Source organism: Moschus berezovskii, chromosome 19, assembly GCF_049115385.1.
Source record: "Moschus berezovskii isolate FMDL1 chromosome 19, NW_MosBer_1.0, whole genome shotgun sequence".
In the NCBI taxonomy this organism is placed as follows: domain Eukaryota; kingdom Metazoa; phylum Chordata; class Mammalia; order Artiodactyla; family Moschidae; genus Moschus; species Moschus berezovskii.
Genome location: NC_142478.1, coordinates 74,322,595 through 74,460,360, shown reverse-complemented (window position 1 = coordinate 74,460,360; position 137,766 = coordinate 74,322,595). Strand labels below are relative to the sequence as shown.

Below are 137,766 nucleotides of genomic sequence, written 5' to 3'. Positions count from 1 at the left end.
GGTCAGGCTCCAGTGCCCTGTAAGAGCTGAGACCTTGAGAAAAAGCACTGCCACTCACCAGAAAAGCTCTGGGCACGTAGGACACACCTGGAGGAGGCCGTGGCCACCCGCTCCTGTATCCTTGCCTGGAGAACTCCACGGACAGAGGAGCCTGGCGGGCCCCAGCCCCTGGGGTCGCACAGAGTCGGACTGCAGCAGTTAGCATGTAGGACACGGTGCTGACGTTTGATACGTGATTGGTGACTTTCTTTCTGTTACGTTGTTCTCTGTTTTTTCTCTAGTGTATTTTTGTCTTTGTTTCTTATTTTGTATTGGGATATAGCCAGTTGACAATGTTGTGATGGTTTCAGGGGAACATAGAAGGGACTTAGCCACGCATATATGTATATTCAGTCGCTCAGTCGTGTCCGACTCTCCAACCCCATGGACAGCAGCACGCCAGGCCTCCCTGTGCATCACCAACTCCCGGAGTTTGCTCAGACTCATGCCGGTTGGGTCGGTGGCTACATATACGGATACATAGATCCATTCTCCGCCAAACTCCCCTCCCATCCAGCCTGCCTTGCAACATAGTGCCTCGTGGTTCTTTTTAATCAGGATTAAATGAGAAACAGAAGCCACAGGGTCGTGGGGGGAGGTTGTGCAGACCGGGTTCTCAGACCGCCCTGGCTGTTCCCGGCTGCCACTGAGTTGGACCAGGGCCCGCCCCCCGACCTGAGATCACAGGGCCCTGGGAGCAGGCTCTGAGGGCCAGGAGGCTGAGAGGGTCCTGCCCACCCCGCCTCCCCTGCAGATTGAAGTGAAGCTATCAATCAAGTTCACCAGCAGGGAATTCAGCTTGAAGAGGATGCCTTCCCGAAAACAGACGGGCGTCTTCGGAGTCAAGATCGCCGTAGTCACCAAGTGAGTGGCTGGGGCTCCCGTGTCTTTCATCCCCGAGGGCGGAGGGCGCCCCCTCCCCAGGCGTCTCTGCAGGAAGGAGCTGGCGGGGGTCTCCCTCTCTGTGCCCGGTCGCTGCGCAGGGACCCCTCGCAGGCCCGTGGGGTACTCTGTGCGTGGCTGCCTCCCATGCTGACCACGAACAAGTCCCCAGCAGCTCAGGGCTGTCCCGCCCCCTGCCCCTGCCGCCCCTGGAGCCGGGCTGGCCAGGGTTCCCTTCCCTCCCTTGGAATTTGTTAGGATCTGAGCTTCTGTCCTGCCCCCCCCCGCGCGTGTCATGGGTCGGTTGTCAGGAGACGCTTGTGTGCAGGTTCAGGGCGGGCCTTGGGGACACAGCCGCTTCCTCCAGAATCCACTTTCCCTGGTTTGGAGCCTGGCCCGGCCCTGACCTCACTGATGGTCAGGCGGAACACCTGGCTACAGCCTGTCCCCCGGCTACACCCCAGCCGTCCCCCCAGCTCCTCCGGGAGGCTCTGGGTGGGAGCAGGGACCCCTGAACGAGCACCACCCATGGGAGGGGCTGGGGACAGGATTCTGCTGGGTCCTGGATTCAGTCGCTAAACTAGACTGAACCAACCCTCTAGACAGAGTTCTTACTCTGAGGAGTTGAAGAGTTTTTACTCTGGCGTCCTGCCTGCAGGGGCTAGAATTGACCCCTTAGGACACAGAAGAGAGAAGTAGCGTCACAGGATTCCGAGCTGAGCGCAGGGGCGAGGCGGCCCCGTGGCTCCGTCCCCGGGCGCGGGGCTCCCCTCTGCCTACGGCCTGGAGGGGTCCCCACCCCCGCCCGACTCGGAGACCAGACCGCTTCCCAGGACCCTTGAAGTCAGTCGCCCGTTAACCCAGGGCCCCGGGAGCTCCGGACTGACCTCCGGTAGCCCACCTCTCTCAGAAAGGCCCCCCGACCTTGCCCCCAGGGCGGGTGTGCTTGGAGGGTGTCCAGCCCCCCGGGACTGCTGGAAAGACCCTGATGAGATGGGGGCCCACGGTGGGCTCCGGTGCTGGGGCGTGGGGAGGAGCGCTGGGGCGGCCTCTCGGAGGGGCGGGGCCGCCGGACGCTGAGTCGCCGCCCCCCCCGCAGGAGGGAGCGGTCCAAGGTGCCGTACGTCGTGCGCCAGTGCGTGGAGGAGATCGAGCGCCGTGGCATGGAGGAGGTGGGCATCTACCGCGTGTCCGGGGTGGCCACGGACATCCAGGCCCTGAAGGCGGCCTTTGACCTCAGTGAGTGTCTCCGCGGCTGGGCGGGAGGGAGGGTGGGTGTGGCGCGTGTGCCCCTGGGGAGGGTGGTTCTGCAGAAGCCGGTTCCTAACCCGTGCTGACCACGCGGTGGCTCTTGCCAAGTCGGACCAGGGGCTTCCCTGGGGCGGCCCCCTGCTCTATCCCCAGGGGCTCAGCTTGCCTCCCCGCCCCAGGCTGGGTGTGACCAAAGCCCAGGGGTCAGTGAGTCTGGTGCCAAGAAGCTGATGGAACCGCCCCGATTGCCAGATACGGGCGGGAGACCCCAGAGTTGTCCTCGATGGATTTCTCCTCCCGCCGCGGGGGGCCTGCAGCCCTGGATGTTGTGGCGCGGGGTGGGAGTCACCGCCACTGTAGTTACAGCTGCCATCAGGTGACCCGCACAGGCCGGCTGGGGCTCAGAGGGTGGAGCCGACTCGGGGTCTGCGGTGGGCTCGGCTCCACTTCCACACTCTTCCCCAGACAACAAGGACGTGTCGGTGATGATGAGCGAGATGGACGTGAACGCCATCGCCGGGACGCTGAAGCTCTACTTCCGCGAGCTGCCCGAACCCCTCTTCACCGACGAGTTCTACCCCAACTTCGCCGAGGGCATCGGTGAGCGCGGGGCGTCCCCCGTCCCCCCTCCTGTCCGCCTTTGGTTGGGGGGGAACCCAAGTTTCAGCACAAACTCTGCGAGTGGCGGGGGACCGGGAACCCAGCCGCCCTGGGAGGCCTCCACGGGCTGACCTCCGTGCTCGTCCCTCGAGGTCGCTGAGAGGGGGGCTGCCGCTGTGGACATGCCAGTGCGGGGTCCGAAGGCCGCTGTCCTCCTCACAGGCCCCAAACCCTGGCTCATGAGTCAGGGTTTTCGAGTACACCCTGACCCCGGGCCCACCTGGAGGGTGGGGCGCGCTGGCACTCGGGGTGGCTGCAGCCTCTGCACCCACACTCCCCAGGGCTGCTCAGTAGAAGACCTGCCCCCACCCACCGCCACCCAGGTGCAAAGGCTCATGTGATGGGGGGCCTGTGGCCCCCGCTTCCCCTGAGCAGGACGTGGGCAAGGCCGAGGGGCCAGGAAGGCAGCTGTGCCCGGCACCCCCGCCGCTGGCCCCTGTGGTGCCCTCGACCACGCTGAGGTTCAGAAAAGGTGTCCAGGGTGGCCAGGCTCCCACCCAGGGCCCCACCGGGGGCCAGAGTGGCAGGCAGGGCAGTGACCGGCCCGGGGCCTGGGGGCGCCTTCCAGCCCCGGGCCGTGACTGAGAGCCACACCCGCCCCCACAGCGCTCTCAGACCCCGTGGCGAGGGAGAGCTGCATGCTGAACCTGCTGCTGTCGCTCCCCGAGGCCAACCTGCTCACCTTCCTCTTCCTCCTGGACCACCTGAAAAGGTAGTCCCCTCCTCTAGGGTGCTCAGGGCTCCAGTGGGTCCCCTGCGCCCGTCAGACTCCCCGGCACCCGGGGCCTTTCCTCTGTAGTGCTCCCCGCTGTCTGTGGGTGCCCCTCCGGGTACCAGCGCCACTGCCACCCCCTGCCGGGGTGGCCTGGGTCCCCGCCCACCTCCATGCCCCCATCCCCGAGGTGGCGTCACGGCAGTCTCCCCACCTCCCCCACACAGGGTGGCGGAAAAGGAGACGGTCAATAAGATGTCCCTGCACAACCTCGCCACGGTGTTCGGCCCCACGCTGCTCCGGCCCTCGGAGAAGGAGAACAAGCTGCCCACCAACCCCAGCCAGGCCATCTCCATGACTGACAGCTGGTCCCTGGAGGTCATGTCCCAGGTGCAGTGGCCTCGCCAACCTGGCCTGGACCTGTGGCCCCTGCCTGCCCCCCACACCCCTGTGTCCTGCCAGTGGTTCCCACCGAGCCGTGCAGGGGAGGTGGCCGAGGCCTGGGGACAAGGCCGCGAGCAGATGGGTGGGGAGGGCGGGCCACGGCTCTGCTCTCTGCTCTTGGCTGGGGCTCCCAGGACCTGCCCCCCTGGCAGTCCCTCGGGAGGGGCTCCAGGCCTCCTGCTGTGAGGGGCACTTGTCCCCCACAGGGCCCTGGGTCCTGCCGGGTTGGGGAGGGCCCCCGCTCTGAGCTGGGTCCTCTCCCGCTCTGCCCTGCAGGTCCAGGTGCTGCTGTACTTCCTGCAGCTGGAGGCCATCCCCGCCCCGGACAGCAGGAGACAGAGCGTCCTCTTCTCCACCGAAGTCTAGAGGCCCCGGCGTGCCCGGAGAGAGCAGAGGACGGCCCGGGACCCTGCCAGGGACACGGGCCATGCAGCCACAGAGCGGGAGCTGAGCCTCCTGGAGGAGTCACTGGGCCCCCCCACCCCGGTCCCACGTTGCTGCCAAGAGACAGCGACCCCTGGCAGAAGCGGCCAGGGCGGTCCCGCCCCGCTCAGCGGGCCCTGCGCCGGCCTCAGACTGCGCCCGCGCCACCGCCAGAGGGCGCCCCGAGCCCGCGCGCCGCCCGGCCTGGGCGGGACCGGGCGAAGGGAGCGGCTTTTACCGGGAAACTGAGAGTTGGAAGGTTTCCGCTGGGTCACCTGCGCGTCTCGGGGGAGGAGGGAGCAGGCAGGAGTGGGCTCCTGACTCCCCGATCGTCGTCCTGAATAAACACCAAGGCCGCTTCACGCCCGGGGGCGCGGGTGGGAGCGAGTCGGTTTACCAGATCGGAACGCCTGACTTGTTTTGTGACCGGGTTGGAGGAGCCGAGTCTGCGCCGTGTAGCGCCTGGCCCCCTTCACCTCCCGGCTTCTGTTTCTCTGCAGAAGGCTCTGCGGCAGACATGGGTCTCTCTCCTGCTCTGTCCTCCGTTGCTTTGTCTGCGCCCATCGCGTGGGCATTGCATGGGCAGACGCCCACCGACCCGTGTCACGCGCAGGGCCCGGACACCAGAGCAGGGGCCCCTGGGCTGCGCACTTTACCGCTGCCAGTCGGGGGAGGGCGAACCCGCCCACTGTCCAGACCGCCCCGCTGGGCGCATGCTGGCCTCGCCGGCTCACAAGGCTGACCTCCTCCGACCCGTGGCGCGTCTGCCCCCTGCCCTCCCGTCCCCCTGATCATGCCCCGGCCCCCATCAACCCCGGACACCCAGATCGGCTGCATCCCCTCGCCTCACGCGCCCCAAAGACTCTTGTAAAGGTTTTCCTCTGTTGGTGGCAGCGGCAGCTTGCCGACAGCTTGTTTTCGACTTTGATCCAGATAGCCTTTTGATACTTGAATATTTTTAAGTTTTATACAATTTCTAATTTTTTTTTTTCCTAACAAGATTCAGATGCCCACTGAGATGTTAGAATGTACTCTGTGGGCAAGCAGTGTCCACAGTGGCATCTCGTCGTCCTCCACGCGCCAGCCCTCTTTCCATCGGGAGCTGCTCCGGAAGTCTCCTGGGCACCCGAAATTGGGGGTGGGGGGGTTGGGAACAGGCCGAGGGTGGGGGCATCCACTCCAGAGCAGGTAGAGGGAGCGCGCACACACTCCACGCCCCTGTGCTGAAGCCGAGACGTGTCTGGTTACCCTCCTGACCATCTGACTTAGAGGAGACAGAACTGGGGACACCTCGAGGTATTTTGAAGACGCGCATCTGAAGAATTGCATTGCTTCTTTCTAAGAAGGGGCGGGGGCAAGGAGAAAGAAACAGGCAAAGCTTCCAGGCTGGACTTGCGGGAAGAGAGGATGCGCTGAGCCAGAGGAGGGAAGCGGAGGCACGACTCAGGAAAAGGCGTTTGTTCGTCACACGATTAGACCAGTCACACGGGGCACTGCCCGGGCCCCGTCTTGTGTCCCTGGCGGGGTGGGAGGCTCACCCCCGCCGTGTCGATGGGCAGGAGCTCCAGGCACGTGGGTGTCATGTGCCCCTCCGCCTGTCTGCTCGCAGACCTGCTGACACGGGGGATGGAAAAAGAAGCCACTCGAAGGGTCCTCGTACTGTCTTTATTTAGTTCTTTGGTCTCGTGGGGAGAGCCATGGTCCCCCTGGGGGATGAGGGTGTAGCAGACGGTGGCAGGGGGGTGTCCTCTGGCCCGAATGTTCTCTGGACTCCCTGGGTGTCCCCGGCCTCCGGCCCCTGACCTCTTTTAGCCTGGATTCCCATCCCGTCCAGCCCGGCGGGGGGAATGTGCTCTGCCTGGAAAGACCTAGGCTGGTCTCTGTTTCCCTGGAGCTTTCATGATTTGTGTCCACCACGTTGAAACTGGAAAGCCGTCTCTCAGCATCTGTGCCAGTTCCGGTTCCCTGCCATACCTCCTTCCCCTATTCAAGCTTTTTCTCTACTTGGGATGCGCGCCGTCGCATGGCAGGATGACTGATTTTTCTTCCACAGCCGTCGAGGCGCTCCTTCACTGGCCCACCATGGCGGTGGTCACTCTGAGTCACTGGGCATCCCCGTTGCCCGTCTGACGCTCTGGCCCTGACGGTCAGCGAAGCCGGCGAGTGGGTGACCGCCTGGGGGCCAGACATGACCTTCCACACGGCTCAGCGGCTGGACTCCACCTTGCCACCCGGGGCCCTGCATCTGGAGCCCAGCTGCGCGCTGGGGCTGGTGGTGGGTCTCTGGGCGGCCATGTGTCTGAGTTCCAGCTCAGCCGTCTCTCCCGCCGTGGCAGGTGGGGAGGGAAAGACTGCTGACACTTTCATTAAAGTTCCTTGAGACGACTTTTGTCCGTGGTGGTGGCTGCTGTAGAAACGCCAGGACCAGGGGCTCCAGGAGTGCCCCCGACGGGGCCGATGGGTCAGGGCTAGGGGTGGGCGTCGGGGTTGGAAGGGCAGCAGGTGGAGCGGACAGGCAGGCATCCAGGAGGCCTTCCCAAGGAGGTGGGCACCGCTGGGGACGGGCCCGGCCTGGGACATCCACTTGCCCACACGCCACCTCCCCGGCGAGTGCAGGGCCGTTGGGTTTGGGGTGGACAGCTGCAGGGACACGGGCATTGCCTGGTGCCAGGGCGGGGGGTCCGGACACACTCAGCCCAGCCTGAGCCCGGCGGCCTCCGTGGTCTCCACTGATGCTCCCAGGCCCAGCCTTTGGGTTGCCGGCCGTGGGGCGTGGGTCCCCTTAGCCACCGCCAGCCTTGCCTCCAGAAAAAGCCACCCAGTGTCCAGGGAAGCCATTCCCCCGTGGAGATGGGCGTGCCGGGTGGGGACAAACTGGGCCACAGCCATGGGGACCTGCATCACTGTCCTCAGCGTCTGCCAGCATCATCCTGAGGCTCTTCCAGGGCCCCTTCCTTGAGGCGTAAGGGTTGGCATTTGCAGAGCTGCATGGATGCTGTGCTGCTGCCCTCCTGACGCCTGCTGACAAGGAAAGGGCTATTGCAGGCCCCCCACCGCAGATCTGGCCCCCAGAAGGCAGTTCTGTGTGTGCGTGCACGCTCAGCTGTGTCTGACTCTTGGAGACTCACTGGCCCGTAGCCTGCCAGGCCCGGCCCCTCTGTCCGTGAGATTCTCCACGTAAAAATACTGGAGTGGTTTGCCATTCCCTCCTCCAGGGGGATCATCCTGAAAGTCTAGTTACATCTCTCTATCCCTGTCTTCCGGGTCCTATTTGAAAACCTTTAATAAAAAGAAAAGCTCTAATGCGTCTCTCTCCTGAGGAATCGATCTGGGGATAGGCTGACGGTTCCCCACTGCTGCTGAGAGCAGGGGCTTTGTCCAGCCCGGCCCAGGCCAGTGGCGTGGCCGGGGAGCGGGACTGCTTGCTGCTGTGAGGTCTGAGGCCTTAGACTTCAGAGGCCCTCGGGCTCAATCCCTTTGCTTGGTAGGTGGGTAAACGGAGGTTACACGGAGGCTCCCCGCAGTCTTGGCTGTTTGGAGAGCAGAGACGGGCTGGGGACGTGGTGTCTCCACGCTCCCCACAGGCCGGCTCCCCCTCCGCCGGACTGGACGTGGCCAACCGTGCTGGCCTCGAGCCGAGGCCTGGCGTCATGCACGCGCCCCGGGCGGATGGAGACGGGCAGTGTGGAGCCTCAGCGGAGCCCGTGTGCCCCCACCCCCAAAAGAAGAGGGCCCCAGTGGCCGGAAAAGGAAGTATTCCCACGATGGAGCGAGTGATGGGCTGTTCCCAATAGCTCTGAAAAGATAAACAGAAAAAGTGCGGGGGCGACCGACACAGCGGCTCTTGAGGAGGCCCAGACGGCCTCCCGGAGCGGACGCCCTGGGTCAGCGGGCAGGATGGGGGCCGCGACTCAGCCCTGGGCGAGGGAGGGCACTGTCAGACCCGGGGCAGGGAGCCCTGCATCACCCTGCTTTCCTGGGGCGGCGGGGAGACCACAGCAGGCCGAGCGTGACAGGCTGGCGGCCACGGTCGTGGTCCCGTAAGACGGGGCCCTGCTGCATCTGAGATGCCCCCAGGCTGGGAAGGGAGACTGCTTGGAGAGGGGCGGAGTCGGGGGGAGGCTGTTTGTCCATGTGTCCTGTCTCATCACAGGCCACGTGTCCCGGGGGACAGACCTTCCGGGAGCCTCTCTGGCCTGTTCAGCCAGATCACTAAGGGCTCGGTCCGCACACCAGCTCCCTTCCGTTCCCCTCCTGTGGTGGACCTGATGGGGAACTCTCCCTTGGGATTTTCAAGTCCCTTGGTGGAGGGGAGCCGGGCTGCTGGGATAAAAGCTCTGTTCACGTGCTAAGTTCCTTCAGTCGTGTCCAACTCTGTGACCCGGTGGACTTGGAGCCCGGCAGGCTCCTCCGTCCATGGGAATTCTCCAGGCAAGGCTGTTGGAGTGGGTTGCCACGTCCTCCTCCAGGGGATCTTCCCAGCCCAGGGATCGAACTCATATCTCTTGCATCTCCTGCCATGGCAGGCAGATTCTTTTACGAGGAGCGCCAGCTAAGAAGCGCAGCTGCTGGGGAAGGGTAGATTCAAATGGGATTCTGGCTGAGGAAGGGGCCTGAGGGGTGGGGTTTACATGGGAGCATCGCCTCCCCACCCCACCCCCTGGGGCGGTCAGGGGAGGCGCAGCCTGGATGGTGCCTCGAGGGTGTGAGGCTGTGACACCTGACTTTTGTCTGTGTTCCCCCGTTAAAATAATGCACCCCTGAGGGGCACTCCCCACGCAGGGTGCTTTCATATGGTGACGGCCAGGAAGAGACTCCGGGGGCTCATGGGCAGTGGGTGGCGGCCACAGGAGCCTGTCTACCCGGCAGGCTGGCCTCGGGCTCGTTTGAGTCTCAGGCCACCTGGTGTAACCCCGCTTCTGACCCCCCCAACTGTGCACCCCGGGAGTTCCAGACTTCACCACTCCAGGTGGTTATAGATGGAGCTGGGCTCCCAGCGTCAAGTGAAGGCCCAGCAGAGATTAAGGGTGAAGCCCTGATTCCACAGGCCTGATGGCTTCCTAAGAAGAGGACGAGAGAGGGCTGCCTGGCCATCCAGTGGTTGGGACTTTCAGTGCTGAGGGCCCGGGTTCGATCCCTGGTTGGGCAACTAAGACCCCGTAAGCCATGAGGCATGGCTGGGGAAAAAAAAAAGAGAGCGCGAGGCCAGAGCTCTGTCTCCGCGGCTCACAGAGGAGAGGCTGTATGAGGGCAGAGAAGCCGCCAGCCAGGAAGACATGCCGGCGGAGGAGCCGACCCGGATGGCACTCTGACCTTGGGCTCCAGATCTGTGGACACCCGTGCCGGCTGTGCAAGCATCTGGCCCGTGGTTTTCACCGGCACGGCCGCCCGGGCCCACCGGACGGCGGCCTTTGGCTGTTCTGACCCTGGGCTGTGGACCCAAGCCTGGGACCCATGTCCTCCCCGTGCCGCTCCAGGCTCACGGCCCTCTTGCCGGGTCCCAGGGTGGGTGAGTGACCGCACCAAGCACAGGGAGTGCCCACCCCCCGGCCCAGGCCGGGCCAGCGAGCCTCATGGCCAAGCCCTGCCGCTCACCCTGGGCTGGGGCTCTGGCCACCAGCCCCTCCTGCCCACAAAAGGCCCTGGGAACACAGGGGTCCCCTTCCCCTCCTGGGCCCCCAGCTCCCTGGTCTTCTGGGCCTCTGTCCCCCCTCTGCAGAGGTGCCCCCCTCGGCTTGGCACCCCTGCGCCCCTGCCCCGGAAACCCTCCTAGCTCACCCTAGTCCCCGAGAGCAGGGAAAAGGTAGGCTGTCTCCCCCGAGACCTCCCAGCTGTGGCCCAAACACCTCCTTCTCCAGCAGGCCTCCTTCCCTTGCTGCTGCCCTCGCGCCTTGTGGCCACGGCCCACCTCCCTCACCAGGCCCAGGCCAGCCTGCTTCTGGCTGGAACCCCGGGCCCCTCGAGGCCAAGCAAACCCAGTCCCGGCCCCTCTTGCTGCCACGGGCGGGCCTGCTGACCCAGTGTTAAACGAGCCCCCCAGGGCGGCTTGTGTTTTCTCAACAGACTGGCCGTTCCTCCGGGTCTTTTCAGAACTCCTCGGAAGCACCTTGGGGCTTCCTGCGAAGGCGGCGTGTTTTCAGAGCCCTGCTCTGGGCCCCGCAGGGTGAGGGGCGACTCTTAGGTCCACCCTCTTTACTCCTTCACTTAACGTCTCCCCGGAGCGAGAGCCACACTCACGGGGAGAAGTTTTCAGAAAAAGGGTTGCGAGCCCCGGATTGATTCTCAAAGAGGAGACAGGTGTGTTGGGAGCCTTGGGGTGTGTGCAGGCTTGGCGGAGGCTAGTTTGCAAGGGGGGCCATGGCGGCTGAGGGAGGGCCCAGGGCCCACAGGCCAAGACGCGGGCCCCTCACATGGGTCCTTGGGTCTCACTCTCCTCACCGGTAAAGCGGGTTTGTTTGGGGTTTTTTGGCTGCGCGGTGGCTTATGGGATCTTAGTTCCCAACCAGGAGTTAAACCCAGGCCCTCGGCAGTGAACACGCCGAGTCCCAACCACTGGACTGCCAGGGAGTTCCCTCCTCACCTGTAAAATCGGGATTTAGTCAGACACCTTGGCATGGGAGAGGGCCCCAGGCAGGCAGAAGAACATGAGTGGAGGCTCAGGCACGTTTCGACGGAATCCCCTGATCCGGTTCAGTATCCTGCCACCTCTTCCGTGTGGCTGTTTCTTGGGGTCCTCGTGGAGGTGGAACCAGGAGGCTGCACCAGAGCGAGTGCTTTCTGTGGATGGGGACCCAAAGCTCAGAGACAGTCAGTTCAGTTCAGTCGCTCAGTCGTGTCCGACTCTTTGTGACCCCGTGGACCACAGCACGCCAGGCCTCCCTGTCCATCACCAACTCCTGGAGTTCATTCAAACTCATGTCCATCGCATCAGTGATGCCATCCAGCCATCTCTGTCGTCCCCGTCTCCTCCTGCCCTCAATCCTTCCCAACATCAGGGTCTTTTCCAATGAGCCAGTTCTTCACATCAGGGGGCCAAAATATTGGAACTTCAGCTTCAGCATCAGTCCTTCCAATGAACACCCAGGATTGATCTCCTTTAGAATGGACTGGTTGGATCTCCCTGCAGTCCAAGGGACTCTCAAGAGTCTTCTCCAACACCACAGTTCAAAAGCATCAATTTTTCAGTGCTCAGCTTTCTTTACAGTCCAACTCTCACATCCATACATGACCACTAGAAAAACCACAGCCTTGGACTAGACGGACCTTTGTTGGCAAAGTAATGTCTCTGCTTTTTAATATGCTGTCTAGCTTGGTCATGGCTTTTCTCACAAGAAGCAAGCACACGTCTTTTAATTTCATGGCTGCAGTCACCATCTGCAGTGATTTTGGAGCCCAGAAAAATAGTCAGCCACTGTTTCCATTGTTTCCCCATCTATTTGCCATGAAGTGATGGGACCAGATGCCATGATCTTTGTTTTCTGAGTGTTGAGCTTTAAGTCAACTTTTTCACTCTCCTTTTTCACCTTCATCAAGAGGCTCTTTAGTTCTTCTTTGCTTTCTGCCATAAGGGTGGTGTGATCTGCATATCTGAGGTTATTGATATTTCTCCTGGCAATCTTGATTCCAGCTTGTGCTTCATCCAGCCCGGCATTTTGCATGATGTACGCTGCATATAAGTTAAATAAGCAGGGTGACAATATACAGCCTTGACGTACTCCTTTTCCTATTTGGAGCCAGTCTGTTGTTCCATGTCCAGTTCTAACTGTTGCTTCTTGACCTGCATACAGATTTCTCAGGAGGGAGGTCAGGTAGTCTGGTATTCCCATCTCTTTAAGAATTTTCCAGTTTGTTGTGATCCACAGAGTCAAAGGCTTTGGCATAGTCAATAAAGCAGAAATAGATGTTTTTCTGGAACTCTCTTGCTTTTTCAATGATCCAGTGGATGTTGGCAATTTGATCTCTGGTTCCTCTGCCTGTTCTAAAACCAGCTTGAACATCTGGAAGTTCTCGGTTCGTGTACTGTTGAAGCCTGGCTTGGAGAATTTTGAGCATGACTTTACTAGCGTGTGAGATGAGTGCAATTGTGTGGTAGTTTGAGCATTCTTTGGCATTGCCTTTCTCTGAGATTGGAATGAAAACTGACCTTTTCTAGTCCTGTGGCCTCTGCTGAGGTTTCCATATTTGCTGGCATAAAGGAAGCATTTCCAGAGCCCTGGCGTGTGCCAGGCCCTGCCCTTGGGACGCTCACTCTGAGTCTCCAGGGCCGCAGACATTACTGTTTACTAGCCGTGTGACTGTGTGTGCAGAGAAGCATGGTGTGCAGGGGGTGTTTATTGAGGTTGGGACATATTATTTAGTTCTCCAACATCCATGACCGGTGTGGGAATACTGGTATTCTTCAGAAAAGAACTGGAGGCAGAGAGGTTGAGGGCCATGCTCGAGGTCACACAGCTGTCCCAGCCAGAGTTTGGGCTCAAGTCTGGGCGCCAGCAGAGCTGTTACATAGGCCCCCTTCTTGCTGGCATCAATCTCCCTGATTGTGAAGTAAGGGGCCTCTTTCTTTTTCTGGCTGAGCCAGGTCTCAGTGGGAACACATGGGATATCTTCGCAGCCACGTAGAGGACCTTCCATTGCGGCGTGGGGGATCTACTTCCCTGAGCAGGGATCAAACTCAGGCCCCCTGCGCTGGGAGCATGGAGTCTTACCCCCTGGACCACCAGGGAACTCCCTAAGAGGGTTTCATGATCTCCGCTCTTTGTGGGACATGAGGAAGGGTGGCCACCTTGTCCTGAGTCAGTGTCCCTCCTGTGTCTCCTCTGGACTGCCCCCCGCCCCTCCCTGCTAGACTGCAGAGTGGCCGCCGGGTACCCGAGGCCCTTCGAGGGCCAACACTGCAGCTGCGGAGGCCAGGCAGCCCGTCCCGGTCTGCAGACACCTCTTTGCTCCGCTGACAGCTGCACATTTCCTGGGACCGGAGCACCCCTGGCTGCTGGAGAGGCATGTGTGGAATCCCGGGCCTGCTGTCCTGGCGTGCGAGGAGCTGACGATTTGCCAACTGCTGGGGACACCTGTTTTCTGATGAAAACTTGGCCCGTGGGCCCTCCCTGTTTGGCTCCTTCAGCTGTGGAGCAGACAAAGCAGCTGGGCCCTAGTAGGGCGGGCGGGGTTGGAGTTGGTGGGGTTGGGGGTGGGCGTCTGGGGGAGCCGAGTCGGTCAGCGGGAAACTAGAGCACAGGGCTCAAGGGGGTTCCAGGTTGCAGAGCTCCCCCCATCTCAGCAAAAACAGCAGGGCCTGATGGGGGGGCGATGACCGCCTCTGATGCTGGTCATCACAGCGTCCCAGACCCTGCCACCTGGTGGTCTGGGGCAGTGGAGGCTGGGCCCTGGGAGGGGCTCCCATGGTGATCGTGTTATAGCTCTCAGGTCTTGAACGGACCGTGTTATAGCTCTTAGACAAATCGTGTTATAGCTCAGTGTTACAGCTCTATTTTATTCAGAAGATAGCAGGAAAATCCATTTTCGAGGCGTTAGGGCACGTCGATCCAAAGACACGAAGAGAAGAGCACCCCAGCGCGCTGGGGAGGGAGAGCGAGCGAGCTTTCGCTCCTTTTTTTATGTGTTTTTTTTTTTTTTTTTTTTTTTACCCCTGGGCCTGTCCTATGTAAACTGGGCCAGCCAGGAGTGTTGTTTGTTCTACCTGGGGTCTTCACTCCGGTCCTCGGACCTTCTTTGTTCTATTTGCGTGGGCTTTCTCTTCCTTGTCTTTTAGCTACAGCCATCCTGGACTCCTTTTCCCTATTCTACCTACCTAACAGTGACAGACGTTCTGGACAGCCCATGCTTCTGGCCAGCAGCAGCCCAAACTGCCTGCTCTTTCTGTGCCCTCCGCTCCTGATCAGCGAGGAGGAGGAGGGAGCGAGGTGCGGTGAGGCCCAGCTGCAGGCTGGGGTGAACTCTGGCCAGGTCTGTGCGCCCCACCCGCAGGCCTGTGACCTGTCTCCCGGCCCCAGTGCCCCGCCAGGCCTCCCGGCTCTCAGGGCCCGCCTCCCCATCCTGCATGCGCCACGAGGCCAGTCTTCCTGAAGACGACCTCACCACAAGTCACTTCCCAGTCCCAAAGCTGCAGTGACCGGCTTCTGTCCGCAATACAGAAGCCAAGGTCGAGGTCTAGTGGGGAAAGCGCCCTCTGCCGCAGATCCTCCTCAGTTGCCATCTCCTCCTGGAATCCTGCTGATGCCTCCAGGACACCTGAGCCCCATCTCACCTCATTCGGGACCAAGTTACACGGCTGCCTATCCAGACAAGGCTGTTGGAGGCTAGGGGCCTGGTCAAAGCCGTCTCCCTTGCCCACAGGTGTGCAGACCTGGTTGCTACTCAGGAAATGTCAGCAGCCCCTTTTACTTTGGAATTTCAACAGCAGAAAATCTAGCTTCGTTGTTTTGGCTCATGAAAAGCAATTTGCTGTGTATCAGAAGGTTCATGGGAACTTGATTCCTAACGTTAAACGGTAATTTTTTCAAAAGTAAAATCGTGACTCTTATACAAATATAAAATAAACATATATCAAACAGTCTACTGACCTCATTCATTAAGTGAGGCAACCGGCAAGATGTTACCATCAGTTGAAAGGAGAACTCCAAGGTCAGACACATTTACAGAACAGAAATGTTGAAATGAACTTGGAGGCAAAACTGGTTTTTCCACTGTGGGGGAGGGTTGTCCCAGGACAAGAATTATATGCATTGCTATCAACCTTCTACTATATTGCAAAAGAGCTCAAAGATAATATAAGGCCCAGGAAGTAAAAAAGTGAGAAGATGTTAGTGGCTCACTCCTGTCTCTTTGCAACCCCAAGGACCGTAGCCCTCCTGGCTCCTCTGTCCATGGAATTCTCCAGGCAAGAATATTGGATTTGGTAGCCATTCCCTTCTCCAGGGTATCTTCTGGACTCAGGGATCAAACCCAGATCTCCTGCACTGCAGGCAGATTCTTTACCACCTGAGGCACCAGGGAAGCCCATAAGGTCCAGAGCCCCCCAGAATTCAGAATCAGATAACCTAGAAGGGTGTGTACCAAGGATGCATATAGCTTCCCATTGGCGACTCCAGGAATGTTTTTTTTTGCTTTAACCCAGTTTTCATTCCACAAATAGCTCACAACTGGAGACAACCCAAATGTCCATCAACAGAATAGATAAACCACGAATGGTAGATTCATACAGTGCAGTGATATTCATTTTGCATGCCACAGATGCGTGCAACAAGATGGATGCATCTTGCAGACTTAATGTTGAATGAAAGAGGGTGACACAGAAGGATACTTGCCATCGGCTGAATACTGTCCCCTGAAGATATCCAGTGCTTCCCTGGGACCTGTAAATGTTAGCTTATTTGGAAGGATCATGAGATGGGGGGTTTATCCCGGACTATCTGGCTGGGCCCTAAACACCATCATGAGTGTCCTTATGTAAGAATCAAAGGGAGGTTTCACACAAACACGGCAAAGACCATAGACCAAGGCAGAGGTTGGAATGAAGCGGCAAGCGGAGGAGCATCAAGAAATGCAGGCAGCTGGCAGAAGGCAGAAGAGACAACGGCCTTCCGAGGAGACTCAGAGCTGCTGACGCCTAGGGGTTGCACTTGCCGCCTCCAGAACTGTGAGATGATATGTTCCTGTAGTTGGAAGCCACCCAGGTTGTGGAAACTTGTTACTGTGGCCCTTGGAAATCAATATGATAGAACTCCACTTGTTTGAAGTTCAAAATCGGCCCATATTCATCCTGAGTTAGAGGTCGGAATGTGGTGACCCTTGGGGAAGTTGCAGTGTTGGAAGGGAGAGGGAAGACTTGGCAAACAGCTCAAGTTCTTTCTCCTGACCTTCAGGTTTCTGTGTTTCATTGAGTCGTATACTTATTTTGCGAACTTTTATAGCACAGTGTCTAATACATTATATTAGTCTTTTATATTAGAGTGTGTTGTCCTCTGTGCAGTTCTTACAGGGCTGGCGTTAGGTCTAAAATGATGTTGAGACCTGTTTGAACTGTAAAAGCCAAAACGGATGCAACGTGAATGCCCTTCACAGTCACCAGGCATTTGCTGGCTGCTGGGCATCATGCCAAGCTCCCTTCATGCATCATCCCACTTAATCCCCCAAACCCATAACAGCTCCCATTTTGTAGATTAAGAAACTGAAATGCAAAGACAAATGGTTAGAAAGTGAGGAAGCCAGGATTTAAACCCAGGCTGTCTGGTGATGAGGGCCATGTCTCAAGTCCTACACACATGTTGAATTATCTCCAGGCTGTTAAACCACTGTGGCTATTCTGATATTTTTAAAAAAGGTACAGATCATCGTGTATAGTAGGCCATCAGGGAAGCCCATAGTAGACTACCATTTGTGGTATATATAAAAAGAGAATCGGAAGAACCAATCAGGTTATTTTGGATATTTGCTTATATTCATAAACATTTTTTAGGAGCATATCAAGAAACTCAATGGATTTAGTTGCAGCTGGAAAGAGGAAGTACAGCAAGGGAGCTGGGGTGGAAAAGGAGCTTTCTGAACTTTTAAACACGTGAACGTATTAGAAATTTGTTCAGAAGCAAAAAGGAACAAAGATTTACGTGAATACAAAGCACCAGAGAATTACGTGAACAACTTTACGCCAATGGTTTTGAAAACATGAACACTTTCCTGCAAAAATATAATTCTGTAAAAATGATATGGGAAGACAAATTATCTAGACTTAGAACGGTTAATGTTGTGCTTATTTTAAAACCCGCACCCCATCTCTTCCAAGACCTCCGGGGAGTACTGGGAGGGCAGGGCTTCTGTGTTTTTCTCGCCGCTGTCCAGCTCAAGCCCAGCAGTGTCCGTGGCACGCTGCAGATACGTGCCGCATGAAGGCTGGACCTTTGGGCTAAGCCGAGCTTTGGGACGGGATGCGGGGAGCGCTCACTCATCCCTCGGCCACGCTCGGAACAGCAGCCAGGAGGATCCACCACCCGGAGCGCCCGCGGGAAGCCTGGCGCACGCGCAGTGCTGCCCGAGGCCAGTCAGGTGTTACGGCGCCTGCGCGATTCCGGGCCGGGGGGAGGGGGGCGCGAGCCGGGCCGGCCAGCGCCTGCGCAGCGGCGCGTGTGGGCGGGGCCTGCGCTGCGCCTGCGCAGTCCCGGCGGCCGCGGGGGGCGGGCCAGAGGCGGGCCCGGGGGCGGGGGCGCCGCGAGGGAGGCCGGGCCGGGCCGGGCGGACTGCGCCGCGGGGTTGGCTGCCGCGCTGAGGCCGGACTCAACGGATTCGGGCCGCGCCAGCGGGCGAGCTCGCCGCCCGGCCCAGCCCGCGGAGTCAGCCAGCGAGCGAGCGAGCGAGGCGGCGGCGCGCGGTAAGAGCCTGCCCCGGCCCCTCGGCGCCAGCGCCTCTCCTCAGCGCCGCCCGCGCGGCCCGGCCCCGGCGGCCCCGCGGCCCCACGGCGGCCCCCGGCGGCCCGCGCCTGCGCCGGCCCCTCCCGCGCCCCCGGCCCCGCGCGCGCCTGCGCCTGCCGCGCCCCGGCCCCCGGCCCGGCCCACAGACCCCGGGCCGGCCCACGGCCCCCGGCCCCCAGCCCCCGGGCCGCGCCACAGCCCCCGGGCCGCGCCACAGCCTCCGGGCCGCCCGCGCGCCCCGCGACCACAGCCCCCGCCGGGCCCACAGCCCCGGCCGGACCCACAGCCCCCGGCCCACAGCCCCCGGGCCGCCCGCGCGCCCCGCGACCACAGCCCCCGGGCCGCCCCACAGCCCCCGCCGGGCCCCGGCCCCCGGCCCGGCCCACAGACCCCGCCGGGCCCACAGCCCCGGCCGGACCCACAGCCCCCGCCGGACCCACAGCCCCCGGCCCACAGCCCCCGGGCCGCCCGCGCGCCCCGCGACCACAGCCCCCGGGCCGCCCCACAGCCCCCGCCGGGCCCCGGCCCCCGGCCCGGCCCACAGACCCCGCCGGGCCCACAGCCCCCGGGCCGCCCGCGCGCCCCGCGACCACAGCCGCCGCCGCGGCCGGCGCCCCGCTCTCTCCCTGCGGGGCCAGCCCGGGGCGGGCGGGCGGCCCTTAATTCTCCAAACCCGGTTCGTTGCCTCCGGTTGAACCTGAATGCGCTTGTGCTGTTGCCGAGGACATCTTTGCATTTCCCGCAGTCCGGTCATTGTATGGCTTCCGTGGTTAACGCTTAAGACATCAGAGTTGGTCTCTGGGCAGCTCCCCTGGAGATAGATAACTTGGGAAAAAGAAATCAGTGTCCACATAGTTTCGACCTGCTTAACAAAACCGAGGAAGAATCCCTGTGATCAGTCAAACGCAAGAGAATCTGGGTTTGCTGATGGCCTTGGTAATTCGCCGGCAAGCACGCCAGGACCCGAGGAAAATGACCATAAATTCGTCGTCCTGTATCGATTATGGGGGAAATGTCTGTTTTTTTTTTTTTTTTGAGACATCTCCAGACGTTGATAATGTTTCGTAAATTTGCAAGAGATGCAAGAAAGTACAGATAATACTTGCTGTCACCCTGGGAGCTGCATCTTGAGATGAAATGAGAGCCTGGGGGCTCAGTAGATACCAGCAGACATCAGTACCTATGGATAGCTTATCAAATAAAACCATTGATGAAGGGTGTACGCTGTGAGGAGAAGTGGGTAAGAAGTGGGTCCTGGGTAAGATTTTCTTTTTTTTTTTTCTATAAACAGATAGCTGGTCCACTAATTTTTTTTCCTCTGGAAAGATGTCTCCTTTCCGCTTTGATTGCACTCCAAGCAGTGTTTAACAACTCAACTTGAGACAGGTGGAGGACACTCTTTAATTGCCTGTGTGCATTCTTGGCGTGTAGGGATTTTCTTGACATTCATTTTTAGTAAGAAAGTGAACATTGTGCCATGGTCAGGCTCTATCACTGCCCACCTTGGCAACAGTCCAGATACCTGAGTGGCCGATTCTGCGTCATAGTGAGTGGAAAGTGATTACAGCGGTTGTGGTGAAGGTGAGGCCTGTATCAGAATTTCCACTGTAAGCTTAACTTTTGGGAGTGTGTATCTGCCTTGTGTCCTCTTGAGCTGGGACTTCTCTGAGGCAGAGCTTCTCTTTATAGCTTACCCGACCTGGTACAGCCTGTATTTCAGACGCATGTGTGCCTGCTCAGTCGTGTCTGATTCTTCACGACCCCGTGGACTGTACCCGCCAGGCTCCTCTGTCCATGGAATTTTCCGGGCAAGAATACTGCCATGGGTTGCCATTTCCTACTCCAGGGGATCTTCCCGACCCAGGGATAGAACCCCTGTCGCCTACATAGGCAAGAGGATTCTTTACCACTAGCGCCACCTGGGAAGCCCGTGTTTCAGATGACACAGATGATAATACTGCTTTGGTTCAAAATAATTATCAGGGTTGGGTTTCATAATGCATTAAGACTTGATATATAACCATACACATATTTAAATCACGTGGCTCACTTATGCATAGTTATTATGCAGTAGAGGAAAAGTGACTAGGTGTCAGGCGAGATACATTCTCTGTGGCTTTGGGCAAGTCGGTTTTCCTTGCTGGGCTGCATTTCCCCGTGTGTAACGGTGGGGTTTGGACGTGGAGATGGAAAGACTCTACCTGAGGTGTCAGTTTAATGTCCAGTGGCTCCTTGCCTACTTCGTCCTCTTCAGCCAGAGGTAGAACTGGGCCTTGCCACGACATTGTGGTCCTTCCTTAAAGATTGGAGAGGTGGTGTCGTAAAGGTGGTGTGAACAAACCTGAGACTCTTGGTCAGGCCGTGAAACCAAGTGTTGAGTGGGCTTCAGTGTATTAAAAAACGAGAACAATATAGAGAGTTTTTTGTAAAATTAAATTTATTCAACCAAAAGGCTGTTCTTTCTAAAAATGTCATTTTCTTGATGTTAAAGCATCTTTTATGGTATGATGGTGATAGTAAATGGTATATGGGATTGTAAATGGCAACTACAAGGTTCATTTCCTTATCACAATAAGATATTTTTAGAAAAAAAGAGAACCTAGAATCTATTGTTTTGCTATTGCAGTAAGGGAGTTTAGGAAAAAGTTCCTGGGGCTTTTGCTGCTAAGAAGATTAAAAATATAGATTACTTTTTTAAGAGTAAATATGAGCTTACTTTGTGGTATTTCATTTGTCACAATCCACAGGCAATTAAGAAGGCTCTGTTATGTGTTAAAGATACTTCTGTTCTGATCACCCTTTCTCCCAGATATAAACTGTCAGGATGTCTGTGGGTGTGTGTGTGTAAGCCCAGGCAGGGGAATTCCTCCTGGCGGTTGGAATTGTTAGTATTGAATAAACCGGCTGCTGAGCTAAAGAACCCCTGTGGGGATTCGCTGTCAGCCGGGAAATCTTTCAGTATTGTGGCCCCAGTCTTTTGCTGTGAAACACCGTGACCATCAAGAAATTAGGCTATGCTGATGGGAGAAGTGGCTGGCTTCCTCTGTTTTAAAGTGGATGTATAACAGATGACCTTTCTGTCCATGAAATCTTAAAAATTGGTCAAGATTTAAACACTTAACAGATTTAAAGTTATTGTAAATTTTTTAAAGTGTCTCAACATATTATAATCCCTAATTCTTGAAATGCTCAGTTTCGCCCTGGAGGATGGACTGCTCTCTCTCACCTCTGAGTGCTCCAGTTTCGGAGGACAACGCGGTAACTAAAGGACATTTGTCCACAAGAAAAGAGGGCAGATGTGTTTTTCCTGACCTTTCCTCACATCCTCATTGTTGTCCTGTGTTTATTTTTTTGGTTGAATCCTGAGGTTTGCTCCTGCCTGTCTTTCTAAAATGTTAATCTGCTCAGAGTTACTACCCCTCCCCTGGCACAATTTAAAATCCTTCAATGCCCCCCCATCCCCCACCGGTACTCACAATCAGATCTGTCTGTAGCTAGCCACCATCACTGACCACGCTCCCGCCCTGCCCCCGCCTCTCTTTAGTCATCTCGTCCTGAGCCTTGTTGAGCTCTTGGTCCCTGAGGCTCTCGCCATGTCCTGCTGGAATGCTCTTCTTTCACTTCGTCCTTCAAAACTCAGCTCAGAGTCCCCTGCAGGGACCTCCCTTGCCCTGTCTCCAGCAGGCTGGTCCAGCCCCCTTGCCTTAGGGTTTGGCCCCTGGTGTCTGACGCAGAGCAGGGTGCAGAGACCCTCAGGCCAGGCCCCCGAGGTCGGGGCTGACTTAGCCCCTGCCCCTCCAGAGGTCCACTGGCCTTGCCAGCCCTGCGACACCTCCCAGCCACGCACACCAACTTGCAGAATGCATTTAATTGTGTCTTAGTGTTCCGTTAAAATCTTACTTCTTGGTAGAGGAGACTCTGTAACGTCTGTTTTATCAACCAGAAGCGAGGTGGGCATCATCTTTACTTGTTGTGTATTGTCTCCTTTTCCCCTCCTCGTGTCCCTTCTGCCTTGTGATTTTTAAAAATCTGATGTTATTGAATGGTAAAATATTAAGAAATGAAGATATCAAATTCCAATTTGTCTTTTGTGCATATAGCCCAGGGAAAACAGGAATGTTAAAGGGGAAAAAATACTTCGTCTCTTAAAAAAAAAACACAACCAAAACCCATATTGCACTACTTTTCAAAAGAACTGAGTTTATCCAAAAAAAAGAGAGAGAAATCCTGATTAAGTTTAGAAACCAGGCAAAGAAACTGGCAACAGGGTTAAACTCTGTCCGGAAATACTTGTTAAAAGTGGAAGTTGCCCCTTTCTTCCCCTCTCCCTTCTCGTGTTCTTGGAGAATGTCCCAACTCGGCCATTTTCCCTGGACACCGTGTCCCCCAGGAAGTCCTGAGGCAGTTTGTTAAGGCTGCTGTTTTCCATAGCAGTCACAACTGGACTCCTTTCTCCTGTGAGGGACCCTGTCCTCCCACGCAGGCGACGCCAGTGTCCCGAGTCCCATGCCTTTCTTTCCCTGGAAGCGTCTCCCGTCATAGTTTGCTCTGTTCACCGGGCCCAAGAGTTCTTGAGCTGGAGATACTGAGTTTTCTCCTTGCATACTTTCTTTAAAAACAAAAACAAAACCTTGATGGGTTTGTCTGTCTTTCCCTGGCCTCACAGCTTGCCAGATCTTAGTTCCCCAACCACAGATTAAACCAGCAGTAAAAGCACCAAGTCCTCACCACTGGACGCCAGGCAGTCCCATGGTTCAGGTCAGTCTTAAGTCTTCGGCCCCGGCTTCTTATTCTCTCTTTCTGGTGTCGGCATTTTCTGCGGACCCCATCTCGTCATTGCGCTTACTCGGGCATCTCTCGTGTTACACGTTATCTGCTGGATTTTCAACCCTGGTTCCTTCATTTTTATTCTTTTTCTGGCCGCACTGCGAGGTTGGCAGGCTTAGTTCCCCAGCCGAGGGTGGGACCTGCACCCCTGCCTTGGAAGCTCAGAGTCATAACCACTGGACCGCCAGGGCAGTGCCTGGTTTCTTCTGCTTTTGTCAGTTTACGGGTAACGCTGCTGTGAGCCCCCGTGTACAGAGTGTTGTGTGGACAGCTGTGTTCTGCTGTCTGAGATGTGTCCCTAGGAGTGGAATCGCTGGCTCGTACTGAAGCCGTGTGAAGCCTTTAGAGTCATCACCAACTGTTTTCCACAGCCGCTCCATGTTACAGCCCCTCCAGTCCTGTGTCGCGCTCTAAGTTCTCCACTTCCTAATCAGTGCATGGGTGCTCAGGGGGGACTTTTAAAAACATGGGACGATTTTGGTTCTTCTGCTTTTTGTTTTTCTCACTCACTCGATACTTTTGGAAATTCTATTACATTAGCTCGTACCATTCTGACTCAAGATGATGAATGGCTTCATAGTATTGATAATATTCCAAGGTGTAAATATACTGTGTGTTCATCCAGTTCAGCAGATAGTGAGAGGCTGCTGTGTGTCAGGCACCGATTTAGGCTCGGAGGCGATGAAACAAGATGCCCTGTGCTCCTAGAGTTCACTTTCTAGTAGGAGTGGGGGTGGGGCATCGAGAAATAACAGGTAGCATAGCCTAGGGCTTTACCAGGGCAGCTGAGTCTGTGGCAGCTTTCTGAGGAGCGCCTGTGAGCTACCAAGGCTAGACGGCCCTAGATGTTGTTGCAGGTTACTTTAAGGAGAAGGTAGAAGCATTTTCGTGAAATAAAAAATAGAAAATAAATAAAAGACTCAACTGGTTAATGTGGTGAAGAGTCCTGGGAGATCAACTGACAAGTTGGTCAGTGTAGGAGACCTTGGTGGACGGAGTTAGCACATTTGTGAATTGCATCCAAGTCCTCGTATTCCAATACTTTGGCCACCTGATAGGAAGAGCTGACTCACTGGAAAAGACCCTGATGCGCGAAAGATTGAAGGCGGGAGGGGAAGGGGACGACAGAGGATGAGATGGTTGGATGGCATCACTGACTCAATGGACATGAGTGTGAGTGAGCTCTGGGGTTTGGTGATGGACAGGGAGGCCTGGCGTGCTGCAGTCCATGGGGTCGCACAGAGTCGGACACGACTGAGTGACTGGACTGAGCCTCTTACCCTGGTGCTGAGTAACAGACGCCCCTCCGCAGGGGCCAGGTGAAGGGTGTGGGGGCGCTTTCTGATGGGTGCCGCTGAGAGGACTTCTGGGGGACGTGGCAGAACTTCGCACCCCAGTCTTGTTTTCTTCCTGAACTTTCTGTATTTATTATGTGGCCCTTTGAATTGTTGAGGTTGTCCCTCCAGTAAACCCTACTCTATTACTCACGGTGGAGCCTAGGGAAAACTGTTTGGATCATCTGAAATGGTGAGGCCTGGAGGGCATTCCCTCCAGCGAGGGCAGCTTTGTATTGACATGCAGCCTAGCTGGGCCTGCACTGATCCTTCTGTGTTTGCCCTAGGGGTTACGCAGTTAAATGTTTTGGTTCAGATTTTGTTTTTTTATTTGACTTTGAAATGAAGTTAGAAATGCACATTTAGATGCACAGTTACTCACCCTTCATGTTACCCATCCAGGCAACTGGCCAGCTCCATCGCCATGGGATGCTGGTCACCTGTGCATAATCAGAATGTCACTCTAATGAATAAAATATTATCCCGCAGAAGTTTTTGGGGGCAGTTCAGTTTCTAATGTGCTTGTGTTTTGGAAAAGCAATGAAACAAAACGTGGCCTGCAAGTTTGTGCTGAAGTCATATTTCTGAAGGTCCAGTGTAATGTAAGTGCCAGCCCCACTCTGCAGGGGCCTTCCTCTCCTCCTCCCCTGGTTCTGCTTCTGGCCCCCCTTCCTACCCCCACCACACATGTGCTTAGTAGGGTTGGGTTCCAGCACTTTATTTATAAAACTAATTTAACTCATAAGATTTATGAGGTTTAGATTGTTAGTACTGTGGAATCTAGTGAGCCTCCATGGCAGCGTGGTTGGAAAACCATACATTTCACGTGTACCTTTCATTACATAGGGTCCTCTCGCAACACATTTTAAAGTAGTTAGCACGACTGTTATTTTCCTTATTTTATAAATGGGGAAACGAGGTTAAGAATACAGTTAAGCAGGGGCCACGCTTGACTTTGAGCCCAGGTTTCCTGTGTTCTTTTCACTGTAATCTGCGTTTCAGCTGGAATGCTCTGCCCTGCGGTTGAAGGAGTCGCAGTGCCCTCTGGCCTGGAGAGCAGAAGGCGGGGCTGGGCACTGTTCCTCTTGCGGTTGAACTGTTTGAAGAGCCTTCTCGTGGAGAGAGTGCTGGGTTGATTGTGTGCTGCTTTGCCCCTAGTAAGTGGTAGTCCCCGTCACAGTGACGTTCGGCTCCACGTGTGAGAACCTGCCCGAGAGCTGAAGGGGCGCCTGGTGACGAAGGCCGCCGGGTGTGTTGGACGCCGGGCAGGGGCCGACCGCGGAGCCTCCGGCCTGACAGGCCTGCCCGCTTCCTCTCCCGAGCCTCGCGCCTCTTCTCCCAGCCGCCCCTCGGAAGTGAGTTTTAAATCCGGGTGGTTATCTGATAGTAGTTGCTGATGACTTTGGTTCATTTTTCTCACATGTGCAGTCTGTCTTCACTCCTTCCATGTTTTAAATAAAGTTGACAGGTATGAATTTGGAATTTGTCAGTTTTTTCTCCAATGCTGTTTCAATAGGGATTTTTTTTTTTTTAAGGTGGAAATAAAAATTGAAAGCGGGGGGTTTATTGTATGAGGGTCTCTGCTGAACGGCTAACGCAGGGTTTCCTTTCTCACCCAGGGTTTATTATCCTCAGAGCTAACCCCCCAAGGCCCCTGTGCTGCTCCATTCCTCGTCGCACGTGATTGCCGATTCTGTAGGCACTGTGTTTGTCCGGCCAAGGCGCCCTGCAGGTGGGGAGAGGGTGGTCAGCCGCAGCCGCATCTGAATTGAGGCCACAGAGTGACTTCCGAGAAGGGTTCTCCGTCCCTGAACTGCTTTGCAGGTGAAGCTTCAGAGCATAGTGAGGCCAAGGGGAGAAGGCCTGTCGCCTCTCAAACAGCTGATGAATCTCTGCACAGCAGTTACTGTTTAGTCTTTTGTCTGCCTTGTTGTCGGGAGCCTGGAGCTTAGACATGTTCGCCCTGCTGTGTCATCAGAAGTGAACTGGGGACGTTTCAGGTGACTGAGGCTGGAAGGGGTGCACGGGCGACTGCCCTGAAAAGGAGATTCCCTCAGGAAACAGGCCCGTGAGAAAGTGAGCCCAGCGAACTCCCCTGCGAAAAGTTTCCCCTGTGATGCTCGTGAAAACCGGTGATGTTCCCCCACTGTTCCCTGGGTCCCCGGGAGCTGGAGTGTGGTGCCTGTCCGAGGGTCTCACTAACCCAGCTTAGTGCGGGAAGCCCCCGTTCACCTGGTGTCTGCTGGTGACCTCCCGGCCCAGCCCCACACAAGTGGGAGCCTTTGCTGAGCGGAGGGCCTGAGCGTGCAGTTGGCGTAGGGGCCTCGCTGATTATTAGCCGCCTCGGAATCTGTTGCTGGATAACTTTGACTCACTAGCGCTCTTCCTGCCTTCTGGACTTTTTGACATTTGAAAACAGCTGTTTGGAAAGAGGACTAAAGAAGTCGGGATGAGGGAATCGCCTCTGTGGGGCAGGGAGGGGGTCTGCGCAGCTCGCCCTTTGGTGGGGCTCACGGCCTCCACCCAGAGGTGCGAGAGCCACCTCCTGGGCGTGAGTAGCGTGTCCAGAGTCATGTGGCTAGTGTGCGGTGAGGCTGGCACTTGAGCCCCAGGTCCACCTGCGTGACCCGAGTTCTGTCCCCTCGTGTACGCTCTTGCTTGTGTTCTGACGTCCTTAGAAGGATGACTGTTTCTTAAAGCTGAGATAGTTAAATTACTCATTTACAGTAAATGAGGGTAGATAGGATTTGCTCCTTTGGGGGACATGTTTTGACTCAGACGCTCCCATCACCTTGAGTTTGGGCTGAGCCGCCGTGCCCTTCGCAGGGATGTCTCTTGTCCCTGACATCTGTTAGTAGTAACCCGGAGTCTGCTGAACCAGGTGATGTCATTCTCAAGTTTTACTTGTTAAGAGTTAGAATGAAGTGTTAGGAAGAAAGATTCATTTCGCACGTTCTGTTTTCCTGAAACACGATTGGTTGTGTCGTGTTGCATTTCTGATAGGTGGTTGAGTTTGGTGTTTGGGCGGGTAGCCACTACTCAGGCAGCACAGACAAACCGCCTCAGTTGGCAACAGAAGTCGGTGTGATGGAGGTACACGGTGCGTCTCAGCACTTCACAAGGAAGTGTGCACCGTGACATTTGGATCGCAGAAGGAAGTGCTTGCCTCGGCTTTCCTCTCTTTCCCTTTTGCATCCTCATCCTGCCGCTGATAAGCGCCCGAGCAGAGTCCTTCGCGCAGTTGCGCCCTGTGTCACAGGGGTCTGGAGAGCGCTTCCAGGATTTCCCCTCACACGCAGGTCCTTCCAGCGGTGGATCAGGCCCCTCGGGCCCTGGCTTCGATTCCCCTCTCTCTCTGTGGTCCTTACAGGATGCGCGTGGCACTGGCCCTGCGTCGCCTCCTGTGTGCGGGGCCGGGAGGAACCTGCCCACGCCGCCCTTGTGTTGCCGGTGGGGAGGCGCGCCTTCCCGCCACCCGGGCCCTCTGCGCTGCGCCTGTCCTGGGAGATTGCCTCCAAGGCGGGGGCCTCGCACCCGGCGGCCCCCCGCTGGGGGATGACGGCCCGGGGGCGGGGGGCGCTGTGCGAGGCAGGTGCAGCCCCCGGGCCTGCTGTCGGGGCGCGGAGGGCCCGGCGCGTGGCCGCGGACTCTGGGTGCGGAGCTCCATGGAGACCTGGCTGGCCACGCCTGCCTCCCTGCGGGCGAGCCTGTGTGCCCGGCTCCGGGTTGCCAGGTGAGCGCCAGGACGCCGGGGAGCGCGGCCAGGGCAGGTGGCCGCGCGGGCTCTGGCCTGGGGCGTGCCGGGGAGCGAGAGGCGGCTGTGGCACGGGCTGCGGGGCAGAGACGGGGTCTCCAGGCTGTGCCGCTCCGCCGGCGCGGAAGCCGGAGCAGGGCTGGCGGGAGGGCTGGGCACGGGGGTGAGGGCCGTGTTGGCCGCGACCTGTCTTTGGGGGCCGTGCTCGTCTCCGCGGCCGCAGCTGGGACGGAGGAGGGCGGCCGTCGTGGGAGCCTGGTCGGCCGCGCACACCCTGCCCTCGGCTCAGGCCTGCTCGTCTCCGCTGGAGGTGGGGAGGCGACCTCGTGCGTGGAAGCCCCGCACAGCGCCCACAGGCAGTGGGCCCGCAGGGTTTGGTACCTGCCTCCCCTCCCGCCGGTGAGGTGTCGTGGCACTGGACCATAGTGGCTTTTCACCGTCCGTTTGGGGCCGTGGGTCTGCCCGGCAGCGAGCGAGGAGCCCACAGGAGGCACAGGTCAGCGCGAGCCCCTGCGGCTCCTCGCGTCTCATTCTGGGAGATCAGGGAGAGCCGCCTCCGAGCGGCTGTCCTTTCCCAGAAAATGTGGCTGGAAATCAGGGGTGTAACTGGCCTGTGTCATAATTGTTCCCTGTCCTTCCAGCCAGTTCTGTTAGGTTGGCTTTCTCAACAGGATGTCTGTGCAGATGAGACCCTATTTATGGTCTGCTGCACAGAGACGAGCATCTCCCTTCTCTCCTGGGTTTAAACCAATCTTTTTGTGCCAAAGTTTTTCAGCCGTGATGCTGTTGATTTTTTGTGGCGAGGAGTGTCCTTGAATTGTAGGATGTTTAGCAGCATCCTAACTGTGACAACCAACAATGTCTCCTAACAGTGCCGAATGTCCCCTGGAGGGCGGAACTGCCCACGTGGTGACCGCTGCCTTATCCTCCATGGACAGAGAAAATAGTGATCCTTTTGGTTTTTTATGAATTCTCATTTTATCTAATCAGCGTAATACTTACTGAAAAAAGATTTCATTTTTATTAAACTGAACTCAAGTTCTAATCTATTTGAATTTAATTTGGAAAGACTTTCTTTGTGCCTTTGGCAAAACATTTCTCAAATCTAAAATTTTTAGCTTTTTTTAAAAGGGATTTATTATATTGTTACATTTGAATAATTAGTGAATTACAAAAAATGTTTTTCTGTATTTCAGAGTTAAAAATGTTCAAATATATCGAATTGGTATTTTTAATTAAAAGTATGGCTGACAGTTAATTTTATGAATACAGTGTTGTGCAGTTTTGTAACTGCCTGCCAAAAATCTGAGCATAAAGCCATGGTTTGAAAGGATCATGAATAAACATTTTCTTTTTGTAAATATTCAAAAGCCTTGGCTGAGCAGGGAAAGGAGACTCAAAATTTCTTGCATTCTGGGAGTTTGAACTTTGGGAACTGATTTGTTTTGGACTAAATCTGGAGAAATCATTTGTGTAATATAGCCAGAAATTCTTTTAGGCTGTCTTTTTCCAGCCTTGTCACTTATCTGGAATGTTAAGTATTGGCAGTAGTTTAACGGTCTTTTAGCAGCTTGTATTAAAAAAAAGAGGTCTCCAGAAATGGATCTGAAGAGGTCTTAGTATAAGATTAGGGTTTGTTTGTTTTTTGTTTTTGTTATTCTTTGCAAAACAGTAAGAAGGAGAAGACTTATAGTTCTAAATTTGAAAAAATGCAGGGAGCTTCTAGTTGTTTCCAGATATTCCCTTGTGTTAAATCCTGCAGAATAATAGAAATCGTGAATTAGTGTGAGTGACTTTTTCTGTGACCGGAGCAAAGAGGAACAGATTCGCACTTTTGGATTTTTGTTGCTGGTAGTTGGCTCCTTTTTCCTAGTGTCCTGTCTGTCAGTAGTCGGAGTTTAGTGACAAGAGCTCAGACTCTGGGCAGACTGCTTACCTACCACTCTGGCCCCAGTCTCTTCTTTACCAGGCACGTAGGGTGGCTTCTAATCAAATGTGCTGGTCTGGGCAGCACAGCCCTCCCCCGGCAGCCTGCTCTGGGCTTTAAACGGCAACACCAGCAAAGCATCTCACCCACCTCGTTACTGTCTGACTCTCTGCCCTTCACAAAGCTGCATTTTTGAAATGTTCCTCATCCTTGTCTCCTACTCAACCGTTTATCCCATTCCAGTGACATCTGACTTCTCTCCAGCCTTCCCCATGGAGCTGTGTGGGCCTTGCTTCCATCGCCCCATTCTGGCCGACTTCAGCGTCCACTTGGGAACATGGTCCTGTGGATTCGCCCCCCAGACCCCTCCCCGCCAGCGTGGCCGGGCAGAGAGGAGGTGTCTGAGGGGCGGGGGTGGCAATGGGAGAGGGGCTGCTGTTTCCTTTCCCTTCCTCTGTGGCCAGGAGAGCGTTTGGCGGGGAGCACACGCTTGGGCTGGGTGGTGGAGAGGGAGGAGGGGTCCGTCGGAAGGGCCTTTCCTTCGGGCCAGAGTCTGCGTTGCTGGTTTCTGGAGCAGGGAGAGCACCTTGTTAAATGTCCACATCAGTCGATGCTCACACCCTGAGTTCAGGCACGCAGTAAAATCTGTCCTGGAAATACCCTTCCCCTTCCCTCTCCCCACTGCCAGTCATTGGTTGGTTCTCTCTGAGTCTCGTAAATGTTCATTTGTTTTATAGCATGGGGTTGCAAAGAGTCCGACACGACTGAAGCGACTGAGCGGCAGCAACATAACCTTTACAAATTGTGGATCACGATACTGTACACCTGTAGTTTATGTAATGTTCGAGCTAAGTCGCTTCAGCCGTGTCTGACCCTTTGAGACCCCATGGACTGTAGCCTGCCAGGCTCCTCTGTCCATGGGATTCTCCAGGCAAGAATACTGAAGTGGATTGCCATTTCCTTCTCCAGAGGATCTTCCTGACCCAGGGATCCATCGAACCCACATCTCTTATGTCTCCTGCATTGGCAAGCAGGTTCTTTACCACTAGTACCACCTGGGAAGCCAAACTTATATAACAGTAAGTGGCAGCTTTTGCTTGCTTCTATTAAAAATGGACTTGAAGGAGCTTCCCTGGTGGCTCAGTGGGTCACAGTCCAGCCGCCAGTGCGGGGACGCGGGTTTAACCCCTGGTCTGAGGAGATTCCACGTGCTCTGAAGAAGCTCAGCCCATGCGACTTGCCTGCACTTTGGAGTCTGAACTCCAGCACTGCCAAGCCTGTGGCCGCGCCCACTGGACCACCAGGGGAGTCCCTCCAAGTCTGTATTTTTTTTTTTTAATGTACATCTTTAAATGCAGTTTCTGGTTGTGTGTTAAGAATTCACAGAAAGATTTTAAAAATGTATATGTTGAGGAATTCAGAATAGAAGGTCTGTTGCATTATGATTTGTTTAATTAAAACATTTCTAATTGAATTTCTTGTCGTCATTCTGTTTGATTTTGTAGTACTCATGATTTTATCAGTTGGTTATTTGTTTTGATATATTTAGCAACATTTGCTCACAGGCTTCAGTTTAGTTTGCTAAATCTCCATTTTCCCTTGACAGTGATTCCTTCTTAGTGTTTTAAGTCTCTTTTCTTAATTTGAAATTTTAATATTACTACATTTTGAATGTGGAGTTTGTGAAGTAAGAGAGAGAAATGTATTTAGACTGCTTGGATTGAAATCTTTTTTTGAATTTTAGTGGAGTGTTACCAATACATAACATAAAAACACCATAGCTAATACCAAACAGCATAAATTAAACACCAAAGCAGTTTCCTTTTTTTTTTTTTAATGGTTCTGATTCCTGGTTCTGAGGGTGTGAATTAGGAGACAGAATGTTTGGATTCCCAGTGCTCCTAACCCATCCTCCTGTCCTTGCCAGCGCGGCCCCCAGAGTCAGCACGGCTTTCTCAGGGCTGTGCAGGCAGGCCTGAGGCCTCAGTCTGGGTCTCCTGATCACCTTCCAGGGAAACCCCACCATGCACTTTCCGTGGTTCCTGGTATGGAGTTTTCAGTGGGAGAGAACCAGAGCAAGTGTTGTTTGTTGGCATCTGTGTACCACAGTGTGTAATTTAATGAAGTAGTGAGTAAAGATAATCTTTAGTCATTCCTGATGAAGGGTTTCTTTGACAGAGAGTCCTTTGAGTTGCTGCTTTTGTTCTAATAAGGCATTAGTCATACTTGGGCATGCAGTGTGTTGTTATAAATTATGACAGCTCACATTTGTGCCATCCTTGCTGTGGGCCACCCTGCTAAGCACTGGGGGTTCATTATTTCATTTGCTGCTGCTGCTGCTAAGTCGCTTCAGTCGTGTCCGACTCTGTGCGACCCCATAGACGGCAGCCGACCGGGCTCCGCCATCCCTGGGATTCTCCAGGCAAGAACACTGGAGTGGGTTGCCATTTCCTTCTCCAGTGTATCCTCCCCAAATCCTTACCAGGTGGGTAGTATTATTACCATCCCATTTTATGGATGAGGAAACTGAGGTTTCAGAGAGGCTAACTTTCCTGCTTCAGGATACAGATTTGATCAGACACCACAGGTGGGGCAGTCTCCCAATGGTGTTGGTTTGGTCACTAAGACATGTCCGACTCTTGCGAGCCCAATGACTGTAGCCCTCCATGCAGGAATACTGGAGTGGCTTGCTGTTTCCTTCCCAACCCAGGGATCGAACCCACATCTCCTGTGTCCTGTATTGCAGGCAGATTCTTTACCAACTGAACCATCAGGAAAATCTCGCAATACTGTTTTTTAAAATAACACAGTGGATTTAAAAAATGATCTTTTTTAGGGACTCCCTGGTGGTTCAGTGGTCAGAACTCTGTGCTCCTGCTGCTGGGAGCATGGGTTCGATCCCTGGTTGGGGAACTAGGAAGCGGTGAACCTCGAAGTGTGTCCTAAATAAGTAAATCAATAGAAACTAAGTAACAATTCCATTTTTCTTTACTGAGCCATGCAGCATTTGAGATCTTAGTTCCCCCAACCAAGGACCAACTAGGCCCCCTGCAGTGAAAGTGCAGAGTCTTAACCACTGGACCACAGGGAGGGCCCCACAGTTCCATTTAAATAGTTGTAGATACCATGCACTGGGTGTAACAGGGCAGAAGGGCTCTGTTCGGGGGACTAGGAGCTGCACAGAGGCCTTCAAAGGGAGAAGTGGTGAGGGGCCGGGATCCTGGCGTGGCTCCTGTGGGAGGCCGGCCGCCCTGTGGTCACCACGCGGGCTCCTGTCGGGCACCGTGCTGGGGCCTGGCGGTGCTTCTCCCCAGGGGTGGCCTCAGAGCTCCCTCGTGGTTTCCAGCACAGTCCTGGACAGTCCTCTCAGGGAGGAGCCTTCCTGATGCAGTGCAATGACAGTTAAGGTAAATTCTTCTTGTCCTTTTGGCATTATTTCTGAAACTTGGTTAGTGTGTTTTCTCTGGGTGGATGGTTGGGGAGGGTGGAGTTTCTGAATCACTGAGAAAAACTGCCATCCCCAGTCCTGGGTTCTTGCTACACTTTTCTGACCTTTGAGCCCTGGTGAAATAACTTCTAGAACAAGTATGGTGGGATTTTTGTTCTCTTTCTTGATCTGCACATGTTACTTTGTATAGTAACTCTGTAAATTAGGTTTTACCAACTCTTCTTTATAGGAAAGGAAAGGAAACAGCCGGAGCGGGAGCCTGGCTGGAAGTGCAGTGCTGCTTTGAGGCCCGAGGTTGGGGGCGGGGGGCCGTGATTCATCCTGCAGCCTTATCACTGTTTTGTTGTCTACCACTAACACCGTCATCAGTTGCGAGAATTGCATTAAATCAGAAGGATTCTGGAGTCAGGAGGTAACCGTCGCAATTCTGTAAAATTCAGCCTCCTTTTATTTTAGGTGAGGATCCTGCTTGGACAAATTACTTAGATTGAAATCAGTGCTGTTTACAGGGAGAACTAATGGGTTTCAACTCAGAGTCAGAATTTCAAAACATCTCAAAGGCTGGACCTTCAGCTGAATTTGACCAAATGATAGCTTTAACAGACGCAAGTATAAGTCTTTTTCAGAGTAGAAATTACACAGCTATGAAAAGGAGACGGTGGAGTGTTTGCTGTTCAGTGTTTTCATTGTGTCTGTGTGTTTGGAAGTGTTCATACTAAAATGTTATCAGGGAAAAAGGAAAGCAACTTAGCAGGAGTTTGTGTGAAAGGGCCTTGTAGCATTGGGCGACCATGAACTGAGCCTGAGCCTCTGGTAGCTCCTGGCCAAGCAGGGCTTTCTCTTAAGTTAAGCGAGGCTCCACATCTGGAAAGGGGAGGTAGGAGCAGACCGGGCTCTGCTTGCAGACCGTGTCCTCTAGCGTCTGGGAGGTGGGGGTGCGGCCCATGAAGGGAGTGCGTGCCGGCCCTCAGGTCTGGGCAAGCTGTGGACTGAGGGCGCTTCTGAGCGTAGAGCTCGCTCTGGGGCGGCGAGGCCCTTCCAGCCCCAGGCCCCTCCGTGCGCCCTTCGGCATGCTCTGCTTGGCCCCAGGTTTCTCTGTAGGAAGGACCCCAGTCAGGGCAGCGCCGCCTTCAACCCTCAGCCCCCTTCTCTGTTCTGAGCAGACTCAGGTCTGTGGGGGCCTGTGCCGTCGCCATGTCTGCCCTGCACCTCCCTCTCTGCTCCCGCCACAGCCTGCCCATGTACAGACCTCGGGTTTCAGTGGGATTTGTAAAGGATGGGCATCTGTTCACGTAGGCGCCTCACTCGTCCCCTGGACTGTGGGCCCCTGAAAAGTAGGTGCAAGTGAAGTCGTGTCTGCCTCTTTGTGAGCCCATGGGCTGTAGCCCACCAGGCTCCTCCATCCCCAGGCCAGAATACTGCGGTGGGTTGCCGTTTCCTTCTCCAGGGGACCTTCCCGACCCAGGGGTTGAACCCGGGTCTCCCGCACTGCAGGCGGACACTTTCCTGTCCGAGCCACCAGGGAAAAGTAGGTGTTTGAGTCTTCGTCGGCTCAGGGTGTCCGTGTGTTCACTTGTGGCTCCTTTCACTTGCTTCCGGTGGCGACCGAGGAAGAGCAGAGAGCCCAAGGAGGGTCCTGGAACGACCCGAGGAAGAGCAGAGAGCCCAAGGAGGGTCCTGGAACGCAGGGACAGAAAGCCAGACCCTTATCGCCCTCCCCTCCCGAGGAAGAGCAGAGAGCCCAAGGAGGGTCCTGGAACGCAGGGACAGAAAGCCAGACCCTTATCGCCCTCCCCTCCCGAGGAAGAGCAGAGAGCCCAAGGAGGGTCCTGGAACGCAGGGACAGAAAGCCAGACCCGTATCGCCCTCCCCTCCCCCGTGCTGTGACCGTCAACGGACCAGCATCAGGCGCCTCCCCTCCTACCCCCAGGGAGGTGTCCGCCCTGCTGGTCCCCACCCGGCGTACACGCCTCATCTGGTCAGCAAGTGACCCGCAAGACCCCAGTCCCACTCCCTGTACCCTGGGTGTAAAGTGGACTAAGGACCCCTATTCAGCGTCGGTTCTCCCTTGAGCTGGCCCGCTGTTTTAACAGCGTCTCCCCCTCTGATAAACTTTATTTCCCTCTCATTGAGTCTCATATCTGGAGATTCTTTTCCAGCCTGCACCTGGACCATGACACTTTGCAGAGAACCGGTGTTTGGTTCATCTTGGCACAAAACACATGTTCGGTGCCTGTTGAGGAAGCAGTGCCTTGCCTCCTGACTTAGTGGTTAGCACCCTCCGCTTTCTGGTGGGGGCCAGGGGGACACGCTACATGTGCGGTTTCCTATAAGAGGCCTCCAGGATACTTTGCATTTTTAAGAGCCGCAGTTTGACTTGTAAGTAGTGTTTGATCTGCCGCTTGTGGAAGGCGGGGTGGCCCTTTGTTTTCCTTCGGTGATTCCTGGTACCTGTAGAGGACACGCCCACTTCCTGTGTGGCTGGGGATGTGTAATTAGCTTTAGGCCGGGCTCCTGGAGCGGTCAGTCCTGTCCGGGGACATCCTGGTGAGAGGTCTGGCCACCCAGGCTGAGCGCGGGCCCATTTCTATAAATGGGAGCAGTTGTATCTCTGCCCTTGCCTAGCAAAGAATTCTTTTAAATGAAAAAGTCGCAGGTCTCTGCAGATTAATAGGATCATGGCTAAGGTTTTTACATTTACAGTTGTAACATAATACATACTGATTTGGACCTGGTACTAAGTTTTCTAAAATCTCTCCGAAAGGTCACTTTTATGTTAAATAGCATAGTAAGTAATTACACCTTCAAAATGAAACAGATGGGTCAAGAGTACCAGTGCTGACCCCTAGGACGAGTAGATGAGTCCAGAAGGGGCAGACTGAGGGTGTAACTTCAGGCTGTTACGTTTTATTCGTCTCTCGCAAAGTCTTCGTGAAGATAAAAGTTGCCTGTTTCTGAGGAAGCACTGTGTATGGTTGCCTTGGAGGCCGTGTGGATTGGTGGGCAGGGTGAGGGGTTTGGGCGGGGACTGCTGTCACTTAAGAATGGCTGACTCGGGGAGTCACCCCATCCGCCCTGCCTGTGGGCCTCAGGGACTGTGCCGGGTGCGGTGCCTGCCCACGGGGGCTCGGGACGCCAGTGTCTTCCCATTTCGGGGGCAGTGCATATATTCTGATGTTTTTATCTTTAAGAAACGTTTACTATTTTAAGAAACAGTACTTGAGAAATACAAGTGACACACCCGTGGATTGTTGTTATTTGAGCTTGTCCTGAGCGCATGCAGAAACTCAGCATCCATCCTGTTCTGTGAGGAGAGTTGCTTTTTATCCCCCCACACTTGTCTTCGCTGGGCTGGAGCTGGTGATGCCCTGTGGGGGGAGGTGCCTTGTCTGTGCACGGCTCTGGGGCCCTGGGGGGTGCTGTGTGAGTGTGCAGGGTGCTGCGAGTGTGTGCGGGGTGCTGCGTGTGTGTGCGGGGTGCTGTGTGTGCGGGGACCTCACAGCCGCTTCGTTGCTCCCCCAGACCCGGGCTTCCGGCGAGCCATCTCTACTCCTTAGCCTGGTGCAGGCGGCCAGGGTCTCTGGTCAACCTGTTTTGGAGGATCCTTGACCTTAATAGAGGTCATTTTAGAAAATTGTAGATGTTTGTTTTTTTTCCTGACCAGTCTCAGTAATTGGTGGACACTGTTGACATTTTACCGGTGGGGGCCCTGGAATTCTCGCCGCAATGAAGTGACAGTTCTGCGGTATACAAACTCCTCTTGAAGCCTGAGAAACTTGGGAATATCTTGCTAAATTATTTATGTAGATAGAAAAAAACAAACTTACGACTGAGTCTAGAATCTTAATTGCACAAAGAAAGCTTTTTTAAAGTATATTTTTTGGTATATGTGGAAGTTTCCAAGATTGCAATTACTGTAGACACTGAGGGGAAATTGTTCTGTTCTCAGCTTTTTGAAGTATGTTAGGGTTCTCCGGAGAGAGAGATGGAGAAGGAAATGGCAACCCACTCCAACATTCTTGCCTGGAGAATCCCATGGACTGTAGCCTGTCAGGCTCCTCTGTCCACTGGGTCAAAAGAGTTGGACACGACTTAGCCACCGCCACCAGAGAGCAAGCCAGTAGGACAGAAGGAGCCTTGTTAAAACGGGTTGGCTTCCGCAGCGACGGGGGCTCAGGCGTCCCAAGGCTTGCAGTTGGCAGGCTGGGCCCCCCCCAGAGAGTTGGTAGCAGAAAACACCAACTTCCCACCTCAAGCCAGCAAGGAAGAGTTCCATCGGACTCCAGCCTTTTTGTTCTATTCACGTCTTCACTTAGTTGGGTAAGGCCCACCGACATTAAGGAGAACAATAAGCTTCACCCACCCAGTGAATTCAATTATTGATCTCAATCAGAAATGCCCTTACACCCAGAATACTGTTCGACAAAATGTCTGGGTGCCCCGGGGCTTAAGTTGACAGAAGATCAGCCATGTCCCACAAGTGTGGCTTTCCCTTTCAGACAGTGACGTTGTTGAGAGCACGTGTGGGAGACGGCGTGTTGCAGGACCTCGTGCCCAAGTCACGGCTGTTTTTGCCTGTCACAGTGATTCAGCGTAGAGCTGTGGATGTCCGACTGTTTAATTCCTAGTACACTCTTGCTTGAACAGTTATATGTAGAAATTTATGTGTGTTTTACTGTAAATCATTTTCACATTGTTGGCACATTGTGTAGACATTTTTAGAAAGAATGCATGTAATAAATATGTTGTCTTTGGATTTCATTTCAGCAGTGAAGGTGTGCTTACATATTTGTCAGAGAGAGGGGACCGGTGGTGAGAACCGCTGGTCCGAGAGGGTGCCCCGGACTCCACGTTGCCAGTCCGCCGGGCTGGTCTGTCTGCGTCTCGGCGCCCTGAGAGCTGCCACTGCGCTTCTGTCCCCTTTCAGACACCTGCATGACCGCAGCCCTCCTCTTTATCTGGTCAGGTACTTTACAGCACTGGGGTCTGCTTTCTAGAAGTTCTGGTTTGATGTCATCGGTTTCCCTAAAGAATAGCACTATTCAGAAGTAATTCACGTGCCGCGCAGCTCACCCACTAAAATGTAAAATTTGGGAGTTATCGGACGATTCAGCGTTTAGAACTGCATGCTTTCACTGCCGAGGGCCCGAGGTCAAACCCTAAGCTGGGGAACTGAGATCCCGGAAGTCTCACAGTACAGCCAAAAAAAAGATGTACATTCAGTGGTTTTTAGTATATTGACAGGGTTACCACCGACCCAAAGCGAGTTTAGATGTTTCATCCCGTTAGCAGTTAGGACTCCGTCTCCTGCCCCTCGCAGCCTGCGTTCCGCTCTCTGCCCCTGGGTGGGCTTCCCTGGGAAGTTTGTGTGAGTGGGTGCCGCAGAGCGCATGCTCCTGTGCATCTGCTTCTGTGACCTGATGGTGTTGTCAAGGCTCGTTCATGTCGTGCCACTTACACCCCAGCAGTAAATAGTCCACTGGACGCATAGACCGCGTCTGTGTGAGTGTGTGTGTGCGCTCGGTCGCGCGTGACTCTGCGGCCCCGTGGGCCGGAGCCCATAGGATTCCCCAGGCAAGAGTGCTGGAGTGGGTTGCTGTTTCCTCCTCCAGGGGGTCCTCCCGGCCCAGGGATCTAACCCGCCTCTCCTGCATTGGCAGGCAGATTCTTCACCGCTGAGCCTCCGGGGAGGCCCTTACGTCCTGTTTGTCAATTAAAGGACATTTAAAATGGAAACGAAAGTTATTTTGTATGCAGAAAGCGTGTAAACAGAGAACTATATGATAATGTATATCCAATAAGTAACAAATCCATGCTAATAAGCAAAACGTTATTTAAATGCTAGCAAAGAATTCTGCCCTGGTTTAATTGGTCATTTTTCAGGTTGTTTGGGTCTTTTCCCTTTTTTTGACCATCATGCATAATATTCCGTGGACATTTGTACCTGAGTTTTTGTGTGGACAAATGTTTTCATTTCTCTTGGGTATATATCCAGTAGTGGAATTGCTGGGCCTGTGTTTACCACTTGAGGAACTGCGAGACGGTGTTCCAAGGTGGCGACTCCGGTTTGCGTTTCCGCCAGCAGCCTGTGAGGGCCAGTCATGCCACATCCTTGCCAGTGTTTGTCAGGGGCGGTCTCCCCGCTCGTTAGCCACCCTCGTGAGTGGGGAGCGGCTGCTCACTGGCTGTAGCTCTGGGCAGAGACGGTGACAGTCTCCCCGCTCATAGCCACCCTCGTGAGTGGGGAGCGGCTGCTCACTTGGCTGTACCTCTGGGCAGAGATGGTGACAGTCTCCCCACTCATAGCTACCCTCGTGAGTGGGGAGCGGCTGTTCACTTGGCTGTACCTCTGGGCAGAGACGGTGACAGTCGCACTAGGCGGATGTCAGGTGCCCAGGAGCCGCCTGTGGGCAGCACAGGTGGGCACAGGACAGCTTCATTGTTGCAGTAAGTTTCCTTGGGTTGTGCAGACCAAGGAAAAGTTTAGAGAATGGGAACAGGGCTGAGTGGTGTGGGAAGGAGGGCTGCCCTGGAATTTGGAGCAGAGAAACTTCGGGGAACCATTGACAAGACAAGAGACTTAGAAAAGAGAAGCTGATACAAGAGGAAAGTGAGAGGCTGAAGGAAAGGTTCTTAGGGTCTTGATTTTTCTACAGAATCAACTTAGTGCTAGGCCCAACCCGATTCTTTGCTCGCACAGGGAGAAGAGCAGAGTTGCTGGTTGGCAGGGGGCAGCATAGCCGTGTTGCATTGTTTCAGGAGGCATCTGTCTGGGTCATTTTCAGTGTCCTCTGGGAGCCTGGAGCGAGCAGCTGGTGGATCTGAACTCGAGGGAGCGCCGGCCCTGGGCCGAGCGCTCATGGGGTGCGGAAGAAGAAGGCTGCAAGCTTGAGAGTGAGCAGACGGTGATCTGATCACCAAGTGCGGCATTTTCTGGAAGGAATCACCAAGAAGTTGGGGGAAGGCTGGAGAGGAGCCAGAGGTCTCGCTGTGCTTTGCTTGTGGTGTGCGGTGTTAATCACAGCGCTCTTTCTGCTCTGAGGCCTTACCAAGGAGCGGCGGAGCGGAGCCCCTTCCTTCTGCCTCATTGTTCTGCCACCAGACCAGTTGGTGCAGTTTGTGTCAGGTCGGGCAAGATGAATCTGGAGCGTTTGAGCACAGTCTGGGTGAAGGGGTCGTTGAGGCTGTTGGAAGGAACCTTTTCTCTTCCAAAAGGTTGTTCTGTAAGTTTCCCTTTATTTTTCATAGTGTGTGGAAACCTTCCTAAAGCAGACCAGCCTCTCTTTTGTGCTCAGCGTCACGGTCTGTAAAGGCCCTTACATTCTCAGCAGACTTTCATTTCTGTTAGCTGTGTTACTTGCTTTTCCTGGGCCCTGCCACTGTGTCTTTGCAGACATGATCTTACTGTAGAGACCGTTTTCCAGCTCTGCTGATCGAGGTGTGTTGAGCGGTTGTTCTGGCCACAGTTCTGTGTGCTCTGTGTTACCCCAGGTCCTCTAAGCTGTGAAATCCGGTCTGTTCCACTTAGGTGGAAGGTTTCCTGTCACGGTTCTTACAGGTGTATAGAACGCCCTTCCTTTCTGAATGAAACGTTGAGTCTTATGTTCTGATAAGGCATTTTGGAGCTTCCTCTTGATAAAAGAGATATGCTGGGAAATATATTTAGATCCTGATGTTGGAGTTTCTGGGCTGTTTTGCTGGTTTATGTGCAACGTCACGACAAATATTTGAACCTAGGACTGTGCTGGATAATTTGGAAAGTGTGATCACCGTGGAGACCTGTAAAGTGGCTCATCCTCACTGCCAGGACAGTTATTGCGTCTCTGCACATGCGTTGTGTTGGCTCCTTCCGTTAGAGATCTGGGGTCTTCTTTGTACTGAGAGAACTGAAATGCACAGAGTAACTTCCGATCAGTAGTGTTCAAGAAGGAAGTGCATTCTGATTAACAAGTCTAAGAGTTTTTCCTCCTTATTTTCTGTAACGACACCTAGCTTTTAGACATTTTTATTTCATGGTAGGATCCTTCGAAAACAAATTTCTAAAGTGCTTTCTTGCAGTTTTGTTCTCGGTATAACGCCATTTCTCTCCACAGATTTGCCTGTAAATGCATGACGAAGAGGCAACCCAGAATGAAGAAAGCAAGCAGGAGTGCTGGCTCAGCGCCTAAGGTGTCGGGGATAAGCAGAGCGCAGGCGGCAGACAGAGCCAGGCCCGAGAACAGCTCCTCAGCCTCTGCGGGCAGCAGGCCTGCGAAGCCCGGGGCCGCAGCAGCATTGTCAAAGGTATTCATGTGGCGTGTTGACACGCACGGCGGGTGTAGGAGGAGCGTGTTTCCCTACGAGGTCTGACCTTCTCCACAAACGCCGTGTCAGTTCAGCCTCTGCTGTGAACTGTTTGTGAAGGGGCTCACGGTGTGGTGGACTTAACTGGTGTTGGGTCTGTCTTTACCAGTGACACTGGGTGGCAGCTCGCTTGTGAGCAGAGCGCTGTGCCTGTGGGGCAGAGGCCCCTTCCGGGAGCCCGTGGAGCACGGCGTGGAGGCGAGTCATTGGCAGGAACAGCTCAAGTACCGGGAAATGGTTGGCTGTCTGGGAGAGCAGGAGAGCGGTGTGCGCCCTTTCCAGCAGAGCAGCGCTGTTTCTGCCTGAGGAGGCTTGATGGGGTGCGCATGTGTGCAGGATCTGACCAGACGGCCAGTGCGACGTTCCCGATCTTCCACACGGGTTCTCCCCGCCCCACCCTTTATTACGCTGCCCCGAAGACTGTGCTGATCAGTGTTAATCCCACGGAGAACCGGGTGCTGTTAGTGTAGTTAGAGCATGACTGGCGTTCTCATCACACCCCTTCCTGTGGAAGCTGGTTTGCTCCCTGTTGGTCACAGGGAGTGAGGTGTTGGAGCCCCAGCTTCGGGGGCAGGCCGGCCAGGCTGGCCGTGTGCGCCCTCAGGCTGCGGTCAGAAGGCAGTGGCGCGCGGGGCCTAGCTCAGGGCCAGGCCTGCATGAGTGAGGGCAACAGGGCTTCTGCGATCCAGCCCGGGAAGCGTCCTCGGCCCGGTTTGTCCCTGGCAGCGGCAGCCTCCCCGCGGTGCTCAGTGTCTGTGGGGGGCCGGCTCTGGGCCTTTCCTGCTGGTCTGGTGTTTGGTTCGGTGGGCAGAGAGCCCCGTGGTCTCCCTGCAGTCTCTCTCAGGCCAGAATTCGTTGTGCTTGTTCTTTGCTTGCTCGTTTTGGGGTGGAGACTTTGCCTCTGCAGAAAACCTGGAGCGCATTGCTGCTTGTCTGATGGGCAGAAACCAAGCGGTGCCTGAAACACAGTCTTTCCAGAAGCCTCTGTCCATGCAGGGCTTCATGGACTGTGACTTAACTATTTTAAGAAGCGCCTCACAGGGCGCCTTGCAGGAACAGCTGATGAGGGACTTCCTCGTATGTGTGGAAAGGTCTAGCAGAATGTGCTAGTTTTCCTATGCCAAGGTTGTTGAACCTGAAGACAGACTCGTTCCAGGGTCTGGACGATGCCCCCAGGTTTCTCCTTGCGGCGGCCCTGCGGAGTGGCTGGTGTCACCCTGTGACCCTGGGGCTGTACCCGGAGTCGACCTTTGCCCTGCTTCTTCAGTCCGAGTCAGCGTGCTGAGCCGTTTCCTCTAGGACAGAGCTGCCTCTCCTATAGGAGAGCCGGGATTTTCTGCCTGCCACTCAGCTGCTGGGCTGTCTTTGTAGCGGAGCGCGTGTGTAGCTGGGTGACCTGTGACTTACGGGGCTGGAGGAGCAGGTTGAAGCGTTGGCACGGGACATGCACACGGCCAGCCGGGTTGCCGCCTCCTCTCTGGCAGGCAGTGTCTCTGCGGTTCACTCTGGAGTGCGCCCTGAGCGTGTCCGGGCTCGAGGGGCGTGGACCCCGTTGGTGGCACCTGGTCTTGAGCAGTGAGTACTTGTGCATGGCCAGGCGGAGAGAGCCGTGTTCTCGCTGTGTGGCTGTGTGCCGGCGTCCGTGGCCTGGGCTCCTCTCAGCTGGCTGCTGTTTTGTGGTGTCGTGTGTGTGCGCACGCTGGGGAGGGGCATGCAAGGGGCGACGCTGTCCCGTCCCCGCGGCAAGCGCGGTCACTGAAGGAGATACAGGTCGTTGAGTAGAAGGTGGGCTGAGAAGGCCGGAAGGAGAGAAGGAGGCAGTGAAAGTGGGAAACTGGAAACAGCAAACGGGCTTGGAGAGCCCACAGACCTAAGTGTTATTTTATCTAACCCCATGTTTGACCGTGCTTCTCCAGTATATGGCCACTTCCCACAACCCAGATTCATTCCTGGAACTGATTAGCCTTGATGATTAACCCTGAGAGTGAAGTGTTCGACTTGTAATCACTTAGGTGCCGTGCGCACACACCGGCTTCCGCAGCACCCACACGAGATCTGTCAGTGCCCAGCACTCACGGAACATGTGGCACTGTTCGTGCCGTTGTGGGGTGCGGCGACGGGCCTTTCTTCCTGTTTTAAAGAATAACGTATTACTCTTGTGCTGCCCTGGGTCTTCATTGCTGGGCGCACGCTTGCTTTGGCTGCAGCGAGTGAGGGCCCCTCTCGAGCTGCGGTGCACAGGCTTCTCTCGAAGTGCGGGCTCTAGGCCGCCAGGCTCCAACAGCTGCAGCGCAGTTTCCTCAGGTGCGGGCTGCGGGGTCCAGAGGTCACGGCCTGCAGGCTCCAGAGGTCACGGCCTGCAGGAGTTGGGACACAAGGGCTTCAGTTCCTTTGTGGCCTGGGATCTTCCGAGACCAGAGATTGAGCCCATGCTCCACGCACTGGCAGGCGGACCCTTGTCCACTGTACTACCAGGGAAGTCCCGTTTCTTTTGTTTTTTGGCTGCAAACAAGGATCGAACCCAGCCTAGCATGGAAAGTGTCAGTTCCTAACCACCGGACTGACAGGAAGTCTCCAAGTTTATGCATTTCTTTGCTTCTAATTTCAAATGTTGTTTGTGGCTAGATCTAGTGAGATGCAGAAAAGGACGACTTCACCTTAGTGGGCAAAACTTTTGGATCTTTATTTACCTAAAAAATGGTTTTATTTATTTTTGGCTGTGGTGGGTCTTGGATACGGTTTGGGCTCTCTCGTTGCGGTGCGTGAGCTTCCTGCTGTGGTGGCTCCTCTTGTTGTGGAGCGCAGGCTCTAGGCATTGGGCCTCAGTGGCTGCGGCTCGTGGGCCCAGCAGTGTGGCTCCCGGGCTGCAGAGCGCAGGCTGGGTTTTGGTGGCACGCGGCCTTAGTTGCTCCGAGGCATATGAGATTTCCCCGGGTCAGGGGTCAAAGCCCATCTCCTACTTTGGCAGGTGGATTCTTTACCTGCCAAAGAACCGGGGAAGCCCTGGTTCTTTGATTTAAAAGTACGTTTTTGTTTTTTCTCCCATAGATCTTTAGCTCCTCTGTGTTCTCTCTCGTTTCTAGGAGAAGTAAAATCAGATTTCTTCACTTTTTTTTCTTAAGTAATAATTTTATGCCCAACCCAGTTATCTAGAGTACTTGTTTCCTTTTTAAAAAGCTCATGTTTTTCAGTCACCTTCATAAAACATAAATCAAATGGTCTTTCTCAAGTAGAACGATCATTGAATCTTCACTGTAACCATGAAGTCTCTAGTTTTTTGTTTGTATGTTATGTGGGCTTTTTAAAAAATCCCCTTCTTTCAATTTTAGCTTAGGCTACCAAAAAAAAAAATAGATAAAGGTTAAAAAAATAACCCTCAGAGTAACGTCTGTTAGATGCCGGCCTCCTTTCTCACTGGATCGCTTCAGAGCAGTGGAGGCTCTTCCTCACTCTGAGTGCTGCTTCTCTCGAAACTGACTGGTGGCGTGCGGTGCGACTCCGCTGGTTGCTGAGTCACAGCCTAGACGAGGGGTAGCAAGTAGGGTGTCCTCACTTCTCACCCTCACTGAATCTGGCACGTGGGGGCATACAGGGGGCTCCCATGACATCTTTTGAGTCCATTGTGATTTTCATAGTTTTAAAAAGATGTTGAGGCTGTTTATGAGCCAGCGAGAAGGTTCCGTTGCTGCAGCACCAAGCCATGTGCTGCTTGGTAGCTGCCAGGAGGTCTTTGCAGAGGCCTTGGACTCAGCCTGAAAGTCACGGGCTCTGGTTAAGGTCAGAATGTTATTTAATCTCGCTTTATCTAACCAGCTTGTTTTTAATCTTCCATTGCTTCTAGACCAAGAGCAGTGATGACCTTTTAGCTGGGATGGCTGGAGGGGTGACCGTGACCAATGGTGTCAAAGGGAAGAAGAACGCCTGCTCTTCCACCGCGCCATCCGCGCCCGCCCCTGCCATGAGCGCTGCGGAGAACAGGTCCAGGACCGGCACAGGTGCGCGCTCGGCGGGGTCACGCTGCTCTGTGTCGTGCAGGCGGGGCGGTGGTGTTCAGGGACTGCCGTTTTGTCCTCGGGAACATCTAACCTGTGCACAGCTGTCTGGTATTTCGTCTCCACATGCTCGTCTCCCTGTCACTTGAGGGCCATCTTCAGCTCTGTGATGCCTGCCTTCAGTTCCAGGTGTCATCCACACATATCTGATTATCTCTGAAAGATAAGGGCGCTTTTAAAAATACATTCACAATGCCATTATCAGGCCTTAAAATAATCATGTTTCAAATCGTTAGTTATTCAGTAAATATTTAAATTTCCAACTGTCTTATAAATATTACATACATACACTTACTTATTTGTTTGGATTAGGATTTACCAGGATTCACTTAAGGTCCACATATAGTAACTGCAGGTGTCTCTTAAGTCTTCATTTTTAAATCTGTGAGTTCACCCCGCCCCTTTTTTTCCTCGCAATTTACTTTTTGTAGAAACTGGTTGTTTGACCTGCAGAGTTTCTGGATTTTATTTCCTCCTCTTTGGCCATGTCATGTGGCTTGCAGGATCTTCGTTTCCTCACCAGGGATCGAACCCAGGCCCCAGGAGTGAAAGCACGAAGTCCTAACCACTGGCCCTCCAGGGAATGCCCTCTGGTGATCTGGATTCTGGTGTCACACTCCTGTGACGCCCGAGACCGTGCTCCTGAGTTCTCTGTTCACTGTCAGTGTCCCTGGATTTAGAGCCTTGATGGGACAGACTTAGGCTCCTCCCCTACTCCCGCCCACTCCTGCACCCAGGACCGTTGTCTGTCCATCTGCCTGTGGTGTCTGGCTGACTCCCGCTCCCTGGCGTTAGCAGCCTCTGATACTCGGTGCCTGGATCCATTCATTCCAGTCCTGCTGTCTTTCTTCCTTCATTAGCAGCAGTGTTTTTTACGATCTTCTTCTGTAGAGTCCAGAGAGTAACGCTTTCATATGCTGCTTCTCACACTGAAAGAAGAAAACTTGGAAACTTCCAGCAGTCTCAAGATTCTGCGTTGGCAGTAAGCATGTGAAAGCAGATTGGCAGAAACTAGAGCAGGCCCTCCTGCTCTCGTTGAGTTCAGGTTCTTGCCCCCTCTGTGTGTACGGGACGCCTCCTCAGCTGGCCGTCCCGCCTTGATGCTCTGTGGGTCTTCCTCCCACCCAGACCCGGGCCCACGCTGATTGCAGTGGTGCGGTCACCAGGAGGGGACGTGGACAGCCGCACTCGGCTCTACAGGTGTCACCCCGTCTTCTCTTCACCGCAGCCCTGGAGGTCGAGGCCATCCTCAGAGGTGGCTCTCAGCTCAGCATCGTGAGAGCCCTGCACAGGAAGCTGCAGTGTCCCGCCCAGGCCATGCACCCATTCGCTCGGCAAATGCTTCCTGGGCGCCCATTCTGTGCCAGGCCTCAGAGCTGGTGATGGAGCACCCTGGACCGTAGGTCTCCACCCTGGAGCCTGGGTCGTCACCACGTTAAACACTCTGGCTTGTGTGCGGAAAAGTAGATCCAGTACTCTGATCCCTCTCATCCCTTCCCTCCCCAGCCTTCACAGTTTCCCTGTGTGCAGACACGGGCTTCCCTGCTGGCCTGCCTCCCGCCCTCACGAGCTGCCTTCAGCGGTCACCTCCCCAGGCCCTCTACCCCGTCTTTCCCCTCCCCAGCCTCCCTCTGCAACCACTCCTCTGCCTGTGAAACCTAGTGCAGATTCCTTACCCATCCCTGTTCCCGCGAGGAGCGGGCTCTTCTCCATGAGCGTGGCCTCCCTCTGCTCCATTGCCCTGACCCCACGCCCCTCCTGCTGCCCCTCCCCCGCTGCCCTGACCCCACGCCCCTCCTGCTGCTCTGCCTCCTGCTCCTGCCTCACGAGGCGTCCTCTGGCTCACTGTCCAGCACAGTGCTCCTCTGGGTTTCTTTCCTGCTCAAGAAAATTCACTGAACATTGTTGCTGTGACTCCCTGAATCCTTGCTGGTGTTCGAGGCCTGTGGAAGCCTTCCTCTCCTGCTCCATCTGCCACGTGACCTCACTTTTCCTTCCTGTGTTTGATGCCGCTTCCACCACCTCGTCCTCGACTGCCGAGGCCACCAGCACCCCCGCCTGTGCTCCCCCGGAGCTGCGGCAGAATCAGGGGCTCTTCCCACATCGTCCCCCATCAGGCAGAGCTTCCACTCTCTGCCCCCTGGTTAGCCTGGTGCTGACATGTGAGGAACCAGTTGGCTCGTTAAGAGTAGTTATTGGTCAGGTCTAGGGTTTATTTTTCAAAGTAAAAAAGAGTCTAATGATTGAAGTATTCGTGGATAAACACGTTCTTTTTACATTAAATACACGGTCATGTCAATCGTTTGCACAAGTTTAAAACTTTAGTAGTTGGTCACACGGTGACTTGTTTGATGACTGTGTTACTAGGCCTTAACATTGATGCTGCATCATTTTCTAACACCGATAAAGGCTGAGTGGGTCCTGGTAAGTTGGAGGTTCTGCCGCACGGCCTGCCTGCATTTGAATCTTGGCTCGCATGTAATGGCAGATTATTTATCATCTCTTTTTGGGTTTCTTCATCTGTAAAACAGGATGATGGTAATGAAGCCTGTGTAAATGACTGTGTATGAGCTGTTAATACATGTGTGTGGTGAGAATAAGTGCACGCTGCCTGTTTTAGTAATTCTTATTATTGGTGCTGTTTGTGTGACACTTCCCAAGTGGCGCAGTGGTAGAAATCTGTCTGCCAGTGCCAGAAACGCAGCTTCCATCCCTGGGTCGGGAAGACCCCCTTGAAGAAGGGGAAGTGGCAGCCCCCTGCAGTGTTCTTGCCTGGGAAGTTCCACGAACAGAGGAGCCGGGTGGTCTACCGTCCGTAGGGTTGCAAAGGCTAGGCCATGACCGAGCGACGGCACACACACACGTGGCATTTCGCGATGTGAAAGTTGTTTTGCGTTTTCTTTGAGCGTGGTTTCTGTGTGCGTTGGGGCAGCTCAGGGGCTTTGTTTGTCCAGAGGCAGCCTCTCCCTTCTGGTCACCCGGGTCTTCCTCCACCTTCCGCTTCTGCAGGTGGTTTGCTGTGTGACTGGCTGTCCCTCGAGGCTCCTCCCTATAGCCTCCCCTGGACACTGGGCTCCAGCCAGCTGTTGAAATCCGTGGTTTAGGATTCAGGTCCATGTGTACTGAGATACAGTTCACATTCCATAGAACTTGCCCCTTTACAGCATGCAGCTCAGTGTGTAACGTCTTTTTTCACTGATAAATAAAGGGTGATTGATCTTCCTGTTTGGAGGGAGCAGAACTTGACAGTCACCGGACTCAGGCAGGGCTGGTGTGGCAGTCCCTGTGCAGCCCTTAGACCGCTCCTTGTTGACCCGGGGCCTGACCGCGCGCCCGTCTCTTGCTCACTTTCTGCCTTGAACTCTCTGTCTTCCTCACACAGGCACGAGCTCTTCGACCAAGCGGAGCACTTGCGCAGGTAATAAAGAGTCCAGTTCTGCTAGAGAGAGAGTGCGTGAGCGCACCCGACTAAACCAGAGCAAAAAACTGCCTTCTGCAGGTCAGGGCGCTAATGACGTGGCGTCGGCCAAACGCTCACGCAGCCGCATGGCTGCGGAATGCGACGTCCGCATGAGCAAGTCCAAGTCGGACAATCAGATCAGCGACAAAGCTGCTCTGGAGGCCAGAGTGAAGGATCTTCTCACCTTGGCCAAAACCAAGGACGTGGAGATTTTACATCTGCGGAGCGAGCTCCGGGACATGCGTGCTCAGCTGGGCATCAGCGAGGACCCCCTTACCGAGGGCGATGAGAAGTCCGAGGAGAAGGAAGCCAGCATCGCGCACCAGCCGACTGACGTGGAGTCCACCTTGCTGCAGCTGCAGGAGCAGAACGCCGCCATCCGTGAAGAGCTCAACCAGCTGAAGAATGAGAACCGGATGCTGAAGGACCGGCTGAACGCGCTGGGCTTCTCCTTGGAGCAGAGGCTGGACCATTCCGAAAAGCTGTGTGGCTATCAGTCCCTGAGCCCAGAGATCGCCCCTGGTAGCCAGAGCGACGGTGGGGGGACGCTGACCTCCTCGGTGGAGGGCTCGGCCCCTGGCTCGGTGGAGGATCTGCTGAGCCAGGATGAAAGCACGCTCATGGACCATCAGCACAGCAACTCCCTGGACAACCTGGACAGTGAGTGCAGTGAGGTGTACCAGCCCCTCACGTCCAGCGACGACGCCCTGGACGCGCCCTCGTCCTCGGAGTCAGAAGGCCTCCCGAGCGTGGAGCGTGCTCGGAAGGGGAGCAGCGGGAACGCCAGCGAAGTGTCAGTCGCGTGCCTGACGGAGCGGATCCACCAGATGGAAGAGAACCAGCACAGCACCAGCGAAGAGCTGCAGGCCACGCTGCAGGAACTGGCTGACCTGCAGCAGGTCACCCAGGAGCTGAGCAGCGAGAACGAGAGGCTCGGCGAGGAGAAGGCCATCCTCATGGAGTCGCTGTGCCAGCAGAGCGACAGGCTGGAGCTCTTCAGCCGGCAGATTGAGTATTTCCGCTCCCTCCTGGACGAGCATCACATCTCCTACGTCATCGACGAAGACGTGAAAAGCGGTCGCTACATGGAGCTGGAGCAGCGCTACATGGACCTCGCTGAGAACACCCGTTTCGAACGGGAGCAGCTCCTTGGCGTCCAGCAGCACCTCAGCAACACGCTGAAGATGGCCGAGCAGGACAATAAGGAGGCCCAGGAGCTGATCGGGGCGCTCAAGGAGCGGAGCCACCACATGGAGCGGGCTGTCGAGTGCGAGCAGAAGGGCAGGGCAGCCCTGGCCGCCACGCTGGAGGAGCTCACAGCCACCCTGGCCAGCGACCAGATGGAGATGAACCGCCTGAAGGCCCAGCTGGAGAACGAGAAGCAGAAAGTGGCGGAGCTGTACTCTCTCCATAACTCTGGGGACAAGTCTGACATTCAGGACCTCCTGGAGAGCGTCAGGCTGGACAAAGAGAAAGCAGAGAGTCTGGCCAGCAGCCTACAGGAAGACCTGGCCCACACCCGCAATGATGCCAACCGGCTGCAGGACGCTGTCGCAAAGGTACTGTTTACATGGAGGGTTCTGGAGCCACGTGAAGTGGCTGTAGTACACAGCATGCTTCCCAAGAGCCGGCAGCCCAGGCGGTGTGCCACTGGCTTTTCCTCAGGTGATCTTTTTCGAAGCTGCTGGTCTTGGGATGGGGTGAAAAGTGTTCTTGTAATGATGTCACTTCCACTCTCACTTTTTCACTTGGTCCTGCCTGTGAAAGGCTAAGGCTGGAGTCACGCCTGACAGAAGTTGTCCCCAGTTCTGGGTGTGCCCAGGGGAGTGTGTCATGCAGTGTCACAGCGCCCTGTGGCTGTAGTTTGACACAAGGAAAACGGAGAGCCGGAGTTCCAGTCTGTGCGGCAGCAGCTCTGCCTCCTCTTCTCCTTCTGTGGTGTGGTTTTTCAAGTAGAGTTCTATGAGTTTGGGTTAAGCTGCTGTGCAGTTTGTATGAAAGTCTGTTGTTCTTAATAATGTAAATCTTAATTTTTTAAGGGATGACTTTCAGACATGCAGTTTAGGAGATAGATTTGTTGGCGCGTACATGTTGGGGGGCCCCCATGAACAAAGTTTGACAGTATTTGAGAATTTTTCGTTTCTCTTTTTAATTTGATATTGAAACCATCAGAAAGCAGACATCATTTTTGTGGGAAAGCGTGTTAATCATTGATGAGATGCATGCCTTCAGTCCAAACTTTGGAGAAGGGAAAACTTCCAAAACCTCTTCGTAAGTACTGCAGCGAGGTTCAGTGTGGTGTCAGCGTGAGTTCAGTGGTGTGGCAGTGTGCCGTGCTGACACGTGTTGTGTGACGTCCGACTCACTGGATGCCCACAGTGGTCACATGGCCCTCCTCACTCTCGCAGAGCAGTGCCCACTTCGCTCCCAGCCCAGGCGGCCTGTGCCTCCGTCCTGGGACTTAGCTTAGAATAGCACTCACTTTCCTGATCTGCACCGTCGATTTCACACAGGTAGAAGACGAATACCGCGCCTTTCAAGAGGAAGCTAAGAAGCAAATAGAAGATCTGAACATGACCTTAGAAAAAGTACGATCAGAGCTGGAAGAAAAAGAGACAGAAAGGAGTGACATGAAAGAAACGATCTTTGAACTTGAAGACGAAGTGGAGCAGCACCGGGCGGTGAAGCTTCACGACAACCTCATCATCTCCGACTTGGAGAGTAAGTGAGGCCCCGCCCGCGGGGACAATGCACGTGGTGCCAGCCTGGGGCCAGGGCTGGGGACATGGGGCTCGGTGGGGTCCTGCATGCCCATCTCCACCTTAGAGAGTGAGGTCCCCCCAACCCATGGGGACAATGCAGACTCATCTCCGACTTACAGAGTAAGTGAGGTTCCCCTGCCCGTGGGGACAGTGCCCGCTCAAAATGGACGGGTGGGGTGGCTCTGCCCGGGCAGGGTTCCGGGGTAGCAGCGCTGTGGCTGGGCAGACAACGTGTGGGCTGGAGCCTCACAGCACCTCCTGTCTCCCAGCCGCTGTTTTGCTCCTGAAGGACTGTTACACAGAAGCATCTCTTTAAAACTGCTTAACTATGAAAAATCATTTCAGTGAGATGTTAATGGGGCTGTTCGCTTTCTGGACCTTATGAAAAGCCATTTATCATCAGTGTCTGGTGGTTGCAAGTGTAGCGAGACCAAAAGCTATTGGTCTTTAGGCCACAGCTCAGGTTTTTGCTTATCTATTTAATTTTCTCCTTTCCATGAAGACTTTATGGTCAGGTAGATTTGGAACTTGGATTTTGAGTTGCTCTGTTTGCTTTTTTAAAGGATTTTTAAAAACTATTTTGTAGTTATTTCAGACTTATAAAAAAAGTTGCAAAAATAGTACAGGTATTTCTGTGTGGAAAATTTGATGAAAATGGAAGTTTGCATGATCCTCTCACAGACTGTGTATTATGTTGCAAGTGAGGAAAAAAATAGACAGTGGAACAGTTGGACAACACTGTGACAGGGGCACGTGGGTATGGCCAGGCCACATTCTGGCTGAGACGCGACTGCAGCTGGTCACAAAGCAACCTTGAAGACGAAAGGTGAGGAAGGTTGTGCTGGAAGAACTGAGTGGTACTGTGTCCCCAAAGATGCCGGAGTCGTGAAGGACCGAGGCTGCGGGGGAGCTCCAGGCTGCAGGAGTGGGGAGGGGCCAGCTCCTGCTCCCTTGCCAGCTGGGCCCCAGGCCGCCCTCAGGCTGTGGGGACAGATGTCAGCATAAATGCTAGCGTTATGAAGGACCGAGGCTGCGGGGGAGCTCCAGGCTGCAGGAGTGGGGACGGGCCAGCCCCTGCTCCCTTGCCAGCTGGGCCCCGGGCTGCCCTGAGGCCCTGGGGACAGACATCGGCATAAACACATGAGGTGGACAGCCCACTGGGTCTGAGTGTTGGTAGGGACCACACGCTGCGTTACGCGGGGTGAGGGGCGTAGCGTGTGTCCTTGACGAAGGAAGGGTGAATAAGGCGGACGGGCGGGGGGCGGGGACGGCAGGTGACGGGACGCGGTGCGCCGTTACGTTCGGCGAGGCCGAGTGAGGGCGCCTGGGTGTCCAGGTCCTGGCCCTCGTGCTACTTCTTGTGTCTTTTTGTAACTTTCAAGTGATTCCCAAACGATCCTTTTAAAAGCTCTTATGTACTCTTTACCTGGATTCCTTGAAAATCAACGAATTTTGAGTTGTAATGCCTGCTAAGGACGGCCGGGTGGGGATGGGGAGGGTGGAGGTGACCTTTCTGGATGCCTGGTGGTTTCTTAGTCTCCCAGTCGTGTCTGACTCTTTGTGACCCCGTGGACCGAGCACGCCAGGCTTCCTTGTCCTTCACCACCTTCCAGAGTTTGTCGAAACCCACGTCCATCGAGTCGGTGATGCTGTCCACCATCTCATCCTCTGTCGCCTCCTTCTCCTCCCGCCCTCAAACTTTCCCAGCATCAGGGTCTTTTCCAATAAGTTGGCTCTTTGCATCAGGTGGCCAGAGTATTGGAGCTTCAGCTTCAGTCCTTCCAGTGACTATTCAGGACTGATTTCCTTTAGAATTTACTGGTTTGATCTCCTTGCAGCCCAAGGAACTCTCAAGAGTCTTCTCCAGCACCACAGTTCAAAGCATTAATTCTTTCGCGTTCAGCCTTCTTTATGGTCCAACTCACATCCATACATGACTACTGGAAAAACCATAGCTTTGGACATTTGTGGGCAAAGTGACATCTCTGATTTTTAATATGCTGTCTAGCTTTTTGTCCAAGGAGCAAGCATCTTTTAATTTCATGGCTGTAGTCACCGTTCACAGTAGTTTTGGAACCCAAGAGAATAAAGTCTGTTGTAAGTCAGTCATGGTTTCATTTTTTTCTCCATCTGTTTGCCATGAAGTCATGGGACCAGATGCCATGATCTTAGTTTTTTTGAATGTTGGGTTCTAAGTCAGCTTTTTCGCTCTCCTCTTTCACCTTCATCAAGAGGCTCTTTAGTTCTTCGCTTTCTGCCATTAAGATGGTGTCATCTTGCATATCTGAGGTTATGGAAATTTCTCCCAGCAACCTTGATTCCAGCTTGTGATTCATCCAACCCGGCATTTCACATGATGTATTCTGCGTAGAACTTAAATAAGCAGGGCGACGATACAGTCTTAATGACATACTCCTTTCCCAATTTTGAACTAGTCTGCAGGGCCTTGACCTGCTCCCAGGTCAACGTGGGTGCACGGGTGCGGGGGCCTTGACCTGCTCCCAGGAGACGGGGGTGCACGGGTGCGGGGGCCTTGACCTGCTCCCAGGAGACGGGGGTGCACGGGTGCGGGGCCTTGACCTGCTCCCAGGAGACGGGGGTGCACGGGTGCGGGGGCCTTGACCTGCTCCCAGGTCAACGTGGGTGCATGGGCGCGGGGGCCTTGACCTGCTCCCAGGTCAACGTGGGTGCGCGGGTGCGTGGGTGCACGGGTGCGGGGGCCTTGACCTGCTCCCAGGTCAACGTGGGTGCACGGGTGCGGGGGCCTTGACCTGCTCCCAGGAGACGGGGGGGCGTTGTTTGCTGGAGCCCTCAAGGTGTCTGGTGGCGATTCTGAGCTCTGGCTGGTTGACCCGGCATTTGTAGGATGATCTCAGGGCTATTCAGGCTATTCCACAGTGTGAGGATACTGAAACGGCTTGGGACTGTATCCCTGAGAGACATAGTGATGCACTTTTTCATCTAAAGTTTTAGAAAACTTTGAGTTTAACGTTTATGTCTAGTTTGTATTTCATTGTCTCTGAACTGAGAGAGTTACTTCATTTTGCTTCCTAAATACAGACGATTCTAAAGTTTCAATTAACTTGGGAGTTCGGTATCTTCTTTTACTACAGATAATAGCCTTTTCCCTTGCAGACCTTCTGCTTTGAATGTGGAAAGAGTGACACCTTGTGGTAATTGGGGTGATAGCTAGAAAACTGTTAGAGGTTTCCAGGGAAAAAATTTTCCATATCGATGCTAAAATAAAAATTACATAAACAGGGTATGGATTTTAATTATAAAATGGCTGAAAATCCTTAATAAAATCTTTTAGCCATGTAGTTTCTCTCCCCAATTTTAAAAAAAATGTTTTATTTTGTATTTGGGTATTGCCAATTATGGAAACAGTGGCTGACTTTATTTTTCTGGGCTCCAAAATCATGCGGATGGTGCCTGCAGCCATGGAATTAAAAGACGCTTGCTCCTTGGAAGGAAAGATATAACCAACCTAGACAGCGTGTGAAAAAGTAGAGACGTTACTTTGCTGACAAAGGTCTATTTAGTCAAAGCTATGATTTTTCCAGTGGTCATGTATGGATGTGAGAGTTGGACCGTAAAGAAAGCTGAGCACTGAAGAATTGATGCTTTTGAACTGTGGTGTTGGAGAAGACTCTTAAGAATCCCTTGGACTACAAGGAGATCCAACCAGCCCATTCTAAAGGAACTCAACCCTGAATAGTCATTGGAAGGACTGATGCTGAAACTAAAGCTCCCATACTTTGGCCACCTGGTTCGAAGAACTGACTCATTTGAAAAGACTCTGATGCTGGGAAAGATTGAAGGCAGGAGGAGAAGGGGATGACAGAGGATGAGATGGTTGGATGGCATCACTGACTCAATGGACATGAGTTTGAGCAAGTTCCGGGAGTTGGTGATGGACAGGAAGCCTGGCATGCTGTAGTCCATGGGGTTGCGAAGAGTCGAACATGACTGAGCGACTGAACTGAACTGAAAGCTGATTAATGGGCTTCCCTGCTGGTTCAGCGGGTAGAGAATCCACCTTCAGTGCAGGAGACACAGGTTTGATCCCTGGGTCGGGAAGATTCCCTGGAGGAGGGAATGGCAACCTGCTTCAGTACTCTTGCCTGGGAAATCACACGGACGGAAGAGCCTGGTGTGCTGCGGTCCCTGGGGTCGCACAGAGTCGGAAGTGACTGAGTGTGAGCACAGAAACAGTAGCTGGTTGACGACACTGTGGGCAGCAGAGGGGCTCAGCCGGGCGCATGCGCGGCCCCTCCCAGCCGCGCAGACTGCCGCGCCACACTGGGCAAGTTCCCTGCGCTGTACAGTAGGTCCTTGTTGGTTTCCCATTTTAAATAGAGCTGTGTGTGCATGTCCAGTTGTTTGAAATAACAAGCCGAAACATGCAGAAGTACCTGGACAGTTGTGCGGCAGTTAGCGCCCCTGCCTGGATGCGGCGGTCGGTGGTGTCCTGCAGCGTTTACCTTCTGAGTGTGTGTTTAGCTGAACCAGTTGGCAGTCAGCTGTGGACACTGACCTGAGTATTTCAGCACTTTCTCTTTGTATCCTTGTAACCACGGTGCAGTACCACAGTTAGCAAAGCGAGGCATACGTTCTCAGAATCATCGAATACCCCGTGTGCAGAGTTTCCAGCTGACCCTAGAACGCCCTTTATAGTTGTTTGATAGGATCCAGGATCCAGACACATTTCATGTAATTTATTGTTTATAGCTACATAATCTGATAGGAGTTAGTTTTTTCCTGAAGAATTCTAGCATTTGGGGTGCATGCTAAGTCAGCACTTGATTTAGGGGAGTCCATGAAAGGGAATGCTGCTAATTGGGAAATGAGGGTTTTCTTCCTGTGGAATGAAGGCATCACCGTAGCCAGTTTTAGAACCTTTTTAGTCCCACCCCCCCCCCAAAGAAATCCTGCACCCATTAGTAGTCACCGATCATTTATCCCAGCGTCATTCTGACTTTGGTATTAATAGGATTTCAGAACAGCTGTTGTGAATGTACTCAGGACATGGAGGAAAGCGTTCTTGTCATGATGAACAAACAGTAAATCTCCAGAGAAGTAAAAGCTGTTAAAAAGGAACCTAGTAGGTATTCTGGAACTGAAAAATTAGATAGCAAATACAAAAAGTTACTGAGTCATTTAAACTGAAAATCACAGATGTAGAAGAGCCACTGACCTTGAATGTCAATCCGTAGACATTATCCAGGGAGAAAGAAGGCTGGAAACAACGAGCAGGGCTTCCTTGGTGTCTGTGGGGCAGGACTGCACAGCATGTGTGTAGTCAGGGGTCCACATGGCCCCGTGGAGAGCTCAGCACCGTGTAGACCTGGAGGGCGTGCCGGGCTGGCCTGGCCTGTGGTTTCCTCCGCGATGGGAAGGTCTGAGTAGCAACTCTCCCAGTAGATACTCTTTAAGACTTCCAGCTCAGGATGATGGCCTGAGGTCATATGTATCTCCTTTCCCTCCCAAAGTCCTTGGGACATGGCGGGAGAGATATTATAAAAATACTCTGAACAGTAGAGCAAAGAGTAAACAGGGGAGGGGTCCAAGAGTTCTGAGCAGTCTCTGGAAGACTGCAGAGCCGATGGAGTTGGACGTGGGCGTCAGTGGGGATAGAGGGGTCTGCAGCCTAGGGGACTTTGCATCTCTCAGTACTGCCATCCCCAGCCGTGCCCCTGGGCTGAGGGCACCGATCCTCCCCGTGGGTCTGAGGCTGAGGCATAAGGCCCTGGGGATCCTTACACCCCTCCTCTGTTGGGCGCCGGCTCTGCTGTTGACCCAACGCTGCTCCTGCGCTCGTCTCTGTCTAAGGAAGGTGGCAATATGGGCCCAGGGGCCCCCAGCACCACGCCCTCCGTACTGTGCCAGGGGTACCTGCAGGCTGCCGTGTTGCCTTGAAAAGGAGACCACACAGAGGACAAGGCAGTGGAACGGGCACGGGCGCACACCCTGTCACCTCAGCAGAAACCGCTTTTTCCCTCTTGTGTGTCCAGAGTGTTTCCCCCCCACCCCCTCCCGAGGCTCCTGTCATCAGCAGAGCCTTCCTTTAGCCAGTTGTTCCGTCCAGAATCGTGCAGGAGTCTCTGATGCGAATCATTCTCTGTGAGTAAGAAAGACCAGCCGACGTTTTAATACTTTCTTGTTGTTTAGTCAAGCCCGACTCTTTGCAACCCCATAGACTATTACCCGCCAGGTGCCTCTGTCCATGGGATTTCCCAGGCGAGAGTGCTAGAGCCGGTTGCCATTTTCTTCTCCAGGGGATCTTCCTGATCCAGGGATAGAATCTCTGTCTCCTGCATTGGCAGGCAGATTCTTTACCGCTGAGCCACTAGGAAAGCACCTTTTAACACCTTAGAAGAGCTTAGACGCGAATAGCAGAAAGAAACAGCTCAACAGAGCCTCCAAAATAAAGCTGCTAACATGCCAAGCAAAACACAGCTGCCTGGTATCAGGAACAGTGGCGCCAGCAAGACCTCAGGTCCAGCTTAGCCGTGACCTCGCCTCCCACTTGCTGTCTTCGTAGCCCTGTTCTCTGCACACTTGCAGCTGTGTTCTGCCCTCTGTAGTACCTGAGGTTCGGGCCAGCTGGGGCCTGGCATCCTGATGCATGGAAGTTGATGACCGTGGTGAGCATGGCAGCTCAAGACGAGAGAACAGGCAGGAGCACGAGGAGGAAGGCCGTGTCTTGCTGTGATGAGACGAGCTGGACGGCACGGTACTGGGGAGCCTTCGTGGAGAAGAGTCATGATTAAGATTTTCAGTTCAGTGAAGCACCAGAATGCTAATGAGTGGCACTGGGAGAAGCGTTTGTAATGTACATCAGATACGCAGGGAGGCTCAGTAAGACTCGAGCAGCCCATTAGTTAAATGACCTGTGTGGGTCAGTCGGTCAGAGAAGACACAGCAAGATGCCTGACTTCTGAAAAAAGCAGTGAAACTCAAAACAGGATGGTGGTGTGAAGAATTTAAAAGAGCGCTGACATGGAAGAGAGGAGAAAATGGTCCTTCCTGGAGTATCGATCGGAATCTTTACGAATATAACAGTGCCAAGCAGCCTGTTTGCAGAAGTCTGCTCTTCGGAGACATCCTGAAGAGTTTGCTGCTGTAAACATGGATGTGGCTGCTCCTGAGTTGCGGGTCACCACGGAGACCAGGAGACCACCTATATTCTCAACAGTGAGGTCCAGTTAGAAGCCCGTGGGCTCGGTGCGCCCCTTCCACGGCTGCCCTTTCACCAGCCAGGGTGGACAAGCCAGGTCGGTGTGCACAGGCCAGAGAAGCGTGTGTGTGAGAGAAAGCACGCCCCGGGGATGAGCCGGGTGTGTTCCTTCTGTGATCAAGCCTGTGGCAGTTTTACTGGAGCATCGCACTCAGACGGTAGCCAGCCATCGTGGTGTTCCTGAAGAAACGCTGATCTCAGTGTGTTCCATCCCGTAAGTCCTCTAACTGGGTGACTTCTCAGAAAGAATTCTGCATTCTCGGGTGGGCTGCCTTGGATCCTGTTGATAGTTTCAGGTGGTCCTTCAGCACCTTTTCTCCTTCTGGAGATGTGTCCTCAAGTAACATCTGAGCAACCGAAGGCACTCGCAATGTTGATGAGAAACCCTGGAATCGTTCTGACCTGTTAATAGGAGGTCGCTGAGACAAATCACGGTATTTCCAGTTGATGGAGTATGATTGTGGCCATCAGGATGGTGCTGCGGGTCTGTGTTTATTGATGAAAATGTCCAGTAGCTACTGACTCATGGGAGAGCTTGTGGAGCAGTAGAAATAGTATAATTTTTTTCTGTAAACATGTATCACTTTTAGAATCAAGGGGTAAAAGTTATAGCCACATTTTGGAAGAGGGATAAAAATGAGTAAAATCAAAATTAAAAAGTAGCAATAGGGACTTCCCTGGCAGTCCATTGGGTTAAACCTGCACACTTCCAAGGTAGGGGATGCGGGTTCAAGCCCTGGGTGGGGAGTTAAAATCCTGCATGCTGAGGCATGGCCAAAACATAAAATACAAAGACAAATGAAAGTAGTAAATGGTTTATTTTAAACTCCCGTGTATCCTCCTCCTGCATTAGGGGCTCTGTTTGGGGGGTACAGCTGTGGCCTGGTGGCTGGCTGCCTGTGGCCCCGCCCCTGGCCCTGAGGGGTGCAGCTTTAGCTGACAGGTTCCTGAGTCCTTCCTATCTCTGAAAACGGCACCTGACGGCCATTGGCGGCCCTGACCGGATGCAGGGGCCCAGCTGAGCACTGGGTATGTTCTGGTATCAGAGGGCAGGAAAGCTTGCGGGGACTTCACACCGCAGGGGTCGTGGGGGGTCCCGTGGCGAGGTTGCTGCCCACAGCGCCCGCAGTGGGTCGGGCCCATGGCCGGAAGTGGTGCGGAGGCCTGGCTGACGGTTCTGGTTCATTGTCAATGCTGGGTCTTGCCGGTGGGAAGATTGTGAACCCCACTGTTAGATGGGCAGGCCGGTGCCCAGAATTGTTCAGAGCAAGGTTGGCCCGGTGACAGTGAGAACAGAGACGTGCCAATTTCTAGAGTAAAAGCAGCGTTGTAAAGGGAGGTCGCTGCAGTTCTGTTCTTTGATAGAAGGTGATGTTGCGTGTGAGATGGTGGCAGTAGATGGCAGCATCTCCCACTCAGGGCTGTGAGGTGGGAACTGTGTGTAAAGGCCCCAGGGTGACCGAGCCCCACGCTGCCCTGTGTGACAGGCTGCTGCCCAGCCCCCTCACAGCGAGGACCGGGCCGCAGGCGCCCGTGTCTCCAGCGGGGAGAGGCCTGCCCTGTGTGACAGGCCGCTGCCCAGTCCCCTCCAGCGAGGACTGGGCCACAGGCGCCCGAGTCTCCAGGGGGAGAGGCCTGTTGTCACTTTCGGTGCTCCTGTGAAGGATAAACAGTAAGATTCCCTGGAGCCTCTTGAAGTGCTTCGTTCAGCCTGAATGTGTCCACTGGCTGTCGGCGTCCTTCTGGTTAAGTGGGGACACAAAAACAGTGAACACGCGGTGCTGAGGGCAGAGGAATGTCCTTTGAGAGCCGTGGTTACGTGAACCGTGTGGCCGTGAACGCAGAGGCTGGTCAGGAGAAAAGGATCAGCGCGAAAGAGTGAAAGCTGGGGATTTTATGGGGAGCCTGAGATGGCCGTGTGCCTAAAACGCCTGAGGGCCAGGGCAGTAAGACCTGCAGCCGTGCGGCTCATGTGAGGTACCTTACGCGGCAGGCGGTATGCCACCAGAGGGGAAGGAAAGCAGCTTTCAGCAGAGGCGAGATGCCCACGTTTCTGCTTTGCTGGTTTTAACCGTGAAGTAGCTTTTGCACGTAAGTGTAGTGCAGATGAGAGGCCGTGACCCCTAGTGTTTTCCACACTAGAAACGGTCCTTGTTCCTTGACTATGTCTGCTGGTATCACCAAGACCCCGATTTCATCTGCACGTAGGTCAGACAGAGCCCAGTTCCCTCTGGTTCCAGAGTCATCCTCGCCTAGGGGTACTGGGCTTGCCGGCTCACCTGTGTTCCCACTTTGCCCTGAGCCAAACGGGATGGCCCGTTTGACCCCTAAGTTTCCAGGTGAAGTGAGGTCTGAAGCAGCTGTGTAGAGACAGACTGTTAAAATGTAATCCTTTGCAATGAAAACATCCTCCTTTCTGTCTCTGAAAGGGTAGGAACCGCACTTTTTTTTTCCTTTCCTTATATCTCAGGCAACTTGTGCAAAAATTTAACACAAAAGTAGGTACTTATGAGCAGTTTCTTGAATCACTGAGTAAAAGTAATTAACTTTTTATTTCATAAAAAGCTGACTCTTTGGAATAGTAGAAAGTGATTTCCCTGTGCATGCCTAGGCCCTGGGATGTGGCCTTGTCTGCGTGTTCATCTTTGCAGCCCTGGTCTGTCTAGAATGGCCTTTGCACATTAGCACTGCTCATCAGATGCTCACACTGCATGACGTTGTTTGAAGGAAATTCACATTATGCAAGAAATAATTTGAGGAGTATTGATTTACTTAATCCTTTTTGAAAAGACTTTTCTGTAGAATTAAATAGCAGCTCCCCAAGTTATTAAATAATTAAGTTTGTAAAAATTTTAGTAAATTCACGACTTTTCTGGAATTTATTCCAGTGTGCAAAGTCGAGTTATGCTTGTAACAATAGGTTGATGACCCTTTTGATTAAAAGCACCCATTTTAATTGCAGTCAGTGTTGTTTTGATTGGTTATGAGCCAACAGTGTGTGTGTGTTTCTAACAATTAATTTAACTTAGCTTTTTGTTTCAGAATTAGGACGCTGCGGAAGGAAGTCATCCAGAAGTAGCAATTTAAATTTGATATTTTCCTTACAGAGTCATACTGGTTTATACTTGGATTGGAACTCCTTTTCAAGTTTTGTATTAAAAATAGAATGTTTTTGGGCAGGATGACTTTTTGAGTAGCATATTTAAGTACCCCCTCCCGTTTTCTTTTTCCTTTTAAACGTGGTTTAAGAATAAATAGTTAAACTTTTGTGGTCTTTTCAGATACGGTTAAAAAACTCCAGGACCAAAAACATGACATGGAAAGGGAAATCAAGACCCTGCACAGGCGACTGCGGGTAGGAAAGCGCGTGCGTGCCGTCGGGGAGCTGTGGGTGTGGCCGCGACCCAGAGCTGCTGGGCTGCGGGCGGGAGTGAGGCTGTCCCCTCAGAGAGGGGCTGGCGCGGTGTTTGACGAGTGGCACTTAGGGAGCAGGGGTTATAGCCTAGGAAGAAACGTCCTGAGCCCTTGATGATGAAGGGTCCCAAGCTAAGCTGCCTTTTGTGGGCTTTCTGTCTTCTGTGGATTTGATTGGTCTGTGACGGCAGTGGCGCTCTGACACAGAGGGTGCGGGAAGCCGGTCTCGAGGTTTGGGTTGACCCTGCAGTGTCGGAGACCTGGGTTCAATTCCTGGGTCGGGAAGTTCCCCTGGAGGAGGAAACGGCAGCCCACTTCAGTACTCTTGCCTGGAGAACCCCATGGACAGAGGAGCCTGGCAGGCGACAGTCCCTGGGGTCACGTGAGTCGGACGCGGCTGAGCGCCGTCTTTCCTCCCCTCCATTGCCCAGGCTGCTGAGGGTGCTGGGTTCTGCCCCTGGGGTTGGCAGCCCAGCCACTCCTGCATCCTCCATGGCCGTGGGGGGCCTCAGAGTGGACAGTCCTGCGCTCCTCCTTCTGAGTGTTTCGTCTGCTGACATTAAATTTAGTGTTTTCCTTCTGGCTTCCTCTTCCTTTCTTTTTGATTTTTTTTTTCCTATTTGTTTTTGATGTCAGGATATTTATAGTTTTTCACTGTAAAATCTTCCAGTGTAGTTCACACACCATGTATCTACCTGCCTGAGCTCTTCACAGGCATATTTTGGACGATGTTTATTTTCACAAGACTAACTTTGAAGCTTGCCACAGGGAAGGGAGGCCTGACCTGATCATCCTTACTAAGCAATCCAAGTGCTTGCTGCCTCAGCAAGCAGGTCAGCTGGCAACTTTTCCTCACCAAGAACACGGTTCAATAAAAGTAATTACATAATCTGTTAAAAATAGGTAATAGCAGTTTTCTGGGATTTAAAAGAAATCAGTCATCACTTGGGATAGTGCATTACAGCAGTCTAATCATAAGCACGTTTTATTGTTTTAAAATACGTCTTCATTGCTCTCTTTTGGAAATAAAAACATTGTTTTTTAATGCAGGAGGAATCAGCAGAATGGCGGCAGTTCCAGGCTGATCTGCAGACCGCGGTGGTCATCGCAAATGACATTAAGTCTGAAGCCCAAGAGGAGATTGGTGACCTGAAGCGCCGCTTACATGAAGCTCAAGAGAAAAATGAGAAGCTCACGAAAGAACTGGAGGAAATAAAGTCGCGCAAGTAAGTTTCGGGAAGCCAGCTGTGCCCTTTAGTGTCCACCGGGAGCTAGTGAGTCCTGGCTCTGAGATGCGGCTTCGCGGGGAGACTGTGTGTCCTGATGCTGTGACTGAGTTTGGGTCCGGTGGAAGTGATCCAGGTCCAAGCTTGTTCCACGGGCTCCCAAGAGCCTGTCAGTGTTTGAGTAGCCCTGTAAAGTAGCACGGGCTCTGTGGCCTTTCCGAGCTGTCGTCAGCGTCCACAGTCCCCGACTCCAGAGGGGCTGGAGTGGCCACCGCACGTGGTCAATTGCGGTTCCCGCCTGTCCTCTGCCCCCGCCCCAGCCCCTTGCTCTCCCCTGGGCTGTTGTCATCGTGGAGGGTGCGGACCCTGGAGACAGACAGACTCGGCCGTGTGCAGCTCTGCTGCTGCTGGCCTTGGGGTCTTGGGCAGGACCTCGGTGTGCCCCTCTCTGCCGTGGACACAGTGCTGCTTCCGTCACAGAGTTGTTGTGGGGCTGAAATGAGATGCCTGGACGCCACTCAGGGCCATGGCCGGTGTCCGTCAGCGGGTGTCTCAGAGACTCGACTGAAGAATGCAGGCCCATTTCTCTCTGCTGCTCACTTGAAGAGTGTCTAGTGCTCATGACCCGTGGAGTTTCTCCCATTTAACATACACATCTTTGGAATCCTGTGAAAAGTCTTAGATGATGCACCCCAAGTTCCTAGGGAGACTGTCTGTGAGGGGAGAGACTGGTTTTTGAGATTTTTTTTTATTAAGTATAAGTAAAGTGAAGTGAAAGTTGCTGAGTCGTGTCTGAGTCTTTGCGACCCCATGAACTATAGAGTCCTTGGAATTCTCCAAGCCAGAATATTAGAGTGGGTAACCTTTCCCTTTTCCAGGGGATCTTCCCAACCCAGGTCTCCCGCATTGTAGGCGGATTCTTTATCAGCTGAGCCACCAGGGAAGCCCAAGTATCTCTCTTAAGTATCAGAGTTGGAGGTTATTATTAAGAATTTGATTGTTCATTACGTTTAACAATTCTTAAATAGCCTTAGGGAAAAAATTTAGAAAAATATTTAACAGGCCAACTTGAAAAAGCTGTTGACTTTCATCGTTGCCCAGGGCTAGTGGATGGCCTGGGGGAAAGTCTCGGTGGACTGTTTTTCTCTGGCTTCTTCCCTAAGCAGGACATGGAGGGAGTGGGGAGGCCCTTGTTCCTTCGCTCGCACACACCCTTCCCCTCACAGCTCAGGCTCCCTACAGGAACGCTGGCGTGCGGTTTGCCCGTCGAGGAGAAGGCGGGCGAGAGGGGCTGGGGGCCCAGGCCGTGGCTCCCCACTGTGCTGCCCGTCCCAGCCACTCACGTTGTCGCAGTGCCCTTTCCCTTCCAGCCCTCGGTGCGGCAGTGAAGGACCCATCACTTGTATCGGTCCTTGAGGCCCAGGTGGGAGTCGCGTTGCCGCATCGTCACGCAGCAGTGTGGGGTGGCTGCAGGGGAGCCCCGCGCGCTTTCATGGAGGGAGATCCTCACTTGAGAGCTGTTGGTACTCAGACTTCGGCGTTTGGTGGATATCCCTTGAGAATGATTAAAGGAGCCTGTCACTTCAAGGCAACAAGTGACAGTGTTCAGCACCAGTGGTGAAACACGGACTTTTAAGGAGACGTTGGGGTTTGGGAAACTTGTATCTGCCGTTGCAGCTCAGAAGCTCCCATAACGGGTTTCCCGATGAGCTCACTGGTGACACTAATGAGATTTTAAACATGAGTCATTTAACAGCAGGAATCGACATTTGGGAAATGAGTGTAGCTCTGTGAGCTGCTGTTTCTCTATGGCCAGTGCGCTGTCATTAAAATACTTCCCCTTTTCCAACTACATACCCATGAGGCTGCTTTTTTTCATATCGCAATAGGTTGAATACAAAAGAAATGAGAATCTGACTGTCTTCTTAGCCTAGACATTAAAGAGGGCGCAGGAATGAGAATCTGTCTTCTTAGCCTCGACATTAAAGGGCGCAGGAATGAGAATCTGACTGTCTCCTTAGCCTCGACATTAAAGAGGGTGCAGGAATGCTGAAACACTGCTATTCCTTTTTTGTTTGTGTTGTTGTTGGTGGTGACTAAGTTGTGTCAGGTCTCTGTGACGCCACGGGCTGCAGCCCACCAGGTTCCTCTGTCCATGGGATTTTCTAGGCTCCAGTACTGGAGTGGTTGCTGTTTCCTCCTCCAAAGGATCTTTCCGACCCAGGGTCTCTTGCATCTCCTGCATTGTAGGCAGATTCTTACTCCTGAGCCACTGGGGAAGCCCAAATGGCACGTTGGATGGAGCCAGACTCGCCCTCTCGGGGCAGGACAGGCCTTCCCAGCAGCCCAGACGCTCGCCCCCTGTTCTGAATCAGGGTCTTCAGCCAGGCCACCTCCGCTCTCACGGCTAATTGATTAGCAGTGCTCTCACCTTAGACTTAACACAGATGGAAATGGAAACTGATGGTTACTTAACCTAGTTAGAATAACCTGATGTAAAAATTTTACAAATCTAATAAGATTATCAGCCAGGTGATTTACTGAGCTCAAGTGATGTGATTGTTTTTTAACTGAGACTTTCTAATGCTTCTCAGCTGGGAAAGGGAGCTGTGTGTTTGCTCGGGCATGTTGGGAAATGCCCTGACCGGTGTGGTGTTCCCAGGCAGGAGGAGGAGCGTGGCCGGGTGTATAACTACATGAATGCTGTGGAGAGAGATCTGGCGGCCCTGAGGCAGGGCATGGGGCTGAGCAGAAGGTCCTCGACGTCCTCAGAGCCGGCGCCCACGGTGAAGACCCTCATCAAGTCCTTCGACAGTGCGTCTCAAGGTAGCTTGTGCGCGTGCCGGGTGGCGGCACGCTTGCGTCCACGTGTCCTCTGGCTGGCATGCCTCACTGTCCGGCTCTGAGTCTCAGCGCGCCTCGTACAACGTCAGGCAGAGTGTTAACAGGAAGTTTCTGGGCTGTTCGGCCACAGACCCCGGTGTCAGGCCTGGGCTGACCCCAGCAGGGGCTGGGCGTCTTCTCCGAGCTGGGCAGCCCCCAGGCGTGGGGCTTTGGGCCCACTCGCCCCCCGGGCCTGTGCGCTCAGGTGCTGCCTGGCCCCGACACCCGGCGTCTCCAGGTGTCGTCTCGTCCAGAAGCAGGCCTGGCCCCTCCGCTGCCGTCTCTCCCTGTGAAGGCCGTGCCGTGCCGCCTAGTTTCCAGGCCAGGCGTTCCGGAGCCTCCCTCCTCCCCACCCGGCATGAGTCTGTCATCACGCCTTCGTACCCAGCCTCGCGCAGTTGTCTTTGGTAGCGCAGTTGGTGGCCAGCTCAGGCCATCATCCACTGCCATTCAGGGGCCCCTTTTTATTTTTAAATACAAATTTTTTTCCTTTTTTTGGCCACACGGCATGCGGGATCTTAGTTCCCCAACTAGACACTGAACCTGGGTCCCGGCAGTGAACACACAGAGTCCTAGCCACTGGACCACCGGGGGATTCCCGGAATCCTCCTTTTGAACTCTTCATTCTAGAGAGGGAGGCTGGCATGTGAGCAGCTATTATACACTGTGCGTTAAATGCACCACCTGTGGAAATCCATGTGCGGGGACGTGCCGAGCCCCACAGGGGCGGGGAGGAAAGCTGCTTGGAGCCCAGCTCCCCTTCATGTAACACGCCAAGAGCGTCCACCACACGCCCGACCTCTCTCCTCATGCAGCCACAGAAGCACTCCTGAGGTTTCTGCACGTGGAGGCCTTGGTTTGTGGCACACCTAACCATGTAATTAAACAGCAGGAGTGAAGTGACTGGCACGGCCAGGACTGGACGTCAGCACCGCCTGTCTCGGGAGCAGACTGTCCCCCTGGCGGCAGGGCTGCTGGGGCTGGGGAGGCGGGACGGCAGCTGTTTCGGGAAGCCCGAGTGTGGGCTGATCGGTGCTCCCTGGGCGGGTGTTTGTGAAGCTTCCTCTGCTCTCCGTCACGGCCTTGTTCACTGTGCGTTTGCTGTCTTTCAGTGCCCAGCCCTGCCGCGGCAGCGATCCCCCGAACACCTCTGAGTCCAAGCCCCATGAAGACGCCCCCTGCGGCTGCCGTCTCCCCCATGCAGGTGTGTGTCTGTGGCTTTGCGTGTGCATGTGTGTAGGAGGCGCCACAGTCTCAGTTTGGGAGGAAGGCAGCAGAGGCTCCATATTCTCTCTACAGGGAGCTTGTCTCTTGCACTCTGTTAATCAGGTTTTTTAAAGGCGTGAAAATATAAATGAAAGCAAATGACGGCACTAAGATATAATAAACTTCAAATAAGGTGAAGTTTCTCTAAATAGTGGTTGTCAGCTGAGGTTTAATGCTCATGATGTCAATTTGTAAACTTTTGTAAAGATAAGAAGTCAAACAGTCTCATCTCTCTACCTTGGAAAACAGACTAGTCATTATTAGTAGAAGCCACAGTCAGTAGCATTTTAGCACTTGTTTAGTTAGCACACACTTCGCAAACCTGATTCTGCACGAAAGCCGTGTGGAATTTTAAACACATAGACTCCCAGGCCTCCTCCCACTGAACAGGTATCACTGGGAACGGGGCCCAAGATGAGGAGTGGTGGTGGTTTTGAGGGGTCCGGGCTGGGTGGCTCTGCACCACGGGCAGCTGGGAGGCTGGACCAGGGGTCGGAGGCAGTTCCGTTCGGACGTTGTCAGACAGGTGGCATGGGGCTGAGCTCTGTGGTTGAGAAACGGGCTGAGTCCCGCTGCGGCCCAGGCTGTTCTTCGTGGCGAGCAGGGAGGAAGAGCCCCCGCGGGGCAGGGAGGCTGCATCTGGGGAGACCAGGAGGGAGCATGAGTGCTGGCGGGGGGTGCCCAGAGCAGAGAGCCACGCGGACAAGGCCGCAGCCCCGCAGGGCTCCCTTCAGCTTCTGGCTGAGGGCAGCAATGCGCGGCACAGGGTGGGCCCGGCCGGCCAGGCAGGGGCCGGTCTTCAGGGAAGAGCGCCTCCCGGGGCTTCTCAGGGTTTGCTCGGGGCAGGGTTTGTTTGCCTCTGTCCCTCTGCCCACTGTGGGAAGTCCTTTCTGAATCCTTAGAGCATTCATTAGGGCCTTCAAGGGCCACACCGTGAAGTGGAACTGAACAGCCCTGCCCTAAACGACCTCAGAAGCAAAGGGCCAAGGAGATCCATCAGTCACGGGGCAGCGGGCTCTGAACCGCTCCCGCGATCCTGGCCTCCTCTGCCAGGCTCGCGTGTCATCCGCCCCTCCCGGGGGGGCTGGGCTCAGTGACTCGCTTCTGATGAGCAGAGTGAGGCAGGGTGATAGGGGGACAGGATGCGGTCCTGTCTGGGGGGCTCCCCTCCCTGTCTCCTCCGCGGGCCTGCGGAGACAGATGGTTTCATACGAAGTGTACGTGGGAACTTGAAAGACCCTGACTGTCCCAGGCCTCTAGGAGGGGCTGGTGGGGGAGGAAGCAGGTTTGGAGGACGTCCCCTCCGTGATGCTAGCACGCAAGTGACCACGACAGTGCCGTCTGACACCCTTTGTCCTGTGGTTTCAGAGACATTCCATCAGTGGACCCATCTCCACGTCCAAACCCCTGACAGCTCTCGCGGATAAGAGACCAAACTACGGGGAAATCCCTGTTCAAGGTACGTCTCATGCACCGAGTTTCACTTGTTGTTAATTTTCTTCATCTGACTCTGTTTCGTTTGTCCTTGACTTCATTTCTGCCACCCTGGTCTGCGTCTGCGTCACAGGTTTACTAAGAACCTGTCCTGATTACAGATTGAGGAGTTGTTGCGAGTAGACACGTTGGAGTGCGGCGTTCCTGCTGCCACCACAGGTGACGCGAGTCCGCACATTGCCAGGCCCTGTTCTCACAGCCCCACTTTATAAATATGGACAGTGAGGCTTCAAGCAGCTGAATGTCTCAGGAACACAGGTTCACGTAGTTACTAAGCAGTGGAGCCGGGCAGCCTGGCTCCAGAGCCCGTTCCCCTCGCCCCCGTGCTCCGGGGCACCAGTGGGAGAGGAGACTGACAGCCGGGCCCCGGGCAGTGCCATCTGCACGGGCTCCTTGTGGCGCCTGCGTTGGGGGTCAGGGCTCCTTCTCCTCCCCGCTCCCTCCGTCGGGTGGGGCTGACGTGCTGTGGGGGGCCGTGGGGGACGAGGCGGCTGTGGAGACACCTGGCAGGCCCCCGCCAGCCCTCCTGCCCCCTGGGTTTGCACAGGTGTGGGGCGGGGGCAGTGGGGCCCAGGGCAGGCCGGTGCCACCTCCACTTCACCCGCCGGGGGGACCCGAGGTCTCCCCTCTGCTCAGAAGGGCCTCCTGCCCAGGGAAGGCGTGTGGCGGTCTGGAGGGTCCCTTGCGGGCCCCCCGGGTAGGTCCAGGATTGTGCCTGTGCTCCGAGGTCCCCGGGCTGACCTCTTGCTGCTGCTTCCTCATGTGAGTCAGGGGTCACAGGACGCCTCGCTCAGGGCCTTCTCTTTCCCCCAGGCTCTTGACCCCGGCGGTTGGCCTCGCCCCCTCCCTGTCCCCTGAGCAGCTGTGGGCCACGGTGGCGATGGCTGCGGGCCGCATCCAGTCGTGCTGAGCGCCCTCCCCGGACACTTTTCTGGATCCTTCATGCTGGCTCCGCGTGTGCTCCCGTCTCCCCGCTCGGCCCCTCTCCGTGGCCTGTGAGGGGTACTTAGGGGCCCCCTCTCCTGTGTGTGGTTGCTCCATAACCGCATCCGAAGGACCTCTCCCCTTCAAGGCCACCATACCAACTCATCGTGATTGGCTCACAGCAGCACGAGGTTTATGGGGAAACCTTGCTAGCACCAGCAGTGTGTATCAAACTTACCAGTTGATGAGCTTTACCTGAATCCCTTGGTAAAATGTAGAACCCTGGGCCTCACCTCAGATGTCCACACCCCGGGAAAGGGGTGTGGATACTTCTTCTCACAAGCACCCCAAGTGGCTCTTGGGGGCAGACAAGCTTGGGGAACTGGGCAAAGACTGCCTTTGAGTTTCCCTATGACCCTGGTTTTGTTGGTGGAAAATGGGTGTATCAGGCCTGTGGGCCAGGGTCACTCAGGACGCAGACTAATGTGTAAGTGTCTCGGGGCTTTTTCTGGCTCCCTTCTGTTTATCTCCTGGCAACGGTCAGCTGATGACGCCACCGGGCCCGGGGGTCCGCGGTCCCCCTGCGAGAGCCGCCCTCATTCTCCGCTTGTCTGCCCTTCTGCCTTTATTGGGCTTGCTTGAAACTGCAGACGCAGAGAGCAGGAAGCACTTTTGGGTGACTTCTTACCTTAGAATTTGTTGATAGTGTAGCCTTTTATCTTAAACACTCACTAGGGAAAGAAGCCACTTACAGAACTAAGAGCCACCAGCTGAGTCTCGCTCTTCAGAAGCCACTGTGGCTCTCCAGGCCGACTGAGAGGGAGAGCCGAGCGCTGCTGAGCCGCGTCCCCGGTCCCAGTGTGACTCAGACAGCACAGTCTGCACTTGGCAGGTTGAAGAGTCCAGAAATTCGAAGGCACTGCCTCTGTTCTACTGTACTTAAACTGGATAATTTGTTGGTTTTTTCAGTGAAGTATGTTATAAAAGATGTAGCTTTTTTGTTCTTTCCTTCATCATACTTGTATGTCAGACACAGGAAAGTGTTTCAGATGAGAGATCTTGATATAAGGAGACTTCTCTTGGTGTGGTTGGCAGCTGAATTCGGTGGTCTGGGTCATAACAGGTGGGCCTTTGTAGACTGCGTGTGAGCTCGTGTTTGTAGCCTGAGCAGGCACGTGGGTCCAGGGAGTCGGGAGGGTTTTCACTGTCCCCTTGCAGTGATCTTTGAGGTCCATGGGCAGGTGGAGACCTTGGTTGGTCATGCAGATGGTTGGGGAGCTGGGGTTGCCCAGGGTCAGCGTGGCCTGAGGGTCGTGTTGGTGTCTTCAGCTCAGACGTCCAAGAAAGCTGACCTTTCAAGGACAGTCACCTGCAAGGAGCGTCTTGCTGTGATCATCCCTCTGAGTTGTGTTACTTGCGGACAGAGATGTAAACCTTTTAAAACATTCAGTATTTTTAAATCACTGATTTATGGTAAGGGCACATGTAGCAATGTCATACAAGTTGAGAGGTTTCTCTGGAAAGCCACGTCTTTTGAGTTAGAGGAAAAAGAACCTTTTATTGAAAAGTTCCACAGCAGTTTGCCTTCTCCAAAGGGTGGACCCAAGCCCGATTCTGGCCTCGCCCGAGCGGGGAGCTTCCCAGGAGGGGTTGTGAGAGAAACCGTGCCCTCGTGTGTTTGCAGCCTAGTGTGCGTCTGTTCACTTCTGAAGGTCGTTCTTGGTGTTTGTCTTGATAAACCAAACTGTCTAGGCTCATTTTTCCTCCAGGATATTATGAGACGTTTCAAGCGCACATAGAGGTGGAAAGAAGTCACATGATTTTCTTTCCTCACAGGTGTTTCTCTTCTTTTGGCCCTGCCCTGCGCGTGCAGGATTTTAGTTCCTGGGGGCGAGTGCAGAGTCCTACCCCTAGACCTCCAGGGAAGCCCTCGGCCCCTGGCGTTAAACCCGCTGCGCTGCCTGTGAGTTTGATGAGGGATGCGGGAACAGCTGCTGAGCCGTCTCAGGCGGGAGGACTAAGGAGCGGGTCCCTGCGCCTGTGCTGTGCGTCGAGGGTGGGCGGGACTCTCTGGGCGGCTTTCTCCCTCCGCCTGGGCCCTAGCTCACTCCTCCGTGTAACTCCGGTGCCCCCCGAGGCTGCTGCGTGGCCCACCCCGCGGCTCCTGCCGCCTCTTCACCTCGGACACCCTCCGCTTCCCTGCTCCACTCCGCTCAGCACATCACAGCGCTCCCTGTCCCCGGCGTCTGCAGCGGCTCCGACCCCGGCCACCGTGGCCTCCTGCCACCAGGCCGTCCCCCTCTCGTCCACTGGGTGCTGACAGAGCTGGGTGTGTCCAGCGCTGTCCCCGGAACGCGCCGACTCCGGCTCCGGCGGCCCTGGGCGTATCCCCGGCTCTCGGTGCCCCTTGCTTCCCTCCCACGGCCCTCCTCGCGCGTCTCCGCACAGGGACCCTCCTTTCTCTCCTGCTTGTCCGCCTGGCCAGCAGCCTGCGAGTCTGCCCCCGAGGAGCCGTGAGCTCGAGTAAGTCTCCGCTGACCCCGCCCGTGTCCAGGCCGCCCGCTCTCTGCCCTGCAGTCCGCTGTCACCCACCTGCGCCGCGCCCCGCCGCCCGGGACGCAAGGGTGACCGCCCGGGACTGTGTCCCCATCATCCTGCCCCCCTGGACGGAAGGGTGTCCCCGATGCCCCGCCCCGGGGTGGGGCCGTGCTCCTCAGCCCCGCCCTCCCAGCGCCGCTGGTCCAGGCATTTCCTGGTGCCTGCTGAGCACTGGGGAGGCCCCTCTCCTGTGCCTGCGCAAAGGCTGTCAGTCACCTTCCTGCTCACTGCGGCGTCGCTCCCGGGAAGGCCTCTCCAGACTCTGCGGGCAGCTCACGGCTCCGCTGCTGCGTCCTTCCTGTGTCCCTCTCACGTGGTTCTGTCTTACACGTCTGAGTTCCGGCGTAGACTCAGCTCCACGGGGGCAGGTTCCTTCCTGCTTCCCTCCTTGCTCCAATTTCACATCACGCCCAGTGCCTGGCAGGTCGCGGTCGCCCAGGTGGTTTCTGTGTAACGCGTGGGTTACAGATAAGGGGGGCTCCTAGAACAGACCCGGTCACCACAGCGTCTGCTGCCTCCTGCCTGCTCTGCTGTGTCGCGCTGACCTGCCTCTCCAACGGGGCGCGCTGGCAGTTCACCTGCGGCTGTGACCCATGCGGCAGAGCAGAGGGTGTCTGCATGCGTGGGGCGCCGCCGCCCCCTGGCCTGCGGGAAGGTGTCTCCTCAGAAGGGAGGTGTCAGCCTGTGCTGCACTGAGGCCATGTGGGTCCCTGGACGTGCAGTGAGCCGGCTGCGGCGGGTGGGTAGGCGTCTGTGCGCTATGCCCCCGCCGCGTGCTGGTGGCCCTCGCCCTGCACCCGTGTGTTTCTGTTACCTGGTTTCACTGTCGTCTCCTGGGAGATGAAGCCTCTGGGACAGGACCCATCTTGTGACTGTGACGTGGGCACTTGGGCTCCATTTAAAATGTTGACTCCTGTTCCCTGCGGCTCCCGTGTTCTTCCAGCTCTGCTTAGTCCATCGTTGTGCACGATGTGCGCTTCTGTGGGACCCGTGCAGCCACACGGGGTCAGGGTGTGTCAGTTCAGGACGAGGAAGGGGTCGTGGCTCTGGGCTGGGTGGGCCTGCCTTCACGGGGCGTGGGTCCAGCTGCCCTGCCTCCCCTCCAGGGCGCCATGTGGGCATGGCGTCACGTACGTGCCTCACACACTTGGGAAGTACGTGAGAGATGCGCGGTCCCGGAGAGACAGCCGGCACCCCGATGACAGAGAGGGAGAGTGTTTGAAGCGGGCGGTGCGCACGGGGCTGTCTGTGTTGGTCACTCCCATCCAAGCGTGTTGCTCTCAGAAGAGGTGAGCAGTCTTCACTGGCCCCACCCGGCGCATGTCCCGGGCACACGCAGCACGTCCGGCCCTCCTGTGCCTGTCCTCCTGGCCTGAGGGCAGTGGCGCCAGGCATGGAGGCGAGCTGACCTGGGTCTGGGGTGCCCACTGTGGGAAGGGGTGCTGGGGAGGGGGTGTTGGAGCTTGGCCCCAGGGTAGTGAGATGGCTGGGCCAGGGGGCAGGGGAGCTGCTGCTCCAGGGCCGGGGACTCCAGAGTGCCCCGACCCGGCCTGGTGTAGCAAGGCGGGGTCAGGTGATGGGGCACTGCTTCTGTCCTCCCTGGGGGTTCTTGCTGCTGCCAGACTGAAGTTCATGCAGGGGCCAGAGAGGCTGTCGTCCGTCAGCCACACCGCCCCCAGAGCCGTCCCCCGTGGCCGTCTGCTGTCCACTGGCCCTGTGGTTCCGCGGTGCTGGGACTGTGGCCCCTGGTCTCTGCGGTGAGTCCTGGGCCGAGTGCTGCTGCCCAGCCTGTTCTCCCGCAGCACAGCCGGCCACACAGGGCCTCGTCCCTGAAGGCGTCTGGTCGCCCCAACTCGGTCGTGGCGGGTGGCCTTGAGGACCCTGAGTCGTCCTGTACTCCCGTGTCCGTCCTGACTCACCTCTGGCCATGGACTTGTGTGCCCCCCACACAGACACACGCACAGACATACACTGTGGGCTCACCAGGCAGGGTGTGGACTTGGTGCCTTTCGACCTTGATGCAGCAGAGGGTCTCGGGCTTCTGGTTGAATTGCGTCAGACGGAAGTAGCTCTCAGTGGTTTGCGTTCGTCTGCACTGAGTGTCGCATCTCTGGGAATGCAAGTGAAGGAAAGGGCCTTGTCAGCGGGAGGCGTTTGTGTCGGGGGCTCGGAGCCGTCGAGGGCCCTTGTCAGCGGGAGGCGTTTGTGTCGGGGACTCGGAGCCGTCGAGGGGCCTTGTCAGCGGGAGGCGTTTGTGTCGGGGACTCGGAGCCGTCGAGGGGCCTTGTCAGCGGGAGGCGTTTGTGTCGGGGACTCGGAGCCGTCGAGGGGTCTTGTCAGCGGGAGGCGTTTGTGTCGGGGGCTCGGAGCCGTCGAGGGGCCTTGTCAGCGGGAGGCGTTTGTGTCAGGGGCTCGGAGCCGTCGAGGGGCCTGGACGGGAAGGAGGGGCGAGAGGGCAGCTCCTGCTCCCTGTGCCCTTGAAGCTCGGGGTCCGGTCTCCTCACCGTGGCACTCTCCACCCTGTGCAGAGCATCTGCTGCGAGCGTCCTCGACCAGCCGGCCTGCTTCCCTGCCGAGAGTGCCCGCCATGGAGGGCGCCAAGACCACCTCAGGTAGTGCCCTTCGTCTGAGACGCCCTTTAGAGGCGCAGCTCAGAGGGTCTGCTCATGGGGCCGAGTACCTGCTCTTCAGGCTCGTTGAACCTTGCCTGCCTCTGACTGATCGTGTTTCACTCTGAATTTCCCCATTGTATCTTACAGATTTTATAGAAATCATATTTCACGGCCCTGACTTTAAAAATAAAAAGAGCTAGATGGTTCCATTCACTTAACAAATGTGGGATCTTCCCAACCCAGGGATCAAAACCAGGTCTCCTGCATTGCAGGCGGATTCTTTACCAGCTGAGCCCCCAGGGAATCTCAAGAATACTGGCGTGGGTAGCCTGTCCCTTCCCCAGCGGATCTTCCCCAGCCGGGAGATGAACCGGGGTCTCCTGCGCTGCAGGCGGACTCTTCGCCGGCTGAGCTGTCAGAGAAGCCCGTAGTCGTGGAGGCTTGGGATGTTTACTGCAGGATGTGTTGTGATTGTTCTGGAGGTTGTTTCCCAGCACACCAGAAATGCTCTGAAGCCGGGCGTCTGCAGTGTGATGGGCCGTGTTACGGTGGTGTGTCTGATGGGCTTGCTATACTGGTTTCCTTGAGCTAACATTTCAGTTTGTCAGCATCCTTGTTATTTTCCCTTTGTGGCTTTTTTTTAACCCTCAATAGCTCAACTAGAAGTTGGACCAGCAAAGAAGAGGTTTTTTAACCGTGCCTCCTGTGGGCACCATCCCACTTGGATGTGAATTTCAGTTGGTACAGTTTTTGGACACCTTAGCTGAGTGGGAAGTCCAACCGCAATCTCCCCTGCAAAGCCACGGCCCAGAGCCTTTTCCTGTGACAGGGCTCTTCCCGTTCTTTCTTCATCTGTCTCTCGTGCTTTGTATGAAACGATGAAGGTTTCTCACCCAGGTTCCTAGCGCAGCGCTTGGTAGAAGCTGCAGATTTACACAGAGACTGGACAGTGGGAGAAAGAGACAGAATGAGCATAAAACTAAGACCTTGTCATAGGAGAGAGCGCGCCTCCTCCGACCCTTGGAGCACGTCCTGCGCTGATGCAGAGGTGCAGGCCCCCCACTGCCAGGAGGTATTACCTGGGGAGGCGGCTGGTGCCGGCAGGCCTGCGTCCCAGCCGTTCCCACTCCAGCGCCTGCTGAGGAGGCCCGTCCCCCATCAGGGCCTGGCCTTGTGTCTCACGGCTCTCGTGCTCAGCCCAGCGCTGTGCGCACCCGCTGGTCCCCTGTGCCTCGTGGACAGAAAGCCACCTCCCCTGTGGCCCAGCTGTCGGGCTGCTTCCACCTCCAGCCCTCAGGGCTTTGTAAGTCCAGCACGGCGTGTGCCTAACTCTGTCAGACTCCCCAAGTAGGACTTCCCTGACGCTTCTTACCTCTCAGTAGTTGACTAGACAGGGCGTCTTTTGCTTCTCCGTCTCACTGATGCCTGTTTTTGTAAAATTTGGCTTGACCCCAAATTACGCGTGGCCCCTGTCTTTCCTTTCTGTCTCCTCAGTGTTTTGGCCGAGCTCAGAAGGGTTTTGTTGATTGTAGGTGAGAGAAGTGTTGCTCTGGTTTGGTCGTGTTTGTGATTGAACCAGGTTTGCTGGGGCTCACTGTGGACCAGGGGTGTGCTAGAACGTGGGCCTCTGCGCACACTTGAACAGCTGTACCTGTTTTAGTTTTTTGAAGTGAAAAAATAAAATCCTTTCAGGATATCAGTCAGATAAAGACAATGTTAGTTTTTCCTCCTGTGTGGAAGTTTCTGGCCTTCCCTTGTGGCTCAGAAGGTATTTGCCTGCAATGCGGGTGAGACCTGAGTCTGATCCCTGGAGAAGGAAATGGCAGCCTGCTCCAGTCTTCTTGCCTGGAGAATGCCATGGACAGAGGCGCAGAGTCAGACACGACTGAGTGAGTGCCACACACACGGTGGGCTCTGCTCTGGGGGGCCTGCTGAATGCGGTGTCTCGAGAGCTCAGTTTAAACTGCTTCTGCTCTAACCTGCAGTGTCCAGACGAAGCAGCGAGGAGATGAAGCGCGATGTGTCAGCTCCCGACGGCGCGTCACCCGCCGCGCTCATGGCCATGGGTGCCACCTCGCCGCAGCTGTCACTCTCCTCCTCTCCCACGGCCTCCGTGACGCCCACCGCCCGGAGCCGCGTCAGGTGAGGGCTCCTCCTGCAGGGGCACTGCCCTCGGGCCATCCCGGGCCTTTTGAGAGGGGATGATCGGGTTGTGGCATAACGGGATTCGAGCCCTGGTGTGTGTCTGTCTTTGTGGGTTAAGTGTTTTCTGATCCACTCTTCTATGCCTAGAGTGGAGAAAGATGATAAAAAGTACAAAAGTAAAACAAAGTTACAGAGATAATTATTTCCCCCAAGCAGCTGGTGCTTTTATTTTTGTTTTTTGTGGGTTTTTCTCTTTTTTTTTTCCAGTTCTGCTTTTTTAAAGTAGAGAACAGCCGAGTCCAAAAGTGAGTTTAGTGATACTTGAACACCGGGTGTGCGTGGAGTGCAGGGGAGGCTGGAGGTGGGGGCTGCGAGCGGGGCCTGGAGGGCCGAGGGTGGGGACAGAGGGCAGGTGCCGGCAGGCCAGAGGCTCAGTGGACGCAGAGGCTGAACACAAAGGGGGCGGCGGCAGTGGTTTTGGACCCTATAGCTCTGAATAAATTGGACTATTTGGACTCTTAAACTCAGATTATACACTCAGGTTTAACACCCTGCCTCTCGGGGACCGACCTCTTAGAAGAGCGGCCTCGGGCGCAGTGAGCAGCGGGGGCACCCACCTCTCTGGCCGAGCGAGGGGGGTGCTGTCCACGTGGGCTGTGTCTCGTGCCCCCGGTGGGGCGCCCGCTGTTCCTGGCCCCTCTGCGAGAAGCCGTGCGCCTCCCCAGGACCTCTCCGGGCCTCGGCTTCCTTGCCTGACAGTAAAGTTACAGGAGACGACCCCTCACCCTCGGAGGCGCCCATCCGCGGCTCCTCGTTGTGCCATGCACCGCACGGGGCCTTGGCACTGTCTGAGGTTGCCTCGTAGCAGCTCGGCCGTGTGGGCCAGAGTAGCCCTCGCACGGTGTGAGGTTGCCTCGTAGCAGCTCGGCCGTGTGGGCCAGAGTAGCCCTTGCACGGTGTGAGGTTGCCTCGTAGCAGCTCGGCCGTGTGGGCCAGAGTAGCCCTCGCACGGTGGCTGGCGGTCGCTTTTGTGCTCCTCTCGGCGGCTCTTTTGTTTTGTTCACACGTCACCCTTTTCTTCATTCTCGTTTCCCGTGTTTGGTGCTGTTGTGACAAACCTCTTTGAGCCCTTTGGGCTAGAACAGGAGCGTGGTGAGCCAACACGTGCATTAAAGTGTCATTCTTCGAGACAGGGGTCTGACTGCATGTTGGAATATTTTTGTATTTTACTTTTGGTTCTAAAATAAACAAAAATCAGTGCTATTTGAGTGCACCTCTCAACTGGAAAAGCTTCGTTCTTCAGGCGTGCTCTGATGTCCTGTCATCCTCTGTTGGGTGAATACAGACAAGGGTACTGCGCCGCCTGTGGCATTTGGGACACGGGCTGGACTGTTAGGTGTGCTGTTGTGGGGCTGGAATCTGCTTTACTTGCATGGTCATCGCTGGAAATCAGACCAGCTGTGCAGAGGGCTCTGCTGGTCAGGGATGGCTTGTTCTGCAGAGCTCGGTCTCCACGGGCTCCTGTGTCTGTCCTGCTCCTGGAGTGGCCCCGGGAAGGAAGGGTTGGTGCTGTAGGGTCGGGTTTGGGTCTCCCTTGCTCCATCGCCATGCTGGCCACAGTCTTTTTAGAGTCAGTGTCCGGTCTGGGGCAGGATGTTATTCTGCCTCCAAGCAGCTGACAGTGGCCTGCAGTGCCCCACATGTAATCTTCAGGGATGACCCCTGTGCAGCTGTTGATTCTTCCCCCAGCTTCAGTGTTCTGTCCATCCCGTACTATACGATGACATTCCCTGAGGAGTGGGCCCCGTGTCACCCACCACCTGCTCATGGCCTGACACGGTCGTGCCTCGGAAGGAGGTGCCAAGTGAGTGAGTTTACAGAAGAACTCTATTTTTTATGCAAGGGAAAATGCTAATGCAGTCAATGAAGAACGTGCAACTTAGCAGTAAGGACGCTTGAGACACGCTGTGGGCGTCGCTCCTGCTTACTGCTCTTCTGTCGTATATGCTCCCCTGTTGTGTGCCCTCTGAAGGCGGGAGTGACCCTTTCCCTGGGCCAGCCCTGTCCTTTGTTACTATAGTCAGTGCTTTAAAACGAAGGTGAGGTGACCGAGGACACAGTGTTGTGTGAAATGAAACGTAACGACGCGGGAGGCCGGGGCCCGACGGGAAGGAGCCGTGGCGGCTCTCGCACGCTGCCGGCGCGACCGCTGCGCTCCAAGTGTCCTGGGCCGCCTCGCACTGGCCCTGTGCACGGCTTCCCTGTGGGTGGTGACCAGGCCTCCCTTCAGGCTGCTGAGCCCCTGACAGCGGTGGGTCTGTGGGACCTGTAAAAGTTGACAGTGGAATCAGACGAGTGCAGATGCATCTGGCTGTTCTCCGCCACCGAGGGTGCATTTGTTCTGTTTTTGTTGGATTTCTGGCTTGGAAGGGTGCTCTGATAAGGAACACGAGTTGAAATGTTTCTTCTCTCCACTTCCCAGGGAAGAAAGAAAGGATCCTCTGTCAGCCTTGGCAAGAGAATATGGGGGATCCAAGAGAAACGCCTTGCTGAAGTGGTGTCAAAAGAAAACCGAGGGCTATCAGGTAACTGTGGTCCTTCCATCCAGGGGAGCCACTGCCGGCACAGCCCACTGAGCATTGCGGTCCCGGACGTGGGCGGGGTCCGCCTTCCCTTCCAGAGCAGCGGACCGCCACGTTGCTCCTGTTCAGCTGCGGTAGCATTTCTCATCCAAGTCCTGGCTGAATGCTTTGTGGAGGCCTCACTGGACTAAGAGTGAAAATATATTTTCCTTTAAATTGAGATGCTGCTCATCGTGTTTAAAGTTTTCACCCTGCTGAGTTGCATCCCCCAGCGCTTCCCCACCGCCTGTGCAGTCTCCTGCCCATAGCACCCCATGGCCGGGCTGCCCCGTGGCCGCCCTTCTGGCCCTCTGTCGCCCCCTCCTGTCATTATTAGCCCATCTGGAAAGTGAAGCCTGACTGGTTTGTAACGTGTCAGCCAGGTGAGCAGCAGATGACTCAGTTATTCGTCCGACTCTCCTCCATCGCAGGTCACTACAAGGCGCCGAGCGTGGCTCCCCCTGCTGCGCGGCAAGACCTTGTCGTCCGTCTGGTTTACACGCAGTAGTTTGTGTCTGCTGATCCCAGTCCTGCTGTATCACCCCCACCACTGTCCTCTCTGGTAACCATGAGCTTGTTTTCTGCGTCTGTCTCTGTTTTGTAAATAATAAGTTCATTTGTGTCATTTGTTCAGATTCCACCGTAAGTGATAGCATACGTGCGTCTCTCTCTGCCTCTTTTCACTTAACGTGACAGTCTCCGTGTCCATCCGCATCTCTGTGAACAGCGTGCTTTCATGCTTTTGCGGCTGTGTGGTAGTCCGTCGGGTGTTTATGCCCTGTGTCTTCAGCCATTCATCTGTCCGTGGACGTTGAGGTTTCTCCCGAGACATTATGCTGAGTGAAATGACCAGCACTCAGAAGTACAAATCTTAGATGACCCCACTTACGTGAAGTCCCTGAGATAGACTCATGGTGACTGAAAGTAGAATGGCGGCTGCCAGGGGCTTGGTGTCACAGGCAGTCACTGTTTAAAGAGCAGAGTTGCCATCAAGCGTGAGGAAAGTTCTAGAAATGGGTGCTGGTGATGGTTGTACAGCAGTGTAAATGAATGTACTTGATGCCACTGAGCTCTCCACTTATAAAACAACCGTTGAGCAGAACAAGCAAAGCAGTGAGTGATTGGGACACAGCCTGATGAAACAGCCTAGCCAAGGACGCGAGACCTAAACCACATACAGTATTCATAAAGTATGTGCTAATCAGACCTGCGAGACATCTGTTACAGACTGTCCATCAGTAGCAGAATACACATTCTTCTCAGGTACCCACGGAACATTTAGGATAGGCTGTGTGTTGAGTAATAAAACAAATGTCGATAAATTTTAAAAGGTTGAGATGATACAAAGTATCTTTTCTGATCACAGTTGAATGAAGTTAGAAATTAATAGCGGAAGAAATATTCACAACCTGACATAACGGGACTGTGGGGGATGTTGAAAAGGAGCGCAGAGGGAATTTCCAGCTGTGAACACCTGCCTTTAGAAAGAAGGAAAACCCCAAATCTGTGAGCTAACCTTCTCCCTGAGGAAAGTGGGAACGGAAGAAGAAGCTCAGCCTGAAGCAGTCAGAGGGAGGAAACAATAAAGATCAGAAGCAGAGTCAGCAGAGGAGATGATTGACAGCAGCAGTCGGTTCGACAAGATCATCGCGTGTCTGGACCTTTGCCTCGACTGACAGGAAAGAGAGGGGCTGAAATGACCAGAATCTGGAGTGAAAGCAAGGCCTTTACTAAACGCCCTGATAGAAATTTAGAGGATTGAAGGGAACGCTGAGCAGTTCACCAACGAAATACGCAACCGCTATGATGTTGATGCCTTGCAGCCTAACTGTAGAATCCTGACCCAAGAAGAGAGAGAATCTGAAGAGACCTAAGGCAACTAAAGAGACAGCATTAGTAATCAAAGCAGTCTCAACAAGCAGAAGCCCAGGGCCAGATGGCCTCCCTGGTAAAGTTTACCACGTGCTTACAAAGAGTTAGCAGCCGGCTCTCTCAGACCTTTCCAAAAGTAGGACGGAGAGCATGTCCTCCTTTGTTGTGTGAGGCCAGCATTACCCTGATCAACAAAGCCAGAAAACGACATCGCAAGTAAAGAAAACTACAGACCAGTGTTTCATATGCAAGAATCCTTAATGAAATACTGACAGAGTCCAGCAGCAAATAGAAGAACTTGTGCACTGTTGGTTCAACATATGAAAATTGAAAGGAACACACCATGTTGTGGAATAAAGTGGAAAAACCACAGAATCATCTCAGTGGGTGCAGAGAAAGCACTTGACAAAATCCAGAACCCATTCATGATGGAAACACTCACCAAACTGGTACCAGAAAGGTGCAGTCTCCAGCTGCCCAAGGGCATCTGTGGAAACCCAGAGCTGCCATCACGCTCACTGGTGAGCAGGAAGGACGGCTCCTTACCGTCTCTACTTGATGTTTGCTGCACTTTTCCTCTGGGGCAGCGGGGTGTGAGAAAGGGAGAAAAGGCATTGGAAAGGAAGAGGTAAAACTGTGTCTGTGTGCAGATGACCTGAATGCTACCTAGCAAACCTCTAGGAATTCACATAAAAATTGGTGGAGCTAGTGAACAAATCCAACAGTTACAGGATACACTTCAGTTCAGTCACTCAGGCGTGTCCGACTCTCTGCGACCCCATGGACTGCAGCACGCCAGGCCTCCCTGTCCATCACCAGCTCCCGGAACCTGCTCAGACTCATGTCCATCGAGTCGGTGGTGCCATCCAACCATCTCATCTTCTGTCCTCCCCTTCTCCTCCTGCCCTCAATCTCTCCCAGCATCAGGGTCTTTTCCAAGGAGTCAGTCCTTTGCATCAGGTGGCCAAAGGATTGGAGTTTCAGCTTCAGTCTTTCCAGTGAATGCTGAAGACTGATTTCCTTTAGGAATGACTGGTTTGACGACCTTGCAGTCCTATAAAAATTATCTGCGTTTCTCTATACCAGCAATGAAAACTGAAAATGAACTTCAGAATTTCCATTTCTAGTAGCATCATAATAATATATCTGGGGGACTTCCCTGGTGGTCCAGTGGTTAAGACTCTGCACTCGCACTGCAGGGGCCACAGGTTTGATCCCTGGCCAGGAAACTAAGATTGCACACGCCTCTGGAGAAAAACATGGTTTAGAAGGACACATACACCCCAGTGTTCACTGCAGCGCTGTGTGTAATTGCTGAGACATGGAGGCAACCTCCCTGTCCATCGACAGATGAGGGGCTGAAGAAGATGCAGTATGTGTGCGCAGCGGAGCGTTTACTCAGCCGTTCAAACCAAGGAAACAAGGCCAATTGTGGCGCCGTGGAGGGACCTGGAGATGGTCACACTTAGTAAGTCAGAAAATGGCAAGTATGGTATCGCTCACATGTGGAATCTAAAAAACAACAAAAGTGAACTTACTACAAAGCAGAAGTGGACTCACAGACTCAGAGAAGGAACTGATGGTTACCGGGGGGAGGGATCGGGAGTCTGGAGCCACATTGCAGTGCTTACAGTGGAGGAACAGCGGAGACCGCCTCCCAGACAGCACAGAGCACGCTGCCCCCGCTCCAGGCATCCTCATGGGAGAGGTGGGGAAAGGACAGACACCTGTGTGTGTAAGCGAGCCACAGTGCTGCACGCCGAGACTAACAGGTGTAGAGGGGGTGATGAGCACTGAGATACGTAAGTGAGTGTGACCCGGGGCACAAGGTTCGTTTGCTGGAAACTGCAAAGCTCTGTGAAGGAAACCGAAATCTAAGTAGATGGAAGGATCCTTTTTTCGATGGATTGGAACATTTACTACCTGATCCCACATGGATGAATCTTGGAAACATTGTGCTGAGTGAAAGAAGCCAGTCCTGCACCCTGACGGTGGGCCAAGCCGCGGGCATGCCAGCACCGTGGCACCCAGTGTGCTCTCGGACCGAGATGCTAAGGCTAACTCCGTATTGCCCAGCCTCTTATGTTGTTTCCTTTATATCGTTTTTTATTGAGCTGTGCTTCACGTAAGATGCGCTTCTCCCACTCGGCATTGTACCTTTCAGTGTGTTTGCAGGGGTGTGCAGCCATCACCACAGTCAGTCTTACAGTATTTTCTTCAGCTGGAAAGGAGGTCTCGAGCCCGGCAGCAGCCACTCCCCAGTTGGCGTGGGCCCCGCGGGTCTGCCTGCTGCCTCCGTGGGCGTGCCTGTCGCAGATGGGTCACGGCGCTGCAGCTGGGCAGCGTGTGGGCCTCTGCGACTGCTGCTTTCATCGAGGGCCATGCTTCCCTGGCCCGCCTGTGGCCTGTGAACCTCCGTGGGTCACTCCTCTGTGACTCTGCTGTGACCGCCTGTGGTCATCCCATCTCCTGCTGACGGCGTTTGGTTGTTGCGGGCGTTACATGTGCTGCTGAGGCTTTGCGTGGACATAAGTGGTTTTCTCATCCTCCTGTCTGGCTTCTTGGCTGCCGAAATGGTCTGAAATTGCCATTTGGTTATTTCTCTTCAGCTGCCTCCCCTCTGACACCTTGGTAAAGCCCCAAATCCTTGGTGTGGAGAGCAAGGCCTCTGCTGGTTGAACTGGACTGTGTAGTCTGGTCGGCTCCTCCACCGCCTCGCCTCGGCCCCTGAGCCCCCCAGCCTCTCACTGCACCCCCTCCGTCTGGGGAGCATCTGCCCCTGCAGCGTCAAAGGCAGCGTCTGTACGGCCTTGCTTCCGCCCCGCCCCACCAGGGGTCACCCCTCAGGGCCCCAGCACCCCTGGGGCTCATGCTTCCTTGTCTCACTCACCCCGAGCCCCGGTCCAGGGTGGGTGCTTTTCTGCAGTTCAGGGCGTTTGGGGGGGCTCCGTATCTAGTTCATTTTCCCCATGTTATGGAACCCTGCCTGCTGAATCCTGAGGGTGCTGAAGCGCCAGTGTGTGTGTGTGTTTCCTTTTCCAGACTCTGAGCTCCTTAGAAGGACCTGTCTTTGCCTCCCAGTGTCCAGAAGGCCCTGCACACGGCAGAGCTCAGTGGCTGGCTGAACTTGGATATCGAATGTCATGGGAGACCTGGGTTCATTTTCATAATAGCAGTTCTCAAGCTTGTCTGTTAAACCCTGTGAAGACTATGGGGAAAGCGCAGATTCCTGAGAACCAACCCTCAGCGTTTATAATTAGAGAGGTGCTTAGTGAGACTTGGAACTCTGTGTTTCTGTGGGCATTGCGCTTGATCGGTAGACCGTGTGTGGGAGTCACACACAGAGCAGTGACTCAGACCTTGGACTCGAGGGTCAGGTGGGGTTCGCGTGTCAGCGCTGCCTGGTACTGTGTGACCTTTTGCCAACCACTGAGCCTCTCTGGGCCTCCCTTTTCCTCCTAAACTCCATTCCTGTAAACTGGAGGCTTAAGGAGGAAGTCGTTCACGTTCTCGCATTTGCTACGTGTTTAATAGGTTTAAAGGATTACATTGCTGTTACTTTGTCATCTTGTAACATTCTAAACTGTTACGTAAACTGACTAATTTGAGATAATTAGAAAGTACCTCCCCCTAGATTATGGAACTTTGCCATGTATCAAGTTGTTTAACAGTTTAAGTAACCAAGTTGACTGAGATCATTTAAGTATTAAATCAGTGACTTAACTAATGTTTCTTGCTTCTTTCCCACTTAAATTCTCTGATTCTGTGATTTTAAGGTACATTGCCTTAGGTTAAAAAAAAAAAAAAGCAAATCAATTTGTTAAAATCCTCCACTGATAATTTTAAATTTTTTTCATTTCCTGCGTACTTAAAATGCAAGAAGAAATACAGTGCAAAGCAAAATGGGTCACTGTACATGAAGAAAAGCCCTTTTCTACACTGGGCAGCCTGCTGCAGACACGTACGTTTCCAGCTGTGCTTCCTGTGCAGACTTCTGCGATGGTGTCTACATACGGCCTTTCCCTCTGTCTGGCTTTCGTTTCCTGTGAAACTAATGTCTGTTTTGCTGTTTAAAAGTAAGGTAGGATGCTGGTTGTTTTATTTCAAGGTCTGTGAGTTAAAATTGGATATAATTTTGTATGCATAATCTTTTTAAGCTGAGAGATGTATCTGATAGAGCTCCTAATGTCGACAGCCATGTCGGACGTGCCAGAGCCCTTTCCTTATCTGGCCGTAGGTACCGATGAGCATCCCCTCCCTGAAGCCCGCTGCATGGGACCCACCCTGCGGTGGCTGGGTCCCGCAGCCGGCAGGAGCGGGGCTGATACGTGACCAGCAGCACGCGCTCCCCCTCCGGTCCTGGCCGCGCCGTGAGCAAGCCTGCTGCCCGTCGTGGGCACTGGCCAATTAGCGGGGGCAGCGTCCCCAGCCGACACTTAGCTTGCCTTCCGCTCACCCTCCTGAAAGGCGTCCCACAGTGACCGTGCTCATCATTGTAATTGCATTAACTGTCCATTACCCTGCAAGCCCTTGTGAGTTTGCCTTTTATCTAACACATTTTCCTCTTTTAAATTGCGCCCCGCCACCAACTGTTCACTGAAGTTTTTAAATACAGGAATATTACCATCGGAGGGGGCTTGATGTCGGGTTTGCAGACTTGGGCCTGAGCCCCACCCCACCCCACCTCCACCCCCAGGGACTGGGAAAAATGACTCCCTGAAGGCCCTGTGGTGTTTCTGAACCATTGCTTTACAGATTGAGTCTTTTCTTTTTCTATTCTAATCAGCGTCTCAGCTTGTAGACAGGTGTGCTTTAAAGCTAATTTAAGTACGCAGTTGATTCCTTGGTGCTTACGGAGAGAGGTGGTGATCCTTCGCCCTCCACCATCGCTGTGCGCTCTGCTGCGTGGCGTCGGCGGGCCCAGGTCTCTGACTGTCTCTGGGGGGACTGGCAGTGTGAGCTGACCGCAGCAGAGGAGCCAGGCTTCAGGGGTAACTCACCAGTTCAGTGTGCTTTCCTTCGGTTCTAAATTTTATACTTAACAGCTTCTGTTGCACCATTGTTCTGTTGTTCTTGGAAAACCTGATTGAATACAATCAAGGAGCTGCTAAAGGTTAATTTAAGAGAGCTTTACTTTGAAACTCATTGTTTTCTGATAAAATGCCAGGCCTGGAGATGGATTAGTTAATCCAAAGGATAATGAAATCACTTAATCTACTACAGAATAGTTTTAATAAATTATCAGAAGCTTTTAGTACTGCTCAAGGTAATTTAATCTCAAACAGTAAGAATGCATAGTTTTATTGAAGGATTTGCTCATTAGCTTGGACCAAAGAAGGAAAGACACTGCATTTCTGAGTGGAGGTTAGCGGAATCAGAATTGGTGGACTCGAATGGTTTAGCAGGGATGTGTGCTATACTTTACTTGCATTCTAGCAATATTTCCCAGTATAAAATTAAGTTATCAAATACATACTAAGCCCTGTGCCAGGTCGTGTGCTGGGCATTGAAACAGAAATCAAGAAATAGAAAGGCAGTCTCTGTTTCAGGAAGCTTGTGAGCTACAAGTCAGTAATTAAAGTTCCGTGTGGACTTCTGTGTGTGACTGACAGATTCTCAGATCAGACTCTGCTAAGAAATTCTGTTCTGTGTAAAAGACAGATGTTATTTAAACATACATAAAATACAAATGTGTGCCAGTTAGTTTCCAAGCACTTAAGGATTTTCTGGAGAGCGTTGTGTTGTCGGTTTCTGACTCGATCGCGCTGCGGTCAGAGAATGCGCTCTCTGTGACTTGAATCGCTCTCAGGTTTTTTGGGACTCATCTTGTGGCCCAGGACATGGTGTGTAGTTTTTAAAGGCTGTCCTGCTGCTGTGGGAGGTCAGTTAGAGCCGTTGGTTGAGTGCCGTCTGCACCCTCTGGCTCCGTCAGCCGCTGAGCGAGGGGCGGGGGTCTCAGCTCGAGCTTGCGGGCTTTCCGTGTCTCCGTGCAGGGGCTGAGGGTGTTTGCTTTGTGCATGTTGAAGCTGTGACTTGGTACAAGAGCGTTGAGGATGGAGGAGCTTCCTCTGTCGTGAAATGACCTTCATCCCCGCTGCTCTTCTTCGCTCTGCAGTCCTCTCTGGCTGACACCCCCACCCCGCGCTCTCTTGGTTGCGTTTAGCATGGCGTGGATCTTTCTGGTGGCTTCTGATCGGTAGCATAGAACCAGGTGGTGCCGTATTACTGTTTTAAGTAATTTTCCTAACAGTTGCTCTCGAGGTTACGAAATGCATCTTATCACCATTTGCCTCAGGTCTCCCTGGCTCGCCTTGGTAAACTATCGCAGGTCTGCCCCGTGGTCGTCCGGTGCGTTCACTTTGTGTCGCCAGCCCAGCAGCGTTGCTGCAGGTGACTCCCTCACACAGCGACACCATTGACAAAGCCCGAGAGGAGAGGGTGGCGAGGGCGACTCCTGGCGGGGCGGCTGCCTGCTTTCTCTTCCTCCCTGACATTTTAGTCCCTTTTCCTGAAGAGTCGTCTTAGTTTATTTCCTGGAGATCAGTCAGCTCTCAGAGCTCTGAAATGGTTATTTTTGACCAGTTTGTCCAGTCCTGTGTTGTTTTTAGGAGGAGCTTTGTCGGCCCCTGCCCCACCACAGGGAAAGTATCCCAGCCTGCTTCCTTTTGGGTTCCTCTTTTATTCCCAACTGTTTTTCACTAAGAAGCAGCAGATTCTCCCAGAATTGTGTGTCCCTGTGGATTGAGGATAGTCGGCAGAGTGAGAACGAATGGACAGATAAAAATAGCCAGGCCTTCCTGGCCTCCTTTGAAGCAGCGGACAGTCAGTAGGCAAAGTAGGAAAAGGAAGTTCCCTTCGCGGCTGCATGTGTTCACTGGGCAAAAGCTGGCATCAGCCCGCACGGCCCCCAGGCCCCCCACCCCGGACCCTGCATGGAGCTGCCCCCAGCCTCTGCTGGTGCCCCCCCAGGCCCTGTTTGTGCCCCCCTGGTTCTGTGCAGAGACCCCCCGGCTCTGCTCCACACCCAGGAGCTCTCCTGCCCTAGAGGCTGGCCCCAGAGGCCCAGGTTCCCTGTGGTGCATGTTGGTCACCCCTTGGCGGGGGTGGGGGGGTGGGCAGGGAGGGAGAGGCGCGCCCCTTCCCACGCCTGTCCTCTCTCTGTAGGAGGCCCTCGGCCCCTGGGAGACGCTACGAGCGTCCCTGTGCCCTCCTCTCCCCTCCGGCCTAGCCTCATCTCCAGTGACTCAGGGCAGGAGGCTGGGAAGGCTGGGGCTTCTGCAGTCGAGAGTCCTGAGCCAGGCTCAGCGTTGGTTCAGTTTCCTCTGCTATATCTGGAGGCTTATGTCACAGGAATGGCTTCCCAGAGGTGAAAATCCTAAAGGTGCAGGCAGCAGATAAGGGTTTGATCTGAATCAAATCGAGGTTGGAAGTCTGAACTTTTTTTATTGTACATTGTCAGTTTGCATGGAAATTGGGTTCCCATACAGAAAGCTCTCATTGTTTGTAAATATCACCATGTCCCAGGGTTTAAAATACTTGAACAAAGGGAAACGGGCGGCCAGATTTGTGGTCCCACCCGTTCTTTATGTGGACTCACACACACTCACAAGTTCCCGCCAGTGAAGCAGTGGAAGCTGCTGGTCTGACCATCCTGACCTGGTGACACGCCGTCTTCGTCCTAGCGGCGGCCAGGCCGGGGGCTCACGCATCCGCCGGGTGCCAGCAGGCTCTGCGGCCCGGGCTCAACTCCGTGCAGCAGCCGCAGTGGGCGCCCGGGCTGCCTCCTGTGTTCAGGGGCCCTCTGCATGCCAAGCACAGCAGCTGGAGACTGAGTTTTCCCAGAACCACGATGAACTTCCAGTGCTCTGTTGTTTAACCATGGTTTGACAGCAGCTGCTAACATGTGTTTCCAGAAATGTCAGGGCTCTAATTTTTAAATTAATTGCTTAGTTAGCATTTCGATAAATTAGCTTGATCATCATTTTAGTGTGAGGTAGGTAACACTGCTCAGCCAGATTCTCCATGACGCCAGTTAGGGTTTCCCACACCACTGAGCGGGTTGGGGAGCCCCAGCAACCCCGGTTGAGCCCCAGTTCCCGCCTTCCTAACCGGGCGTGTTCTCCAGGGCCCGCACATTCGGGAAGGTGCTCAGGAGGGGTGGCTGTCTCCCGGCCAGGCAGAGCCTCTCAGGCTCCTCTGGCAGGAGGGGTCCACAGGATCGTCAACTCTAGGACTCAGGGTCCCGCCCCTCAGCCTTCGTCTTCTCTTCCTGTGGAACTCCGCGAGAACAGAGCAGCTGCTGGGTGTGGCCGACGGCCTGGCCACCAGCGCTCGGTCAGCTCAAAGTCTCAGGAGTGCGTGTGTTCATCGGAACCCACACCTCGAAGGTCACCCCTGAGACGGCCCTGGGAATCATGACGAGGGGCTCCTGCTCTGCCAGCCAGAGGTGCTTGCAGCCCCTGCGCTTGCCCTGGGGTCTTCTGACGCCCAGCCCCAGGTTCTTCCCACCAGGCAGTGCCCTGGGCTCCAGGTTTCCAGTAAGCAGGCCTTTTTATTATATGAGGAATGCTGAGAAATAGGAGAGAAAGCAGATAAGCAACGTTTTCAAGAGCTGCTTAATTTTTTTGCTAAAAGCAGAACCATTAAATTGTCTGGGTCACATAATCTTTCTGTATCATCTCCAGCAGCTTGCACAGTCCTCACTTCCTTCCATCGTGAGGAGCCTTTTTCCTCTTGTGCTTCAGTGACTTTGCATGGGAGGTCAGCATAACTGTGAAGGCCACAGAGGAGTCGAGGTTTGACAAGTTCATTTCATCACACGCGTGAGTTTAGCCTGAGGTCACTCGGGAAGTTTCGGGTGAGCACTCCATTTGTGGAAGCCGGTTGTTTGTGGAGCTGCTTCACTGCTGTGGGAAGGGCGGTCAACCGCCGGCACCGTAGGGAAGGGGAGCTGGGTTCTCGCCAGTGGGCCCTTCGGTGCAGGACACAGCAGGCTGGCTGTTACCCAGCCGAGAGTGGGCGATGCAGGCTCGCCGGCACTGACGTGGCTTGTGCGTGCCTTCAGTAGTGCGCAGGAGGCACGGTTCTCTGCTCCGTCGGAGGCTCCCGCCCGCATACGTCTGGGTGGACCCTGACCGGGGCTGTCGGTGGACACCTCCCTGTGGCCAGGGCTTCCTCACAGTGTGCTGGCCACGGCCCCAGGGCCGACATCCTGAGAAGGGGACAGGGAACGGCCCCTTGCCTTTCATGACCTGGCACAGGGGCCTGCCCAGCCCCAGGGGAGGAACGTGGAGCCCACGCTGTTGGGCAGCGAGGCCCTGAGGGGGACTCAGGGCAGAAACACCGCCAGGCCGCTTCTCAGGAGTCCAGGCTGTCTCTTAAGGAAGTGGAGACACTACTGCAATGCAGACCCCGGGGGAGCGGGGCCTGGGCAGAGCCTGAGTCAGGGGAGAGGGGCCGGGCTCTTGCCGCGCACGCCGGGTGCCCGCAGGCTCACTGGGCGCCCCCCCCCCCCGAGTGTCCAGCAGGCAGCACCCTGTCAGTCCACAGCCTGGGGTCGGCTCTGCTGCAGTTCAGCTGTGCGCCGTGCTCAGCCACGAGACGCAGGACACTGGGGAAGAGCAGGGAAGGCGGGAAGCTGAGAGGGCCCGTGTGGAGCCTGGGCCTGACTGAGGGTGTGGTCTGGGCTGCCCTCGTGGCCTTTAAGCGGATGTGCTGAGGTGGGGCTGGCCGCGGCACAGACAAACGTCAGCTCTGGGGCGTGATGGTCCGACTACACACACATGGAGTGACCACCGGAGGCCGAGCGAGCCTCGTCTCACGTGCGTGCGGAGCAGCAAGGCATTCCGTGATGAGGACTGTGAGGGTCTGCTCTCAGCCTCGTGTGTGGCACGCAGCAGTGTTCGGGCCCCCGGACCTCGTCTCAGAGCTGCGGGTCCCTGCCCCCCCCCCACCTCTGCTGGCCACAAGGCTGATCTCGTTCTCCAAGTCTGCTCGTTTCTGAAGGGCAGCAGCCCCCACAGCGTGAGGCGGAGCTCAGTGGCTCGGTGTCACTGCAGCGGTGACCACTCCTGCTGTGCGCGCGTACGTTTTCCAGCTTGCTGACATTTGATCTGTGTTCGTGCCCGGGGACTGTCCCCACGCCAGACAAATGTCTCTGTCTCCTCGAGAACATCCTGCCCCTGGTCTGCTGTCTCCGCAGGCCTTGCATCTTCCATAATTTTGTATAAATAGGATTGCCGTGTGCAGTTTGGGGAAGGGTCTGGCTTCTGTCATCAAGCATAATTGTTTTGAGACTGGTTTGTATGGTTGTGTGTCAGTAATTCATCTCCTTTTTTCCCAGAGACTCGTCCCTTTACAGCTGTGTCCCCGTTCATCATCCGTTCGGCTGTTGGCGGACACGGGGTTGTTTCCAGCCATTGCTTGTTGTGAGGAAAGGCCCTCTGGACTGTCTGTGTGGGTGTCTGTGGAGGCGTCTGATAGTGGGTTGGCTGGGTTGCATGATCTGAGAGGGTTGGGGCTCCCGTCCCCACCCTGGCACACGAGGGCCCCCGTCCTCTCTGTCCTGGCCAGCACTGGGCGTGGGCAGCCTTGGTCCTGTCCTGCGTGTGTGCCTCTGAGCCCATGATGTTGGGTGTCTTACCACGTGCTCACTTGTGACATATCCAGGACCCTTCTCAGTGAGTGTCCATCGTGAGGTCACTCACTCCAGGAGAGATGTCATGCTGTCTGGAGCATGAGCCTTGCCCTCAGGGAACTTCCAACATTAGTTTTGAAATAGTATTTCCAGGCCTCTTACAGCGGTGCCTTTTCCTGGGCGGTAGGCCACCTTCACATGACTGAGACTTGTGGGCCTGGCGTTCAGACTTCTGCAGACCCCACCTCCTCCTTGCGGCCCTCAGCCTCTCTGGCTGCATCCTGACCCGTGTTATACCAGAAACCAACCTGTGTGCAAACTGAAACCAAGTTTTGCGGGGCGGGGAGCGGGATCGGGAGCCCCGCAGGAGGGCACAGGCGCGGCAGGCCCTGCCAAGGGTCCCAGGAGCCACGGCCCTCTCCCTTGGAGGGCTGCCCAGCCATGCCCCTCTGGACGGGGTGCCCTTGGTCAGTGTAGAACGAACCTCCGACAGACGGGAAAGAGCATCAGTTGCTGCTGGAGGCCTTGAAGTGGGCTCCTGACCAGGTGCGTGTGCTGAGCGGTTCTGTCCCCACATCGCCACCTCCCTTGGGGCCCTGAGGGCAGTCTGGTCAGACAGAGGAGACCCCGGCGCTTCCAGGCCCCCTCCTCCTCGCGCGGCGTTCTGAGCGTGGGCTGGCCGCCCCGCCGGGCCCAGGGCTGTGGTCGGAGCCTCTGCTCTTGTCTGGCGGCTGAGCCCTGGGCCACTGCCTCGCATGGACAATTTCTCAGACGTAAGGTGTTTGGATGAGCCCCGATGTCTGTTCTCTGGCTTTGTAAAGTGGTGTCTTATTTTCGGCCGAAGATGGAACTTGTGTTGTAAAGCCCGTTCTGCACTGAAGCCTCTGGAGCCTCCGGCCTTTTCCCCGGGTTCTCTCTCCTTCCCCTCAGGGCGTTCCTGAGCCAGCTCTGGGGCAGCCTCTGCAGAGCCTGGCCCGCGGCCCGGGGTCGGGCATGACGCTTCCAGACGCACCCAGCTGCAGCGTGTGCCGTTCCTCCATCCTGTGGGCGCCCGTTTCGTGCCCATGTTCTGGTCGGGAGACGTTTGTGTTGCTTCCACGTCCGGCTCTGTGCTGCCGTGAACGCTCCTGTGGGAACTCGTGTCCATGCTGTCTGCGGGTCTTCTCGGCACGTCCTGGGGGTGGTCTTCCCAGGGCCTGTGGTGACGCTCTGTGTACGTGGCCAGGGGTCGTCTCCCTGCCCTGCAGCAGCCAGAACGGGGCTCTGGCTTCTCCTTCTGTCCCCAGCTTCTGGGGTGTCCAGCTCTCAGGGTGCTGTGCAGCCGTCCCCAGCTTCTGGGGTGTCCAGCTCTCAGGGTGCTGTGCAGCCCGGCGTGGGAGGCGGTGGTGCGGCCCAGTCCTGGCCTGTGGTTCCCTGGTTACCAGCGGTCTCCAGCTTCTTCTGTGCTGCTGGTCGTCCGTCGGCCTTGGAGATGTGTCTGTTCAGGGCCTCTGCCCCGTTCATGTTTGCACCATTGGGTTGTTTGCTGTTGAGTTGTAGGTTTGTTTGTTTCTCGTGGAAATTTTCAGATACGACATGCTAAAGCAGTGGCAACAGTAAAATGATGCTCGGGGACACACGCCAGGCCCAGGTGTCCTGGTTACTGCCCCACCCCCGGGATTCCATTTAACATCACCACTCATTTCGACACCATCCCTGGTGGCTCAGGTGGTAAAGAATCCGCCCACAATGCGGGAGACGCAGGTTCCATCCCTGGATTGGGAAGATCCCCTGGAGAAGGGTATGGCAACCCACTCCAGTATTTGTGCCTGGAGAATCCCACGCACAGAGGAGCCTGGTGGGCTTCGAGAGCGGGACACGACTGAGCTGCCAAGCGCATGCACACACACCTGGACAGAGCTCCCAGGTGAGCCCTGGTCAGCTTTACAGTTGATTTGCTTGAATTAAGATCCAGATGAGGTCCACACATCACATTTTTCTCCTCTCAGTGTCTGTCTGGAAGGAACTGGACAGTGTGTCCGGTGGAGCATCTTTGTTTGGGCTTGGGGAGGCTAGCCCTGCAGCGCTGTCCGGGGCTGAATTGGCTGGATCTGCCCCTGGTTCAGGTGTTGGGCAGAAGCCCCTGAGCTGTGGGGTTGAGTCCGTTCATCTGTCCAGGCGGGGGGCAGGTGGGGCCGGCACAGAGCACGGTCACCAGATGGAGCCGCTCCAGCCGCCTGGCCCGGGAAGCCCTCTTCCCAGACGGGCTCCTTGGTGGCCTTCTGTCCCGTGCTCGATCTTGGTCCCGCTCCCCAGTGGGTGGCATCCCAAGTGGGGTCCGGCTGGCTGACGCCCTCGTGCTGTGGTGTCCCGCCGCTCATGCTTACAGCCACTTCAGTCTTCGGGGCAGTGGGCCTGCCTCCAGGCCGCATGCTGGGGCCCCTGGACCTCGGAGAGCTGTATCCGACTGACCGGCTGGCCCCCCGGGGGAGGGCAGGCCAGGGGCACCTGGACAGGCTTGGGTGGCCGTGCTGAGGCTCGGTGAGGGGCCAGGGTCGTGGACGCCTCGCCCCCGCGGGGCGCAAGAGGCTGTTCATCCTCAGGCCAGTGCCCGCCCTGCGTCTTCTTCCTGCCTCCGCTTCACACGAGTCCCGACGTGGACGTCGTGATGAGCGGGCCTCCCTCCCTCACCTGACCCAGAGCAGAGCCTGGCCAAGGGCCCGGGCAGACGTGCACACGGCACCACGGGCTGCTTCTCCAGGGCCAGCGGGTCCTCTGCTGACTGTCACTCGGGGGTCACCGGGGAGCCACAGAAACCGCCTCCTGCCGGCTCTCCCTCTTTGGGCCCTGCCTCCCCACCGTCCGCACCCAGGCTCTAACATCCCCAAACGCTGCCCCCAGCCCGGGCTGAGGCTGGAGGCCCATGGGCAGGGGCTTGTCTGTGGCTCCGTCTTGCCTCCTCTCTCCAGGCAGTGAGGTCGGCCAGAGACCCCGCCATGATGGCTGAGCCAACGGAGGAAGCTGTGTGTTGCAGAGGCCAACCCCGGGCTCGGTCCCTTTGCCTTACTGCCTTAATCATGAAAGTGTCAGTTGCTCAGATGTGTCCAGCTCTTTGCAACCCCCTGGACTGTATGTAGCCTGCCAAGTACTGGAGTGGGTTGCAATGCCCCTCCCTGGGGGATCTTTCTGACCCAGGGGTCAAACCCGTGTCTCCTGCACTGTAAGCGGAGTGTGTCCTGTCTGCGCCACCGCCGTGTGGTATTGGGGGGCGTTTTGTGGCCCTTAATTAGAAGTCAGACAAGTGACAGTGCGTTAAGTTGTTCTCTGACATACTGTTCGTGTAGCTTCTTGGCCCTCAGACACCACCCCCCTGCAGCGTCAGTGCATGGAGGCGGGTCCCGCCTGCTGCGGGGGGACAGGCTGCATCTGGGGCCAGGAGTGCCGCGGGTGGGGCAGCACCACGGTGAGTCTGCGGGAGCTGAGGCAGCAGCGGGGGCCCAGGCACAGGCAGGCTGGCTGCCCACAGGGCCCGGCGACGCTCCCGGGGTGGGCAGAGTGCCCTGCGTGTCTGTGCTCAGGGCTCTGTGAGCTTTCACTCCAGCTCGTCCAGTGGCCCCTTGTGTTTGTCCAGGCTTAGACTTATCTCACATGGCAGGAAAGCCCCGAAGAGACAGACCCGCAGGATCTGCAGTCGTTAATTGTAGCTTGTGATTACTGTGAGTCTGTCTTAGAAGAGAGCTGTTCCCTCCTCTGAGTCCAGAGTACTGAGCAGGAGGAGGTCCTCTGGTCCGCGTCAAGTTCCCCTCACAAGGCATGGGCTTTGGCGCTACAGTGTTTCTGGGGGCGGTCGGCCGTAGGGCCGCAGTGGGGGTCAGGACCCGCCTGGAGGAGGCCCTCGGGCCCGCAGCTGCTCAGAGCAGCAGGTGGGGAGCCGGGCTGTGCAGGCGGGCCCTCTTCTGCCCTGGACAAACCGCTTCCTGAGACGAGGAATCCCCGTCAGACGGCTTGAGGAAGTTGGTGCGGGCCATGCAGGTGGCCCCCCAGCCCTGCCGTGTTGGGGGTCCCTGTCTGCCGCCCCCCCCGCCACGCCCTCTCCCTTGGGCTGCTGGTTTGTCCGTCCGTGGGCCCTTGCCCGTGTCTGCTAAGGGCAGGTCTGCGCGGCCCTTACGCCCAGGAGCCTGGAGCGCAGACGGGGGCGGCACGTCCCCTGGGGACAGCGTCATCTCCCCGCTGTCCACGTTCTGACTGTGTCGGTTCGTGTAGTGTGACTTTTCTGCCCCAAACGTGAAGAGGCGGACGGCGAGACAAAGCAGAGGTGTGGCCTCCCTGCCCGTCTCGGGGCCTGGCTGCCTCCCCAGGGTTGCTGGTCGGGCCTCCGGCTCACAGGGGCCACACTGGGGGTTTGGGCTTTGGTCGTTTCGATACGGAAGTTGGTCGTCGGCGCCCTGGGACCCGGTGTGTCCGCAGGCTTTAAAGGCTCTGGCGGGCTTCGTACCCGGTGCTGCCTGACTGTGGGCCCAGCCACTTCCTGCAGAGCCAGGCCTCTGCCGCGGCTGCTGAGGCCAGGCACGTACGCGGCTCTGCCAGGTCAGCCAGTTGCTGGGCAGGAAGTGGGGCGTGCTTCCTCCAGGCCTGCGTGAGCGGCCGGCGGCGGGCCTCGGCCTGTGTGGAGCTGGACACGTCGTCAGGCGCTCCATCCCTGCTGCCCCTGGGCCCCCGTGTCCTGGTCAGGGTGCCACACCCCCAGGACTGGGTGGAGGGACCCCACGGGGGTCCTGTGACCCGGGCCTCCGCGGGGAGCGCGCGGATCCTGCCGTGGGGGCCCTGCCCCCCAGGGGCCATGGACAGGTGGCCGCCTTCCCGTCCGGGTTTCTCCTACTGGCTGCGTCCTGAGATCCCCGGGAGGTCACAGGCGCAGGTTGGCCATGGTGGTGACTACGGGCATTGCAGAGCAGAGGCCGTGAGGGCACCAGCCCTCCGGGACTGTCGCGTGGTCACGGTCAGGACCGGTGACGCAGGGCTCCCGGGCCTCGGCGTGGGGGGCTGGCTCTGCCCTTCGCTGGCTGTGGCAGGCCCACCACACGCTACCGCACTTGCCCTGGAGCTCTCAGCAGGTCTGTGCCCCCTTGGTGCCTCGATCTGGTCACTTCCTTCAGCACTGTTTACAAACAAGGCCTCCAGGCTGGATCGGCAGCCACTGGGGCAGTGACCTCTGGCTCATCGCCCCCAGCGGGCAGCGTCCCAGTGCCTGTGGTCAGGGCCCGACAGCTCCTTTTGGCGACAGAGCTTGTGTCCACTCCACTGTGGCTTTTGTCAGGAGCCCCACCCTGGGCCCTGGGCCCCGTGTGGGGTCAGGAACTAACCATCTATGCGAGGGTTGGTGGGCAGCCTTGGTGGAGCTCCCTGCAGACACAGGGCACTGCTCTGAGACCGCTGCTCAGGGAGTGGGGCGTGGTGCCCTGGGTGTCCCCGAGGAGGGTGGCCCTGAGACAGCACCCAGGACGTGCCAGGCTGGGGGCACTCGCTCTTTAGTCCATGGCGTTTTCATCCAGCGTGTGAATTTCCAGATGTAATTGTGAGTTTCTGCTTCAAGAGGATTCTTGCAAATGAGGCTAAAGGCTACTTTGTAGCTGACCTGCTCTGTCATGTAATGAGATACTCTGAGGGACACGTTGCATCTGTAGTTGGGAACAGTGCAGCCTGGACGTGGAGTTGGGTACTTGTCGGAGCCAAGCTGACCCTGGACACACGCCGCGGGGTCCTGCTGCCCGTGTCATCTGCTCTGGGTATCCCCACTGCAGACTGGCAGCCGCGCCCTCGCTGTGAGGTCGGGGCATCCTGTGAGTCATGGGTTGCGGGGCGGCTGGACACAGCTCTTCCTAACACAGAGCTGCTGCTCCCACGCCCCCTGACACCAGCTGGTCTGGGCCCAGGCCCCCAGCCCACAGCCAACCAATCTTTCTGCAGAGGCTCGGCCTGACAGGACTTGAGGGCCTCCACCCCCTCCACCGTGACCTGAGAAGCCTGGGGGGTGTCACTCAGGTGTTCTCTTTCTCTTCCTGCAGAACATCGACATCACCAACTTCAGCAGCAGCTGGAACGACGGGCTGGCCTTCTGCGCCCTCCTGCACACCTACCTCCCCGCACACATCCCCTACCAGGAGCTCAGCAGCCAGGACAAGGTGCGGCCGTGCAGACGGGGAGGACGGCCCCTCGCGGGGGGCGGGGGGCGGGCCGCCAGCTCACCCCGTGGCTGATGACAGGCTCAGGGCTTGGCGAGGAGACTGGTCTGGGCAGTGCCACCCAGGCCAGGCCCGGCTCCTCCCCATCTGTCCAGGACCAGTTCAGTGCAGTTCAGTTCAGTCGCTCAGTCATGTCTAACTCTACAACCCCATGAACCACAGCACGCCAGGCCTCCCTGTCCATCACCAACTCCCGGAGTTCACTCAAACTCATGTCTACCTAGTCAGTGATGCCATCCAGCCATCTCATTCTCTGTCACCTCCTCCTCCTCCTGCCCTCAATCTTTCCCAGCATCAGGGCCTTTTCCAGTGAGTCAACTCTTTGCATGAGGTGGCCAGAGTATTGGAGTTTCAGCTTCAGCATCAGTCCTTCCAGTGGATATTCAGGACTGATCTCCTTTAGAATGGACTGGTTGGACCTCCTTGCAGTCCCAGGGACTCTCAGGAGTCTTCTCCAACTCCACGGTTCAGAAGCATCAATTCTTTGGCGATCAGCTTTCCAACTCTCACATCCATACATGACCACTGGAAAAACCATAGCCTTGACTAGATGGACCTTTGTTGGCAAAGTAATGTCTCTGCTTTTTAATATGCCGTCTAGGTTGGTCATAGCTTTCCTTCCAAGGAGCAAGCGTCTTTTAACTTCATGGCTGCAATCACCATCTGCAGCGATTTTGGAGCCCCCAAAAATAAAATCAGCCACTGTTTCCCCATCTATTTGCCATGAAGTGGTGGGACCGGATGCCATGATCTTAGTTTTCTGAACGTTGAGCTTTAAGCCAACTTTTTCACTCTCCTCTTTCACTTTCATCAAGAGGCTCTTTAGTTCCTCTTCGCTTTCTGCCATAAAGGTGGTATCATATGAATATCTGAGGTTATTGATATTTCTCCCAGCAATCTTGATTCCAGCTTGTGCTTCTTTCAGTCCAGCGTTGCTCATGATGTACTCTGCATATAAGTTAAATAAGCAAGGTGACAATATACAGCCTTGACGGACTCCTTTTCCTATTTGGAACCTGTCTGTTGTTCCATGTCCAGTTCTGACTGTTGCTTCCTGACCTGCATACAGATTTCTCAAGAGGCAGGTCAGGTGGTCTGGTATCCCCATCTCCTTCAGCATTTTCCGCAGTTTATTGTGATCCACACAGTCAAAGGCTTTGGCATAGTCAATAAAGTAGAAATAGATGTTTTTCTGGAACTCTGTTGGTTTTTCAGTAATTCAGTGGATGTTGGCAATTTAGTCTCTGGTTCCTCTCCCTTTTCTAAATCCAGCTTGAACATCTGGAAGTTCACGGTTCATGTACTGTTGGAAGCCTGACTTGGAGAATTTTGAGCATTACTTTGCTAGCTTGTGAGTTAAGTGAAATTGTGCGGTAGTTTGAAGATTGTTTGGCATTACCTTTCTTTGGGATTGGAATGAAAACTGACCTTTTCTAGTCCTGTGGAAAGGGATTAGATCTGATAGAGCACCTGAAGAACTATGGACAGAGGTTCGTGACATTGTACAGGAGGCAGGGATCAAGACCATCCCCCAGAAAAGGATGGGCTCGGTGTAGCCCAAGCCTACTGCCCCCAGTGCCCCGCCTCAGGGCCCCTCCTGCCCTTCAGATGACTTTGAAGACCCCCACAAGGGGAAAACTATTTCACAAGTGTTTCTTATTAGCTTTGGGGGTGTGCAGGCAGCTCAGGTCTGACCCTTCTTTGGGGGTCACTGCACAGCTGTGAGGGCGGGGGAGGGGTGGTCAGCGCAGCAGGCGTGGGTAGGCTGGTGGCCCTGCCCGGCCCACTCACTCACCCATCCCGCGGCTTCTCTTCCAGCGGAGGAACTTTACGCTGGCCTTCCAGGCGGCCGAGAGCGTCGGCATCAAGTCCACACTGGTGAGCCCTAACCCTGAGGGGGTGGCTGCCGGGCGGGGTCTGAGGCCGTTCGGGGCCCTGCGCCCGCTGCGAGGACTCCCTGGGGGGGTGCGGATGCCCCACCCACCCCCGTGCACCCTCTGCCTCACGCTGAGCACCCAAGGATGGGCCCTGAGCTGGGGGTGGCCAGGGCCACCGTCAGAGGTGCACCCTAGCAGCCCAGCCTGTGCCACAGTGGACGGCGGGGGCCCAGAGCACAGGGCGCCCCGGGGGCGTGGGCGGGGCGGGGCGGGGCTGCCCTGCTCAGGACAGACTGTTCCTGTGGGGGCTGCTGCATCGTTGGCAAGTCTGACTTCAAGGGAGAAAACACTGCATCCAAGTACAAAGCCAGCTCCTCCATACCCAGAGACGCACAGCTTAGGGTGTCCGCAGAGTGAGGGACCCCACAGGGCCAGGTCAGGAGTCCCCAGGGCTACTTTCCAGCCCGAGGGTACCTGTCACCTTCCTTGTAGCAACCAATGGCTTTGAACGAGTGTGTATACTCACCTCTGCCCTGCAGGAGTGTTCGCGCAGAGGTCCGTGAATGTGTCTTGCGAGCTCACAGAAGCACGTGGTTTTGAGAGGGTTCTGTTCGATTGTAAACGTAGAGACAGAAGTTACAGTTATGCAATGGTTTCCTTATCTGGAAGGTTCACGCCATGTGTAAAGTTCTGATGTCTAAAAAGCAGGCAGTCCCCCATCCTGAAAGCTTTCTGTTGAGGCTCTTCCACTGAACACACGCGTGTTCCTTCTTCCCGTCTGGCTGGCCCCACACTGGTCTGTGCTCTGCACCCCCAGTTCTCCGGTGGGGGCCTCCCAGGCCCAGCTCACAGCCCAGGCCCCCACCCGCTTCCCAGCAGCATCGGCCGCACCTGCAGGCCCCAGGGCCTCGGGGTCATGGCTGGGGACTGTGCAGCGGCCTGGGGGGCGCACACACAAGGCGACGAGCCTCGTTGGGCCTTGGGTGGCCCTGGGCACCTGGAGGGGATGAAGCCACGTCCTGCCCTCTGGCCTTTTTGACAGGCAGGGGGGTCCCGGAGCCCGTGGGCCACCCAGGCTCTCTAATAGCTGCTTCCTTCCTGTCAGGACATCAACGAGATGGTGCGGACGGAGAGGCCCGACTGGCAGAACGTGATGCTTTATGTGACCGCCATCTACAAGTACTTCGAGACCTGAGCTCCTGCAGCCCGTCACCGGGCCCAGTGCCCGCCGCTGCGTGCCTGGCAAACTTCCTGCGCCCCGGCCGCCCGCCCCGCGGAGACTCGGCCTGCAAACCTGCCAAGGTGTTGGAGCCGTGGCAGGAGGCTCGTCTGCCAGCCTGGGCACGCGGCTTCCTGTGCCTGCAGCTCCAGGGAGCACCTCGGCCGCCCACCCCCCCACAGAGAACCAGGGTTGGGAGCCTGCAGGGACCCGCCTGCCTCCCGCCCCCTGCTCCCAGGCCCCCAGGCTCCCGCTCGCAGACACATCAGCCGCCTTCCAGCTCCAAACCCGGTGCTGGCTACAGGGTCCTGACAGAGGAGAGTCCTCCACAAGCAGTTCTTGAGTTAGTGATTTTCTTATGAGCAATATTGTGGGGAAGAGCTTCTGTTCTTTTAGTACCAAAGTTAAATTGTTTTGTAAGCATAGTGAAACAGTAAGGCGGTGAAAGGACCAGCGTCGCGAGAAACGGGAGGAAAACCTGAGCGAGCCGAGGCCAAGACACGGCGACTTCAGCCCCTGCAGCGCTCGGACATGGCCCGCCTCCGGCGGGGTGGATGAAAGTGCCTTAGCTCTGCAGGCCGGGCCGCGTCCCGGTGACCAACCTTGGCCCATCCTGGGGCCCAGGAGCCACTGGGGTGACCTGTGTCCAGAACCCAGACTGGCAGCCGGAAGGGCGGCCCACACCCCGGGGGCTCAGGGCGAGGAGGCAGCCGGGTGGCGGGCGTTGCGGCTCCATGGGGCGGGAGGCTCTGGACCAGGGCGTGGATGGGCCGCCAGCCGGGCAGATGTGGCCAGGATAGGCTACTGGCCCCACTCAGCTGCTCCGCCTGGGGAGGCTCTGGGTGAAGCGCCATTGTCAGCTGTGGAGCAGTGCCTGGCCGGAGCCCAGGGGCCCCTGAGGCCGCCTGCTGGCCACCCTGCCAGGCTTGCCCTCACATCTGCTCTGTGGGCGCCACTGTGCCCGCCTGGTGGCCGTTGGGGAGAAGGGCCGCCCGCCACGTCTCTCCCCTCGGCGCGCTCTCCCGCACTCACGGTGGCCTGCGTGCCTGGCCTATGGCCGCGATTGAGTCTATTTATTAAGTGGGGGCTGCTTTCCTGTCCGGCGGAGACCCCCCAGGGTCTGCAGGCTGCTTGCTGTCCCTGATGGTGCCAGCTTTGGGGCCTGGGGTGGGGGCCCCGGTGTCCCCTGGGAGAGGACCCGGCTTCGACCCAGGGCTGGTGGGGCTGCAAGGAGGTCTCCCTGGGGCCCTGCTGCCTCCGACGACAGCCTGTGTGGCCAGGCCCTCGGTCTGCACGGGGGTCCCGTGAAGAAAGTGCAGGAGGCCCGTCTGGACGGCCTGGTCCCAGACATGCCGCTGGGCCCAGCCTGCCTGCAGCCAGGGTGCCAGGGGCCGCCTGCCTCCTCCCGCCAAGCACAAGCTTCCTGCAAAAGGCCCCGTGGGCTTCCTCTTGACCACAGGATTCTGCTGACTGACCATACCTTAAGTTTTGTTCTATTAAATACTCTTGGATGTATTAAAAGTGTTGTAACACATCAGTCTGGGCCTTTCTGGGTCACCGTGAACAGGACGCTCACTGCTTCCAGGGTCTGGCTGTGCTAGGAGAACAGCTGACCTGGAGCCCGCGGGTGAGGAAGTGTCCCAGGGCCCGTGGGGGGTGCCCGGCCATCTGCCTGCGTGGTGGGGGCATGGCCCGAGCGACCCCCGGCCCGGGCAGGCACCACACCCCCACTGTGGGCAGACGCTGCTCTGCTGGGGGAGGGCACCTTGAGGCTTGGGGGGTGTTTTCAGAAATGTGTCTTCTTGGAGATAATCTTGAGAATGTATAAAATTATAAAGAAAAAAAGCCAACTCCACAGTCGCAGTGCCCAAGCAGTGAGCCTCTCTTCCTCCTGTGGAGGGGCTGACCTCATGGCCCAGCTGCACCGCGTCACCTGGCACACGGCGCAGTCCCGGCGCAGTCCTGTTGGTGCGGGGCGACATGGGCACCTCTCCTGGGTCTGCGACCCCCTCCCTGGGTCAGGGCCTCGTCTGGGGAGGCCCGGAGCCCCCTCTGCCGCTGCCCTGCTGGAGGCCGTCCCACGGCGGCCAGAGACTCTGCACTGCACGCAGGCCCTGCTGCCATGCCGGCCGCCTCCACGGCGCTGGGAGGTGCAGGGTGTCCTGGGCTCGGGGAGGCCTGGTTGTGATGGGGCTGGGAGGTACGGGGCATCCCGGGCTTGGGGAGGCCTGGTTGTCCGAGGTGGTCCCTCAGTGGGGGCCCTGAGCCTGCAGGCCCCAGGCTCTGTCGGGCGAGGGGGGTGAGCAGGGTTCTCACTGGGGCCCAGGTCACTAGGAAAGCGCTGACAGCATCAGGACGGGGCTCCAGGCTTCCTGGTTCCAAGACCTGCCCCTTGGCTGGGAGTGCTTGGGGTGCTGAAGAAGGGCCAGGAACTGCGGGGCTGTGGGGGAGGCGTGCAGGGCCCTGCCTGCGGGCTGTGCCAGGCCCAGGGCACTGGGACCCCTGGATGGCGGCGTCTGCATCCTGTGTGTGTCTGGAGTGGTCAGGGTTTCACAGAGGGAGCCACCATGAGGTCTGGAGCCTCAGCTGGCAGACCAGGAGGGCCAGGGAGGGGTCTGGGGCCACAGGTCGCCAGCACCCATCAGGTAGGATGCAGGGACACACGGTCACCCCCAGGTCTGCCTCCATCTCCCGGGAGGGACCGCCTCTGCATAAGGGTAAGCCCAGGAAGGGCCCCCGTGGACCCTGCCCCCCCTCCCCCGTGAAGCGCAGTGGGGAGCTGCCTGCTGGGGGTGGGGCAGCTTTCATAACCTGGCCCTGCTCCACCTGGGCCTCAGGTTCCCTGCCCACAGGATGCCCACGGGGTTCCCGGAGTGGTCCCCTCCTGGGCCTGGCTTGGGCTGGGGTCTGCAGCCACTTGGTACGGGCGGTGGGGAGCCGCCTCCCATGTTTGCTCTCCAGGGCCTGGGAGCCCAATTTGGAGGCCCACGAGGCACGTGCCTCCACAGTTCCAGAGCCTCCCTTCGCAGAGGAGGGCTTGGCGGGCACTCGCGACGGCCTGGCAGCTCTCAGGGACCCTGGCCCCGGCACCCTGGGCGTGCTTCACCCCGTGTCTGGCCTCCTGCTCCTGGTGCAGCCCCGCTGCCCCAGAGCCGGCCCAGCTGGGGGCCAGAAGCCATGCAGGTGCATCCTGGACGGGAACACAGCCCGTGGGAGTGGGCTGGGGGGGAGCCCAGCTGGCCCCCCACCTGGCCTGAGCAGCTGGGCCCGGACGGAAGGAAGGGTGGGTGCCCACAGCTTCCACAGGCTGGCGCAGGGCTGGGCAGGAACGCCACGGCCCACGAGGGGCCTGCCGGGCACCCTGCCCCCATCACCTCGGTGTGGCTGCAGGCTCGCGGGGCTCCCCCGGCCTGGCTCGGCCCCGAAAGAGCGCGCTGGAGACCCCCAGGTGGCGGGCAGCAGAGGATCGCCACGGGGGACGCAAGACCTACTGAAGAGCCCCTCTCTGTGCCTGCCTCCTGTCATCCACTCCGAGCAGAGGCTTCACTGGGCACCCGGACAGAGGCTCGTGGCAAATGACACAGGACCACTGGAGCAGACCCCCACCCCTCCTGCCTCTGCTGAAAGACTGTGGACCCTGCTGTTTCCAGAGCAGATGGGTTCCAGCGCCTGGGGAGCTGGCTCTAGGGCTGGAGTCCCACTGGGCCTAGCTGACTGCCCGTCTCGAAGGCACAGCTACCCCAGGCCTGGGGCACCCATGCAGAGGAGGAGCTTCCCACCAGGCCCCGTGGGTGAAATCCAAGGGCTTTGGCCCTCTGGCCCAGGGGCTGGGCGCTGGCTGGGGCCAGGCCTCCCCTGCGGAGGTCTGGGCAGGAAGGCCATTGGCCCCCCGAAGGGAACTGGGGACCCACACTGGGGGGCTCAGGGGTGAGCGTGACCTGGTGTCGGCTGAGTGTTGGGCCCCGCCTTAGGAACCCCCGCCGACCCGTCTGGGCCCCAGGTGATTCTCAGGCAACTCCCTGGATGTTTGTTGAGTGAGGACTTGGGTGAATTCGGGCTGATGGGTGTGGGCAGAAGGGTTTTGTCCCCGCTGTAGGAGTTTATCCCACCAGAGGGCCTAGAAACCAGGGAGGGAAGCCGAGGGCCTGGAGGGGGGTCCCTCGTGGTCTGAGTGGTACAGCTCCAGGGGCGGCAGGACAGAAAGACAACAGCCCTACTCTGCAGGTGAGGCAAGGGGCCCCCCAAAGCCAGCGGGAAACAGCACCAGGGTCCTGGTCCCCCCACCGTCCACGGTGAGCGCGGGGCAGGGGGAGACAGAGCCAGCTGGGCTGGACCACGGCCCAGGGTTCCGGGGTGGGGCGAGGGGGCTGAGCGCGGTCCCTCTCCCCTGAGGTCTCAGGGTCCCATCCTGGTTCCCCCGGCCCCCCTCCTGTGCCTCCCTGTGCCTGGGGAGGAGGCCCCTGGACATCAGCAGAGATGGGGAGCAGGAGTCCCTGCTGGCTGAATGGGGCGGGGGACGAACTGGGGAGGCTGCACTCCCGGATGGAAGAGCCCCCGCTTCCCTCCCGCGGGTCCCGCGAGCCTGTGGGCTTGCTGCAGGGACAGCTGCCCTGCCCCCAACCTGGCCTCCACCCCGGGGGCCAGCAAACAGCGCCCCCACCCTGGGGTTCCTGCAAACCCTTGGCAGCGACACCCCAGCCTCAGAGCGGCTTGTCCTGCTGCACTCAGAACTGGGATGGCCCATGTCTGTCGAGAGTCAGGGTGGAAGAGGGGTCCCCTTGAATGGCTGAGCTGGAGACGGATGGACGTGGGGCGTTCCCATTCTGAATGACACAACCCTGGATCTGTGAGGCGGGCAGACGGAGGACTCCCAGGGCGAGGAGTCTGAGATTCCATGGGGTGGAGGAGGCCGAAGGTGACTCCTCCTCCTTTTGCTCAGAGAAGTTGGGGAGGGGGAAGAGCCTGACCTGAGGAGGACTCAGGGGTCACTGGAATGGGGGCGGCTTCTTAGAGGCCAATCTTGGACCAGCGAAGGGCCGTTGGGACTCAGGGAGGGCGGGCAAGGCTGGGGACCAGCCCCCAGGACCCTGGTTTAAAGCTGAGCTTTCTCTTTGCGGAACGGGAGCCGTGGAAAGGACCGAGGGGCGCCAGGCGCAGGGCACTTCCCGTTGGCCACACGGTGACACGGGGGCTGGCGCGCCTGGGGCTTCGCGGAGGAGGGGAGCGAGTGCGGGCCTGCGCCCTGGGCCGAGAGAATCGTCGGAGGGGACGGGGCGGGTGGCCTGAGCGGACGCGGGAGCCGGGAGCGCGGAGGGCGCGCAGCGGGCGCGAGGCACCCCGGGCTCCGCGCGGCGGGGCGGGCGGGCGGCGGGGCGGGGCGCGGGCCGCGCGGGGCTGGAAGCCGCCGGCGGGGGGCGCCCGCGGGCGGAGCCGGAGCCCCAGCGACGCCGAGGCCGCGGGCGCAGGCGCTCGAGCAGCAGGTCAGTGGGGCCCCGGGTCTGGGGTCGCAGGCGGGCGGCCAGGGTCCTCGGGCCGGGAGCGCGGGGCGCGGGCCCCCGCCTGCAGGCGCGCGGCCGCAGCGTCTCTTCCCGCCGCTCCGACAGCGGGTTCGAGGGCTGGGGTCCGCGCCCCGCCGGCGGCGGGAACGGCGGGCGCAGGGGCGGCTCAGCCCCATCGGCGGGCGCGGCGCGGACCCCTGCGGGCCGCCCCCGGGCTGAACCGGCAGGCGCGCGGGGCAGGCGGCGAGGGGAAGGGGCGAGAGGCGGCGGGGGCGCCGCCGGTGCGCCCGGGGCCCCGGGCCCCCGCCGAGCCCTCGCGGGGCGCAGAGGCCGGGCGGCGCGGAGCGGGCGGCCCCGCGGGCCGGGACTTCCACAGGCGGAGCGCCCGAGCGCCCCGGCGTCCCGGGGAGGCTGGGTGAGCGGACGGCGTCCGAGCGCCTGGGGCGCGGCGAGGGACGGAGCTGAGCGCCGGCCGAGCGCGGGCGCGTCCGGTGGGCGCTGGTGGCGGGAACCGGCCTCGGCGGCCCGCCCCGGGGGAGGCTGGGGTGGGGACCGTCCTGGCCGCCCGCCGGGGCCGCCCTGAGCCGAGGTGGGACTGGCGGGAACGGTGGCGGCCCTCGAGGAGCTTGGCTCCGGGTGCCCAGGGGATGGGGGCCGCCCAGGCCAATGAGCGGAGATGTCTGCGCTGGGGCGCGGCCACCGCGATGTAGACTTCAATTTCCCCGACTGTACAATGGGAGGAAGGCGGGGGCCGAGGGCTCCGCGGGGGAGAGGAGAGAAGCTGGGAGCGGAGGGCGTGTCCCCACCGCCTTTTCTCTGGACCGCAGCTGACCCCTGGGGGACGGCTCCCTTTCCCCATTTCAGGCGGCCCCCGAGCCTGCTTCCACCCACGGGACCTGTGCCCCTTTTTCGCGGGGATCCCAGGCTGCCCCCCGCCCTGCACCCGCTGTTAGAGCCTCCATGTCACTGCCCAGCCCAGCAGGGCTGACCCCGGGTGTCCGGCCCAGGGCCCGCGATGGACAGTTCTTGGGCGCACAGCGGGCTGGGCAGGTAGGGTGCTGTCGGGGGCTCCTCCTCCTGGGGTGGGCTGGAGAGGCTCTGCCCCGGGAGCCAGCCTGCATCCCGGGGTGTCTGCTCCTCCTCACTCTGCCTGGGTCCTCTGGAGGTCCCCAGGCTCTCCCAGGTCCCGGATGTCTCTTGGGCCGCTGGCCCGTCCCTGTGCCCGTAGAGCAGACCGTATGCTGGGCTGACCCGGCCTCCCTCTTCAGTGCTTTGGGAAGGCGGAGGACCGCCCACAAACTGGCGGGAGACAAGACTGGCCAGGTGAGTGTGTGGGCTTGCGCATTTCCTTTCTCCCGGGGGGGGGGGGGGGGGGGGCCCAGCCACCCTCTGGTCCGCTCCCTAGGAGCCCACAGCTCGCAAGGGCCGTGGGCGGCTTTGGGGCAGCCAGGGTAGCAAGGCCCGGACATCCAAACGCTCTGGTCTGGGTCCGCTCGCTGTGCTTCCTGCTCTGGCCAATCTGCCTTCTCATCCCATGAAACACGCGGGATGGTGCGCGAGGGGCTTCGTGTTCGGGGATGGGGGGCAGACTGGGGCCTGTGCTTGGGCTGGGAAACCCCAGAAAGAGGCTGTTTGGCTTGTGGGGCTGGGGGGCCATCACAAGAGAGAGCTGTCAGCAGAGGGCCAGGTGGACTAGCGGCAGGTGGGGAGCAGGCGCTTGGCTCCAGGGCATTGCACCCTGCAAACTGTGGGGCCCTGGGGCGGCCTTGGGCAGCGTCCACCGTGCAGGGCCATGGCCTCGGGGGCTTGCAGCACTGACGTGAAAGCTGCCAGCAGCTTTTGTTCTATCTAACATGCCTGACTCCCGAGTCCCCTGCCTCTGTGAGCTGGGACCGCCCGGCCAGGTGTCTTGTGGGCTCTGCCTGTCTGCTGAAATCTGTGCACCCGTGAGAGTCCAGGGCTGCAGGGCTAGAGGGCAGGCGAGGGCTTGAAGGCTGGCTTGAAAAGATGTTCTGCGCGGTGTGTGTGTCCGGTGACCCCGAGGAGACCGCGGGCCTCAGGTGCTGAGCTTCAGAAGGATGAGCTCCAGCCCCCGGGCCTGAGGAGTGCAGGTGGCCACAGGAGGGTTTGCCCTGGAATCTGGAAGGACAGCAGGAGCTTGGAGCTGCGATGCGGGGAGAAGCCCTCGCGGGAGACCGCTTGCCTCCCGGGTGGGGCTGGGAGGGTGCCGGGGTCCCCCAGTCGCCTCCCACAGTCGTGGGAGGACCCCTCGGGTGTGGAAGCTATGGGATCCTGACAGGGGCTGGAGGGGATGGGTGGAGGCAGGCTGCCCTCACTCTAGGGGCAGAGGGGCTGGGGGTCGGGGAGGCAGGGTGCTCCAGCTTTCCAGCCCTCCCACCCTGAGCCTTCCCTGACGCGCCTCAGAGCCTCACCCATCCCCAGAGCACTCTGCTAGATGGTTCTGGCCCGCACCCACTCCTGCAGGACAGGCCTGAGTGAGAAGCTGCTGGGCAGGGTCCTTCTGTGGCTCCGACCTCATTTGCCGCCCCCGTTGGTCCAGCCGTCCGTCCCTTGGAAGAGAGACGGCTTTGGGGTATGCTAGGCAGAGGCAGGCAGGGGCCACCCGGGTGCCTCCCCTGCCAGCAGGGTGGTGGTTTCTGCCCATCTTCACAGGAGGGTTCGCCTCTGGCCCCTCAGTAGCCTCTGCCAGCCGCAGGCGGGGACTGGAGCCACTGGGGGGTTGGGGAGCCAGCCGCTCTGGCCACCCACCCCCACCCACCCCCGGAGATGTGCCAGTGCCTTGGGGCCCAGAGGTGGGTCTGCCTCCCCCATCCCCTGAGTGGATGCCTCCACAAGCCCCGGGCACCGCCCCTTGAGCAGGCCAGCCCCCGCCAGCCCCCACGCCGGGCCTGCTATGGTCTGTCCCCGTTTGGAAAGCACGCCCCACCTTGCCCTCTTCAAGCACAGGAGCCGGTCCTGCCAGTTGAAGATTCACCTGGGAGGGCTCTGGGAGCCAAGACCCCCCCCAGGGATGTGCAGAGCCTGGGGGACACCCCTCAGGGTCTCAGAGCGTAGGTTCGAGGAGTGGGCACCCAGGGCCCTATGTGAGGAGTGGCCCCTTGGAGGGGATGCCAGGGGAGGTGGCCAGGGGGCGCCTTCTGAGGCTGGGGGGCCGGGCCTGCAGCCTGTCCGGCGTCTGGCCTGGACCCGAGGGGACGGGAGGCAGCCCGAGGCCCCCAGCAGGGAGAAGGGCCCTGTATGAGGCCCCAGGGCCTGCTGTGCGGAGGCCCTGTGGGGCGGGGCCCAGTGCAGGGAGCGCCCTCAGCCCTGCCCCTGCCCACATCCTGCCCTCAGGCTCTGAGAGCAGCGGCTGCACCCCGGGGGCCCTGGGGGAGGGATCGCCGGCCGGTACCCGCCTGGGGGCTGCCCGTGCAGAGTTCCTCGGGCTGGCAACCCTGCAGGACCAGAGGGAGGAGGCCCCCTGGCTCTTTCAGGTAGTGCTGGAGTCACTGCTCTGCTCCCACTGATGCGTTTGGAGAGGGGCCGGGTGGGTCCCAAGGCCCTGGGGGTTTGGGGGAGGCTCGTGCCCAGACTCGGGGCCCCCCGAAAGCCAGCGAGGGGCCCGTGGTTGGAGAGGAGCGCAGCTGCCCAGCTGTCTCTCCCGTGCTTGCTGCCCACCAAGCCCCCTCCGTGAGACAGAGGTCGGCGTTGCCCAGGCCACCTTCAGGCTCTCGACCTCCTGCTCTGTGAGGCCTGCGTGACGATTCTCGGTGCGTCCTCACGCCCCTGACGTTCCCGGCTCGCGTGCGTGTCGCACGCCGCTCTGTGTGCCTCTCGGTCCCCCTGTGGTTCCCTCCCAGGGTTTTCATTTCTGGTTCTGCCCGTCCCTTCCGGCGCTGCCAGCAGACCCTAACCTTCGATTGTCGTTTTCAGTCGCTGGATTGCCTCCGTCTCTTCGAATCAGTCCCTGTGTTTTAGCCACCGGTTGCTTGTCTGTCTTACCCTTCATTTTCCTCCCGTGCTTTGAAACTGTGCTTCGCAGGCTCTCAGAGTGGAGCTGAGGTCTTGGAGGTGGGGCGTGACCCGCACACCAGGCTGGGCAGCAGCTCTCGGGACGGCCTCCTGGGACGACAGCGCCGTAAGACCCCGGCCGTGGGCTCGGGCCGGGCAGCGGCTGGCAATGGGCTCCCTGGGCTCCGGCAGGCGAGGTGCTGCTGGGCACAGGGTCAAGTTCTCGGAAACACTTGCTGAGAAGCTAGTGGGGGTGTCTCAGGCTGGGGCTCTGGAGCCTGGGAAGAGGCCCAGCCTGGCTGTGACAGGCCCAGGCAGTCCCCCGGCCTTCGCAGTGTGCAGGGAGCTGTGTGCTAGCTGCCAGCCACCTCCGTCCAGCAGGCCCTGGGGGTCCACCTGCCATCGGGGCATGTGTACAGAAAGCCTCGCCAGTGGGACAGACAAGGATCCAGGAAGCATGTGGGTTTTGATTACATGGAGGTTTTAATCAGAGCAGCCAGGCTGGTGAGGGTGAGGAGGAAGGTGGCACGGAGCCTGTCTGCTGGGGACTCCTGTGGGGCTGCCCTCCCCAGGCTTAGCAGGCTGCCTCCCCGGTACGTGGCTCTGGCCTGCCATGGGATGGCTTCTGCCGTCTGCCCTGTCCCCAGCCAGCGACAATCACGAGGAAATACTGCATCATTAATACTTAATTGCCCCTCCTGGCTATCGACAGATGACTCAAGGATTAACGAGGGCCAACAGAGAGGGATGGGAAATTGCCAGATCCGGGTCCCAGCCCCAGCCCTGGTCCCTGGGCCTCCGACCTTCCTGTGGCTCTGGGAAGCCTCTGAAGGCGGGGCGGTGGGGAGGCACCCGAGGCCCCAGGAAGCCTCCTTGCTGCCATTTTCCTTAGGCATTTCCCCAGCGAGGTTCATGGGGCCCCCAGGCTCCTGCAGCCTCCTTTCCTGAGCTCCCCAGCAGGCTGTCTGAGCCTGGGCTCTGGGGTGGAGTCCGGGGGGAAGCTGGGGGACAGACAGCTCAGGTCTGGGTGGTCAGCGGGGGTCTGGAGCCTGGTTCTCCTGAGCTGTGCGCGTTGACTCCCAGTTCCTATCAGTGACACGTGACCAGCTTGAAACAGGCCGTCACGGGAGCATTGATACCTAGAAAAGTCCAGGCTGACTTGCAGTCTGACAGCTGGGACGCTCCGGCGGAGCTATGCTCGCAGCTGCGGGAGGCAGACAGTACCTGGGATGCAGGGGCACACTGGCTCCTCGAGGGCTGACCTGGGCAGGAGGACACCCCCGGCCCCTGGTGTTGGCAGGAGGGCAGCTCCAGTTTAGAGGCCTGGGCACCCCAGGTGCAGAAGGTGATGGGGACAACCTGTGGATTAGAGGTCCCGGGAGGTGCTCACCGGAGGGCTTGACTTGCTTGGCCGAGCATCCTGGCTCTCGTGGGGTCAGCCAACATCCAGGGCAGGTGCTGGCGATGTTCCTCCATTACTGGGGCTCCAGACAGAGGGCCCAGACAGTCCAGCTTCAGCTCCCCAAAAACATGGTGCCAACCTGGGTCAGCCGGCCCCGGAGCCCTCTGTCTGAGAGACAGGCCGGGCCCGAGTCAGGCGTCCAGTGTGGGCCATGTGCCACCAACACGGCTTCCCCGGGAGAGGCCAAGGCAGGGCAAGAAGGATGGCAGGGGTTTGGCAGGAGGCCAGCGGCTCACTGGTGGGGGGACACAGGTCCCTGGGGTCTGGCGCTGGACCCGGAAGGCCCCCCAGAGGGGAGCCTGCCCCTTTGCTCTGGTGGGAGGATGGCGAGACCTGGACGCGGAGCTTCTGCGGTCAGGTGTCCCGGGGGATTGCTGCTCCGGGCTGCCGACCTGAAGCACCAAGGGACACCGTGTGGCCAGAGGCTGCACCAGGAAACTCGGTCCACCCCATCTCTGCCGCTGGCCAGCTCTGTGAGCTGCTGGCCGGCACGTGCCCTGTGCATAGCAGGGACTCGGTGGGACTTGTTCGTGGTGGCTGGCAGGCCTGGGAGAACCCGCAGGCGGCAGGGACCCCTCCGTTTGTCATGGGCTCCGTCTGCTCTCTTCTGCTCCCTGCTGCTGAGTCATGGGGTGCCCACCACTGGCTGCAACTGCCGGAGGCGGGTGCTCAGAAGGGAGCTGGGGGTCCTCTGTCGCAGCGCCACAGCACCTCCTGGACGGGGTGAGGGGACCCAGCCCTCTGAATGCAGCTAGGGGCCACGAGCAGCCTTCTCCCAAGGTGGTCTGTCCACCCGATGCCTCGTGTCCTGGAGGACAGACAGGCCAGGCAGCCCCCAGCCCACATCTGGGCACCTTCGGGCTTCCTGTCCCCGCGGCCGGCGGCCACCACTGCCCGTGCACACCTGGACCCCTAACCCTAACCCTAAGGGGCAGGAGGAGGGTGGACTTGGCACAGGGGACCCTGCTGGCCACATGACGGAGTGTGACGGGGCAGCAGAGGCGGTGGAGAGAGGCCTCTGAGTGGCGGGGTGAGCGAGGACCGTTCCACCAGCTCAGGGGGTCCCTGGAGGCGGGCTGCTTCTGCAGAGTGCTGTGGCGGATTCTTGACACCAGGATATTTTGACTCGGGTGGGGGGAGCTGTTTCCCACGTGCTCATTTCCTGCCTGTAGAATCGGGTGAGAGCCTAAATGGCCCCGAGAGGCCACAGGGGTCCAGCCCTCCCACTGTGTCAGTGGGGAAACCGAGGCGGTTGCCGTGCTGGCTTCCTGGCTGAGCACCCCGCAGGCGGGGAGGAGGCGGCGGGCGGGGCTGCGGGGCTGCGGGGCGCCCCGCCCCGCCACGCATCCGCCCCCAGCGGCCCCTCCGAGCCTGCAGCCCGCTGCGCTCCCAGTGGGGCGCCTGCCGTGGGAGCAGCGCGGGCCGCTGGGCCGCTCCCGGCTCGCAGGGACGGAGCGCCAGCTGAGTGAGGCGGGTGGTCCCGGCAGACCCAGGGGTTTGGGGGGGCGGTGGCGGGGCTGCCACAGAAGGCTGGAGCCCCGGGGGCGGCAGAAGAGACTCACCTGTGCGAGGTCTTGGCTCCGCTGGGAGAGGAACACTCGGGCCGGCGCCTCCTGTGGGGGGCTTTGGGCGGCTGGGGCCGGGGGCTGCCCGGACATCTCCAGCCGTGCCCGGGGGTCCAGCTCCTCCCGAGACTTCTCTCTTGGCAGGTGTCTCAGGACCTGAAGCAGAGCTGAGAGATGCCGCAGGAGCACCTGCAGGGGGCCTGCGTTCTGGAGACGCGCCGTGGGCGGTGAAGCGTGCTGGGGCGCCCCCCGACCGCCCGCAGGGTCGCCCGGCTCCTGCGCAGAAGGGGCTCGGGGCCTGGGCGGGGCCGGCCGAGCCGCAGCTATGGACCGAGCGCTGGCGCGGCCCGCGTCCTCGCTGAGCCCGCCCGCCGGCCGCCGCGCACGCCATGTACGGCTTCTCGGTGTACATCGCGGTGGAGCTGGCCATCGCCGTGCTGGCCATCCTGGGCAACGTGCTGGTGTGCTGGGCGGTGTGGCTCAACAGCAACCTGCAGAACGTCACCAACTACTTCGTGGCGTCGCTGGCGGCGGCCGACATTGCCGTGGGGGTGCTCGCCGTGCCCTTCGCCGTGACCCTGAGCACCGGCTTCTGCGCCGCCTGCCACAGCTGCCTCTTCTTCGCCTGCTTCGTGCTGGTGCTCACACAGAGCTCCATCTTCAGCCTGCTGGCCATCGCCATTGACCGCTACATTGCCATCCGAATCCCGCTCCGGTGAGTCCTGCTCCTGGGGTGCCTCATGCCGGGGACCGCACCCGTGAGGGGCTGTGCCGGGGGTCAGAGCGAACCAGGGTCAGGGTGAACTCTGGGGTCACGGCGAACTCAGGGGTCATGGTGAACTCAAGGGTCAGGATGAACCCGGGGTCAGGGTGAACTCTGGGGTCCAGGTGAACTCGGGGATCAAGGTGAACCAGGATCAGGGTGAACTCTGGGGTCAGGGTGAACTTGGGGGTCAGGGTGAACTCGGGGATCAAGGCGAACCAGGGTCAGGGTGAACCGGGGGTCAGGGTAAACTCAGGGGTCATGGTGAACTCGGGGGTCAGGGTGAACCAGGGGTCAGTGTTTGGTCTGGTTTCAGTGTGTCGAGCCGGGGACGGGGCTGTGGGGCTGCCCGGGGCTTGGTACGGCCAGCAGTTGTGCTGTGCTGGCTGATTGCTGTGGGCGTGGGCCAGGCTGGTCCTCCCCAGGGCTACCCATGTGTCCAGGCCTGTGGCTGGCTGCATCTGGGCCTCCCGTCACAAAGCGTGATGCTGGATTGGGGTGAGCCCCACGGGAAACCACCCCTCCGGGCCACCCTGCACTTTGCAGGTTAGGAAAATGACCCCGAGGGGAAGGACTTGGCCAGATGCCTCCTTGAGTTATTTGGACCTCTGTGCAAATTGTGCTTCTCATTCACTGCGTACTCAGGGCTGGTGGGGTTTTCCTGGTGAAACTTTTGTGAAATGACTTCAGGCAAGTGTTGTGGAAACAAAGACCCTCCCGAGACTGAGTTCACTTAAATGCAGCCTCCACCTACACCACCACCAACCCTTGGCCGGGCTAGGAAGCCGCCCCTTCCCACCCCACCCCACCGAGGGAGTAGGGGAGCGGGGGCTTCGGCCCTACCTCCCTGCCCCTCTGTTCTGGGGCTGAGCCCCACAGCCTTGATGGCGACAGCCCCGAGGCGGGTGGTGAACGCTAACAGGTGGCACCTGGTTACAGAGCAGCCCTATGCTGGGCTGAGGGTGCCCCGGCCAGGCTGGGGAAGAGGCTCGATGAGCAAGTGGAAATGTCGAGTGTCGAACCCAAGGGCATTCTTAGAGGTCATTTCCTCACATCATCTGGGTGGGAAAACGAGACAGAAGCGTCAGCCCCCAGGGCCGTGCAGCAAGCTGGCAGCACAGCCAGGACCTGGTCTGGGAAGGAGCGCGCCTGCCACCCTGTGACTGCGGTCCTTTGCGGGCTTGCTCACAGGGTGGCCCCAGGCCCCCAGGTCAGGTGGCCATTACTGCCCCTGGGCTCTTGTGGGACAGCAGATGCCCACCTGCTGCTCAAACAAAGAAGGACCCGGGCCCTGCATGGTGCTCCAGGGATGCCGTGTCCTGGGAGAGCCTAGGACTCTCGTCAGAAGGAAAGGTGACCCCGGTCCTAACCGAGGACTAGCCTGAATAGCGGGCTGGAGTCCAGGCTGGTCCAGGACACAGAGGTTGGTCTGACTGACGTCCCTTTCCTGGCCAGCGCCGGTGCGGCCCTGATTCAAGCAAGGGACGGCGGGTCTGGGGGCGATCAGGGTTAGCTGCTGATCGCAACAGAGAAGCCTGTTTCTTCTTTCTCTTGTATATTCTCTGAGAGTCACAAGCCCCAGCCTCCCTCCCCGGTGCAAGCAGGTGGCCCGTGCCATGTGACAGTGGGGAGTCCGCTGCCCTGCTCTGGGCCCGTTTTTCATCTGTCCCAGGGGCCGGGTCTCTAGCCCTTGGCGCTCACAGAGGTGTTTTGAGGGCCCAGTGAGTGGCCTGGAGTGGTGGGGCCCTGCGAGAGGGTGGTGGGAGGGTGGATGGGGATTCAGGCCTTTCTGAAGCTGCGGGAGGCTCAGAGCCATGGGCCTGGCCACCCCTCCCCAGCCCCGCCTGCCTCCCGGGCCCCATGACCTTCAGGAGCGGGGCCTAGTCCCACCCTGACCTCAGCCATCTGAGCTCCACGAGGCAGGGCTCTGGAGGGGCCAGCCTGGCTCCCAGGTCAGGCAGCCGCGGGCTGACGGTGGAGGTGATGTTCGTCCCTTTGGGGCCGGGCGCCACCGCTGCCAGGATGTGACCTCATGTCTCCGCTCATCCCCGGCCGGCGGCGGCTGTGACCCTCCTGTTGGTCGGGAGGATGCCAGCGGCTGCTCCGAAGGAAAAGTGTCTCCTGACCCTGGGACTCAAGGGCCCCGGGACGCGAGGGCCGGGGGACAAGGCGTGGGGCGGTGTCTGCTGGGGCACCCGAGAACAGGCCAGACATGAGGAGGATGAGAGAGGCAGGCGGGAGCCTGGAGCTCCTGGCAGCTCCGGGGCCACTGCCAGCTCGGGACACCTGTCCCTGCCCTCTCCCGCGGGAAGCCAGCCCGGCCCGTGCGCCATCTCCTGCCCCGCTCAGGAGGCCCGCTGGCTGCCCTGGAGTCCAGCCCCTGATGATGCTGTAAGGTGCCCGTCCCCAGGCCCGCCCCATCCACCACTGATTTCTCTTTAAAACAGAAGAGTGCAGCTTTAGAAAGGTCTCCATGTGCATCTTGTGTGCATGGGCCCTGCTGAGCGAAGGCAGGGCCTGCCCAGAGGCGGGGATGGGTGCTCTCCATGTCCCCGGCGGACAGATTCCCAGGGGAACTCCAGGGCCACCTCCCTCCTCTCTCGTTAGCCCCCGGCGACCGCTCTCTGCAGACCCTGGGGAGCAGCCTCCTCGTGGGGCAGCAGAGTCCCGGGGCCAGGTCAGACGAGCGCCCTGGCTTCTGAGTGGGCGTTGGAGAGGGTGCTCCCTGCAGGGTGTGATGCCAAGCCTGCGGGGGCACACCGGGATGCACTCTGGTGTTGGGGGGCAGGTGTCATGGGGGGGCCCCGCCTGGGCAGACGCCCCAGGGAAGGAAGGAGCCTGCGGGCGGGCCCTGGGCAGGAAGACAGAACAGGTGAACGGGCCCACAGGGGCTTGTGCAGCAGCTCAGGCCTGTCCGTGCTTGGGAGGGAGAGTGGGTTTCAGCCATGGGCCACGGGCGCCTTTGGACGGCTGGGGAAAGCTCTGCTGTCTCCTGACTGAAGGGCAGGTGCGCACTGAATCCCAGCGAGAACGGGGCGGGTATGACTGGGTCAGTGGGAGAGACGGGGCCCCCAGGAAGCGTCAGCGGCTCCAGGTGTGGCTGTGCCAGCTCCCTGCGACGCCTCCGGGCCCCCAGGACCCTGCAGCGCTGGCTGGCCTGGGCGCACCCCCGCCCGGTAGGCAGGTAGGCTGTCTGAGGCCCCGAGGGGCAGGACGTGATCACCTCAGTCACAGACACAGCCTGGGGGCCGCCGCTGGGCCAGGCTGGGGCGCACCCGTGGCTCCCAGTTGGAGCCCAAATGTTGACCCGGTCCCCTGGGAGCCTGGGTCCAGGGCTCTCGGTCTAAGAGGCTTTCTTTTGAGTAACAAGATTAATCTGTCTGGGCACTCCTTAAATAAAGAACTGCACGTATTAAAACATCAAAAGGAAGAGGAGCTAGCATGGTGAGGAGCTGGGCCCTGGCCGCCACCCCCACCCCTACCGCCTTCCGGGAAGGCAGGGCTGGGACTCCTCCAGACATCCTCTGCCCACAGTGTCTGCTCCTGTCCCAGGAGGGGCTTCCCTTACAGCATGCAGCGGCAGACTTCCCCTCCTGGGTTTCCTTGTCTGCACGGAGACAGCTGGACAGCAGGACTTTTTAAACTGTGTCCCCAGCAGCCTTCATGCTGGGCCCCGGCTCCCCCCGCACCCCCCGGGTTCACTGACTCAGGGAGTGTCAGTAAGCCTCCTCTTCCTTAGCAACTGCACTCTGGGACTGCAGGTGAGAAGGTTTGCTTCTGCTTGATTGCCTCCAGTGACAGGAGGGTCGCCCCTGCCCAAGGCAACTCCCTCACCTTTAACCACGACCCACCTGCCCGTGGTTCCCACCCACTGACCCTCTGCTCTGCCCTCATGGGACAGAACTCCAGGCCCCGTGTTCTTAGTCACATTTTACAGACGAGGAAACTGAGGCTCAGAGTGGCAGAACATGGCTAAACAGGAATGCACCCATGCTAGAAGCCAGATAGGGGTATGCTTTTCTCAGAAAAATGTCAACATTAAAATAGCCTTCTATTCAATGAGATCATATAAATTACTGTTTGCGGAGTACTAGAAACTGTGCCTAGCACACAGCAAGTGCTACGTAAGAATTAACTGGAAAAAAAATAAATAACCTCTGACCTTACACTGGACGCTCCAGAACCGGAAATAGGGCCGTGTAGGCTTTCTGTGGCTTGGGCGAACTGGGCAAGCCTGTGACCCTCTTCCTGCCAGAGGCACCCAACCCCGCAGTGAGTGGGGCCGCAGAGCTCGGGAGAGTGGCGTCCTGCTCGGGCACTGGTTGGGCTCAGAACTGGCAAACTCACCTTGGCCCGAGTAGCCTCTGGGCTCCTGGAGTGTCCACGGCAAGGCCACGCCTCTCCTGGGGACTCAGTTTCCCCACCTAGAGAATGAGGGGTTAGATGAGAGGTCAGAGGCTACCAGGTTTTCTTTTCTCCTTAATGTGAATCAGCTGACAAAATCTAACCCGTGGGCGATCTTACCCGGCCCCCGAGGTCCTGCAGCGCCGGGCAGGCCGTGTGGTGGTGGGGCGCGGGGGAGCCGAGCGGTGTCTGGAGCCTCCTGCACACTCGGTCACGCCTCGCACCTGTGTGGCCTGCAGGCCCCGTGTCTGCTCCCCCTTGAGCTGGTCTCTGCGGAGACTTCCAGTCCTGGAACTGAGGGAAGCGAGCTTTACCGGTAGAGGTTGGGGAACCAAAGCCCTGAAGCACAGCTTACCCCTCAGAACACTGAGGCTGCCCTCCTCAGTCTGGGACATGAGTGTTTTTGACTGCCTGTTCTTTAAAATCTCTGCCGTCTTGTTCTCAAACTGATTTATTTGGCTGCTCCGGGTCTCCTGTGCACGTGGGATCTAGTTCCCTGACTAGTTCCCTGATCTAGTTCCCTGACTAGATAGAACTCAGGTCCCTTGCATTGGGGGCTTGGTGTCTTACCCACAGGACCACTAGGGAAGTCCCTGCCATCTCTTTTCATTGGCGTCAGCTTCTGGGCCGGCGGGTCCGGCCTCTGCCTGAGTATGGCCCTCCAGAGTACGGAGTGATTTGGGCCAGATTACTTGTCTCTGGACCTCAGGATCTCAAGCAACTGCATCCTCTTGAATGTGAAGGCTGCTGTACAAACGTTAAGACATCCTGGCCTCTCTCCAGAGGGCTGTGGGCAGATCTGGAAGGAAGATGAGCGTCTCATCTGGCCTGGGACCTCCACCCTTCCCCTTCCCATCTGTGCTGCCTCTCCCTGGGGGGCTTCTGGGGAGCCCAGGTCAAGTAGGAAAGGAACAGCTTGGAGCACAGGAGGTGTGACCCACCGACAGGCTGGATCTGGCTGATGCTGTCCCCAGCCGGCGACCACCCTCCTGGCCCTTCCCACGCTACAGGGAAATCCATTCTAGCAGCACCTAAGATCGACGTGGAGGTTATAACTTCTCCTCTCCCCCTTCCCAAGGCACATTAGCTCCTTCTAACCAAACCAAGTCGAGGACTGCAGTCATCAGAGGACACTGAGGCCGGGAGGCGGAAAGCGCCTGGTCCAAGACCTCGGAGCCGGTGGGCAGGTCGGGGGCGGGCGCCCAGGGTCCTCTCTGACACGGGTCCCCTCTCCCCAGGTACAACGGCTTGGTGACGGGCGCGCGGGCCAAGGGCGTCATCGCCGTCTGCTGGGTGCTGTCCTTTGCCATCGGCCTGACCCCCATGCTGGGCTGGAACAACTGCAGCCCGCAGGAGGGCCGGAACGGCTCCCGGGCCTGCGGGGAGGGCCAGGTGGCCTGCCTCTTCGAGGACGTGGTGCCCATGGGCTACATGGTCTACTACAACTTCCTCGCGTGCGTGCTGCTGCCACTGCTGCTCATGCTGGGTGTCTACCTGCGCATCTTCCTGGCGGCGCGGCGGCAGCTGGAGCAGACGGAGAGCCAGGCGCCGGCGCGGGGGCCGCGGGCGCGGTCCACGCTGCAGAAGGAGGTGCATGCCGCCAAGTCGCTGGCCATCATCGTGGGGCTGTTCGCGCTGTGCTGGCTGCCCCTGCACGTCATCAACTGCTTCACCTTCTTCTGCCCCGCGTGCGGCCACGCCCCGCCCTGGCTCATGTACCTGACCATCGTCCTCTCCCACGGCAACTCGGTGGTCAACCCCTTCATCTACGCCTACCGCATCCGCGAGTTCCGCCACACCTTCCGCAGGATCGTGCGCAGCCACGTGCTGCGGCGGCGGCGCGAGCCCTTCAAGGCGGCGGACCCCGGCGCCCGCGCCCTGGCGGCTCCCGAGGAGCGCATGGGCCTCCGCCTCAACGGCCACCCCCGCGGGGGCGTCTGGGCCAACGGCAGCGCCCCCCTGCCCGACGGCCCCACCCTGGCGCTGCCCAGCGCGGGCAGCGCCCGTGGGTCCCACCAGGACATCCCGGACCTGCAGCTCCAGGGCCTGTGCCCAGAGTCCCTGGGTCCCGGGGGGCCCCGGGGTGGAGCAGGAGTGTCCTGAGGACTGCCAAATCCGCCCCTTCTGAAGGGAAGGAACTCTTTCTCCTCCCATTTGGGAGGACCAGTCAAGCTGGGAGCAGAGTGCATGTGCCGAGACCCCCTTTCTCACGGTCGGTTCCCACTTTGGACCGAGGAGGCCTTCCCCCCACCGGCTGGAGCAGCATGAGGTCCAGCAAGAAGGATCTGGAGTCCGTGGAGGCGGCCCTGCACCAGGCCAGGGCCGGTTCCCAGCCCCTGAAGCACGTCCAAGAGCCGTGTGTCTCCGCAGAGCAGGCTGACTGGCCTGAGGCTGGGGAATGACCCCAAAGGGCCCCCTGCCACACTCACCCCCACTCTCCCGGCTTTCCAAGGGTTCAGAGCTGCTGTGCTTGGTGGTGGCCTTGGACTCTTTTTGCTTTTCCAGGAGCAAACGACAGCCCGTGGAAACACTGTATTTTGCCTTCCCTCCCTGGCCGCTGGCTCCGTTTCAGTCCTGCTGCTTACCTGGCCGCAGGCGGCCCCCACTGCCCTGAGTGGCCGCGCGTTGCCTTTGAGGGCAGGGATGTAGGGGGTCCAGGGCGCGGGTGCAGGGAGGCGGTCAGGGCCAGCCAGCGGGGGTGAGTCTAGGTGGCTCGGAGCTGCCCAGGCAGAGGCCCTCTCTAACTGCCTTGCCCTCTGAAGGGAGTATTATTCTGTTGTTTTTTTCTGAGATAAAATAAAAATGAGCCACATTGTGTTTTAAGCATGTCCCGTGAGAACAGTGTCTGAGCTCCTTTCCCTGCCCACAGTCAGGCCTACCACACACCTACAGGTCTGCTGCAGGCGTGAGACAGCCTGCCTGGGGCCACGGTGGGCGGGTGGGCTCTGGGGCGCCCCTCTTCCTCCAGAGTGGGCTGTCTGCTTGCAGCAAAATCCACACGTCTATGTGTAGCCCCAAAGGAAGGAGGCACCCTCCTGGGCCCCCTCGGCGTGGGAGCAGGCTCCCGCCTCCCCGATGCCCCTGCATCGTCCCCCTCCCTGAGGCCACAGAGGAATCTGGAATTGATGGGGGGTGCGGATGGAGGACACACTGCCTTCCCCTGGAGTCTCTGGGCCCTGCTCCCCTCCACCAAGGAGCAGGTGCCCCCCTTCTGTTCTGGAGAAGCCTGCGGCAGGGGGTGGGGGTTGGGCGGGAAAGCAGCGTGCCCCAGAGAGAGCCAGGCCTGATCTCGAGTCGCAGAGGCACACTCAGGGCAAAGCAGACGAGCAGAAGCTGCAGGCGCCGCTCACGCAGCCCCGGGAGGCCCACTGCACAGCTCGGCACCCGTCCCCGTCCTCAGCCTGTAAATGGCAGGAGTGAACTGAAAACCCCAGGCTTACCTGACTGTGAAATCCAAACCTCGATGAACTATTTCAACCAAACCCAAAACCACGCAGCCATGCCTGTCCCCACCACTCTGCTGAAGCCGTGAGACGTGACAGCGCCCGCTCCTCGTGTTTCTGCCCTGCTCCCGGGTTCACTGTGTTGCGCTGCACATCTTCCTGCTCCTGCTAAACAGACGCACGTGTGAGGACCCCAAGCCAAGCCGGGCTTGCGTCGGCAGTATCTTATGGCCCCATCCTTCAGAGGTCTTCCGGGCTGGCTACACGGAGGAGATGCAGGGCGACCCCGAGCCCCTGCTGCAGAGATGTGGGTGGACGTGGGCAGCGGCAGTTCCCAGGGGCTCCCACGGACAGCCAGGGCCGGAGCCGCAGAGATCAACGTGCGGCCCACCCTACCCATGCTGGCCCTTCCACCCCACACGCGCTGGTGCATGCTGGCTGCGGGCAGAGGGCAGAACGGTGGCCAGCTTGGGGCCTGAAGCGGCCGAGTGCACAAAGGCTCTGAGTCCTCCTGACCAACTGGTGGGGAGAGGCCACCGAGAGACCCACAAAGGCCAGAAAGAAGAAGGCCTCGGGAAACAGAGGTTTGGGCTGGGGAGGAACAGAGCCAGGCCTCAGGAGACGTTTCGGGTACCGCTGAGCCCCAGACCCTCACAGGCCCAGTCCCGGGACGACGTGACCTTTCACCACGCATGCCTGTGCAGGCTCCCCCTGGGAGCCAGGCTTGTATGTGCGTGCACACAGACACACACGGGCATGTGTGTCACAGCCTGGCCGCACAAGAACACACACGTGTGTGCACAGACGTACATCTGGGCAAAGTCACCCGCAAGACGTGAGGTCCGGCCCAGCCCTGGGGTTGCAGAGGCTGCCGGCCCTGGGCCGAGCAGCTGGGGGCCACCTTGGTGCTGCTCGAAGCCCTGAGGCTCCGGCCCAGGGCCTCTTGGGCCTCTCTTGGCCTTTCCCGGGGCCTGGGGTAGGGCAGCAGGCTTCTGCAAGCCTGTCCCAGGCTCGGGGTTCTATCAAGAGACCAGCCCTCTCTGTGGTGTCACCAGGGTTCCCAGGGAAGCCTGTGAGCAGAGGCCTGGCTCAGGCTGGGTCCTGGCTCATCACTTGCTCCACCAGAGGCAGGCCTGCTTTCCCCTTGAAAAGCTCCCCATTTGTATTGAGGCCCCTTTCTCTCACCTAAAACAACTGGGTTCCCAGGAGCCTGCTGTGGGGGGTCGGGCGGGTCAGCCCCCGTTCTGTACATACCACCGGGGGACAAGCTCTGGAGACAGACCCCAGCAGCTCAGGGATGAGGGCAGCCTGGGAAGTGATAGGAAATGAGAGGCCACCCCACGATCTACCGTGGGACCCCAGAGCTGGAAGCGGGCCTTCTTGTCAACTGTGATGGAGAAACAGGGACTCGGGGGCTCGTGGAAGCCAGTGGCTTGGGCAGGAGGAACGGTCTGGCATGGCCTGCCTTGACGCCGGGCCATGAGGGAAGGCACATCGGGAAGGCGCTCTGGGCCGAGAACACGCTCCGGGCCCGTCACGCACGCACACCCCCAGCGTGGCCGGTTCCATGGGCTGTCGCCAGGGAGAGCACTCTCCCCGAGCTCCCTGCCGGACCCACGCGCTGCCTGAGCTCTGGGACAACCTGTGCCCATGGCAGAGGCCGCGTTAGGGGAGCAGGACCTTGGGGAGGCCTGAGGTCTGCGGTGAGGCAGGTCGCCCCCGCGGGGCCCGTCTCCTCTGGAAAGTGGAAAGTGCGCTACCAGAAGTCGGATTACCACGGCCCCCTGCTCCCTTCACCCACCCCACCCCTTCCTAAGGCGCCCCTCACTGTACCGGAACTCATCGTGAGCAGCCACCACGGCTGGGACGGCCCCCATCGGGCTGCAGGGCTGGGAGGGGGCGGAAGAGCGTTGGATGACTTACAGACTCTAAGGAGAGGGCTGGACACGCAGAGTATGGAGCCTTGGTGTGCAGGCACCGTCCGAGGGGCTCTGGCTACACCCCGCCTTTTGCCAGAGAGGAAAGGGCAAGTTGGCAGAGCTCCCCGACAAGCCTGAGGCCCTCCCGTGAGTCGGGCTTGGAGAGGGGCTCTGGGGCGGGGGGTGACAGTGACGGGTATGAGGATCCCTCTGAGGGAAGGATTTTTTTCCCCACCAGTAGGAAAGATTGGATGCTGAACCATCCAAGCGTCTCTGCCCTGCCCAGGGAAGTGTGCGTGTGTGTTCAGAGACACACAGAGACTCTTGCCTTCTGGACCGGCATCTAATGGCCAGGAAGCGCACAGAGCGGGCTCGGGTGGGAAGGAACAGGCTCACCTGGAGCCCCACCTCCTGACTCTGTTCCTCTCAAGCACTTCCTGAGCATTTGCTGGTGATGCTGGGGACGGGCGGTCGGGGCGGGCGAGCAGAGGTGCTGTCAACCGGGGCAGCAGAGGTGAGGCTGCCAGCAGGACTCAGGCCCCGGGAGTGTCCTGGGGACACCGGGCATCAGGCCGGCCGATGTGGCTTCATCTTTCCCAGACCCACGGTCGAGTTCAGGGACGTGCCTTCCAGGTGTTTGTCAAAAGCTGTGGGGGAGACTGAGCAGACGCACGCCTGACTTACATCTGCCCACATGGGATTACGCCTCCCGTTCGCAGGCAATTTTCAAGTTAAAATGTTGTCAGAGGCTTGTCACAGTTTTGATCTTTCTTCTCTGTTCTTTCTAAATCCACCCACACTCCAGTTGGGTTGGAAAGGAGAGTGAGGGTGATAGAACCTGGTTTAGATTCAGAGATTTTTTTGGAAATGTCAGATAAAAATCATAAACTTTTATAAAATTATAAAAATTATGTAGTTTTCTCTCGGGAAAATTCGGGCCCAGAGCCCATCACAGCTGTTGAAGCTGCAGAATCTTTAGGGGGCTGGAGAGACCAGGCCAGGCCTTCTGCGGCCATCCCCAGCCTAGCCCTTGGGGTTTCAGCTTGACTGTTCTCTGCCTCATCCAGAGATGCCAAAAAATGCCCCGGTTCACTCCTGAAACCACCACCCTGCCTCACGCAGCTCTGCATGGGGGTCAGTACCAGGGTCAAACGGCCTTGCCACTGACTTCTTTGACCTGCCATGCCTGCTTTTAGATAAAACGTAATAGATGTGAAAGTGCTTTGAAGGCATGTTCCACAAATACCCAGCCACTCTGAGATAAGAAACGTGGCAAACTTCTCTGCTGGTACAGTGGATAGGCATTCGCCCGCCAGTGCAGGGCACCCAGATTTGATCCCTGGTCCAGGAAGATTCCACATCCGCACAGCAGCTAAGCCCGTGACCCCCAACCTGTGAGTCAGAACCACCAAGGCCACGCGCTGCAACCGGAAGCCTGTGCTCTAAACAGGAGTCACTGCAGTGAGACGCCTGTGCCTCGCAGCAAGGAGCCCCCTCTCCCACAACTAGAGAAAAGCCTGTGTGCACCAGCAAAGACCCAGTGCAAACAACACAAGAATGCGGCCAGCCTGGATTCAAACCAGGCGCCCGGAAGCCCCTGGGGCCTGTGGGGGTGGGGGTGGGGGTTGGCGCTGGGAGCAGTCCCTGGCTGACCACTTCGGCAAGGAGCACAGACAAGGGTCACCTGCTGTCTGCGCCCCCTCCTGCCCCATACAGTGAAGGCCTCAAGGCCAGGGGAGTTACAACTTATCACAGAGGGAGCAGAGAGGAGATACTGACCAAACCGGGGTTCAAAATGACCTCAGCGGGTCAGGCAGAGAAAACTGAGCAAAGATCAGTGTGAAGTCCTGTGGTCAGTCCGAGAAAACAAGCATGCAAGGATGAGTGGGAGGACGGAGCCCAGCCAGCAGCATCAGTCAGGTCAGCAGTGCGAACTCTGCCAAGTGCCCCACGAAGAAACGGCTGCAGCCTCCAGCGGCCTCACATTCCGGTTGACGGGAGCCCCAGGGAGGAGGAGCTCCATGGGGTCTGGGTCCCAGCTCAAGGCAGGAGGATGGTCAGGTCTCAACACCACAGCCAATCATCAGCAAACTCAAGTCCCCAGTGAGGACGCGCCCGCCCAGAGGAGGGAGTCTCAGCGACACCTGGCCCAATCGAGTGACCGAAGGAAGGTGCTCACGACCTCGGGGGGCGGGAGGGCACTCTGAGGCCGCCCCGCCTTGCTGGCCTGCAAGGGACACAGACATCGGATCCCCTATTGTCTCCAGCCCCATCCTGTCCTGTACAGTTTACGGTTCGGGGTCAGGGGAGGGAAGGCGCCTCTGAATGCACTGCCGTCTGGTGGGGTCAGCACGTGGCCGTCTGGAGGAGAAGCCCGAGAAGCTCAGACGGGGGTAGGGAAGGCATCACGATCACGCAGCGCAGGTTAGGCAGACTTTGCCAGTTTACGACATACCCCACCTAACGAGTGCCCGAGGGCGCAGAGGTGGGTCCTCACCCGCCCCGCTGCCTCCCTGCCCAGTTCTTCCCACTGCCGGGGTCCTTGTCTCCCCAGACCCTGACAATCCCTCTTTCCAGACGTCTTCTGAATCTGTTCCATCCGTCCTTCCTCCAGGAATCCGCCCAAAGTCATGGCGTCAGCGAGGCCTCATCCTCTCACCCACCTGGGTGAGCTCCAGACCAACCTCTGTTTTTGCTGTAGCTGCTTCGGCCCCTGCAGTCCGATCACCCTTCCCCCAGCCGCCCCGACCGAGCCAGCTGAACCGCTCCCCCGATCCTAACCCACTCCCCGTCTCTCCCTTTCGGGGAGGCCTCTGCCAGGAATGAACGCAAGACCCTCTGAATCTCCCCTGCTTCAACACAGTCCACGCTTCACCGCGACCTCCTCTGGGAGGCCCTCCTGAAGCCCCTGCTGGAAGCCTCTTCGCCTTCAGCACTCAGCGCCTGCTCCGTGCGCCGGACGCGTGTCACCTACTCCCGCTGACATCTCTTCTGCTAAGGTGTGACTTAGCTCCTGGGTGATGCGCTGGTTTCCACCGGCACGTGCGCGCTCTTAGACCGTAACTTCTAGTCCCAGCCACGGATTTCCAGACAGTGTAGCGGGAATGGTTTCCCCTCCAACCCAGGGTTGAGCAGCGAGCGCCTGATACAGCGTGCTGACCAGGTGCGGTAGGGAAGAGCACGGAGGCGAATGTGAGAGGCCCGGGGCCTGCAGCCTTCGTGGGGCCCAGCGGGCTCACGTGACTTGAAATGCGGCGGCAAGCGTCCTTCCGCCGTGCAGAGTGCCCCCTCCAGCTCTGGGGCTCCCCGAGTCTGTGTGACTGGGTTCTGACCCGGCCCTCAGCCTGGCTGGGAAGGAGCGACAGAGGCTGCAAACCGGCCCTCGGAGGGAGTGAGGGAGCAGGAGGGATGGGAGCTAATAGCTCTGAAGGAAGGAAGGACACGCTGGGCTAATGGGATAATCGGATAATCCTCCGGCAAGGGGCTGCTGGGCTGGGGCCAGCTGTCAGAAGTGGACACAAATAGCATGGGCAGACAGGGCGCTGGCGCAGGAAGCGGCTTGCCAGGAGATACTGGGGAGGGTGCTGTGGCTGAGGCGTGGGCTGGGAGGGAACCTGCAGCCCCATTCTCTGGGGCGGCAAGGACAGGCCCTCAGGGACCTGTGCTCTGACTCTGTAACAGACACTCTGTGAGGGACAGCCTTAGAGACCCCGGACTTACTCTGGCCTTGAGGCTGTCCCTTCACCTGACAGCCCTTGAGGACCACGAAGGCCTCACCCCTGCCCGCTGGAGTGGCCACTCAGACAGATGCACTCAAGCAGACGGGCCGCTTATCTGACATGCCTGTGAAAATACTGCTGGACTCCTGTACAGTCATCGTTTTGGATGTAGGTCTCAGGGTTCCCTTCATTTCAGGCTAAACAGTGGATCTGTCGGGGGGCTGGGCATAGAACAAAAGTAACTTGGAAGGGGGCTCTGGTCTAGGAGTCAGACGCCTGGCTTCCAGTTACATGATTCACGATGTGACTTCCCTGGTTCTCAGCCCAACCATAAATGTGGTGGTGGTGGTTCAGTCACTAAGTCGTGTCTGACTCTTATGACCCCGTGCACTGCAGCCCGCCAGGCTCCTCTGTCCATGGGATTTCCCAGCAGGAACACTGGAGTGGGTTGCCAGGCCCTCCTCCAGGGGATCTTCCTGACCCAGGGATGGAACCCAGGTCTCCTACGTTGCAGGCGGGTTCTTCACTGACTGCGGGGCAATACACAGCCCTCTGTACAGACGGAATAAGACCGTGGGTGGGAGAGCAAGTGGAAGTTCATAAGAGCTCTGCCGAGCACGGTAGTCCCAGCTGTCTACCTCTACACGGTTTTGGGAAGGCATTTCCTTTCTCTGGGCTCCAGTTTCTCCTTCTACAGTGAGAAGATCAAATGGGATGCTCTTTGATTCCCTTCTGATTCTACCGGCTCTAACCCTTATAAAAATAGTTTGTTTACACCTCTATATACTGTAAGTAAAGTATGAAAAAGGAAAACTTGAGGCCAATATTATCCACAAATTTAGACACAAAATATTCTGTTTTAGCAATGTATCAAAATAAATCATGACCCATTAGAGTTTATCCCAGGAATGCAAGGGTGGCTTAACATTAGATAATCAATCAATATTATTCACATTAGTAAATTAAAGAAACATATCTCAATAGACACAGCAAATTATTATGATGTTTAAAAATTCAACATCTACCCATAGTAAAAACTCTCTGTAAACTAGAAACATAAAAGCATTTTCTTAGCCCAATAAACAGGATTTTTTTGAAAATCTACGGTTCAGTGGTGAAATATTAGAAGCCTCCTCTTTCTAGTAAAGACTATTCAGTTTGTAATAAAGGTCTGAGAGATCACAATAAGCATTAAACTGATGCAAGACTGGGAAAAGAAATAAAGTGACACTATTTGCATTAACTCTCTGTATTGAAAAATTCAAACAATTCCTTTGGAGATGACTGTACTAACGAGAGTGAATCAAGGCTGCTGGATAGATGGCCAATATCAAAAACGTCCGCAGCCTCCCTATATGCCATCACAACTATTATAAGAGGACTTCCCTGGTGGCATGGTGGGTAAGAATCTGCCCGCCAATGCAGGGAAACAGGTTCGATCCCTGGCCCAGGAAGACTCCACATGCCAGAGAGCAGCTAAGCCAGCAAGCCACAGCTAATGAGCACCTGTGCTGAAACCACTGAAACCCCTGGGCCCAGGGCCAGCGAGCCGCCTGTGAGCCCGCGCGCCTCGAGAGAAGCCGCTGCGACGAGCAGCCCGTGCACGGCAACTGGAGAGCAGCTTCCACTCGCTGAAACCAGAGGAGGCCCTGGTGCAGCAACAGAGACCAAGTGCGCCTGAAAATGATAATAAAACAAATAAGCTCAAAATAACAGTAGAATTAAAAGCTACTCTAAGAAGCAACTTACAAACATATCACTTACAACAGCAGCAAAAACCAGAGGGCACCTAAGTGTGAGTCTAACACACATGCAGAAAAAGGGACTCAGACCGACCCTGCGGTGTGCCGTGCTCATGAGCGGGAAGAGTCGACGTCATAAAATTGGCAATTACTCCCAAATTAATTTGAAATGAAATACAAACATCTGAAAAAGCCCAAGAGGGTTTTCATGAAATTTGACAATCTGGATTGAAAAAAAAATCTTGTGAGGGAAAAATAAAAGGATCAAAAAGAGCCAAAACAACTTTCCTCCTTTTGAAGAAGGTGTAAATTTGCCTTAACAGACACGTAAAGAGTAAAGCTCAAGGCAGACATGACAACAGGCAAACAGGCAAATAGACAAGCGGGTGGGATGTAAAGGTTGGAAACAGATTTGTCTGCAGGGGCTTGTGTCATATAGTAGCGGTGACCTTACACATCACAAAGGGAGGACAGGGTGTTCATTGCACGGCTCTGAGACAACAGAGTTTCTTAATGGAAAAGTAAAACTGAAAACAAAATAAAGGTGGCTAAAAAAACTTCAACTCTTTAACCAACAAGAAACAAACAAAAGAACAAAGATAACTTTATGATCTCTGGGGAAAGATGGATTTCTTAAAACACAAAAGCTGTAAGAGATAATACTGCTAAATCTGCTTACTTAAAAATTTAACTTTTTTTTCCACAAGAAACATTCAAAAAGTATGAAGAAAAACCACAGACTTGGAGAAAGTAACTACAATGCATATAGGCAATAATCAATAAAGGATAAGGGTCCATAATATGTCACTCCTATGAAAACAACCTGTTAGGTACATGGGTGGAGCTAAAACCAGACAGTTCAGATGAGGAAGTCCAACCGATCGATAAACACGTGAAAATTAGTTCAATCCCTTTACACATTGTGGGTGGGAATGTAAATTGGTCCAACCTCTATGGAAAACGATATGGAGGCGCCTCAAAAAAATAAAAATAGATTTACCTTGTGATCCAGCAACCCATTCTTGGGTATATAGCCAAAGGAAATGAAAACAGGAATTCAACAAGACATCTGCACTCCCACGTTTATCACAGCACTATTCACAATAGCCGAGATATGGGAACAACGCAAATGCCCGTCAGTGGATGAATGGACAGAAGACACAGCACACACGCAGTGGGGCATGAGGACATCCTGCCACTGGCAGCGCGGGCGGGCCTCGAGGGAAGGGCCGGTGCGGGCGGGCCTCGAGGGAAGGGCCGGCGCGGCTGGACTCGCGTTAAGTCACACAGAGAAAGACAAGCACTATATACCCCTCACATGTGGAACCTAAAATAGCTAAACTATAAGAAGCAGAATAAAATGATGGTGCTTGGAGATGGCGTGTGTGTGTGTGTGTGGCCACACTGCTGGTGTTTACGAGGACAAACCTGTCTTTAGTGAATAAGTCATAGAGTTCTAATGCACAGCCTGAAGAACACAGGCGATAATTTGCCTTAAATGTAACCATGTAATGTGATAAATATCGTTGCACTGGCAATCGTTACAAACCGTAAATACATACACTACATGTCAAAGAAACCCTGACTCCCCCACCTCTGCCCTGAGGTTCCCTACCACCATGTTCCCTGGCGAGGGCCGCGGCCTGGGTGGTTCCCCTCGGACGGCCGCCGCTGAGGAGCGCGTTGAAGTGAAGATGCTGCTGCCCCCTTCTCATTTTTAACACGCAGAAATGTTCCCAATCCTCCTTCACAGCACTGTCAGGAGTGAACTGTGAGTTAACTGATGAACGTGCCAGCAAGGAAGGAAAGAAGTGGGGCACCTCCGGAGCCAGGCTGGTCTGCCGGCTTCAGGCTTTGGTCTGGCGGCCCGGGACCACGTTTGGCGGCCCTCCTCTCACCCAGACCAGAGACTCAGGGACAAAACACGGGAACCCTGCCTTCACGAGTGACCTCTTATCGACATGGGGTTGTTTTCTCTGCCAAACAGACCAAAAGGAAGGAAGGCCAGCAAGACATGTGTTCTTTTTTTAGCTTCTCGATGGCTGATGTTTCAGGAAACCAAAATTCTGAATGGAACCAGAGGGGATTTCAGTTTGCGGGGATTCTGCTACCAGGGTGCAAGTCTAGAGGTTCAGGGGAGGCCTTTGGCCAAAAATCTCCCCCAAACTTCTGTGCTCATGCTCAGAAATCCATCGTTAGAGCTTTACTTCTTTGGCACAAGCCCAACATGAGTTGTTGTCTTCTGTACAATCACCCAAATCATACATATAAAATCATGTGGATGTTAACGCAGTCCTTTCCTGGCCGGAACCCTGCAGGTGGCAGCCCCTGTGCAAGGCGAGGTGGGAAGCGTGTACAAGAGGAAGGCTGTGGAAGGAGGTGGAGCTGGGGAAGCCTTCTCACCTGGACAGCCAGGCGTGGCCTCCAAAGCACCCAGCAAAACTAGTGCAGAAAACGCCAGACAGAAAGACTGACCACACTCTGAGCAAGTGCAGACTAACCCACAGTGATGGAACTCAGACCCGCGGCTGCCTGGGCGGGCTGCGGGCGGCGGGAGGCGGCAGTGACAAAGGGGAAGGGGGAGCTGGGGCTGATCAGTCTTGACTGAGATGATGGTTTCTTAAGTACATGCATATGTGTGTGCGGGGCATATGTATATGGGCCAAAATTGGTCAAATCACACACTTTAAATATGTGCAGTTTGTTTATTATACGTCAATTATAACTCAGTAACACTTTTTGGAAAAGAGGAAACAGTGTCCGATTCTCTGCGACCCCATGGATGGTAGCCCACCAGGCTCCTCTGTCCATGGGATTCTTCAGGCAAGAACACGGGCGTGGGTTGCCATGCCCTCCTCCAGAGGAATCAAGCTCACATCTTTTATGTCCCTTGCATTGGTAGGCGGGTTCTTTACCACCTGGGAAGCCCAAACAAACAAAAAAGCTATGAGAGTACAGTGTTCCTGCCAAATCATTCATCTCACACGCTTCTGGTGAGTTCTGGCAGAAACAAGTGTTTTCCAAGAGGACACTTCATGTCTCTGAGAACTGGGTACTCTCTCTGTCAGGGGTGGGGATGAACCAGACGACCCCAAGGTTCTACGCAGCTACCACACTCTAGGCTGTGAGGGTGAGGTAGGAAACCATTCTACAAACTTAGTGGATTTGAGACAAATAGAAGGTAGGAATTGTTAGGAATTGTTAAAATAGTGAACTAACCACATGCATCCAACTTCACTATATCTAAAACTCCACTGAAAACTTTGTGTTTTTTAGGGAAAAGTCTCCAAGCTCTTGGAAAGAAAAAAAAATGACATCAGAAATTTAAAAACGTAATAAAAGCATTAGAAGATAAGTTGAAGAAATTTCCCAGAGAGTAGAATAAAAACGACAAAGAAGGAAACGAGGAAAGAGCAGATGAGAAATTCATCCCGACAGCTGAATCACAGGAGCTTTAGAACTACAATGAAGGATATGAAATAACTCAAGAGAATACTCCAGAATCATAGAACATGAGCTTTCAGACCGAAAGGGCCACCAAGTGGCCAGCACAGTAGGTATGTCCTGGTGACATTCTTGATGCTGAAGACAAAGAATTCCTACCAGGTCACGTGCAAAGAAGTTGTGACTCCACAGCAGCCCTGAAAGCTAGAAGACAGTGGAGCCATGCTATCAAAGTTCTGAGGCAAAAACGACTTCTTATCTAGGATCCCACACTAAGTCAAGCAGGAGCTGGACATTTCAGCCATGCAAGGTTTAAAAAATTTCCCTTTCATGCACTCTCAGAAGTTTCCAAAAATATAAGTCATCAAAAAGAGGGAAGGAAGCAAAGAATGAGAAGACATGAGATCCAGAAACAGGTGATCCAAGACGAGAAAGAGGCAAGGGAGTCTCGGGCTGACTGTGAGGCGCGGGGCTACCTGAGACGGAGCCACGCACCACTGCCCCCCGAGCAGGAGAGAAGGAAGCCTCCAAGGACACACTGAGACATCGGGGTACCTGGCAGGGCTGAGAGGTGATTACTGCTAAGAGCTTAGAAACCTAAATGTACGGAAAAAACAAGAATCCAAACCGAGAGACACGCTGGGGCGGAAAAGCCGTCCTAGTTGACTCCACGGCTTAGCTCTGTCATGAGGACACGTGCACAGTTATGGGTCCACCCCGAACTACACGCTAACTACGGTGGGAACAAAGGGCCACGGGAAGTGCCCACGCGTGCAGAGGAGCGAGTGGAGGGAAGGGGCTGAGTCCTCGCGTGCTGCGGTGGGATGGCAACAGGCAGCCCCTGAGCTGAAACCCAGGAAGCAGCGACGCAGAGCTGCTGCTCATATTCACACACAGGCACCAGGAAAAGAGCGAGCCACGCAAGCTGAAAACGGTCCCCTAGGGACGCAGAAGTGGGGGCGGGGGAGTGGGGGAGGCCCAGGACCTCTCTCTGTCTCAGTAAACGCTGAAGGACTGTAGCAGTTGACTTTTTAAATCGCATGCCGGTCCGCTTTGATCAAATACAATGTTTAAAATGAGTGTGGTGACGTTCACTAATTGAGGGCTGACAGTGCAAACAGGTGTTCGTGTCCATGTAGGCACCAGGTTCCCATGAAAACACAGGCATGAGGGTGCTTCCACATGGAAGGAGCGTGGGGTAACCCCCCACCGGGCTTACTGTCTCCTCAGTGGCCTCAATCTCGGAATGTCTCCTTGAGAAACCAGACGCAACGAGTGGTGAAGGTCTTTTTAGCAAATGACTGTGGGATACTGAGTCAGCAGAGCCTAGGTCGACAGGCAGCCACTTCGGGTCCGGATCTGGAGAAAAGCAGGGGCAGAGGTGTAGTGAGTGGGACGGAAAAGCGTGCCGTTTCCTAGAGAGGCTAACGGAGCCTGGCCCTGGCAGCATGAGGAGGGCCCAAAGGAAGCCCTGCCTGTGAGCTGGCTCCCCCGAGCATCGGGCTTTGCCTCTTGTGCTCTTGCGTCTTAAATTGCAGTGGGAACTGGACAGCTGCATGCTGACATGGTGACCCACGAGTCCTGCCGTCAGCCGCCAAATCAGTGGCAGCGCAGGGCCAGAGCTTGGCAGAAACACCCAGCAGAAAGGCCTCCGTCTCAGCAGCGGGCGAGAAGGGAGAGGTCCCAATGCAAGGGGCAGGGTGGGAGAGAACACCCCACCGAGGGATGAAAGGACCCAGCCTCCCAGGCCCCCCTCTGCCTCCTCGGTCGCTCCCCCGCATGGCTGAGCTTCTCTCTGAAAGGACCCGAGCAGAGGCTTTCAAGGGGCAGCCCTGGCAGGTAAGGAAGCGTGCGCCCTGAGGGCAGGGCCCCTGCTGGCCTTGGTCTTCTCCTGCTGGCTGCAAGCTCCTTCTGCAAACCTGCCGGCGTCTGGCGGGGCGGAGTGTGGGAACCTGCTGAGGAAGCTTTTTCCTTTTTCATTCTTGGGCTTTCTCTTCTGTTGCTATTGTTTTCTGTTGGTAAGACACTCAAAGGTCCAAGTTTATTTTTAAAAGAAATGAAAAAAGTGTGGGAAAAGTACATAACCCAGGGCCTGACACATGGCAGATACTCAATAACTGTTTGTGGGACGAATGAAGGAGGAGAAAAAGATAATCAGTTTGCTAAGACTCTTAAAGCTGGAAAGGGACCCTAGTCGATGGAATCAATCCCAGATGAAGAAACAAAAGCCTAGTGAGCAGGGAACATGTGTTTGCGATCACCTCGGCTAAGCAGGAAGGGGGCAGAGTCTCAAGTCCCAGCGCTGTGGGAGCTCGACAGAGGGGCAGTCAGGAAGGAACGCACAGGGTAGGGTGAGAGCCACAGGCTGGAATATTTAGAGGAGAGCATCTGTGCAACAAAACGCTGTTCTGAACTATCGAGTAGACTTCGGAGGTGGAGGAAGACGGAGTGAAGAGAGCACACAGTGTTCGGTTCAAGTCCAACCTCTGCACCTTGCCTGAGTGATTCGGGACTAACTACCCATCTCTGAGTCTAAAGAGGATGGCTAATAGCAGCATCCACTGCAGAGAATCCTTGTGAGAGTGAAAGCAAGTTAGGTATGGTATATGAAGAAGGTGTTTCACAGGCTATAAACTCTCACAGCTTGTTAACCTGTTTGGCTAGGATCCCTCCTGAGTAATCTTGCGCCAACAAATTGACGTGGATTATTAATGACAGTTTCTTTCCATCAGCTCCTTGTCGCTTTGATAATCAAATGGAAGGACTTGAAGGGGGACATAGGTTCTGATGGAGTGGGCAGGGGGAAGAAGTGGGCAGTCAGAATCTAGGTCAGGGTGCTAAGGGGCTAGTCCCGAGTGGTCAAGAGCAGATTCCACCAAGGCAGGGGAAAGAGAGAGGCCCAGGATCTGGAAACCAGATTCTAGACACTTTGTAACTGAGGGGGAACTTGGGAATCCGGGAGCCCTCCCAGTTTGGCTTCCCCTTCTGTAGACGAGAGATAAGGTCATCTCTACTAACTGGAAGATTCCTGTAACGTCGTGGGGGACAGTGGCTGTGAAGAGTCTTTAACAGCCATGGATCAGGACTTCCCTGGCGGTGCAGCGGATAAGAATCCGCCTGCCGAGGCAGGGGACCCAGGTTTGATTCCTGATCCAGGACGATCCTGTATGCCACAGAGCACCTAAGCCCGTGGGTCCCAACTATCAGGCCTGTGCTCTAGAGCCTGCAAGTCGAGCACACTCAACACGCTACCGAAGCCTGCGGCCCTGAAACCTGCGTTCAGCAGCGAAAGGGGCCACCACTGGGAGAAGCCGGCGCCCCACAAACCAGGGGGCAGCCCTCACCCAGCACAATTCAGAAAGCCCGCGCACAGCGGCGCAGGCCCAGCACAGCCAGAGAATACATTTGAAAATAAATAAAAGGAGAGCCTTGGGGAAGCAAACAGAATAATCGATCGCCACCTCTGCAAACGGGAGGTTATCGTTATCCCAGAAGAACACAGACGGCAGGACGCAAGGCATGTGGGCAGTGAACGCTGGCCCGCACCGTGGGGCGAGCTGGGCCCCGCGCCCTTGCACGAGGAGGCCCTAACCCCCACGTGACTGCATGTGAAGACAGGCCTTTAACGAGGTTGTGCCGCTTAAATGAGGTCCGGAATGTGGGGCCCTGTAAGCTGAGGAAGCGACCCAGAGCAGGAGCAGAGGGGGAGGCCTACGGACGGAGCACGGCAGCCTAAGGCAGGAGAAGTGCCTCAGCAGAAACCCCGCCGCCCACACGGAGCCTGGGGCGGCCCCAAACAAACACGCCAC

At 56.9% G+C, this 137,766-nt stretch overlaps 3 protein-coding genes and 1 non-coding gene across 18 annotated transcripts in view; all 4 read left to right on the top strand.

Annotated features, from left to right (window-relative positions):
* The window catches only part of BCR (BCR activator of RhoGEF and GTPase), an 89,067-nt gene extending 84,255 nt beyond the window's left edge, over positions 1 to 4,812 (top strand). For both annotated transcript variants that reach the window (XM_088828376.1, XM_055404848.2), the window contains 6 exons: positions 794 to 903; positions 2,021 to 2,160; positions 2,638 to 2,772; positions 3,439 to 3,544; positions 3,772 to 3,934; positions 4,265 to 4,812. In XM_088828376.1, the coding sequence (XP_088684502.1) occupies positions 794 to 903; positions 2,021 to 2,160; positions 2,638 to 2,772; positions 3,439 to 3,544; positions 3,772 to 3,934; positions 4,265 to 4,354 (744 nt within the window). In that variant the 3' untranslated portion in view covers positions 4,355 to 4,812. The remainder of the gene's footprint in view (positions 1 to 793; positions 904 to 2,020; positions 2,161 to 2,637; positions 2,773 to 3,438; positions 3,545 to 3,771; positions 3,935 to 4,264) is intronic.
* A 12,815-nt stretch (positions 4,813 to 17,627) lies between these two features.
* Positions 17,628 to 102,107, top strand: SPECC1L (sperm antigen with calponin homology and coiled-coil domains 1 like). 9 transcript variants are annotated; one of them, XM_055404856.2, is made up of 17 exons: positions 17,628 to 17,792; positions 37,890 to 38,088; positions 41,216 to 41,405; positions 45,307 to 45,460; positions 48,900 to 50,536; positions 51,491 to 51,698; positions 62,261 to 62,334; positions 63,444 to 63,619; positions 66,282 to 66,445; positions 67,615 to 67,706; positions 69,137 to 69,227; positions 75,313 to 75,396; positions 77,382 to 77,538; positions 80,024 to 80,126; positions 98,715 to 98,831; positions 100,710 to 100,769; positions 101,874 to 102,107. In XM_055404856.2, the coding sequence occupies exons 3-17, from the start codon at positions 41,232 to 41,234 to the stop codon at positions 101,961 to 101,963; spliced, it is 3,381 nt and encodes a 1,126-aa protein (XP_055260831.2). In that variant the 5' UTR covers positions 17,628 to 17,792; positions 37,890 to 38,088; positions 41,216 to 41,231; the 3' UTR covers positions 101,964 to 102,107. The 9 variants fall into 9 exon arrangements, with proteins under 9 accessions (XP_055260831.2, XP_055260830.2, XP_055260825.2 ...); XM_055404855.2 differs by having other exon boundaries at positions 66,282 to 66,448; XM_088828371.1 differs by lacking the exon at positions 37,890 to 38,088 and having other exon boundaries at positions 17,660 to 17,792; positions 48,900 to 48,935; positions 49,017 to 50,536; positions 66,282 to 66,448.
* Positions 83,191 to 83,263, top strand: TRNAA-CGC (transfer RNA alanine (anticodon CGC)). Its single transcript has one exon. It is a non-coding gene; the product is annotated as a tRNA-Ala (tRNA).
* A 4,855-nt stretch (positions 102,108 to 106,962) lies between the features above and the next one.
* ADORA2A (adenosine A2a receptor) lies at positions 106,963 to 122,509 on the top strand. 6 transcript variants are annotated; one of them, XM_088828368.1, is made up of 4 exons: positions 106,963 to 107,467; positions 108,714 to 108,808; positions 114,668 to 115,238; positions 120,929 to 122,509. In XM_088828368.1, the coding sequence occupies exons 3-4, from the start codon at positions 114,913 to 114,915 to the stop codon at positions 121,791 to 121,793; spliced, it is 1,191 nt and encodes a 396-aa protein (XP_088684494.1). In that variant the 5' UTR covers positions 106,963 to 107,467; positions 108,714 to 108,808; positions 114,668 to 114,912; the 3' UTR covers positions 121,794 to 122,509. The 6 variants fall into 6 exon arrangements, with proteins under 6 accessions (XP_088684494.1, XP_055260925.1, XP_055260922.1 ...); XM_055404950.2 differs by having other exon boundaries at positions 108,651 to 108,808; XM_055404947.2 differs by having other exon boundaries at positions 108,350 to 108,808.
* Positions 122,510 to 137,766: the final 15,257 nt, after the last annotated feature.

Bases quoted from the DNA above. Each gene is read 5' to 3' on its own strand.
- SPECC1L (XM_055404850.2), top strand. From the start codon at position 41,232: ATGACGAAGAGGCAACCCAGAATGAAGAAAGCAAGCAGGAGTGCTGGC. The intron at 41,406-45,306 runs GTATTCATGTGG...CATTGCTTCTAG, and splicing joins CCGCAGCAGCATTGTCAAAG to ACCAAGAGCAGTGATGACCT. The intron at 69,228-75,312 runs GTACGTCTCATG...CACCCTGTGCAG, and splicing joins CGGGGAAATCCCTGTTCAAG to AGCATCTGCTGCGAGCGTCC.
- ADORA2A (XM_055404952.2), top strand. From the start codon at position 114,913: ATGTACGGCTTCTCGGTGTACATCGCGGTGGAGCTGGCCATCGCCGTG. The intron at 115,239-120,928 runs GTGAGTCCTGCT...CCCTCTCCCCAG, and splicing joins GCCATCCGAATCCCGCTCCG to GTACAACGGCTTGGTGACGG.